Source organism: Battus philenor, unplaced genomic scaffold (assembly GCF_028537555.1).
Source record: "Battus philenor isolate CCGP_79_NKW_IND1 unplaced genomic scaffold, ilBatPhil1.0.hap1 SCAF_6, whole genome shotgun sequence".
Classification (NCBI taxonomy): Eukaryota; Metazoa; Arthropoda; class Insecta; order Lepidoptera; family Papilionidae; genus Battus; species Battus philenor.
Window position 1 is genome coordinate 16,106,927 of NW_027181726.1, and position 109,913 is coordinate 16,216,839.

The window sequence follows — 109,913 nt, forward strand, 5'->3', positions numbered from 1 at the left end:
TGCCAAGAATTTTTAAAATAAATTATAGATAACGATACTTAAACTTTCTATTGCAATAGATAATTCATTTAATATCTGGGCAAATGTTCAAAAGGCTACACCGCGATCTAAGCGTCTATTATTGAGAACTTAACCTGTTGTAGAATGAAAGTAACTGACAGAAGTAAGAAAAGGACCAATATTTAGCCACCTCCGCACATGCAGTGAGACATAGTTTACCGCACGGTCATTCCTATGACGTGCTGCATACCAAATGATTGCGGATGGACGTGTTGGAACGGTTAGAAATAATAAGACACGCGTTGTATTGGAACTAAATATGTTATATTCAACGAGCAAGTCAATGTTTCCTCCTCTCCATTATTGCAAGTTTACCGGGGGACTCGGACGGGGTACTCGTCTGTTACGTGAAATCACAAAAATAACTCATGCGTAATAGAGGGCATTATAAAAATAGCCCACGTGTTCGGTCACGTGACTTTGAGTAGTAGTGGGGGAGGAGGTGACGTATAAATAACAAGCGGCGACGGACTGAGCTCACTCTGTGTTTGGCACTAATCGGTGTAACATAACTCCTGAAGATGCCCCGTGGAGGGGTGAAACACGTGTTTTGAGTGATTTGGCGGTGGCGGTTGTGTGATTCGCATTGTTTGCCGCATACGCATTTGTCAGCGGGCTAGCGGGCGGTGCATTTTATTGCACGACTACCACTGCATGTGCGGAGGTGGCTAAATACTGGTCCTTTTCTTACTTAGGATGGACTTCCGCGAGGTAACGCCTGCTTCCATTAAATAACTGACGAACCTGGCGGATTGGCAAGTTAAAGAGGCAGTGGGCAGATCGCAGCGCGCAGAGCTGATGGTCACTGGTGCTTTATGGTTCTGGAATTGAGACAGCAACGAATATCGTGTAAAAGACGTCGAAAGACACCGGATGCCGCTTCCAACAGATCTTACTGGAAATCTACGTAAGCCTATGTCCAGCTGTGGGCATGATAAGAACTTATTTTCTTTATATTGTTTAAATTTATGTTCGTAAGTTTGTTCGTTTCTCTTCCTACGAGACAGCTTGTGTAAACTGTAGCTACATTATTTTACCAATGATTCGTCTTCAGACACCAATACGGTATTTCTATATAATTTTATATATATCTAAATGCCATATTTTTTTTATTTCGTTCATTTTATTTTGAATTTGAAACTTCAGTCATATTGATTATTAATTCTAATAGTAATACTTACAATTTAATTTAAAAGTGAATTTAACAACAAATTGGTGAGGAGGATGGTCGACGTTACAATATTTTATAAGACAAAGGTGTAGTTCGAAAGAAGAACATCGACTAGCTGCTGCCAGCTACTCTGGTACCTTATGGCATCAAGATTGTTGAAATCTGCTATTTACTTTTCGGAATTTAGTCTTTGTTTTTGAAAATGGAATGTTAGTCATATTGATTATTCATTCTAAAGTAAACTGACATTTGCTCTCAATTTATACACGGTACACTTTTTCCGATAAAGTGTTTAGTATTACTAAATAACATAATGATAATATAGTAACGAATAGCGGTTTCAAAATTCGTGTTACTGTCTATTAAAATTAATAAATATTTATTATCTGTGCCTGCCAGACTTTGTACAGCCAGAAGTAATTGAAGTTATAGATTAAAAATAGCAGATTATTACGATATATATATAATAAAAAAATGTCGATATTTCACAAAATATGGGTAGAAAGCTCGAGCTATAAGCCGGAGATAATGGTTAAGAGTACACTCGGCGACAGACAAATAATAATTTCATGCGGCGGCGCTGAATGTACCGCGCTAACTAATGCACACACAGGCATTGAGCCACGTCTGCACTTTTACGCAGTGTTAGCTCTTTGTTAATTAATGTTAGCTTCATGCGAGTATATGCTTTTTCCGCAGTGCGCTACGAAGGCTCGCCCGTTGCTGGCTGCGGTCACTGCTACGTATTCACAGCTTCCGCTTTACAATCTTTATAACGTATAGGAGCTTTTACAGATTACAAATGAATTCCACATTTATTATTGCATATTTCTTGTTAGTTTTTTTTTATTTGGTTCTGCGGACTTATTACGCAAGTCATTATTAATATTCCTTCAACTAAACGTCCATTGAATTGTAACTTAATTTTTAAACTTAACTTTCACAGTTGGAAGTAAATACAATAAAACTGTGAATTTTATTCTGTATTATAGTACGAAAAATATAAAATTTCCATGTATTTTAGCATTTTTGTAAAACTTTCATACAATTTTTAATTAAGAAATTATTAATTTGGTAATATCGTACAATATTATAAAACGTTTTGAAAACTTAATAGCATAAGTAGGCGTTCAGAAATCTAATATGGTATAAAAATGGTAACAAATAAAATAGCGATGTGGTATTATCTTAATAACCTATGTTTCATATTTCTATGTTAAATTCATTTAAAATAATTAACATTTATTAATAAATGATATATTTCGTATATCCAGTATCAATAATTACTAATAATGTAACCAGGATTCGTGCGTCTTAATGTAATTGTCCCTCATCTCCGCTTCTGTAATTTCACTCCCTTAATTGGACATTAATGTATTAGCATCGCTTTATAACAGGTAAGTGAGTGTTCTGTTTCAGCTTTAAATGTCCTACAGCCTAGCCTTAAATAATTCTGAAACGAAGATAACTAATTTGCATATTTTTTTACGCATTAAAATGTTATGATAAAAGTTTTACGTTATTTATAAATTACTAAATATTACAATAAATGTTAATCATTGCAAACAGACATGTACTTCTTATATTAAAATGTCGAAATAATAGACCCATTTCTGTTTATAAGATAAGTTAATCACTTTTATCTCTTCAGCAATATATTAATATAGTAAAATATATTTAACATAGTAAGATTGAAGTTCTTTTTATTATCGAGTAAATAATTTTTCTTTTTGTTATATTTAATTTATAATGAAGTTACATATTTTTAGAACTGGTAACACTATACGTCGCTCATTTATGACAACTGTCATAAAGAATATTTAGGTTATATTCTAACAAGTAAATAGAATGGAAATGTTTTAAATTACAACCGTAATATAATTAATAATTATAAATACGTATAATTAAAAATGTCATTAATCAGAGCAGGATTGCAGAAGCTTGCTAATGTATTTAACAGTGGTCATGGTATGAATATTATCTAATTTTAAATCTATTTTAGTAGACTTAAAAAATAACTTCACTTTGTATATTTCAGGTGGTATACTGTCTAGGTTTATAACAAATGCTGCAACAACTCAAAAGAACATAGCAGATACGCAAAAGGACGTTATCGCAACATGTAATAAGTTAATAGAAGAAAAACCATCGCGAAATTTCGCTATAATACACCTCCTGGGTAAACAGTGGAGAGTTAGCGATGGTGACCTGCTTGTAGTCGAAGGTTATTGGCCGCCTAACATCGGTGATAAAATTAAATTAGAAAAAGTGCTTCTTGCTGCGACAAAGGACTTCTCACTCATCGGACGACCACTCGTCCAACCTGGTCTGGTTAATGTGACTGCGACCATAATATCTAAGGGGCTGTCTCACACGCGAACTCACTTCAAGAAGAAGAGGAGGAAGCAGTTCATGAGGATCAACTTCCAAAGAGCCCAGCAGACTATGTTGAGAATAAACAGTGTTGATATTTGTAACAAAATAAATGAGGCCCCCAATAATGTGCATTAGATAACTATATGATTTTTAATTAGATTGTAAAAATATATTATGTTGTTTTATTTTGATCACAGCCTAATTATTGCTGCAAATAATCATTTCCCATATATTTTTCCCTACTTAATATTTCCTTACAGGTCTCATTAAATGCCTGTTATTATGCATTTACATTTCCTTTCTTTAGTTTTGTCTATTAATACTGGGAGATGTTTAAAAAAATCTTCATTAACCAATAACACCGAGCTGTTATTAAAATATAGATAAAATATAATAATTATTAAATCAATATTGGAACTTTTCAGGAGAACCCTTATTGATCATAACTTTTTAACTAATTTATTTTTGACTAATCAGCTTTAATGTTATAGTTGTGAAGAAGTAATAAGAAATTCCACAAAATATCTTTTAAAAAAATGTTTGAGGAACTTGATTTTTTATCCGAGTGGCTTCAATCATCTTATAGATAAAAATTACTAGGTAATTTTGATTTAAAATTTTAGACTAATATTTAATAAAAAGCACATTATGCTATGTATATATTTATTTATTTACTTTATATTTTACACCATAGATAACAAATAAAAGAAACAATTTGTATAAAGGTATAAGAGGTGGTCTTATTGCATGTGATAGTCTACCTGATAACCTTAGGATAGAGTTGAGAGACATAAAGGAGAGTACAGTATAGGGTGCACATACATTACACGCAAATATGTAAAAAATATATATTTATATAGAACAGATATATAAATATGAATAAATAACTTCTTCTACACAATATCATACGGCCAACATAATGCTATTTTACCATCTTTTTAAATGTTGATAGCAAATATATTTAATTACCATATTTAGAAATATACCATAAATAAACATTGCATTAGTTCAAAAAGTAATATAGTAATACCCTTGTAACACTAAAGATTAGTATGGTACCATCTTTAGGTTTTAATTGAACATATTTCATTTTTTAAGAACATGATTTAAAATTTATTATGAACTGTGCAGTACATAGATATAAAGAGGGAAATCCCCGCATTTTTGGAAGTGGAAAAACATGTTATTAAAGTCACATGTAGTGTAAATCACTAAATTTGTCCTAAAATTAATTTATTGATTAAATATTGTAATAAATTATCAATTTTCCTAATTCATATAATTTACTTTATATTCATACTTTAAATCTTAAATTTAACATTATCACAGTATTCCTGAAATTCATTCTTATGTTCCTCCTTAAGAAACCTTTTCATGCCTTTAAATAAGTAAAATAAACGGTTGTTTTCGAATAGAGATGATAACGTTTTCAACAATGTACTGTATTCTCCATCTTTTTTGTATGCAGATATGGATAATTGAAATCTTTTGTATTGTTCAACATCCAAAAGCACTTTTATTTCTTTGACAAAATCAATTAATGATACTGGTGCAACTCTTTCAGCACTACCATTATTGGAACTATTACTCGCTGCAAGATTCTCTTCAAAACCAAATGATTTAATTTTCAACTTCTTTCTCTTAACTGTACTTATATTAACTTCTTCATTGTTTCTTTTATGTATAGTCACTAGAGATTGACTAGTTGTTGGCATAGATTCATTGCTAGAATCTAATGCACTGAATAGATCTTTAGTTGCTTTTGGTTGAAATTCATTTAAGTATGCAGATTTCTGAGCATTTTTGTAGAAGTCCATTGAAAAATCAGCATACACTTCATTAGAGTTTGGATATTGGCTTACTGATTTTCTTTGTGGATCTTTAGAAACAATTCTAGTATTAGCAGAAGGGAAGGAAGCGCCTTTAGATACTGTTGTACCATTTTCCTTGTAATTAACATTTGCTTCATATGGTAGTAGAGGTTTTAATCTAGGCGCTGGTAAAGATGTTTCGGCATTCTTAAAAAACCTACAAATTTCACTCACTGTTTCTCCAAACTTATTTGATAAGTTTATATAGTCTCTAAGCCAGGCAGACAACTGGTTTTTCAATCTTGGACTATTAAACCTAGTATCGCAAAGTAAAATTGCTCCATAGTCATTTTTATGTCTTATCACTCTACCAATCGCTTGGTTTACTGCTCTTGTAGCTTCTAAAGCATACCATTCATCTCCTGATAAATATTCTTTGTCTTTAACTCTGAGTTCTTCCAAATATTTCTTCTTTAATATAATTCTTGGATCCTTTAAAGGTGGGAACGGAAGGCCAGTTATAATAACAGCTCTTCCATTCATATCTGCAAAATCTAAACCTTCAGACACTTTACCTCTGCAGACAGCCATGAAGCAAGCTCCTCTTGTACTTGGGTCACTGATTTTGCTGTAATATTCATTAATGATAGCATTGAATGTATCCTTACGTTGTGGTTCTACGAAAATAGGTTTAATATTATTGATACTTGACCAGATGCCTTCATTTTGCCACATTTCTTGACACTTGGACATGATGGGATAAGATGGAAAGAAAACCAGCAAACCATCTGGTACCACTCGACAGAAACTCAAAATTGTTCTGCCTAAGGATGATATATACTTAGGATTGTCCCTATTTTGGTAACTTGAGTTCAATGGTGTTGAATCAGGGCCTTGTCCGATTATTTTCACACATATTTGATTTGATTTGACTATATGAGGATTTTCTAACTGAACACCAATAGGTATACCTAGTTCAGAAATTAGAGGTTTTAGAGGAGCCAAGGTTCCACTGGTTAGTATAATGCTTCTAACATTTTGCTCCAGCAGTTGTTTCATACCGAATCCAGGACTGAAACACCAATAACTGAGTACCCTTTCACTGGATTTAGCATTAGACGCTTTTAAGGATCCCCAACTATCGGACTTCTTATTTCTTTTATCTTCAATATTAATGTGTACCTTATAACATAGTTTCACACGCTCTTTATACGAATGTGTGGTGCCACTAAACACAACATTAAGTAGGTCAACAATTTTCTGTAGACCTACTCCTTTACGTTGAAACGGTGATGCACTGGCTGTGGAGAGGTATTGGATCAGATTCTCTATTAAAGTTATCACAGTCATTTGATTATGGTCTTTTATTTCAGCCTTTGCTAGAAGTTCAAATATAAAACTACCAGGGTATGTAATGCCATCACTGCCTACACTAATTTCATCAATGGCCTTCTCTAATGCCAGCATCATTTCCTTTAAAATACATAAATCGTCACATGTGAAGTCTTTTGGCTGATTACTGTCAATTGTTGCATCAACTTCCTCGGAGCTTTCACTGAAAGTTTTCATCACATGTGTTACTTCATCAATACATAACGCTACATCAGTTGTACGTATCTGCAGTGAAGCTGATTCCTCGCACATTTTCTCTACATTATGAGCTTCATCCAAAATAACAATATTGTTCATCAGTTCAACTCCATTTGCTTTTCTTGATTTTGGATCTAATATGTAATTGTATGGCATAAAAATAATATCAGCATCCTGTTTGAGTTCCTTAGACAAATAATATGGACAACATTTAAGCTTCTTACCAACACCAACCAAATCTTCTATATCTAATATTTCATCACCTTTCACAGATCTATCCTCTTTCTTTGATTCTACATTGTTATAAAAGAAACATGTTCTAGCTTTAACTCTTAATTGACACATATGTACTTTATTCATGTTGTTTGTTTCTTTGGAAACTTCTGGATGGATACACATCTGATCTCTAGAACCTAAAACTGCTGCCTTAACGTGGCGGTAGCTCGATCTTTTTAACTCTTGCATAGCTTGTGTAAGTTGCGAATGCGTTCGTGATGAGTAAATGATTTTCGGCATACCCCAAGATGTGTTATCCTTCGATTTGCCAGAACCAGCTTTTAAGTTCTCTCTCAAATTATTACTGAAGCCACCACTGCCATGCTCCGTAAAATTACCAACCTGTGCATTCATTTGTAACTGAGCTTTCTTCACTAACAGCCATGCTAATGATGAACATAATAAGCACAGGGTTTTACCGGTTCCAGTGGGCGATTCCAACAAGGCATTGGTGTTGTTTTGTAATGATTCGATGACTCTCTCCATATACGATCTTTGCACATCGTAAGGTTCAAATGGGAAACTAACTGGTATCCCAGATATCATTATTTCGGGCATTTTTATTGTTATACACTAATTTAGCAAATATAATTTTAACTATGCTTTATATTATAATATATTTTATATTAGTTCTCTTGTCTTATATTTACAATAATAATTTACTATTTGACATATGTTAATGTTGACAAATAATTCCCGCCTTTTTTGCGGTAAACAGTTTATGTAGTTAATAAAATTTTCACAGATAATTTATTAAATATTAAAATATAAGATTGTTAAAAAGTGCCTTCGATAGCTAAAAGAAACCATTGTGTGGTTACCAGGACATTAATTTAGTGAATTTTAGTTTAGCCTTATAGGTCTAGTTGTCCCATTTGTATTAAGAATTTAATACAAAAATTAATATTTCAGAGCTAATCGTTATATAACTCCTAAATAGTTCATAGAAGAAAATTATGTTATTAATTATTTGAAACTTAGCTTCGTAGATTAACTTTCAATGTTTTCCTATACTAAAAATTTTAGATCTTTCATAAATTTCCAGTTTATGCTATTTTAAATTATTTAATTACATATAGATTAACGTTTTTATTCGCGACACATTGTAATCCTCGTATATCACATTGTTTAAAAAAGTTTCATCACCTTTTTCTAGCTTTCTCCATCCTGTCATCATATTACAAGGTTCAATTCTACATTCGTTTGTTTATTCAGATACACCATAGAAATTCTATAGTTACAAAAAATGTGTGAGGAAATTATTATTACATATTTTTTTATTTATCTGCATCTATTATACTGTACACAGCACAAATCTAAAATTCAAAAGAGAAACAGGAAATAAAAAGGAGCAATATTAAAAAACGGTTATAGTAATAATATATTTATTGCTATATAAGCACAGTGATATTGTGTATCCGCACTAAGTGGTCACTACCACAGCTTGCCAGCAACGCCCTCTTGTTGGGCCCGTTGTCCGTGAAGGTTGGATTAAAAGTCAACCTTTTTACAGTCAAATGATGCGCCGCACTGAAATAAACGACGGTACATGTATTAAAAAATTGAGCTCCACGAATAAATCAGCTTTTTAATAGATCGTATTATTATTTTATTTCACTTAGGCGAATAGTAAGGTAATTTATCATTGTTGATTTTCCGAAGCTACATTCAATGTATCCAAATAATTCAAACATGACGAGGACAGATATATTTTACATGGTTCATTCAAATTCTAGTTAATTCTTCATCGTTTTAAGGATACTTTGCAGTTTAAAAGATTGATTAATTGATACCATTTATCTGTGGCATCCACAAAAACCCACGGTAATAATACATGAGTACAGTTTAGTGTGCGAGCGGGCGCGCTTTAGGAGCGAGGGAGATAGACTTCTGCCCCGCGCTCTTGCATGACTTGTAATCAAGCAATTCAAATAAATATAGCCCAGTTTTCTAATAAACAATGAGCAGCCACCTATATCCGTGCACCATTTATTTCTACCCTTGTTGAGCCTCAATAAATCTAAAGTTAACAATAAAAAAGTGTAATATTAATATATATATTCACCGATTTATAACTTGTAGTGGCGTAAGTAATGTCTTATAGGCATTCTATACCATTCAACCAAAGGTGATTCTGAGATAATTAGTAGGCAGGAAATGAAGAAGCAAACTCATTCTCACCTATTATCCAGCTCCTGTAACACAGTCCAACCGTCGACCTTGAAGCTATATACCCTGATGATGCCGCTTTCAAACCCTGTGGCCAGGATCCGTGTGTTACCAACTAGGAATGGAGCAAAAGCCAGTGCCGTCACTGAAGTGTTAGCCAGCTCTAAAGCCTGTCCTAGGAGACCGTAATTCTGGAGAGACGTGGCATTCGACTTCTCTGTTTTGGACCATACACACACCTGCAAATGGTTTGATGGTTACTTTAAGCAAGTATATGTATTATATAAAATTATCATTGCTCACAAACGTGATTCTCTTAAGCTGACTCCCTATCCCTCACTCTATCTCCCCATCTCTTTCACTCCCTCTATCCATCTCTTCTACTCCCACTTCCCATATCTCTCTTTCTCTTTCTGTCTCACTCTAGGATACGTCTCTGAGAGGATTTTTGCGCGTCGACATAGTTAAATTAAGTACATAACATAGAAAACTATCACATGATGATCATCTATGCTTAGAAAGTAGTATCTCAATCTTTATAAGAGGAGTCATGTGTACCAACAGTGGGCAAATAACTGTAACACATTACACCAATTTAATAGTAAAAATGAATTTAATTATGCCAATTATACAAAAAAATAGTATGAAGTAGATGTTTAACTATGCTTAGAAGTACAGATATCTTCTTCTCTATCTAGAAGCCTTGAGTACCAATAGTGGGAAAATAATGGCAATATAATGCTACCGAAACCGCTGTACCGCACCTTAGGAAAGTGCGGGGAGGTGGGGGCGCCCTTCAGTCTCGCCGCACATATACCTAAACGCACCCCGCCTTCGAAGCTGCTAATGACACATTACACTTACACGTACATTTACTATAATTAATTTGCTTCGACACTTAAAATCAAACACACTCTAACCTTCCCATCTCTTGATCCTGTAGCAAACACCTCGCCATCAGCTGCCCAAGCGCAGCACCATATGATCCTTGAATGTACGCCATTGGTCTTGTCTGTACATGCGGCGACAGCAAAGGAATTAGAACCTTGTTCTCTATGGAACAGGGTCCACCTTCGGTCTCGTGATACCGCTAGCAGGTGATGGCTGTCGGGCGAGAAGGCGAGTTGGGTCACCGTCAGTTGGTGTGACACGAGCTTTTGTATCTGTTGCCAGTTGGTAGTTTCCCTGGAACGAATGATTCCTTTAATACCCGTAATGGTCTGGAAGATATCTAGGCTATTTTATCCGTGTAGTCGAATTGGAAACCGTTTGCGACCATTACTATACAGAATATAAACAGACTAGCGTTCGAAGTGTTCTCATACTCAGCTTTGCATCCTAACAAGCATGCTCACTTAACTCAAAGTGTCAACCTAGTTATATATTAGCCGAAAACATACAGAAGCAACCACTCCTAAAAATATAGCAGGGTTGCCAGGTAATTAAAATTAGGAGCATTCGTATTTATATATATATATACCTTTCTCTGTCACACACATCTTTCGACTCTCTCTCACACAGACACGATTGGTTGTAAAAATAAATTAGTTCTAAGGTTCGTTAACGTAATTTTAAGTTTTTTGCTAGCTTGTTACCATGCTTTTCCAATTTCGGAAGTAAATCGAAGGATGTGAAAAAGCAAACAAATTATTTGTACCTAAGATTCTGACTTCATGTAATTAGCAAACCGATTTATAGGGCAATATATACACTATTACCATAGGATCCTTTGAAATATTCAGAAAGCTTACATTGGTAGATTTAAAAAAAATATCAAACATTTTTTTTGCTTAATGTTCCTACATTGTAAAATGCTTTATAAAAGATAGAACAGGTCCATCCGAACAGGTGCTAGAATCAACTTGAGGTCAACAATTTGAAAAGAATGAAAGAAATGTAAGTCTTGCTTACCATATGAGAACGGCAGCGTGTTCCGCGTTGGTAGCGCGGCAAGCGGACGCTACCAAAGCCCCGTCCCCGCTGGCGTCCAGGGCATATACCTCATATCCGTGACCATACAGCTTGTGCAACTCTGGCCACAGCGTGTTCTGCACCAATGTCTCCTCGGTTGGAGGTTCTGGTGGAAGAACTTTGTTGTTTACACAAGTAAAGAAACTTTAGTTTAGTGTTGCAAGGTATAGAGCTCCCCCAACGATCGCACGATGACCAGTCCTGGGCTGCCCCTTTCGACTTCCAGCGAACTTAATTATGTCGTAAGTCCACCTTGTAATGCGGCTCGTGGTCGCTACCCGAGAAACTCCACTCTGACAGTCATTGGTTGCACTAGCGATAAGCCCCGCCCACTGTCACTTTCACAGAAACGCCCACTGTCACACAAACGAGCAATTATTATAGCTACGTCGTTTGAGACAAAAAAAATCCATTTGTTTTGGGCAGAACCAAATGATATTTCAACTTTTGACAAACAGACGCTTGGCAAATGTCACAGACAGTACTACCAACCTAAGAAAAATTCACCTGCCTTCCTAATGCCTGGGAATTTTAAATGACAATTTCACCCTACTCTTTGAAGACAGTAATAACTTACCATGTAATTGTATCGACACGAAGTATCCATCATTGTCATCTGTTTTCCCAAGGTTTCCTTGTTCACCGTTGAACACTGCCTTATTAGATAGACCCAGTGATGGGACAGATGCTCCTTCAGGTCCTGTGAATATATCGGGTACCATTTAGAAAAATTGTACTGTGTTACGAAAGAAAATCTACTGTGACACTTCAAGTGTTTTTCACGAGTTCACTTCTAATGAGGTCCATCGTAAGTAACCACGCCTGGGATCCGTAAATCATCAAGCAACACACATTGGTCAGAGACCTTCATCTTCGGTATTTTGGAAGAGAAAAGCTTTCAGAACTTTCCAAATAGTTTCGGATGTTGCCAATAGATGGCGCTGGCAGGCGCTTGCCTTGCATTTTAGTTTAGTAAAGGCGGTTGCACAAAGCACGCTGTTCTGTAGATTAGTCTATACAAGTATAAACAAAAAAATCATAATTAATATCCAGACTCACCGCCTATTTCTTCTGATACTAACTGTTCTCCAACGATATTCTTAAAATTCTGGAGAAAATTATGAGGAGCCTGGAACACCCTGATGACCTTCTCCTCCGCAGCAGACGCGAAGGTTGTAGAGGAAACGGGAGCAAGTGACGCCATATCGTACCCGTGGACCTGGGGCCGAGCGATTTCATGCCACTCTTCAGATCCTAAGAAAAGAACGGTTCTGGTGAAAATAGTTATTAAATAGTTCCACTGCTCATATATTGCGAAGAACATCGTAAGGAACTATATCCCAGGACGTACAAGTCGAAAATGTGAATATGAGACATCAACTAATATAAACCTAGTATCAGATCTAAGTATCGACTTTCCAAAAAGTAACATTGGCTCCAAATATGTGAACCAACGTCCCTTTTATGCCTATATTTTAATAACAGTTCATGAAGTTGCTAAAACTTGATAAGAGATGGCGTTTGAAACGCTTTAACTTCGGGCATCGCCGATAGATGTCACTTTCGTTGATTGCTTCATGCTATTGCCAGTTAAAATGCTATATATTGGCAATTTTGACACACCATCCCTACTTTCAGAGCAATAATATAAAAACACATGAAGATTTTAGTCTGCAATGACTCACCATCAGATCTTTTCCAGGGTGCATGAAGCCTGGTGGTCTGATCCAAGCTAACACTGAGCAAGTATCGGCCTTGCTTCGGCTCCCAGCGAGCATCTTCCACGCTGCCAAAGTGCCCACCGCAAACAACCCTCGGCTGCCACTGTTTACTTTCCTTCAAACATATAAATCATATATATATATATAAATAGATGCCATCTACTGCAGTCTCCTTTAAACATATAAAATTGGTCAATTCATATATAGAAATGAATTTAAAAAAATATTGTGGGAAATAACTTTTAGAATAAAACTGTTTGAACTACAGTCTTCAACGACAGATGGCGCTAGCCATCGATACCCGCGCAACAAGGGTAGTCATATAACAGTACAAGTATAAATCAGACGAACAACAATAATTAACAAACAAATATTGAAGTTCTTCTCGGTTCATGATAATTGCTGCGATAACCATTTAAATTTAAAATAGTTTTTCTTACCTCATTCAAGGTCCAAATATGAAAAGACCCATTGTATCCATGACCGAGGAAAGATTTGCCACCTGGACCAAACCGGCTGCCGTAAAAACCTAAGCCGTTACCCCCCACTTCTCCTACCCGAACTTTTTCAACCCATGCGCCTTGACCGAGCTCCGACGACTCTGGTTCCCAGATGATGAGGGTCTTATCAAGGGATGATGAGAGAAGTCTATACACCGGGATGTATTTATTAGAAGCTGAAATTCAAATAAAAAAATTATATGAATTAAATTGTTGATAATAATTCTTCTTTATCTTTCCTATTGCCTAGCACACAAGCGCTATCTATTGATGACTTGATTTATTATATTTGAGTTGCTACTTTAAAAATATTGGCTTGAAAAAAGTTTAGGTTATTTATTTCAAGTGGCAACATGAAATTTGAATCCAAAAAAACACCAAAATAAACACACATCTTGTCTATCTCTTGAGTTTCCCTTCAACCTGTACCACATTTAACCAAAATTAAAAAAATATGTCTAAACTTCATTTTAATATCATGAATGCCTAGAAATATTTAAAAATAGAATGTAAAAACGTAGTTTTATCCAAGTAGGTCCCAATGTTCTCTATATACTACTACTGCGAGATTCGGGTCAAACCCTTCCCCATCTAGTCTAGAAATGACCAGCCAGCTGTATTTAAGAACTGGTCTCAAGGAAGGTCAGGGTTTTTCGGCTGACGTCTCGAGGAGTCATGTAAGGCGTTAACAAAGCGATCTTACCAGATAGGGTCAGTGCATTACCAGGTGTCAAAGTGAATTAGAGTTCATAGTGTGAACACATAGCGTGTTTGCGGAGATATAGTTGTGTGATTGCGTAGTTACCAAATTGCGCGCTAATAGTATATATCCATGGCTATGTTACTCCAGTGCCATAAATAAGCACATTTGGAACATAACATAATTAATGTCTATTGGATTTTCTATTTAATATTACAATAGGGTGCCAATAACACCAAAAACGAAACAATATTAGACAAGAATCTTTATTCTTTCATATCAGACCATAGACACTTACTGCAAGGCATATACCTTTCCTAAAGATCACTTAAATAAACGACCTTTCATTGCCCACATTCAGACACTTGCTGCGGTCTTGATTATATCCACCTAGTGGGGCCTACACATACCGTGTGTATCAACTACAATAGCCACTAGCACAAGCAGTGTACCCCACCAACTGCCAATTCAGACAAGAAATTCTTCGAGATATCTTGGTGACTGGTTAATTTGGTGATTTCCTCAGAAACTTACCCTTGTCATATTTTTTTGGATGCCACTGAACTCCATAAACCCAGCCTTCGTGGCCAGCGAGCACTGCATCCAGCTTCACCGACCAATCTTTCTCATAGGCTTGGAATAATTTCTGCTCTACCCGAATCTCTAGAGTTGGTTCAGCATCTACATGTAAATGGATCCTCCATAGACGGATGTATGTGTCCTGTGAGGCGGAAGCTAGCAACACTGAGTTGTCATCTGTAATGGAAAGGTTAACATGCATTTTAAAATTTATCTTTTATCTCATTCATTGTTTATAAAAAATATATAAGTCAATGTATGTTTGGAAATGCCAACTGTGTATGAACTGATTGAAAAGTCCTTTTAGGCCTTTAAAAAAAGACTAGAGTGCCATAGAAACTTAGTAAAGATATCACATCATAAGAAGCGGTTAATCTCCAAAAACAAACAATTTAATCATCAAATTTATTTGAAACTTTCTGGCTGATTGCAAATAAAAAAGGTGGATCTGTGACATGGTCATGGTCTACCAACAGCATACTTTGTAATTTCTATGAGAAGTTTACATTTTTATGGGCTTGGTATATCATTTAAACGTAATCCTGTCAAAATGAAGATTAAAAAAATACATGACTCTTTTCTGCAGTAGAAAAATGATTTTGTACATTGTAAAACATGATACAGTTAAAGTAACTTTATTTATGAACAAATAGACTCACCTACTTCCAAAACGTCTAGACCTCGTACCCAATCTTCATGGCCCACCAGCATATGGACTTTAAGATAGTCTTGTCCGGCAAACAAATGTATTTTATGATCATCTAGAGCACAGAATAGAATTGGTTGGCCCACTATTGGGAGCATGCAGGCGTGTAAAGTCAAACAAAGTCCAGAATTAAGATTTATTGTATGCTTTAACAATGTCTTTCCTGTAATAAATATTTCCATATAAATATAGCACTTAAAAAAAATTTAATCACTTTTAAATAAAATGATTTTTACCATTGATTCTTTCCCATACTTTAACAGTGGAATCTATAGAGCCGGTATATACAATTAAGTCATCCCCTTCTGTATAAATACCATATATACAAGTGACACCATTAGTGTGATCAACCAAAGTACTTGTAACCTTCCATACATTATTTTCCAAGGTCCAAATGGCAGCTGTTTTATCTGCTGAGGATGAAATAAATTCTGTACAACTGCCATTAGGTTTGCGGAGCCATTTGACAGAATTTACTTTAGATTTGTGATGGCTGAGTACTGTAAGAGGGTCATTGCCTTTTTGTAACTGAAAAAAAAAACATAGTTATGTGTTTTTTTTTAAATTTCAGAATAATGTTTAAGCTGCAATTTATAATGAGTAAATAATAACTTTAAGGATTTTGTAAATATTTTACATTAATGCCACTAAAACCTTCATAGGAAGGAACGTCTGTATGTTTTTATAAGATCTGATAAAGGACTTAAACAATTCGTAAACATTATCTGCCTGAGTTAGACGGGCTTTAATAACATATAGTATTATTGCATTAATGAATGTTCGAATAAGAGCATACCGTATTGTAAACAATAACAGCATTGGAGGCTCCGAAACATACAAGTCCTTCGTTATTCCAATCCGCGATCTCCGGAATGCGATTGCACGCGACCGATGTATAAACCTGTTCAACAGTAACTTTCATAATGAACAAAAGTTAATAATTTCGTTGTTACAACTTAAGAAATCATGTAAATATAACAGTTTGAGGTTAGTATGACATTTTATCATTATGACATTGACAACTTATTTGACAAGATGTGATATTAAAAAAAGCACTATAGTAATGACGAAACAATTTCAACTTTTTAATTTTGACTCTAAATGTGGGTCTACGTACAATAACGTTCCACAACAGATATTAGGTTTTCTTTTACCTTGTAACAATTGTCTTATAAATTTATAAATAAAGGATTAATAAATGATTGGCTGTACAATAACCCAAATTAAATGCTTTAATTATTTATGTGATTTTTTTTCTTTCAATTTTTTAATTCATGTATTATATTGCTTTGGTTTATTGTGGTTACCTATCATAGAAGTTGCAATTGTGCTGTATTTTTTGTGATTAGTATTAACTAACAATATAAATTTTCTTGACGTCCCCACATAAATTAAAATTCACAGTGTATTATCTAATAAATCTTTTATAAATAGACTTTACTCTCCATCTCAGAGTTTTTTGTTTTATATATACTGCCTCGCGACCGTTCTGACAGCTACCCTAAACGATTATCTCCTAACTCTCATCAATATCTGGTTCGAGGGTAAACATCCTCTAATTATTCGTCAAGTATTAAACATAAAAAACAACTTTTATACTATAACGTAAGCAGTTAAAATTATATAAACATTGAAGGTGTTCGGAAAGGTTGCTACGATGTTAAGAGTCAAGCAACGAATGACGTGATTTTAACTAATATCTGAAGATAATACAAATAAATCACACAATATTATTTGATGAATTTAAATGGGTATTTTACACACCTTTTGTACCCTATAAATGCTAAAGCCATAGTTACCAATATTTAATAATGGTTCATCTTTCTTATAAAACTTTAAAATTTTATTAAATAAAGAAGGTCTAGGGTTCACAAGTCTACATTAAACATTGTTAAATATATATATATATATATATATATATTATTTCTGGCTAGCACTATTCGAACATTCCAGGCCGGTGGTAACTTACAGACAATTTTTTATTATATTAAGATTAATTGACTGTTGGAAAGTGCATATCAATGCCTACTTGAATAAAGATCAAAATATCTTTGAACTTGAATAAAGATATTTCGAATTAGAATTTGTACCTCTATATACGGACAACAAGCGCAGCATAGGTCATCCATCTAAAGATGAGCAGACGACCTTGTTAAGATGGTCAAAAAACCCTGGACACAGGTCCTATTTTAAATTTATGGACAAGGCCGTAAACATAGGCCTAATGGACGTGATACAGCTGAAATAATACCTGTATATATAAGACAATATCAAAGCTAATTTAAAGAAAAAATATTGAAGCCCAAAAAATAAACAACTAATAAACGACGTAATTTCTTACCATTAGTTTTTTATGTAAATCAGTAAAATGGAATTTAGAAATAAAACAAAATTCGTATATTTCCATAATATATATATTTAAAGTAATCAATAGTAAACTGGATCAATATAAAATCTCCTTAGAACTAATTAGTGGAAGCACCTAATTAATTTGGTAACATGGCTGCCAATTTTTGGCACAAAAACGAGCACAAATTGAACGTGAATCCTGAATGGAAAAAATCAACGACCTAGATTATTTTCATATATTTTTTTTATTTTATATGTAAAATATATATAAAAATATAACATCAAAACGTTAATATTTTACAAGGCACTGTTGTAAAAAGAATGACAAATAAAAACTCCTTGGTAGTTTCACCCTGTTTATCGGTATTATTTTGTTCTAATTTTATTACATCTATATTTATTCATTAATGTATATGTCACTTGTATCTTAACTAAAAACATTAAAAGATAAACATTTAAAAATATCTTCTAAGCTAACATATTTATTTTATTCATATAGTCATGTATGAGCGAAGATAATTTTATCTGTCTAAAAATAACTAAGTTGTGTTCCATTTCTATTTTCAAAGTTTTTAATACATAGGTATTTATATTTATTATTATATAAAATAAACATTTGTCTTTCCTTCAAAGAATAACCAGACATGTAGATTTTATGGAAAGCATTTATGATTCTTAATTCAATATATAATTAATTTTTTTTCTTATCTATACACAATGATATATACACATTTTTTTACAAATTAATAATTACATAATACAAATGATTGGAATGGGTGAAGCGTGTTTTGGTGCTTGCCCTTTAAAGCCATAATAAATAAGTATATCACACCTTTTTTATTCTATTATTTATGAGAATAATTTTTATGAAAATAATTTATTCATAAAAATACATAAACTGGAAACTAAAAAAGTCGTATTTTATTTAGTTTTAAATGTACCTGACCAAAAAGAAAAAAAATACTTTAGTAATCTATATAATTATATAAAGATTTAAATTAAGAATCTTTATAGTGGATTGTTCACACTAATTTTCAAGGCAATCAAAGTCATACCTGTAATATTAACAACTACAGGTTTCCAGTATTCTGTTTTTAAATAATAATAAAAAATTTTGAAACTTTAAAATAATAAATTTTGGAATCCTTGAGGCAATGAAACATAAAAAGTTGATACAATTTTCTGTAAACAAAACACCACCTAATCTGTTCACTGCTCTTAGCTTTTATAATTTATGAGTAATTTCTTACTGTGGCAAAAGTTTAAAAATGAGCAGTGTTATGTATATGTTTATTTACAGGTATTTCTTCAGACTTTTTATGAAATACATAAAATATTTCTGTATTATATATGTAACATTTAAGACACTGCATTAATATATAATATAGGTAATTTTAAAGGCAAAGATATCTTAAAAATCCTATTTTTTTTCTTAGAAAATAGTTTATTATTTAACGATATTTAATAGCCATAAAACATTTCTCCAGTGTCACATACATAAATAAATGTATATAAAAATATTATTAGCACATCTGATTTTTTTTCTATTTATAATTAATAATGATCACATAATATCTATAGTTATTGTCTTTTTAACAAAAAATCCATTCCAATTACAATTGTAAAAAAAAATCACATGTCTGAACATACAAATGTTGTTTTTAATCTCAAGATTTTTTTTATTCTCTAACACATGGACGCATCTGCTAATTGACTTTAGCTGGTGTTGCCAGCTTTAAGCTTTAGTTGGTGTTGATGTTGTAAGCTTATAGTGCTTTTTGTTAAATTATTTTATCTAGCTGTCTACAATATAAAGTAAGTCATCTTAATAAAACATTTCTCATACTGATGACTGATACATAACAAACAACAGTTTAATAGTATAAATGTTCTATATATAAAAAAGATATAGTAATATATATATAGTAATATAGTAAAATGTGAAATGGTATATACTTGTGTTTTATTCTTTTTATTCTAAAATTGAAATGTTTGTCACACGCTCCAAATGTACACGCGTTTTTATTTTGAGTGAATCACATAACAAAATGGCGATGAGGATGCCGGATTTTAAGTAATTACAACAAGTGTGATCACATCTGCGGGGCACACAATGAAAATTGAAGCAATCGACATTAGAATACATGCTTTACAACACATTACAAGTATTTCAAGAAATAAAAACAAATGTAGAAATAGGAAATGAAGATGAGAAGTTGTAAGCGGAGGCGGACTACAGATATGACTTTAAAGAGTTTTGGTACAACCAAAAAAAACGATCTTCAAGTCTAGGTACAATAATCTATTATGAAAGTTGTATTGCCATGGTTACACGGGGACAAATGGTATTAAACACATTTATAAAGTATATACCAGGGGTGGCCAAATTGCAGCTCTCAAGTCACATGCGGCTCTTTAAAAATTTATTTTTGGCTCCAATTGATTGTCAAATTATTTCAATATTTAAATTTATATAACCTATGTCAGCTCCTGGAAGATCGAAACAAATTACTGGTGTGAATAATAATTATTATTATTCCTTCATAAAATTAGCGAAATCCAAACACCGATTATAATTAACTAACCAGCGTCTTAAATATTATTAGGAGTGCTGTCATATACATATGCATTATATCTCACTTCATTACACATATTTTGTACTTTTGTCTTATAATTTTAAAAAATATGATTTTTGTAAAAAAATCTTTTTTTGCGTGTTTCATTTGTGGATCGCAAAAAATTTAAAATTTTGAAAAATGGGTCGTGCTTTTAAAGTTTGGCCAACCCTGTATTATAAGAATATTGACAAAAAGAAACCTTTAACTAACTACATGTCACAGCGTAACACTCATATAGGATCTAGTTGTATCCACCATTTCCAATTTCTTATTTCTATTAATCAAGAAAATCCTAAGTGTTTCAAAAACTTCCCATTGTCTTGTCTCGTAAAAAATTTCAAATTTCGAACAATGGCACGAACAATCAAGTAGCTTGGCCATCCTTGGTATATATTTAAGATTTTATTATTATACCTATTTTGATTTTTTTCATGCAATATATATTATTTTTATAAATTTTATCAATGCTGAAACAAGTAACATTTCAAAGAAATACCTTTTTATCAATAAAATTTTTTCTTTCACGGTTTATTGGTACTGGAATATATTTGAAAAGCGAGGGCTTCACATTAGTCTACAAAGTTCACTCTGGTATATATCATAGTTTACCCATCAACAACCACAATAGCCTTCTTCGTCAACTTCTTCTTACAGGTTTTTATGAAGGTCCTTATTTTGTTCTGTTTCTTCTGTTTACCATCGCTTAAATGACTTAGTTCACTCAGGGACTTGCTGTCATCGATGAGGATTTTCTCACAGGTATTCAAACCGGTCATAGAGATGCTCTTCAGCGATGGAACACTTGGTAATTGAAGATATAGAGGTTTATTATCTGAACAGCAGTTGGAGTCTTTCGTTTCAAATGTTCGGTTTACTTCATTTATGTTGATGGATGAGTGGTCAGAGCTTGTGCTGCTTAAGCTGAAAATAATTTATTCTGTGATCTTGTGACATTTTAAAAGTTTAATATAACACTTATCATCATAATTTTAACATTAGGACGCCCACTGCTGGGCATAGGCCTCCTCTATTGATTTCCAACCAGAACGTATGAAAGTGGCTTTCATCCAGCAACACCTTAACATGGTTCTGCCCACTTCCTGCTCATCATCATCATCATCACTTGTCTGTGGTCTTCACTCCAGAACCTCAAGCATTAGCGGCAATCAGTTCTGTGCACTATGTGACCCGGTCACTTCAACTTGTTAACTGCTGGCAGTTAATTTCATTTAAAAAAAAAAAACATTAAACAAATCCAAATTTGTACACCTATTATAGGCATAGAAAGCCCTGACCATAAATATTATACACTCTTAATTTAAAAATATAATGCAATAGTCCACACTAATTTTATTAGTAATGATAAATTTTAATGTTTAATCAAACAAATTAACATCACAAAATCAAAATTGCCTCTATATATGAAGCCAGTGTTGCCTGGACTAAAAATAAAGTTTTTAATAGTACCATTAATGTAGATAGTAGTATAGACAATAATGTTGTTTATTATCAAAGTTAACTAAAGAGAGATGCTCAGTAGAGAATTTAAAGAGACCTGTTAAATCCATATTATTAAAATCTACTGTTCATTAGTAAAAAGAGGAGTTGTTAGGAAAAGGATGACATTGTGACGACCACTCAGAACAAATGACAAATTGTACGAACGAGTCAATCAGGACTGACGGTGCGACGTCAAAATAAGGCATATTGTGTAATTAAGACAATAAAGTTACATACTATTGAAGCCTATACCTTGCAGTGGGTGTCAATGTAACATGAATGAATGAACGAATGAATGAAGTTCACAAGACCGGCGACATAGTTGAGTTTGCACCAAGTCAATGGATGTGTGCAGTGCAGTACTGGTCATCATGGAGATCTTTGGAGGATGTCTATGCCTTGCAGTGGGCGTCAATCGGCTGTCATGAATGAATGTATGAATGAAAGTTGACTGGATCAGCGATATAAATGAGATCACAGTCACTGCAAGATCAATCATCTCCAAGATCCTTGGAGGATGTCTTTGCATTGCAGTCGACATATATCTGCCGATATGATGATGATATTAACTGTCCTGTAGTGAATGATAATACCAACTGCAGCCAGGGATAGTTTAGACTAATTGCTGTGATGGGAATCGGGAAGCGAGTGTTCCAACAACTCAGGCACCATATCCGGATAGCACGGGTGCCAGCTTACTTGGCATCCCGAGCTAGAATTGAATTGTTAGCGGGTCTATGCACAGGGTACTCATCTTTAGTACTGCTGTCAGAGACGGTGAAGGAAAGTTCCAGCATAAATAGGCCTCTGCCCTTGAGCAGGTGTACTGTAACCATTACTATAACCTAACGCTTGGGAACTTTGGGAACAGTATGATCAACAAATTAGGAATAGGTTAGAGAGGGTACAATGCGATTAAAATAAGAATAGGACGGGCTCTCGGCTAACTTCACTCATATAAGTACGGTCAGCATTAAATATATAAAATAAAAAAAAAATAATAATTGTTTTTGTTTATTGTTTAATTTGTTCTACAATGAGCAAAAGAGGTAGTGTTTTACATCGGCGAGCTCGAGAGATTATCAGCAATGTTGATAAGTACTTCGTGGAAGAGAAAAAACGTGCCATTATGTTGTTGGACCAGTTAAAACAAGCAAGAATTGTACCAGGGCCAGATGGCAATATTCATATATCGCGTGATGTATTTGGAAGTTTCATTAAGCATTAGGAAACTGCTTCGAAGTTAACCGAGCGAGTGACTAGCCACTGGTATTATTTTTTAACATTGCTTTTTTTGCACACTATACCAAGTTCCCATTGTGACGTCACAACATGCCGCTAGGCCGGTCTTATTCTTATTTTAATCGCATTGTATAGCCTGTAGCGAAATATATGAATTAATAATAACAAAATATATATATATACCTGGGTATTCGAGCTTTTGGAGTTTCAAGTGTATTGCTAAGCTTCTGCCAGAAGTCGTAAGGTGCTTTCTGTCCAGGCGGAGTGTAGAACAGCGTGTGGTAGTAACACATTGGTACTGGCAACTGACAGTGGCGGTACATCAGAGGCAATAACTTCAACTGCTTCCTTTCTGCAACAGTAACAATAGCAATAAATATATATTTTTTCTCTACACTAATCCACAATCAATCTGGTGAGTTTAAGCAGTTTTATGTGAAGTAAGTCAGAATATGGGTAGCTTCCAGTGATGCCGCTCTCTATTCACACAGAGCTACATTCATTCAAACATCAAAACTGATATATTTGATAGAATTCCAGTATTACAGGAAAGAGATAGATGTATAAACAAGTAAAATTTTTTTCACACCCCAATAACAGACACAGAGGTTTTCAGACTGGACTAGACTGAAAGGTGTAACCTTCGGGAGGTCGTCACTTGAGTGACATAATTTTTTTCAAACATTCAAATAAAGTTATAACAACAAATCAATTTATGACATTACTTTTGCACCACCTGATATAATAAATTTACTTTTGTAATAATATTGCTACATAAAAAGCCGCCATATGTGAAAGTGACGTCGTCACAACGCTCAACCGTTTGCTCGTCTCGCCCACTCGTCTCGCTCACTCGCACGGCGTGCACTATACGCGCTCACGTGCGCCTGCGGCCGTTGGAATTCTCGGGGAGTCGAATCTGAACTAGGGAACGATGCGCAACCTCTCGTAGGCGCATTATTCATTTTCCGCGCACAAATTATGTTAATTATTCAATAAACGTTTTTCCACATCACACATTTACTTTACACTTACCAATAGAAACTGCTTGTGCATAGTTTGTGTAATAACTGTTTGCAGGACATTTGAGAAAATCCGGGGAATAAACAAGGATTATTCGGTGACATCGCTCCGATATCAACCGGGATATTGGCTCGTACTGCGTAGCATGTCCTGGTAATAGATCATCCTCTGTGCATAGCTGAAAGGATGAAAATAAAAAAATTAAATAATAATATCTTCTGCATTCTTTTTCAAACTAGCGTTAAAATATATTTATATATGACTACAGGCAAAGAATTTGACCTCTCTCTCATTATATTGAGTACAGTCTGCATCAGTAGTCTATGATTCTATATGCTTGCTTCGAAGAAACCCTTTCACTCTTGTTTTTAAGACTCCCAAGTTAAAGTTAGTTGGAAACAACAATGCTAGTAGGTTGATCCATATCTTGGGTGATCAGATATAAAAGGGGTATTATTTAGCTTAGTGCGAATTGATTTCAACCTTATTATTATGTATAAGTAAGTAAGTATTGAGGTTGTGAACCTGCGCGTGTTGTTGTCCAATGGAAGAAAGGAAATAGGGGAACTAGTTGATCGAACTCTGCAACACAGCCTTAGAAATAGATATAAACAGTAGAACAGTTCTATCTATTTATGAATGTTACATATCCAAGAGTTTGACAGCTTTTGACAACCAATAAAAATATTTTTTTTTTTTAACTTTGGTTCCCATATTAGCACAGTCTATTTAACATTCTGCCAGTGATTATGACGTTCCACTACTGGACAAAAAGTTCCGATATGTGTCTTTCAACCACCATACGCATTTCTGTCGACCTTGTGGATGGATACCTAGTTTGGCGGTCTATATTCTTTACTTCAGGACCTTTAAGCCCTATACTCAATCAATGCAATGAGTACTTTTGTTGCAAGCTTGTATCAACCATAGGTGTGAACAAGGAAGCATGGGAAACATTACTACAGCTACATATATAACTATCAGTATATTTACCCGAAATCCAGCTGCTCTCATTTTAGTTAACAGATAATCTACAAAATCCTTATCCTCTTGTGCATACACTACATACGCATGGTAGAATTGTGGTTCACCAGTTCTTCTGTCTTCATATGTGATGAGTCTATCATCCTCTGGGATATCTAAACAGACCCTGGCATTCTTTTCACTTGGCTTTACTGTAAATGTACACAAATATCTATTAATAATTTAATTACATAATTAATGGATATTATCACATATCTATATAAGGTTGTTATGGTTTTATGAATTACAAGATTTTTAAATCATCTTCATTATTCCAGCCATAGAATGCCCACTACTGGACTGGTCTGCTCCTAGATTTCCAATAATATTGCTTAGAAATAGCATCCAGCCTATGATCTTTACAGTCACTTGTCTATCATGCTGCACTGCGATAGCAGGTACATAACCAAATTATAAATGATCATTGTTAAGATGCTTTTACATAAATGATCCATTCCATCATAATGTTTGGTCTTGACAGGCCCAAATCCCTCAACAGATACTAAAAAGATTTGACTGGTAGATCTCCTGTTCCTAGGGCTGACAATACTGGGATTTCGGACGATTTTTGTTCTTTAATAAAAACTGGTATTTAAGTAAAAATACCTGTATTTTGGTATTACATTATACATATGAAATGTTAGTTATTAATATTATTTCTTTTTTCAATTTAAACCTATTTTTTGCTTCTTTATTTATTTAATGCCATAAAAGCCTACTATACGTAAAATGTGACTCAGAATTTATTATGTACTTTTTTTCTTGCACAGTTTTTTTGTATCTATCTACTCCTACTCTCTATTTAATAAAGTATATAATATCTACTCATTTCAGAACAATATTTATTGGATTTCATATTATATTATTTGTAAACAAGTCAATATAACAACAGTAAAAATATAACTAGTAATTTTTTTGTTTATAACCGGTATCACGGTATTTTAAATAATAAATACCAGTTCAGATTTTAGTTCGGTATTGTAAGCCCTACCTGTTCCTACCTCCACCTTATATAAATTTTTTCTCTTTCTTTTCAGCCGATGGACACCCACTACAAGGCATAGGCCTCTCCCAAAAATACCATAATGACTAGTCTTACGCAACCCGCATCCAGTGACTTCCTCCGAACTTAACTATATTGTCGTCCCACCTAGTGGGAAGCCTACCCACGCCAGGTCCACCGGCTCAAGGTAGCCAGCCACTCGAGAAACTTTCGGCTCAAACGGCCATCATCGCACAAGTAATTTGCCCCACCCCAAAGCCACTTCAGATGAGCAATTCTCCGAGATATGTCAGTGCTCTTAGTTCTTTTATGGATCTCCTCATATCTGATTCGATTTTACAGCGAAAATGCGATAATAGCCCTCTCCATTTCTCTCTCTTCTTAAGTCATTAGAAAAATTAAATATAAATTTACTAAGAATTTATTTCCAGTTATTTTATTTATTAACGGACTTACCAAAAAATTTTCCTTGTTTGTGCAATTCAATACAGTCATCATACACGTCAAACCTGTCCATCCGTTGAAGGTACTGCAGGAGGCAGCCAACATTGGCAGTGGTCGGATTACAACTCTCCCATATCTCCAGAACGTTAGCCGTTTTATTTGGATGCATGTTTATGGTGACAGCAATCTCTGCTGATATACCAGCTAAAGACGCAAGCCCTAACCAATACCTAAGAATTTATAAAGGTGTTTTTAAATTCAAATTATATTTATTACCTTACAACTATCTTGAAATTTTATCTGCTAAAAGTCGGGTCTAAAACTCAACAGTTACTCTTATAAAATTATATTAAAAAAATTTTATGTGTACATTATAATAACAACTACATGAGTCCACCACCGAGTAGTCTTTGCTTTGCAAAACTTACATTTCACCTCATTCACTACACTTTACACCTACATGGGTATAGAACCTCTTTATGTGTATGTCTTTGATTTAATGAAATTTACAGTCTGTGGATGTCTTGTTACCGTGTACTCAATTTTGATGAAGCTGCACAAAGCCTATACCGACTAGCAGCATAACTTCAAATACATTAAATGCAATACAAAAATACATGAGTCAACAAACCACACATTACTATTAACTGAAACCTCTTCAAGGTTATAATAAAATTTATTTAATAAAAAACTTTTAATTATAGATTTAAAGTTAAAAATGAAGATTTTCAGTTTGTCATAGAACTCTATTATATACTCGGACATATGAAGGAATTGTTAGCTTAGATATAAAGTAAATCAAACTGCTAATATTAGCATACTGCAAGATAAATAATCTTAGCAAGGGTCCACATTAAAACTCAATTATAATATTCATTATTTCAGTCATAGAATGTCCACTGCTAAGCATCACATTCAATAAATTCTGTAGTAAGGAGTAGTCTGCTTTCAGCAGTTTCAATCAATCTTATCTAGGTCTAACACCACTTCAGAACCTTAAGGCCCTAGCAGCTGTGCTGCATGCTTCTTTTTTGGACTCAACTATCACTGCGGCTAAACAATGTTTCAAACCTCAAAGAACTCAACATAACAGAGAGGTTATCGTTAAATCTTCAAGGTCTTTGGACATATTACCCGATATCATTGGAATGTTTGGTGTTTAGAAGACAAGGGACCTTGTAGATAACAAGATGGAGAGACATCTTCAAAACTGTCACTAATAAGTCAATAAATGCCCCACTCTGCCAAACTTAGAGAGTGCAATAGAGTACCAGAATCTACCCAGACCACAACCACAAGTACTTAGATAAGGGTACATGAATTAGAGGAAGAATCACTGTTGCCCAAATGGCATTTGTAGAATCTGCGAGTTTCAGGTGATGGCATAGAAGGCTCTTAGTCTAAGACCTCTTTTAAAGTAATGAAGCTTGAGGGCATGTACTCCTACATTCTATTTGACCTGATTGAAATATTAACTAAGATAAATGGTCAATATGCAAAGCTTTTCCTTTATGTTCACCAGTGTATATTTTGTTTGTATGTGACAATATTGATAATTAAACTCAAAGAAAACTCAGATATTATTGTGCCTTGTAATTTAGCCACAACACTTTTATACTAAATGCTATACATAACCGCGATAAATTCAGTTCTTCATAATAGTAGTCTTTTATGAAATAATGTGTATTTTACGTAAAAATTAACTTAAAGATACGCATTTTCCGTAATAGTTCATATGATAAAATATGATTTATAAATAAATGTTCACGCACTTAAATAAATAAACACATTGGAACAATGAATTTCGGCTCAGTGATAACAATGTGTGAAAGATGAATAAATTATTGCAATTTGCAATCATAAGAGGAAATCGATTGCAATATTGACTAATACGAAATATTTTAATGTATTTAGGTAGTGTACCATTTGGATTTGTATAAAATAGGAAGAAAAACATCGCCGAGACTGTAAATTTAGGATAACATAATCAAAATACCTTGGCAACTTCTCAGGTCCTTCGCTTGTAAATATTTTAGTTCCATTCAACAAATTTGATAACAACGTTCGAGATTCATTTGTAAGCCACGATAAAGGGATACTATGCAGGTTTATATTATAATCCATTGTGGATACGTATTGTGGTTACGGAGGATACAATTTTTTGTTATTCCAGTTTTGTCATTTCTGAAACTATTCTCAGAACTCCAACAGATGAAACAAATACACCTAATTTGTCATTTATAACTTTGTCTATGGTTTTGCAAACTGACAAATACATTACCACTAAAAATGTTTAACACAGATCACATGAAACATTTTGTTTATTTAAATATTAGTTGCATTTTTTTTCCGTAATACAAACCTAAAATATTTAAGAATTACGTTAAGCGTTAGGCGTTACTTTTTTTGATTGATAATTACTTACATTATGACTTACACACGTAAAGTTAAATCAATTCAAAGACCGTCAGGATCATACAGAAACCGTTGATAAGTATTTCAAGTTCTTGCATATAAAAATACTGATTTATAATTAAAAATGTTATTTGTATGTACAAAAACGTTAGGTATTTTAAATACTTTGAATCAAAAGCTTTTAAAAACTTTAATAGTAATATGAAAATGAAATTGAGCGTACAAACTTCGGCAGACAATCTAAAACTTCTTATAGTGTAGGGAAAAATAGAGTGAAACTACAAGACTCCCTAGGGTAGTCTTGGCTTGGACTCTCCATGGAGTTAGTAAACTTATAGGGCTTCTAGGGGATCTTGGTTTGGGGTGTCAGTCGTTTAGCATTTGGACTCAAAAGCGCACGATAGGCTGCATCTCGCCATGGTCAGTTATTACCTGGCAATATTACTCGATGTCAAAGCGTTAGCGATGGAAGAGCAATTTATATTGGAGGTTAGCAACCCCGGTTAACAAACTTTTTATATTTCGACTGCAGTTAACATTAATTTGGATAATAACATTAGATAAGTTATTCTCAAAATTTTCCTTAGTGAATCTTTTTCAATCTAATATGAAAATATTTTGCCAAATATTTATTATTTACCTTCACGGTTGTAGAACTCTGTAGGAATGAATGATACGAAAATAAATATCCAACAATAAGCTAACGTGTATTACAAACAAATCTTAATTCACGCGTTTACACCTCACAATAGTATGTACCAAAATTTAACAAATTACTACACAAAGACTACACTATCATTTTTGTTCGGAAAAGATTGGTCGGTATCTCCATTGGTTTATCTTTGCCCAATAAAGTCTGTAAAAGCGGATTTTGAGCGGAAAACGGATTGCGTTTATGGAAAAATCTTTTCATAAGTGTATTCCTAATGGTCATATCAGCTTCAGTAAACTGGTTTTGTGTGTAATTGAGGGAAAGTCCCAAGTTTGTGGGATTTGTTTGCATGGCTTTTTCTTGCAAGTTTTTCCAATTAAAAACACCATGTCTTCTAGTCATTTGTGCTACGTTACGATGGGCGTCTTCTATTGGATCTATTTGTATCTGTGGTTTGGGTACAGCCATCTTACTTCTTATTATTTCTAAAAATGATTTTTTCCTTTCGCTTTGAGTTCCTATGCTTTTCACTTCGATTTCTTTAAGACACAATGGCACTTGCGGAGGGATTTGGTTATAGCGATTGTCAAAGGAATTCGAATAAGAAGGGGAAGTGCCTGGATATGAAGGGTGATTCTCATGGATTGTCGGTGCGTACGGTGACTGCGGATACCCGTGTCTAGAATCAGAAGGACGGTAAGACCATTCGGGAGATCTAGGTGGATGCGGGAGTCGTGCCGGCAATGGTGGGGGATGATAATATTCTTCTCCGTGCATCATATAATTGGCAACGTGTTGTCTGTAAGGCGACAACGGTTTCACGTCCATCTCTACGGCACTTTCGCTCTCGCTCAGTTCTTCTATCACATCCTTTTTTCTTTTTTTAAGTAGATTACCAAACGATTGTAAAACTTTCGCAAACTTTTTCTTTTTTCTGGGCTAAAAGATAAATTTAATTACATGGTTAATATAAATGATAAGTAATTTTTATAAATAACGATTTCGATAAATATTTGGTTATTTCTTAAATATTTTAATTTACAAAAGTTCTTACGCCTAAAATATATACTTTTTTTCTGATACAAATGATAGAATAAATTAAAACACCTTTACCTAGCTGTCAAACTTTTAACGTCTTTGAAAACAAAATGACGTGATAAAATTGTCTTTGGTGTCGCATCAAGTCGATTGACATTTTGAAATGTCAAATTAAAAAAAAACTAAGTTGAACTTTTGACAGTACGAATTCTCAAGGAGGCGCCCTATGTCACCTCGAACCCGCGGAATTGGTAATGCCACTTGTGTATTGTGTGTATTATATAAACATTATAATAAAATGTTACCTTAACTTTCATGTTTAAAATGCTGGTAAAGTCGAAGTCTGATGGTTGTGTGGCGGCTGCTTCTAAGCTGAGTTTCTCCAACACGGTGTCTGAATAACTGCTATTACTGTGAACGATATCAGTGTTCTTCTTCGAGCCGAAAGCCTCACAGCTCTTGGAGTGGCATTTCATTTGTGATGTACCAACTTTAATGTCGTGAACGGATGGGTTGGAACCAGCGCCTACACTCCTCGATGTCAAAGCTTTATTAGATACAAATTTACCGTCCACAGCTTCGGTGTTATCAACGCTAACGTCTCGATACTCTGTATTCTTTACTTTAGGACTCTGTTTTACAAAATTATATATTTCTTTTATCAATTGTTGAGTATCATCTGTTTTATTTGAGGCATTATCAGCGCCTGAAGCTTCTTCTTTACTTTGTGCAGGTTCTTTGGGATGATTTGTACAAGCGGTACACGTGTGGCTTTGGGTAGGTATGACAAAACCGTTTTGAACGCAGTTTATGGGACATACCGGCAGTATTGGATAACAGCAAGGGTTGGGAAACGCTTGTACGTAGGGAGTTTTCGACAAAAATTGGTTATTGGTATCATTAAAACTGTGTGAACTGTTTGGGAACATCTGAACATTAGTTTTCTCATCTTCTTGCTTGCGTTTAACTAATGATTTATCAGACGTGTCCGATTTATCGCTCTGCAATGTCTCTCTCTTCATTTCCTCTAAGAAAGTCTGAAGGATATCCTTAATTTCATAAAGAGCTTTATCAGTTTTATCGACGGTTGCGTCGGTTTCCTGTGTTTTGTCCTGAGATAGATCATTAAGCGTCAAATTAGTTTGGTTATGATCGGGATACGGCAAGGAATTTTCATATTCGCCAATTGGAAAATTTTGTGACGTCACTTTTGCCGATGGCAATACTTGCTCGTCATTCGAGATACAAGAAAAGTCATCATTTTGAAGGTTTTTATCGACTACATGCGGTTTTAGTTTAGGTACGGCATATTTCTGGCGTGGACGGGAAACATATAGACTGACATCTTCAAAATCATTATGGCGTTGCGCAGTTAGATTGAATCTTGGACGAAGCGACCGTGGAGATGGTGGTACTTCTTTATAATGGTCATACGGGATCACATAGTCGGCAAATTTTCTTCTAGATTTTGGGCTAGATTTTTCCTTAACTGGAACTAAATCGTAAAGCGTATCGTTGTAATACTCCTGATTTCTCCTGCTTTGTCTGTATCGAGGGTAACGTTTCGAACTATACAACCTTGTGTCACAAATACTTCTCACATCACTGTAACTGGGCGTGTATCTAATTTTGTCACGGACTGTGGGCTTATCGTAACAGCATGAACATAATTCACTGCCCTCTTGTATGTTTTCGTGGACAGAGAAGTCCTGATCACGGCATAGTGGCGCTGACAGTTGGCTAAATCCAGAATCGATTCTGTTGAATAATTTCGTAGGTTTGTATTGCCGCTTAATGATGTCATCTATGAAGTCTTTATCAATTTCTTTTTTGTCCTGTCTATACTTCTTCCTTTTCATTCGTTCTTCGTACTTTCTAACTAGATATTCAACATTGTTCCTATGCTCATCTTCTTTGGCCTTTTGCGATTCTTTCGTAAGAGGTTTTACATAATTTACTTTAGGTCTTCTTTCGTGGCGTTTCATGGAATTGCCTCTGACCAAGTCCACAGATGAGTAATAACTGACGGTTGAATAATTCAAAGGTTTCTTTCTACTGTTTAAATTTGTATCAATCTCATTCGCAACAATTGAGTCGTTTTCGTGTTTTTTGATCTTATGTTTGTTTTTAGCTTCGGTTACATTTATTCTAGTCGTTGTTTTACTCGTCTTTTGCGACGCAATTTTCGCGTTAGATGCTTTACTAGTGACATCACTCTCTATAAAATTTTTGTATTGATTTTCCGACGTTTTATACAGTACCCTTGTTTCGACGGGTTTGATTTTGATATTTTCTAAGCTTGTTTTATCATTTTTTAGATTTATTTGATGATTTTCACGTGTCGATCCATCGTCTGCGGTTATCAAGTTCTGACATTGCTGACTGACTTGATCCAGTTGCTTTTCGACACCGACGATTTTGTGTTTCAGTTCGGAAACATTTACAGAGATATTTGAATTTGTTTTCGTGTCTGCTTGCGACGCATTACCTGTTAACGTAAAATTCTAATTAACATCAAGCGCCACAGTATCGCAATTATCAAATCGCTTAGATACGAGGTCTGATTAAAAAGTCTTTTTTTGAGATGATGAAGGTTGTTCCTGTGCTGCTCATCTGCATCCAGCGACTTCCAGCGACCTTTACTATGTCATCGGTCTACCTAGTGGAAAGCCTATTCGCGCCCCATCCACCAGCTCGTGACTGCCCTGCTACTTCAGATGAGCAATTCTTCGAGCTTCATCTTTATTCTTCTACGTATCTCCTCATTTCTGATTGGATTTCGCAGCGAAACTATATATATAAACTATATTTATTTACTCTTTTCTCTACATCAACAAACCACCACGAGAAATCACACAGATTAAACAAAACAAATTAAATACTAAAGGCGGTTTAACTGTAGAACGCGATTTTACAGCACTTCGAAGTGCCAATGGCTTTGGCCCTTCCGACAGTGGTAGCTGTATTGAAGACCGTCGCAAGGTCGACAGGACCTAGTGAAATGTTTGATGGGCAACGAGAAGCGCTAAATTTTAATATATAGTTGAACAAACCCAAAGCCCGCCGCAGGAAGTCCCTGATGGCTCGGTAACGGCGTCTGGTGCGAGGAGATATTCTACGACGTGGTGTTCGAAGTGTCATCACAATGCAACCTTCGTCTCCACTGGAACGAACAATAATTTCATCATCATAATTTCATGCGTAGTAAATCCACTGCCCTAAATAGGCCTTCAAATTCAATAATCTTTATGAAGCGTCGACTATTTTAACATTATAAGTAGTAAGCTACCATCGGCACTGAACGCTGATCTGTTGAGGAGAGCCGGCCAGAAACAACAAGGTTGCTCTCTTAAATATTTTTTTATTTTTATATTATAAATAATATCAACCATGTAAATTAGTCAACATGTTTAATGTTTCAATAAGATTCATCTAGTATTATATTTTTAATGTTATATTTAAAATTAAGAACATCCACAGCTGGACATAGCCTTCCAGAGATTTCAATAGCGCATCCTTGTGGGTGGACCTTCTATGCTACGCATCATGACAGAAGGTTCTTCCCGCCAGAAATGTATCGAGTTACAAGTTAGTCTATATTTAGTTCACACGTATTACATATTTCTACATAACTCGGATTATGGACACTTCATTCGATGGAATGAATTTAAATATACGATGATTAGTTTAATACAGATTATATATTCTATAAAAGTTGCCAATCAACTTCGACAGATGTCTATAGTTTCTCAGTCTATATTCAAAATTAATAAAAGTAAAATAAAACTCCAAAAACACTACTCCGAGTTTTTGTTATGTTCAACCCTATGGAAGTTTCATCTTATGATATTATGTATTTATTATGCATGTATGTTTGTATATATGTATGTTTTGTACATATTAACTACCCACTATTTATACTTCTATTGTTTCCACTACTATCGTCGTCTGTGAGAAATTGCCTCGTGTGATAAAACCGCCCATTGTACTTTTTTCTTTTCTATTATGAAACTATGTATATATTTTCTAGCGTGTACAATAAAGAATATTAACTAATTATGTTAAGTGTCCACCAAAAATCACCAAGAATCGTGTTGATTCTATTTTTTGTGTTACAGTATGAAGTTCTTTGTAAATATAATACCTATTTCCTTCTTGCTCAACGTTTGGTCAGGCTTGGTTATTTCAAATGTTACCAAAAGGTGAGCAGTTGCTATATAAGATGTATAAGAGAAGCCCTTTTCTATATTGAAGATATCGTAAATATTTATGAATTAATTACCTTATTTAAACGTACATGCACAATTGAATTTAGACTGCATCTATAGATAATTTCCACATTTTTTTTGTTAAAATTATTATTCTTGACCCTTCGACCAAATTCTTTCGCTTAAAATTACTTTATTAAAAAAAATGTTTGAATTTAAATTGACGTAATTTTCATCGGTTACGTTGACGTTTAGTTTTATTTTTAATCTGTGATTATGATTTTATGTCGTACCAGTGTTCGCAAATATTTATGCAGTTTTTTAAGAATTCTTTTTCACGATAATTTTAAAAAAATCTGTAATATTTATCCATTACATTTATTGTATAAATTCTACAGGACGCGCTCAGATCATTTCTTAAAATTCAACATTCCATATGACGTATGATTTTAGTTCTTCCCTCATTTTTAAGGAGGTTTTATATCTTCGTAAAGGGTAGATGTAGTGTTCATGTAACAACGCTTTGTATAGCTGGCCACTACGACCACAATAATTTGTTTTACATCGATGTTGCGCCTTCGAGTTAAAATTTGAACAAGGATTTGTATTCGGACCAGATGAGGAGCGAATCGAATCTCGGACTGACTTTGGGAGCACGTACATATAATAAAGTTCCAAAATATACCTCAAAACATCCGATTCTTAGTTTAAACATATAGAATATAGAATTTAAGATTATTATTATAGCATTCAAGAGTTTTTAATTGATCGAATCGCGTGGAACTAGGTTTGTTGACTCATTTAAGTTATTGATATTATAATGTATTCATAAAATATTGTTAAATTTCATTTAAAATATCAATTGTTAAGTTTCTGGCCGGTTCTTCTCAACAGATCATTCTGAGCCGGTGGTAACTTACCGCCTATTATGTTAAAATAATTGACGATTCAAAAGCGCATGTAAATGTCTACTTAAATAAAGATATATGGATTAACATGTCAGTATTTATCGATTACAAATTTATTTATTCCATTCATTAATTTAATAAATAAATAAAGTGATCATGAAATAAGTGATAGCTTCTGGCAGTTTAAAATCAGACAGGCCGGCGAGTTTTTAATAATAAAAAAAGTTTAACTTTTTAAATTTGGATTGTCATTGACATGTTTAAATTTCATTCGATTTCATATTTTACTAAATATAAGTGTATATTAATTTTTTTATAAAATGTTTTCGAAATTACTGAAGCCAGGCCTTCACATCAGCTCATGTCTTCTGCGAAAAAAGGTTTCTCCACAGGTTACATTTGTGAGACGAGCTGGGGAAATTCTGCCGCCATCGCAATATGATATTCCAATACCGCGGAAGCTACATTTAACGTACGCCTTGAAGGAATACTGGGAGATCATCCCATTATTTGTGGTCACCATGACATCAGTCACACTGATGTTCTTGTCTATTGCATGGACATGTAAAAACAAGGTAAGTTAGCTTAAATACGAAAGTTACAACCATTTAGAACTTCACTAGAGTAGGTCTAAGGCATGGTTGCACAGACTTATTAAGACTAGTGGCCACTCGGGAAAATCATGAACTGATGGCGAGCCGGCCGCCAGAAGTATAGGTAATTTTTTTTTTGGTTTTATTCTGGAATAGAATTTTAATATTTTTCGAATGTACGAGAGTATTATTTTTGCTATCGGCGGGCCACCAGTGTTCGACCGGCGAGCCGCGGTCTGTGCATCCATGGTCCAAGGTGTCCCGTGCCTGTCTTAAGAGGCGACTAAAAGGCCATCGGGTTTGAGGCCGTTGAGGGTTGAGGTCTTCAATCTCTTAGACGCCCTCTGCAAGACATTGGTTTCCCACCAAAGGGGATATACCATATCGCTTGGCAGTAGGGTGTGCGATCGCAGTGTGTTGGTACGCAGAGGGCGCTGCTGTCTTTTCTCTAGAAACTTGTTTATGATCAGTGGTAATCTTAAATAATTAATGCGCAAAGTGTGAATTATATATAATTGTATCTCTGGAATTGAACCCTCGACATATGACCGCAAGTCTCAGTGCTTTACCACTGGACTACCATTATTTTTTTTTTACCGAAAATTGTAGTAATTTTATGATACTTAAAGAAACGCATAGGTAATATATATATATATATATATATATATATATATATATATGCATATATATATATATATATATATATATATATATTATTATGACTCGCTACCAACGAACGCAAGTCTGTCATATACTGCCAGGCTACCTTTGCTCAAATTGACATGTTGCAGTCCATAGTATTTTGTTTTTCGTCAATTACAATTTCATTTATTCTATTGTCTACCTGTTAATTTATTTTTACATAGATTACTCCACCACCTTACGCTGATGAGTTTCAGGCTAATGTGCAAAAGATTTCCAATCAGTTTCAAAAAAAAATATGAAGTTTCCTTCTTATTTTTAGCCGATGGACGCCCACTGCAAGGCATAGGTCACCCCCAAATATCAGCGACTTCCCATGATCATAACTATCTGGTCGGTCTACCTAGTGGAGAAACCATCTAGAAAGTTTCATTAGTAAATCTAAATTCACTTAGTATTCTCTTTCGCTCCTTATTTAACCTATCATAGATTGACAGCACATTTGCACTGCAAGGCTTTTATATCCATAACCAATAGTTTGAATATTTAAGAAAATGACCAATATTTAGCCACTTCCGCACATGCAGTGGTAGTCGTGCAACAAAGTGCACCGCCTTCATTAATAAATCTAAATTCACTTAGTATTCTCTTTCGCTCCTTATTTAACCTATCATAGATTGACAGCACATTCACTGCTTTAAGGCTTTTATATCCATAACCAATAGTTTGAATATTTAAGAAAATGACCAATATTTAGCCACTTCCGCACATGAAGTGGTAGTCGTGCAACAAAGTGCACCGCCCGCCAGCCCGCTGATAAATGCGTATGCGGCAAACAATGCGAATTACACAACTGCCACCGTTACATCACTCAATACGTGTTTCACCCTTCCACGGGGCATCTTCGGAAGTTACGTTACACCGATGCCAAACACAGAGTGAGTTCATTCCGTCGCCGCTTTATTTATATTTGATATTTGTTTCAAAGGTTGATGTTGTGTTCTCAAGCCGTAGTCGTGGGAATATATCGCGGACTATGGACCTGAGGTACCCGTCCATCCACAAGCTGTTCGTCATCAATCAACGATATGAGCCGTGGCCGGAGATGCAAGCTGTTATAGACAAGATGGTGGTTGCAGAGAGGCGCGCTTTGTCCCGTCTTGAGTCTTGCAAACATGCGTAAATTGTACGCGAAGCTTTTTAACACGTTCACTGCGGCTTAAGGTCGATTCAGCCTCATGGTAAACTTTGCACTGGTGCGGCGCGTAAAACTCGTGTTTTCTCTCTAGTGCGGCGGCTGTTTACACTCAACCGTATGAGGTATGACAAAGACAAATATAGCTTTCTTTATGTCGGCGAAGCATTGACTCAATATTGTAAAAAAATATTGATGAACATGAGGCAGAAAAGGCCTCAACCGCACTACTAGGAAGTTCAGCTTGAAGCTGATTCGACCTCAGCCGCACCAGCTGAAAGTTCTTCAAAATTGGGCCCGCAGTGAACGTGTTAAAATATACTGTCAATCTCAGTTCAAACTAAAATTCACGCTTTTGTCTTTGAAATGTCTAAACTTTTGTAGTCGAATCTTTGGTACAGCTAGTTTTCACACTGCCTTGTAAATATACTATGGACGGCACCTATGTTTTTGAATTGTAATTATTATACAATACCCGGCGATAAATATAGCAAATTGGCGTTTGTAGAGCACTATCTCTGTCCCACACTGTCTATGTGACGTTTTGTCGGTCGTTGTATTTCGTGAGACAGAGATAACGAAGCCGAAATAAGCCGATTGTCTCTTTCGAAAGGTCGATGTGCAATATCTATCGCCGGGTACTGTAAACGTAAAATATTATCATATTATATTATGAGACCACTGTAATATTGACCTCTTTAAACAGCTTCCCCAAGGAGATTAGCGGCCGTAAATAGCATATAATAATGAATTGTAGAACCTGTTTAATTACATGAGATAAAAGAGATTTAGGTTAAAGGAAAATTCCCTTTGGCGAAGAAAATAGCATTTGAGTGACGTGTTAATAAAATTTTGGGTGAAATCTGTATTTATTTACCTACCGTATTGTTACGTACTGTGGGTTCTGACATGAAATGAAACACCACTGGTTTACAAGGAGTCCTTTATTAACAAATCAGATGGTCACCCTACTTTAACACAAAGTATACTTTCGCTTAGTCTAAACTACGCTCTCAAATCGCTCGAGAAATCGCTATCCAAATAACTTGCCAAATAGTCACTATCACTGATCGTAGATATTAATCTTATAACTCGAAAAACGAAACTGAACTGCCGACATGGGGAGTACACCTATTTAAACTACGGATAAGATTCTAGTAAGTTCGAGATAGTACTCGGTTTGAATTTCCGAGAGCCGTACCCAAAAATTTATAATAGCTTCAAGGTCACGCGTGTTCTCGGCACTTCTTGATACTAGAGTTCCGTGTTTCTTCAGGGTTCTGTAACAGTGTTCACATTTAAATTTTTGGTGGTGGCTTTTTTAAAATAGGCAATAAAGACTACTGCATATTTGTGCCGTTAAATGGCAGTTCTCCTTTAACGGGCGCGGTATAACACCCTCCGACGTCCAGGTTAGCTTGCGGGCCCAGCTCAATGTCTATGATCACAAAGATATGATGAATTCTGAATTAGGAGTTTATTATTTCTTGTATTTATCGTTCGAAATTAAAACTAAGTTGAAGCATATACATCTACGAAGGTTGAGTTGAGGCCATCATTAGTACACTGCAATATCGACGGTGGACCGGAAACACCCCCCAGAAGGGAGGGGTACTGTATATTCACCCCCTTGCACCGTGAGACCAATCGCCCGCTGTGATTGCACCCTGCGCTCCTTAATGGATTTTCGCCTAAAAGATTTCCCCTTTGTGTCCGTTTTTGTCGTAAGCGCCGGCGGATCTAGGAGATACGGTATTCGGTGCGGGATTTTTTTGTTGAAACTTTGCAGTCCGTGCCGTAGAATTTATGCGATGTAATTGGTTCTATATTGACCCAGTGAATACACTGATGGGACGCAGTTGTAAGTTTTTAGTTCAATATTTACACAGACAATTATTTGGTAGGTTTATACAGAATGATTGGTTATATGTATAAAATGTTTAAAAGTACAAATATATAGCATATTTTTCAGCAAATGTAACACCATCGATGTAAATTTTGAATTAGATACAATAAAGTAGAAAACTGTGTTCACATTGACCATCAAAGTAAGTTCTATCAGAAGTTATTGGCCGATCGCACTGTTTTAAAAAAAAAATTATTGTCACATATTTCAGACATCATTTTATACATGGTGATTGAAAATGACAATAATAGTAATAATGACTCTTAAGGTTGAATAGTTCTCGAGTGATGACCACATCTGTAGTCGCGGCGTGGATAGTCCTCCCCTAGGTAGACCGACATAGTTAAAGGCGTTGGAGGCTGGCAACGCGAGACCGGTTATCGATCTTTGGTCGAGACCTATGCCTTGCAGTGGGCGTACGTCGGCTAAAAAGAAGAATGGAAATAAATGTAATAACTTCAAAGCTTTTTGAAAATAAAATTTTGAGAAAGATTGCAGGCGTGGGCGGTTTAGCCTATAGTGCAGGATGTGCAATGCGCACTAACAGCATCGTCTTGGAATGTATCGCGGTTCGCCGCTTAGTTTCGCAACAGAGGTCAATAATTTTAAAATCAGTAGAAATAAATCGAAGTAGAAGGTGCGTTATTTGCAGTGCAAATGGCAAAAGACGGGAATCTAAATATGAACGTAAAAATTGTAATATAAACTTATGTGTAGATCCCTGTTTTAAGATTTATCACAGCCAAATAAATTACAAAGAATTATCCTAAATTCCATTTTTAATTAATACACCAGTAAGGTTTTTAAATATGTAACACAAATGAGAAAATTCGGACATCAGCTTACCGCCATGCAATGTGCACACTTCGCGGCGCGCTGCCCGGTTCAGTGGCATCACTTTGGCGGAACATACTGCGGTAACGAAAGGGTTAACTAAGGAAACATCTTGTATTGTACTGATTAACAAATGCATTGCATGGTCGCTAATAGACATAACAACAGTGATGCAATAAAATCCATCACGAGTTTACTCGTGTTCGGTCAACAATGTGTTAATTAAAGATAATTTAAACTATTTCCAAAAAACATCATTCCATCTTCCATAGTCGTATAGATCTGAACACTCTGAAATCTCATATCCTACAAGGTTATTGTGGATAAGAAAACAGTAAGAAAAATACCAATATTTAGCCACTACAGCACATGTAGTCGTAGTCTTGCAACAAAGTGCACCGACCGCTAGCCCGCTGATAAATGCGCATGCGGCAAACAATGCGAATTACACAACTACCACCGTTAAATCACGTATTTCACCCCTCCTCGGGGCATCTTCAGGAGCTATGTTTCACCGATCAGTGGGTGAAGCACTTATTGAGTGATTTGACGGTGGCAGTTGTGTAATTCGCATTGTTTGCCGTGTGCGCATTTATCAGCGGGCTGGCGGGCGGTGCACTTTGTGACACGACTACCACTGCATGTGCGGAAGTGGCTAATATTGGTCTTTTTCTTACTTAGTATGAACTTCCGCAAAGTAACGCCTGATTCTATTAAATATTTAAGAAAATAGTGTTTACATTGACCATTTGAAGTTAGCTCTTCAGATATTATAGTGAAATATCGATGGATTTAAAAAAAAATTACTGCATCTAAATTGGAGTGGAAATGATTTCTGAGTATTGAAGTGGGGGCACTGGAGCACCGCGCCGGTCGTTAGCGAAGTTCCCGGACGTGTCATTTCAGAGCGTTAGAAAACTATTTGAATGTACATTCACATACATAACCTATAAAACTACGTGAATATACATTCATACTTTAACTGAATATTAGTGTCAGAGCTTAAAAGGGGTGAATGTACAGATTATTTATTGTCAATTAATATATGTGACTTTCTATCCGAAAAATAATAACGTAATGTCAATTTAGAAAAAAAAAACCGCGTTCGATATTCAAATTACTACATTTCAAATTTAATTATTGTATATTATCTGTCCTTGCAGACATTACTGCCAGATGTCATTGTTCTGTTGCATTCCATTAGAAAATAAATTCATTTGATTTATATTAGAGTGATCACGTTATACGGGTGTTTGATATTAGTAGATTTTAAGCTTTTCATTGACAAATGAGCTATACATTCTTCTTTTTTAAAACTACGCCTATTTCCAATTATCCTGTAGAATTGTAAGCGCTTCAGCTTGTTTCTCTTAAAGTGTTTTTAATACATATTTCATACTGATTAGTTTGACTAAATCTTGTTACATTCATGTTTATATTAATCTATCTAAAGGTAAAAAATGATGGAGGTGTAATCTATGCAAATAAATAAAATTGGTGTGTCTGTTCAATTTTCCAATTACCTACTTTGTATTATTTTATCACTTAACCCTTAAATGCATGACTTTTAATTTTTTTAATTTTAATGCAGGGAGAAATAGAATATATACATAATGTTTTTATACTTATTTATTAAAAAAAAACTTGCAGATATACAACACTATGCATTTACTTTTATGCGAAGTACTCATTTAACGTTTAAGTGGTATGTTGCAGTTTTTCATCATCAAAGAACATTGTAAAGGTAATAAAAAAATCGACTAATTGGTTTTATGGCCTCAGTTGGGGTCTCTCGTTCCCACTATCTTACAGCTATAAAGAAGACTGTAATCATTTTTCTATTTTATTTTTATTAGCGTTCTCCTCTCACTTCACACCATCTTTTTGCAGCTTTCTCTTCGTATCTCTATTTTAGCTTTACTTTTTGTCTTTACATTTACATTACCTTTATATTTCCGAACTTTTTAAGTTTTTCTTTCTGATTGCTTTTATTATTTTGAGACAATATTTTATAAATATGCCGGGGCGTATTTTTTCTTCTATTAGGGAGGTGATTCAACTGCGTTGTGGGTTCTTCTCGAATGTCATTATTTAGAACTCCAGTTTGATTTAGTTTTGTTCATATTGAACTCTCACGGTATATTTCTCTTGACGTACAAATGATTATAAACACATATCAAGATCATATTATCTAATTTTGTTTCATGATTTATCATAAAAGGAATTGGACTGCTTCTATCCTTTTATAGTAACCTAATAAAATCTTAAATTTTGGGGACTGTATAATCAACAAATTAGGAATAGGTTAAAGAAGATATACTGGACATGGTTCTTCTCCATAGATTTACAATAGAACTTAAGGGTCTCCTACAATCTTAAGTTCCCAGCAGCCCTCTCCACGCTATGGGCTGCCCACTGCCACTCCGCATATCCAATCACAATAATGTCGATCCTAAATTATTTCTAAGTAAGAAAAGGACCAATATTTAGCCACTTCCGCACATGCACATGGTAGTCGTGCAACAAAGTGCACCGTCCGCCAGCCCGCTGACAAATGCGGCAAACAATGCGAACTACACAACTGCCACCGTCAAATCACGCAACACGTGTTTCATCCCTCCACGGGGCATCTTCAGGAGTTATGTTACAGCGAATAGTGCCAAACACAGAGTCAAATTCATTCAAATTAATTCTGATGCAGTTTATGTTACATTACAGAGTCCAAATGAGGGTAGTTGTAGTTTCTTCATTGGTTCCTACAAAAATATTTATGGGAGTATATACCATAGTCATAACGCATGGTAGACGGGTTGAAGATTGCAGTGTGGTATTATGGTACGCAAAGGATGCTGCTGCCCATCATCTGGAAACTTGTTTGTAAGCACTGACAATTCTATATAATTAATGCACAAAGTGTGAATTGTTTAAAATTGCATGCAGGTTATCGAACTCGATAATGGAAGGTTTTGCTCGGAGTTTCGCTGAGAGAAGAAATAGGAAGAAGCAAGAGAATCAAGACCACCGACGAAGCTTTAAGAATAGCTCGTCTGAAATGGCAGACGACAGGACAGATTGCTCGTGCAGTCGATGACCGTTGGGGCTGAAAGGTTTTCGAGTGGTGACCACGAAACGGTAGAGGCCACTAGGTAGACTCGCAGGAAGTTGTTGGATGCAAGCAGCGCAGGAATAGTCCTTCAATCACAAGTCTCACTCCACCGCTGGGCTACCTGTTCATAACAAATGAGGGTAGTACAAACTTTTTAACCTTTAACTATGGACGTCATTTTTTTGTCACACTACCATGGACGCGCGGTCTCTCGGACCGCTATGTTCTGAAGTCCAAATATTACGTAAATTTTAATTTTATTTGTACAGTTTTGTATTTACTTTAGATATATTGAAATTAAATAATTTCGACTCCTTTAAACAATCTTTCTTTATTTGTAAATAAAATAAAGCATACTAACAATTAAAGGTACTTTTTGGCATACATTTACTAGAGATCAATTTTAGGACGAAAAACTTGAATGATTTAAACTTTTTAGAAAAAATAACAATCAAAGCTATAAATCTAGGGTATAATCTAATATAAAAAGGAATAAAAGTCTTCTCAAATTAAAATACAAAAATTTTGACATTGGTCCAATTTGTATAAAATTATTAGCAGTCCTTGCACAAGGGTTTGGAACACTGTAAACATATGACTTGTATACAACTTATACAAATGTAATTGGACTTTCTCTTTAGTTTTGTTGGACATAGACGACATGTTTTTCGTTTTAATGAATCACTCTCCTGGCTAGGGGGTTCATCTAGGAGCATATCTGCCCCTAAAACTCGCTTCATTGTCATTTTCAATTCGTTTGGTATATTTGGTTTTATTGCTCGTCTTTGCATATGCGGAAGATCATCACTAAAGATTGGGCTATTTTTTTAAGGAATACTCCTCTTTTTATTTTATTGCTCTGATGCTCATTGTGTAGTATATAAGCATTTATACCGCACAAGTCAAGAATGCGATATAAAATGAGCATAGGCTATCTTCTCGTTCAATATTCATTGTCATTTTGAATGAAAATAACATAAAACAATCAAATTAAACGAAATCACAGTTTATGTTATTTACGCAGGAAACGTGGACGTGCGGTCCGACAGACCGCGGTTAAAGTATAAAGTTAAATAACTCGGCTAATTTGTGTCCGCCGACACAACCTATCATCTCAATATACGTTTCGGCGCCAAAACTAAAGCTACTGAGAGTATTAAACGCGAGGAGCAAGGGGAAAGGGGTAAACACAAAAATTACAAACTGCAAGCGGTCTGTGAGACCGCGCGTCCACAGTTAAAGGTTAAATGTAGGGTAGTAAAACAAAATTTCATCAGAGACATTTTATTGTCATTCACAGGTGCTTTGTCTATCTACAACTACATACAGATGGAGAATTCATACTATATTTGTTGCAACGCGTTCAACTTACCATACATTTTTATAAGAAATTTAAATCAAATTATTAAAACTAAAGGTATATATATACCATTACAATACATATAACAAATGATATAATGGAACAGTTCGTTTAGGTTTATTTTTAAGGATGTTATTACAACAATTCAATTTGCAATATACATCTAGTTCAAAATATTGGCGTAAAAAGGTTATCGCTTGTGCTAACACGTTGATCGCTGCGTCTTATTTGTACGTTTCCGGTTCAAGCTACAGTTAACTTAAAACAGTTAACTTAAGAAAGTCATTCTAATATTTTGTATTACATTTTATAATCGTCAGTCACCGATCAACGCGTCTTGAACGGAAAATTGACTGTCAGTCACCGATGACTGACGTGATCAATGTGTTAACATTCATCGAAACATTTGAAACCCTCGGAAAATCATCACATGTTTATGTTAATATGGACATGCCATCCGGATTTTAAATTTGAAAAACAAAATTTTATCGTTATTTTTATTTATTAAAGTAATAGGTGACAGCTGCGTTTATTTTTTTAACAACCTTTATTAGATTCTAAGATAAATATCAATACTTAACAACGGAATATCCATGTTGTACCTTACGTATGAACCAAATAGCTCCACCTATTCTTAAACTGATTATATTTATTGATAAAAGAAATTAAAAAAATTGTATATATTTGCGTTAAAATACAGACATAAAAAGGTACATAAAAACATTTTTAAATATATTCTTTCTCCAATCCAGTGTATATGTACCTTTACAAAAATTATACATAGCTGACGGTACGATCGTGAGCGTTTAGTGAATTCAAGATGGAAGACTTGAATCCTGTGTTATTCGGACTTACATACAGGGTGGACCAAAATAAATATTACTTCTGCTTCTCCTTGCAAAGCCTTAAGAACTCAAATTTAAAATATCTTTAATCAAGTAGGCATTTACAAGCGATCTGTTGAGAACCGGAAACTAAACAGTTACTTTTTAAATTCAAACTTAACAATTATACTGAATTATAATATTTAAAAAAAATGAGTCAACAAACCAGATTTCACACATTTCGATAAACTAAAAACACTTGAATGCTATAATAAGATTTATTTAATAATATACATTTCATTTTATATATTTAAAATTAATATTATATAATAAATAATTTATTTAACACAAAGAAACATCTAGGAGCAAATAGATTTCCTATTTCGAAGTACGATTATTTTTCAAAGGATTGGGAGAAGTTTAAACATTAATAGCCTGATTTACGAAAGTGATTTTTTTTACTATTACTGTGTTTGCTTAAGGGTCTAGATGAAGGGAAAAATAGATTTTTTTTTTTAATTTCGTTGGAAAGAATATTATACAAAAGTAAAATTCGTACAGCCAACCTATAAAAAACTAATAGTAATGTGAACATTCGGTTTAAATGATTGGTATCAAAATTGAAACTCTAGGCTATTAAGGGTTAAAGTCAGCTAATATAATATTGGACTACATATATGTGTAAAAAAGATAGAACTAAAAACCAGTCGGTATTTCGTGACACCTGCAAGGTGTAAAGACTTTGTGAAGGTCACCGGAAGACGCTGCAGGTCAACTCTGGCGGAGGCCTGTGTCCCAGAAGTGGACATCTTACAGTGAAAAAAATGATGACTAACATTTCCCAATGAATAATTTTGGGCTATCGTTGTGGCCACAGTTGAATGCCCACGCTCTAGATCAATACCGTTGTACGTGTAAAATTGACAGTAAATTACAATCAGTAACATAAAATCAATTTCTAAATCAAATGGAAGTTTATTTTCTATTGAGGGTAGAATGAAATTTATTTTTTTGTTTACAAAGGAGGTAGTTACATGTCTTTCTTATATTGCGTCCATTTAAATACTGCTGGCAAGTAATTAAAAATGTATATTAACACATTGTATGCGGATACCGCCAACCATTGCGACAAGAATAGGTGAGGGTAGGTTTATATTTCATTTTATCACATTAGCATATATTTAAAATTATCAATGTACCTATACCGTTGACAATAATGTGAGAATCTAATCATAAGTTACATACTCAAAAAACATCATTGCTTTAAGTTGAATATGGTTTTTAAACACCGAAAGACAAGCCTGATTTTCTAGTACCCACTATTCCTGGGACAAACCTAAAAATATTTCAAAGCCAATGTATATAATTCGAAAGTGTATTCATCACAATTTCTTTAAGTTTCTTGGTAAAGGCTTTAGTTTCAAACCAGACTATCTCGGACATTTTCTAAACTGAATTCTGAACTTAAGTGACAACCCAGTGCTTGCATAAACCTGTGAAGTAACCAATATGACAATTCGACAGAAGACTTACGAGAGAGAGCTGAGTAAGTGACATCCATGATAGGTAGATAAGATCAGGCGGGTTGTACGCATATATGGAAATTTAAAAATGGAATAAGTTTTCCGTTTTCAAACTACCCTCACTATCAAATATATAACACCCGCAATGCATTAAAACCATATCGATTACATATTTAATATAAATTCACTAAAATCGATTAAGTCTTTGTTATTCGTTACCAACGATACAATGCATATAAAGAACGAGATAAATAAATTAATAATAAATAACACTTAATTAAAAACAGGTACAAATCATACGCGGTCGATAACGTGGTTGATTAAAAACAATTGTATCTCTACATTTATACAAATTCCGTTGCCGATTTCGATTACGAATAATCGATATCTATAAAAATAAAATCGATACTCGATTTAGTGCTACGTTTTTTTTATTCAACATATAATACAGGTTAGTTATAGGAAGAACTAATTAACCAAATAAACAAGACTGTACAGTTAGATCTACTAATAAGCTCATTTTTATGGAATGTTCTACGAATTGGTCACCATCGAACCATCTAACATTGCGTCGCAATTAACGAACGCATACTGTCCAAAAAAAAAGGATATTCGAAAAAACTGCCCATAAACACAACCTTAAAATAACCCACATGTGTAGAGCTATTGGCACTATATACTGCCGGCATTCGTCTTTTATTTAAAAAAAAAAGGGATCAAAATGTTTTCGAAATAAATGTGAAGTGCAATGTGAACATAGCCTTACAATAATTCACATGTATTACAACTAAGAAATACAATACCCGGCGATAAATATTAGACATCGACCTTTGGAAAGAGACAATCGGCTAATTTCGGCTTCGTAGAGCGTTATCTCTGTCGCACGACTGACAAAACGTCACATAGGTTGTGTGAGACAGAGATAATGCTCTACAAAGCAGAAATTAGCCGATTGTGTCTTTCCAAAGGTCAATGTGCAATATTTATCGCCGAGTACAGTAATTCGATTGCATATATAAACGTCACAACATTTTTCCCGCCAATTTACCTGTCAAGTAATGTCACATGGTTGACACATTATTTGGCGGGTAAATTTGACATTTAAAAGCATGTCTTCTCTTTTTAAAATATTATTGTTTTGCGATGTTTCGAATTCGTTCTTTCGATATGTTGATAAGAATGCACACATTTAGGTGCATTTAAAGCTGTTGACACACTTTCAAGTATAATAGAAAAAGGCGGGGGAAAAAAACATACATTCTTTAAGAAAAACAGTACAGGGCAACAAGTTATATATTTATAACGAGTTAAAATCGTATTTCTAAATAAAAAAATGTAAGTGCTGTGTTCATATCATTAAAATTATCTTAGAACTAAAAACAAATTCTTAATTAAATAACTTATTTGAAAAGATTTATCTGAAACGTCTTTATTATAAAACAATTAAAAAATTCATAAATCATTGTTGTTGTTTTTTGGTTACCAACTGCTCGGAAGAAAAATAATAGTAATTATTTACTACAAATTCGCGCCATTCGGCCATTTTTTTCGCTTTGTACATCATTGCTTTCCCTTAAGATTAATATTTACATATTTCACAGATTATAAATAATCGTTTTGTAACGTCAATTGACTTTAAAATCGATTTTACCTACATTCACCACATCGATTCATTTTCTTCTATAGAATAATTGTGTTCTAAGTACAAATACTTTGCTTTTATAGTGCAGTGTATTATTCGATATAAAAATGTGTAGTTCCTCTGACGTCATAGAAATGTTGTAGCATAATAAATCTTTGTTTTTATTTAACTGGGAATAGAGTTTCATGTCTAGAAACATAACTACATATCCTGGAGTACTTCATAGTATAAAAGATGACCATCACGGATATCTTTGTAAGAATAATCCTAATCGTTTTTCTTTTGATTTGGAGGGAGAAGGTTGTATGGTGTCTCTAATTTAAAGATCACACTCTAGTGGTACTCTCACAATGGTTCGAGACCACGTCAGTCCATCGTCAGCCCTAGTCTTTGAAGCTGGTGGGATTTTAGGGCCCCCACCCTAATAACAGTGACTTCAAAGGCCTCGTTTATGGTAGAGGAACACCATTATCTGGAAGACCGTCACTAGCGGTGCATTATCGCTGATGTCGTCCTCTCCGAACGGCATCTGCTCTTTGCCTGACCTTTTTCAACCATCTCTTCTCAAAGACAACCAAATATCCCCCTTCAAGACCAGAACAGACAAGACCGTAGATACCATGGTTAAAGATCAAGACTATAGTGTATGTAGACTATATAAAAACTTTGTGCTTCTAAGATTTTCAGTTTTCATTTTAATTTTATCGATAGAGTCGATACATAAATATCGTATTTTATACACAATATATACATATGATAGTAATTTATACAATCTCTCACAAGTAAATAAGGCAAGATACTTAAAAAAAAATTAAAATACCGTATCCAATTATATTCTACTTCGCGTGTTAAAAAAAAATAACTTATTTCATACGTATAGTGATATAATAACGCAATTTACATTATAATTTATATTTAACTTACATCAGGCTTTATTAAGTACATAAATGTAAAATAAAGATAAAAATTCGAGAAAAAAATTTACAAGTCACTTTGACGACAAAACTGTGAACAATTATTTTTTTTATCTGTCAACATTATTTTTTAAGTCATTCGAAGTTAAAATAATTAGTGGCTGAAAAGACTCGTCTACTAACAGATTGCGCAAAACGAGCAGAAGTATATAGGTACAGAGTATACAGTCTATTTGTTATCTGTGTCTCGTATGTAAATAAGTCGACCAAACGCTTCATTTTTCGAACACTTGGAACATGACAAAATTCACGCTGCATTAAAACAACAGACTGAAAATTTGTTAAATGCGCAACGACAATAATTCCACATTCTTGAAGCGTGTATCGCTCTATCGCTTATTGACAACTAATTCTCTATATATCTACATCATAAATGTCAAAGCGTAGTGACATTTGGCGCCATTTGTAAAAATTAAGGCGCGTTCACATTATGACATTACTTTTGCGCCACAACTTTTATTTGGTACGCGGGATTTTAAGAAACAATATAGCGCGGTATTTTCGCTCTACCAGTTATTATAATTAAAAACCTTGGTATCGTTTTTGATGCTAGACACATCTCTTGCTAATAATTAAAATAAATGGTCACTGTTTTATCTACAGTAACTCCCATAACATACTAGATAAACAACTGGATTATTCGTATAACGCGCACAAATGACCCCATATAACGCGTTAAGTACAATTAATTCACGTTTATTTTTTTCTTTAAAGGGGTTTTAAATCGAATATTAAGATTATGAACGTATTACGTGCATTTTATAAAAATTACCGTCATTTCAGCACATAAATACAAACACACTAAATCCTGCGTTATACGGGGTAAAAAATGGAGTAATATAAAACGCTTATAAAGCTGCCTGTATGATGTTATAGGAGGATTAATTGTATATTTTAATATGTGACCATATAAGTCGATATATATTTTCCTACCAAAACGGTAATTTTTTTTCTACCGGAAAACGCAAAAAGAAACGCAAATATAGATCATAGATATCTGCTATAGATCATCTAGATAGATATTAGTGACATAGTGATATAATTAGAAATACAATGAATATGTATTTTTATTCACTATTTATCAACAAAGTTATTACTTTCAGACATGGCGTCCATGTGACTACAGATAAAAAATTACAGTCAAATAGATAGTCTATTAATAGAATATAAATATAATTAATAATGTACTTGTTTAGTGCAAATTCTGCTAACCCGTCAGTCTTAAGTGATTAATTTTATTCGACTAATAACGCCATTTTTAATATCGATTATTCCTTAATCGATATAATTCATAAGCGGCTCTACATTTATTTTATTATCTGTGCCCCGTATTACAATATTAAATTATAAGTGTTAATAAAATTAATTACTGGTCAGTATGAAAAAAATATATACTTTTAAATCTAACTTGTGATGATACATATAATAGACGTGAGAGTGTTGGCAACATTCATATTTTTAATCTGTGATACTTCCTCAAATGTCATTTTAATTCTGTGATATATAAAAAAAAATTGACATCTAAATAAAGTTGCCATAATTTGGATTTTTAATTAAATATCCAGGCAACATCACCAAAGCTTAAATTAATACATATAATCGATGTTCCATATTTAAAATATTTACAGATCATAGTATAAATGTCCATCCATTTAAATTTGCGCATGTCGCTCGATCTTTGATTTTCTATATTAAACGTGCTTATACAACTATTATTGAATTCATAAGACTATATTTCATAAATAATGTATCTTTTTTTTTTTAAATAAACACTCACCACACTACTTAAGCTCAAATCTACAACGTAACTTTAAAAAAAAATTACGACATCCATTTAAAATCGATATCGGATGTGTAATCATACTAAAAATCGATTATTTTTTTAATAAATAAAATTAAAACATAAGAAAATGTCTCGTGCTAATATTCTAAAAAAATTAAATCAGTTTTAAAATCAAATTAGCAAGATGAACATTAATTTAAAATATTTTTTTTGCGTAGAAACTTATACTTTACAATAGGCAACATCAAGAAAAAGGTTGCCATAATTAAAAAGATTGTTATCAATATTGATATTTCTATTATCAAGGCAAGATTTTGAAATTTGAATATTCTTACAAAGGAATGCAATGTCTAGACTAAATTATATAACATTTAACATACATTAAATATATTCGAGCTCACTTGAGTGATATTTTCAAGACACACAGTGCCAGTGTTGCTATAACAATAAAAAAATTACCACTTGGTAATAAAGGCAAGTTGATAAACTTCCGTCAATCAGATCACAATGCTCTGTTTGACTATTGGCAAGTTTTAGGATCTACTTGATCGATGTTTTTCCAATCCCAGTTGTGGGATAATTTCATTGACTCTTTATACATTGTTTCGCTCAATTATGTGCTGCCCTTTTACCTTGCATGTACCCTTCCCATCGTTTAGCGGTGTCAATTAGTATTGGATCTGGATCCAAACCAGCAAGCAGGTAGAGTTGGTTAACATGGGTAGCGTGGTAATCCCATCTGGCTAGATTTGGGCTGGCGCCGAGAGTGAAGTGACGGAGGTCGTAGAAGCTGCCGCTACCCGTATCGAAAAGGGGTAGGAGTGTCTTCAGAGACGTCATTCCATCGTCGAACAACTTCTTAGCTAGAGATATGGAGTTCTCACCCTCTATTATGTGAAGGTCGTAGAGTCCCAGCAATGTGTAGATGAAGCCGTTGAGGACGAACAGCGGTGGGGTGGTGGGATACTCCTCGTACCTGTATTAAATGACCATGAATTCTTAAATTACCTTCTTTCCATTCTAGTGGGACGATGGCTGTCAAACTCTTATCCCGGTGAAGACGCTTCAAAAATAACCAGTCTTCCCAAAGGCATCATAGATTAGCGCTGTCACTCGACACTCATCGATATAATCTCTATCCATCGCATTCAGGGGACCAAGTTCGACTTCGAGTGCCGGTCTGGTGTAAAAATCAGGGAGGAATCAATAGCCTCCCTGATTAGAGAAGAAAAAACCAAAGAAGAGTTCCTCCTACTCTGTAGAAAATAATAAGCAAAGTAATAGATAAAAATAAAAGCTCATAAAAATGTAAATATCTAAAACCAATAAAAACGATATAAAACAAAGTGATAATGTAATAATTCTATATAATAATATAAATACAGAAAATGTAAAAGAGTAATGAGGGATGAATGAAAGGCGTTACAGAACGAAACGGAAAGACAGAAGAATTGTGGCAAGAATGAAAAGAACGAAAGATCATATGATGTATGAAAGAAGATAATGAAAATAAAAAAGTAAGTAAAAAATTAAATATATATGTAAACTAGTCCCTGTCCCACACTAGATACGAGAAAAAAAAATCTCTCATCATAGTGATAGTGTAACGAAGGTTCCAGGAGTAGCATAAATAACGCAAACTTTGCGACAGGCTATTCAAGATGGCAGAGCATGAGAGAATGGGGAACAAATTACCGTTGCAGTTACCAAGGTGCTACAAACCAATCGAAAGATTTAGTGGGTAGGGGGTTGAGTAGGATTTAACCTTCTAACTGCCAAGCTGGCAATGACTTCCCCAGGTGCCAAATGGAAATATCAAGTGTAGGCTTTCCATATGTGAAAATTTGGGATCTTTACATTCTATCAATGAATATAACACATTACGTATATCATTATGTACTGAGACCGCCGGCGACCTTCATAGCATTTAAAGGCAACAGAGTACTCGGTGTGCCATGAGGTCGCCGGCGGGTCACGTTTTTGTAACACAGAAAACACGATAGGTTTTCAAAGCCAGCTTTGAAATATGTATAAATTGTGAATTCAATACAAAGAAAGGTTTCTATATACATATTCTAATGTAAATTTTATATAAAAAGTGTGGCCGCCCGCGCTCTCATTGGCACCCATGGTGACCGCTTCTAAAACATGCTGCAAATCGTATACCATCCCGTGATCCAGTTGCTAGATGCCTAATGAAGCTAATAATTACCGGAGGGTCGGAAAAAAATAATATTCCTTAGATGTACAGTTGAAAAATTGTGAGGTAGCCGGCGGCCCTCGCGGCACCTATTGTTGGGTATCGTGAGGTAGCCGGCGGTCCTCATGGCACTTAAAAGGTTAAGAGTGCTCGAACTGGACCAGCTAGATTCGCTTGCTCATCATCAGGAACTCCACAGCTGGACATATGCTTGGCCCATAGATTACCACTAAGACCAGTTATAAAATATGACCTTACAGTTACATGATCTAACAACTTAGTTGCCGGTCTCGTGGCGACATGAGACGCTTAACGACCAGCTTTTAGGAGCCAGTAGCTTGAACACTTGAACTTTCTTACTGGCGAACTAATGGTTTTAAGTAATCTTTTATTAATTTTTTTCATTGCGCCTACAATATGAGTACGAGATAGGTTACCCCAAGTGCCAAAAAACGCAAGACCTGGCACACCGAAAAAAAATTCTTTCGCAGTGCCGGTCTCGCGCCGGTGCGTGATATTTTTGAATTATTTTTTTTTTAATTACCTTATATATGCAAATTGTACCCAATTTGAATTCCTTTTAAATAAATAAATGACAAAGAAGAAAGCTGGCTTCTGATTGATCCTCATGTTCAAGATACTTGTCCAACGTGATCCTGATGGAAGGACGTTTTACCCTGAGCTTTCTCTGATCTGCAGATAACACAAAGCCACACTAAAGACCAGTATAGATGGCGTGATGTTGTGAATAAAATTTTACGAATATGGTCGCAGTTTATTATGAGGGAAGTAAGAATTGCACTCACCACACGTATTTGTTCATCCAGAGCGCCTTGACACCTCCATCGTGGCTTGGCACGTCGAGGAGTAGGAGAGCTCGCTGAGCTGCTTTCAGGTACTTCGTCTGCCCGCTGCGGTGGTACGCGCGCGACAGCACCGATATCCCATGACCCTGGCTCATCGCCGAGTGCCTGGTGATGAATTATCTTTATTCTCATCACCACGATCAACCGTCAAGTTAAAGCCATGACGAGCCTCACCAGATTAGACTTGATCTAAGTAAGAAAAGGACCAATATTTAGCCACTTCCGCACATGCAGTGGTATTAGCATAACTCCTGAAGATGCCCCGTGGAGAGGTGAAACACGTGTTGTGTGATTTGTTGGTGGCGGTTGTGTGATTCGCATTGTTTGCCGCATACGCATTTATCAGCGGGCTGGCGGGCGGTGCACTTTGTTGCACGACTACCACTGCATGTGCGGAAGTGGCTAAATATTGGTCCTTTTCTTACTTAGGATGGACTTCCGCATGGTAACGCCTGATTCCATTAAATAGACTTGATCTTATAGACCTTTTTTATTTGTTACAACTGGGGGTAGTTTTAGAAAAAGTAGCACTGGTTTTTACTCATATTTTGCATTTGCATTTGCGAGAAAAAGGTTTTTATTTGTCATTGAATTGCACAGCTATAGACGATGTGAAAAGATTGATCTATACAGGGTGATTTTTTTATGGCCCCCGCTATTGGGATCCTCTCGTACCCCCTATCTTGTGTGGGACAGGGACTATTCAACATTATTTAATTTCTTTACATATTTTTTTTATTTTCATTATCGTCTTTCGTACATCGTACGATCTTTCGTTCTTTTCATTCTTGCCACAATTCTTCTGTCTTTCCCTTTCGCTCTGTAACACCATACAGGGTGTTTTTAAATGGGTGAGCTCTTGCACCTATTTCCAATCACCTTCTATGAAGTCATCACTCTAAAGCTCTATTAGAATACGACAGGCCAGTACCTTCTGGCAGTGCACTCTGCATAAACAGATGGTACCGAATTTTGACAACGTTTTTTCTTAAAAGCAATCATCCTATATAAAGTGATCGCTCTGAACTTTTATAGATGGTAAACGATAATCAATTTTAATATTTAATTTATCTTATACCTTGATATATATCTTGATATTACTATGTTATATATTATTTCTGAAACCATTAATTTTTACACAGGATGTACCATAATACGAATAATGGACTGTAAATGAGCTATAATTTTACACCTTAAAAGCTTTTACATGTATAACAAATCATCCTGTATATTTTTTGTTTATATCAGACGTTTTTATCATTTACTTTCTAGTATTAAAGAAGCAAGGTCCTGGTGCTCACCATCCAGGGCGAAGGTCCGAGGCTCGTGGGGCGACGTGCCGGCGCGCCGCCACGGGCCAGCCGCCGCGCGCGCGCTGCCGCCCCACCAGCCAGTCAGCTGCGGCGAAGAAGTGCGCCATATGCTCGCTGCTGGACACCCTCACGCCTCCCACTGCTCCAGAACCGCTCAGGATCAGGCTCGAGATCTGTGATGAAAATTATCAAATATATCACCTGTGATGTGGAAAAACGTTTATTTAATTATTAAAACAATTTGTGCGCGGAAAATGAATAATTCGCCTACGCGCGGCTGCGCATCGCACCATGGCTCAATTCCGACTCTCTGAGAACTCCAACGGCCGCGGGCGCACGTGCTGCGTCTTGGCTACCTGCCAAGACGCAAGCAAGAGCGCGTATAGAGCACGCCGTGCGAGTGAGCGAGACGAGTGGGCGAGACGAACAAAAGGTTAAGCGTTGTGACGACGTCCGCGGGAACTTTCACATCTGGCGGCTTTTTATATAGCAATATTATTACACACCCTATTTATTAACTGTACACGCGTGACTTCATTCGTGTGGAATGTATAATTTTTTTTTTATTCAAGATATTTTTTTAAATAAAAGCCTAAATTACTCCTTATTACATTACCTACCTGCCAGTATAAGTCTTGACAAAATCGGTCCAGACATTTCAGAGATTAGATGGAATAAAGAGACGGACAAAAATTTTTTAAAAAGTGTAATTTCTTTATAATTATTATATAATTATTTACAAACACGTTAAAAACTGCAACATAACAATTAAACTTAAAAAGAGCACTACACTTAATGTAAATGTGAAGTATTGTATATGTGCAACATGTGTTTTTTTTAATAAATAAGTTTTAAAAATAATCTAATATATAAAATTTCCATGTCACAATGTTAGTTACCGTACTCCTCCAAAACGACTCGACCTATTTTTACCAAAATTTTATATGCGTATTCAGTAGGTCTGAGAATCGGCTACTATCTATTTTCCATACCCCTAAGTGATAAGGGTGGTCCACCCCTAATTTTTTTTTAATTTTTTGACAATTTTTTTGGTTTTTATTAAATTATGATACAGCATACAAAAATACATATAACCCTAAATTTTCACTCCTCTACGATCAACCCTTTTTATTTGTAAATTAAAAACATTATTGTTTTTTGCAAAACAACGTTTGCGGGATCAGCTAGTATATATATATATATATATATACTAGCTAGTATATATATATATATATATAAATATATATATGTATATATATATATATATATATATATATATAAACAACAGTGGTTTAATGTTCAAAAAGGGGTAATAATTTTAACATTGTCAAGTTGTCCAAAAAAAAAGTCAATAAAAAGTTTTGAAACAAAAAAGTTTTACTTTTAAATGAATACAACGCACCTTGAACTTGTTCCTTGGCGACTTTCGCTTCGGTCGATCCTGGAACGCCCATCCCTTCTGCATGTCGATGATCAGATCCCTTGTTATTCGACGCCATTTTATTTCTGTACCGATACCGTGATAAATGTGGTCGTCCTGAGCGATTTAAAAATTCCAATATGAGCAATCAGGAATGAAAAGATCTGTAGAAAAGTCACAAACGTGGCTATTATGGTACATAATAGATATCTTCAGGAGAGGCCTATACCTTGCAGATGGCGTCTATGGGGTGTAACAATGACAATGATAAATTAATGTCTGATATTGACATCTTCTATTTCTATTTAATGGAATCAGGCGTTACCTCGCGGAAGTAAGAAAAGGACCAATATTTACACAGAGTATTACACAGAGTCAATCTCTCTCAAGTCTGTGTTTGGCACTAATCGGTGTAACATAACTCCTGAAGATGCCCCGCGAAGAGGTGAAACAAGTGTTGAGTGGTTTGGCGGTGGCGATTGTGTGATTCGCATTGTTTGCTGCATGCGCATTTATCAGCGGGCTGGCGGGCGGCGCATTTTACTGCACGACTACCACTGCATGTGCGGAAGTGGCTAAATATTAGTCCTTTTCTTATCTTCTATTTCATTAGAAAATATAAATTAATGTGACATATTTCAGAGTGATTACTTTATTCAGTGTGATACAGACAAACGACACGGGTAGCTGGATCCAGGTCGCTTTTTACCTCTCCTTGTTGGAAATCTCTGGGAGAGACCCATGCCCAACAGTGGGTGTCTTACGTCTGAAATAATGATGTAATTTGACAAACCTATTTTCAATTGGCTTTGACTCTACAACTTTTATATATATATAGGCGCTGGTACACATCGGGAAACCAGTCCAGTGGAAGCCGGCTAACTCCGGCGCTGGTAACGGAAGGGTTATCAAAGGTATTATTGACCCAAAATTTGTTGTTTTTTCAATTAAATAACCAATAACATTTTTCGAATATTATCAATAAACTGTGTTTGAAAGCTAGTAACCTGTTTTACAAATAAAACCACTTACCTGAGCGTAAATCAGCTGATTTGTCGTTACATAATGTAGATAAACTGTATCCTTCTTATCCTTGTTCTGCAGCACCACGGTCATCGAGGAGTTCGGCTTAAACTTCACGTCCAAGCTCAGAACGAAGTCTTGACTTATGTTCACTTTTAACCACACCTGACTTGATGCATGCTCGGACGTGGAAAACCTAAGCACCTTCGACTTCAACTCCTGGTCGTACTCTCTCGAGATTGACGCGTCTTTGCTAACAATCCAGTTTTCTAGAACCTTCTCGCCGTCGTCTAAAACCCTTACCCTTGGTTCTGGTTCTGTGATATTCTTGCTGTAGTGCGCCAGACCGAACTGGGCTATCTGGGTTGGGTAGAAGAACCCACGAGGTTCCCATTGAGTTGACACTGGAACTCCTTCTATTCCGCTGATGCATTTGACGCGTTCCCGGACCTCCACGTTGTAGTTCTCAAAAGTCGTGAATGTTCCTCTCGGGTCGTACTTCTTCTTTGGATGGTAGATCTTGCTGTAACTGTGAGACCATTCGAACTTTTCTACTCCTTCCGTGGTCGTTATCTTGCCATAGACCTGATATGGTGATATACAGGATGATTGATTATTGCTTTAAACATGTAATCATACAACTTATACACACTGCCGTCCAAAAATTTGAAAGCACATCTGTTATTGGCCAAAACGAAACAACACCTGCTATGGGCGGTAAAAATTGTAATGAATGTTATCTTTGCAGATTTTTACTATTGTGTACATATTCATAAAGGGATCGTCGGCTCTCATTAGACATGTTTTACCAATTTTATAGATTTTGACGAAACACTTGTTTTATGACTTATGACTACGGTTGCATTCTTTTGTGGTTCGAAGTGTTCCTGTCGGTGTTATTTTTTTATTTAACTTTTTTGGGTCCTGTTTAGTCGCATTTGACTATTGTTACGCGCAAGTTGTGACATTAACATTATCTGTGTTCGGAAATTATTGAATACAGCTTATCCCGCATTTTTTCTTTTGAAAATGGCAAAACGCAAGCAAATCACGCTTGAACAGAAAAATACTATTTGTATGCTTCGAGAGAAAGGATACAGTGAACGTCAAATTGCAGCATGGCTTAGAATTTCCTGCAAAGGTGTTCACTACAATCTTGCAAGAAAAAAAGAAACTGAAACAAACGCTGACAGAAAAAGGACAGGCAGGCCTAAGACAACTACTCAAGAGGATAACTTCATCATGGTTCTGTCACACAGAGACACAAGTTACTGCAACAGCGAGAAACGCCCGTCTCAGTTCCTTCTGTTAAACAACGACTTCTGGCTGTGGATCTGTGAGGATCTGTTGCTTCTAAAAAGCCCAAATTAACATTTCGACACAAGAAAAATAGACCAGAATGGGCAGACACATGGAACAGACACATAGACAAACTGGAATACATATCAATGGGAAAATGTTCTATGGAATGATCGAAATTTCAGATTTTTCGATCCAATAGACGTGTGTTTGTACGCCTATCAAAAGAAGAAAAAGCTTCCTAACCGTGTACAGTGCCAACAGTGAAACATGGTGGGGGTAGTATGTTGGTCTGGAAATACCTTGGAATTTTATATCAGTACAAGTAATTGAAGATAGCTAAATTTCATTTTATTTTGTTTTATCTTGCTGCTTTAAAACTTTTGGACGGTAGCGTATATATATTTCAGCCTGTACAATAAATAATATTATATTAAATACCTCGAAGTACTTATGTATGAAGGAGAAGGGCAGATATATCTGGTCGTTTTCGCGGCGGCAGGCGACTGAATACTCTCCATTGATAACGCACTCTATCTCCCCCGATACTCTCTCTGACAGCGCGTTAGACAGCACCGAGCCAACTGAAATCATATCTAGATTACTTATATAAATAATACATTGTGTGCTATGGCAGAATTCGAATTTCAAATTAAAATTATTCCTGTTTATTCATATGCCCAACCTTATTTTTTTATTTTATTACATCCTTTATTATACTTGCATATTGCAAGAAAGTGTGATTTATTAAACAATTACAATATTCAAAGCACATACAGTAATACCCCGCTTTACGCGAGGGATACGTTCCAAAAAAAATCGCGTTAACTGTAATTCGCGTATAACGAGGTTTATGATTAAACATAGTCAAAAAGTATTACAAAAAAATACAAATCATTTTAATCAATCACTTTAATTCTAGGAACACTTTATGCAACACATACTCTTATTTTTTACGGAAAAATACATCTATTGTCTTTTGGGTAACGTTTTGTTTACGTTCTTGTAAAATATGTTCATAACACCCAACACTGTTTTTAATTGTTTGACAGATGGTAAAGACACCATAGAGAAGTTGATGACTACATTATATTTATACGCACTCTTTCGCGTAATTCGAGGCATTTGAGCGCGAAATTTGCAATTCGCGTTTTAGTGAAACCGCGTATAACGAGGTCGCGTAAAGCGGGGTATACTACTACTGTATTAAAAGTAGATTGTCGCCTGATTGTTTTGATATCATTTAGGCTATATCTGACAAAGTGTACATGTAAAAATCTACATTGTTAAACTTTATTAAGACGTGTTTTTGTGGAGTTTTTTCCTGCTTCTTATACACAGCTATAACACATTGCGAAGCACAGTAGAGTTAAAAATAAAATAGATAAAAAAGTTGTTTATCAATAAGAGTTGTATAAAAGATCTAACGTTGAATAAACGAGTTCTTCATCAGGGACTGTATGAATACATACTTGGTCTACGTGAGAGCTCCCCGCAGCGACTCCAGAAGAGAGTGAGAATGAGAACTCCAAGGCACAGCGTCGCCAGCGCCGTGCGCATGTTCACTCGCACCAGCATCATTGTGCTGTCCTTAATAAAAAAAAATACATATGAATAAACTCTTGTAATAGACCTGGAAACTAAATAGAGGATAAAAGACAACATTTTTTAAAAATAAGGTTAAAAAAAGAGAATTTTTTTATTAAATAAGTGCCACTATAAACCACAGACTAAAAAATACTTCGGCCATAAGTTCTCCTTTATAAACAGATTTATATTTAATAATTTATTCATACCCAACAATATTAATTCCATATTTATTTTACAGAAAACATCTGGACAAGCTATTTATAAATTAAAATCTAGATTCCTCAGGAGATGTATTTAAAAAAAAACTGGTATTCAATTGCTTCGCAATACACAATTAATAACATATTAATGAACCTCCGTAATTTGCAATCTTATATGACAAATAATGACACTGCATAAATATAAGAAATAAAAATAAACTTATAACACCCGAATTTTGTCCTTTAAAAGATAATAAATCATTCATGGGTATGGTTGTACATATATATAAGAAAGTTATGCAAGATGTCATATACATAAGATTATATTGTTAAATAAATCTTATTTAAAATTGATCTAAATGTGTAGAACTTGATTTGTTGACTCATTTTCATGGTTGATATTAAAATATACACATGAAAAATTTGTTAAATTTAATTTTAAAAAGCAACTGTTGAGCTTCTTGCTGGCTCTTTTTAACACATCAGCGTTTAAACTGGTGTTGGCTTAGGTTATAATGTTAAAATAATCGTTTCAAAACACATATTAATGCCTATTTGAATAATTATATAATACCCGGCGATAAATATTGCACATCGACCTTTGAAAAGAAACAATTGGCTAATTTCGACTACGTAGATCACTATCTCTGTCCCACACTACCTATGTGACGTTATGTCAGTCGTTGTATTTCGTACGACAGAGGTAACGCTCTACGGAGCCGAAATTAACCGATTATCTCTTTCCAAAGGTCAATGTGCAATATTTATTGCCAAGTACTGTATTTTGAATTTTATTTCACAAAAAATACAGATTTAGAAGTAAGGATAGATCAGGAGTTCTCAAACGACGAGTCATCCACAAATCTATCGTTTAGGGCATATTATGTTATTCAATGCATGAACAAAAAATCAAAGCACACAAAACATATAAATCTTTTTTTGTACTGTGATATCATAGAATGTATTTGACATTAACTTGATAAGTGTCTCCGATAATAAAAGTCACATCCAAAATTTAAAACCTCCCATTTACACATCACCTTAATACGATAAATTTAATTAGTAATTTCACTAAAGAATCTTGCCAATATAACAATTGCATACATATATATGGAGTATCAATTAGGTCAAGCTTAATTAATGGAAAGAGACCTAAGTTAAGCACCTTTCTTTGAAGGCTTTTGGATATCTATGCTTAATATTTGTTTGTACCTCAACATTTATAATTAAAACCCAATGCTAAGATCGTTAGAATAATCTATAACATGGACATAGTCTCGCAGCAGCGTAATTTATCATATATCTTATAAAGTTTTTGTCTTTAAAAGATATATGATAAGTTACCCTGTCAAAATTAAGACAAAAAGCAGTACATAAATACCAAACATAGTGAAGCTGTACATGCCAATTATCATCACCATCATTTTATTACATAGATTTCCAAAAATACCGGTTGGAAGTGACTTGCCTCCACTCTCTCTTGGTGACTTTAACAACTTCCCATCCCTGGTCTTCATTCTAGAAACTTAAGGTCCTAGAGCAGTGTTTCCTAACATAGGGCGACACAACATGGAAGCAATTTGAAAGTAGACACGACAAAATTTAACCTACTCGCTTAGTTAAAAATTATATGTAAGAAAAGGATCAATATTTAGCCACTTCCGCACAAGTCGTCGTACAACAAAGTGCAAGGCCGCCAACCCGCTGATAAATGCGTATGCGGCAAACAATGCGAATCACACAACTGCCACCGTCAAATCACTCAACGCGTGTTTCACCCCTCCACGAGGCATCTTCAGGAGTTATGTTACACTGATTAGTGCCAAACACAGAGTCTGACTCTAAGTTGGGGAAGTGGCTAAATATTGGTCCTTTTCTTACTTAGGATGGACTTCCGCAAGGTAACGCATCAGGCGTTCCATTAAATATTTAAAAACTATATGTTACATAGGGGGGTGCAAGAATTTTAAAAATTCTCAGGTAGGGCATCTCCAACTTACCAATAGATATATATTCATAAAAAATTGATATTATGGTTATACTCACCAAGACCACGAAAATCCACAAACAAACAATAACACACACCAAACTATGTTAAAATTATATTCAGCACAACCCAATCAATTCATAAGTAATATGTTCTATATATCTTCTTTTATAAATAAAAGCAATTAATATTTAAGATATCTTATTGCTTGTACTATATCAAAGAACATCACATAACCAACTGATGATTTTATTCAGTTGATGTGACCTCAACAAGCGTGACATAATGACTTACTAAATATAACACCAAACAGGATGTTGTGGAAGCAATTTGTAGAAGGAAACAACAAATTTACATACTTATAAACATTAATGAACTTCTCATGCAATATTTAGAGTTTGCATTGCAATTTATGTATACACTGTTCAACATAATCATAAATCTGTTCTTTTCACTTTTAATTATACCTTCCTAAGCCTAATTCTACCCTGAAAGCAGATCCTAGTGGACCTCTTTTGATACATTTATATAAAAAACCATAAAGGATCCCTAAAAATATGATGATGACATTGAAAGGTATAATTCACAGAACTAACCATTCTCTAGGAAACAAATATACCCAAAGGCCGAACAACTATGGTGTTTGTAGTTCAGAGGTCAGACATGACCCTATGGCAAGTAAACTAAGTAAAGAAGTGGATATTGAAAGAAAGAAAAATAAATGTGGAGGGAGCCAAAAATTTAAAAAAATAGAACTAAAAATAAATGTAAATAAAAATTAGTCAATACTGCGATACCATAAGAGGAAAGATAGGAAGGAATGCAATGAAAGACGGATGATGTATAAGTGATGGAAAGATAGATATTGTAAAGGACCAAAAAAAAGTACGAAAGAAGTTTATGGACAATAGAAGGATAATGAGAACAAAAAAATTTTAACTGAAAAAATTAGTTACTCAAATATGAAATGTAGTGTGCCTACCCATCACTTTGTAAGGGAGACGAGAGATCCCAAAAACGGGAACTGCAACCTGGTCAATCAAATAATTAGGAATATTCATAGTAAATTTGTAATCAGCGAAAGTAGAAGCGAGGGGTATAACAGTGAAATTTCTCTATAACCTGATAAAGAATTTGGACATGTCAGAACCAAACATCAGCTCATTTCTAATACAGGCTTCAAAAGCAGCATCACCAACTAAATATTCAATGATCCTACATTAAAAATTGGTTAGATGGATAAAGCAGTCTGATTGGTGCAGGTGAACATATATGCAGTTCAATAAGGTCTCTTTAACCTGGTATAGGGGTTGCCAGCCTCAAGGACCCAATCCCTCTTCCTACCACTCTTTGAACCCAATATCCATACAACATAACCAAATGCTAAGAAGTAACATCTTGTCACTTTTGGCATGTTTAGTGACACACCGAAGCATACTAGGATGGTTCAGCATTGAGGGTGCTTATTGTAATTAAATTTAGGTGAGCTCAACGGTTCCTTGGAAACCTTAGCATTGATGATATTGCACTCCATCTAAAAGGACCAAGACTAGATTTAATTTGAATTGGATCTACATAGTTGAATGAGATGTCTCATCACGGAAAGTGATTTAAACCAATATAAATTAAACCTTTTGAGGTTAAATTTATATTCTTTTAGAAATGAACTGCTAAACAATTCTTGCATGAAAACTGTTGACACTGACATGATATTGTCAAATAAAACACACCCATTTAAACAAATATAATTCATTTCGCATTATAAAGAAACAATGAACATAAATAGTTTTTTTTTTTTTTTTTAATTAAAATCATCTTTCCCTTTGATGAGTTAGATTAATACTTTCATCACTAATTGTGTCTGTTCTTTTACTTGAAACTCGCAGTCCAAATGCATAACAGGTATCAAGACAAAATGATTGAGCGCTTTGCACCATGTAGCAGTCAAATGGTAAAATAAGCCTTCTGGCTAATTGTAAAATAAGAAATAAAAACTCAAAGCAAGATATTAAAAAGTACCAATTTTTGTTTCCATACATTCACCAAATGAAAGCAATTGGGTTGTAGAAAAAACTTCTCCATAAAAGAAATTGTTACTAGAAAACAAACTTCTACTTCATCAAGTCACACTTAACCTAATGTTGGCCTAAAACAACTATTAGTGAGGCTCAAAAAAAACTCAAATATGCGAGTATTTAAATAACCAAAATAAATTGCTGTAAATTAAAAACGCTCTATGGTTTGTGACTAAAGAAAAATTGCAAATGTGTATAGTATGAGAGAAAATAGATGCAAGGATAGAATCCTGGACCACACAACTTACACCTAAACTAATTCAGAAGTATGATGCAAAACTCCACAAGATAAAGGTAATTACAGATGTAAAATTGATTCCAGGCAGGATTTGCTGCATAATCACATACAAGTGTTTTTGTTCTGTGTGTATATACAGATACTTTTAATATAACAGGATAGAAATGCACTGAATTTAATGTTTAAATTATAAATAAATGTTTATCAATAACATATTTGGTTTTTTAAAGATGGCATGAAATATTTCATTTCCTTTATGTTTGTTTACAATGTGTTTACTTTATAAGGTAAACTGTATTCCTGTTCCAACACATTCAATGTCTACATTAAAACAAAACAAATATACACTTTTTTATTATAATAACAGGGGATGGTGATGAATTCCAGACATTACACCGCTTATCGTATACAAAAGAATGATGTGTGGACAATTTGTTATTTTCTTGGTTAGTTATTGTATTATGATCAATTTACGCGGAATTTATTTAAGATCTAAGCAATTAAAGAAATGTATAAATCATAATGTAACCGCTAGTAAATTATTTATATATCTTAAATGTTATTTTAAATATGGAAGTTTTGAACAGACGTTGTTTTGGCAGTGAAATCTTTACAGTAATGTTTGTGTGGGTGTCATCATTATATTTAGATAGATTTAATTTATAATTTATATAAAGATGTGCAACGTGTATGTGTTCAGAGTTGATAGGTTAAAATAACATTTGTTTGAACAGTTGGAATAAATGTATACGTACTTTTAACTAAGTAACAGTTGTCCATTCGTCTCGCTGTTTTTAATAATTCAACCCATGGTTTCACTTAAAATGTCAAGCGTGTGCACCGTGAGAGTATTCATAATGTAAAAATGACTAAAAGTTTGTTTTTATGTAAAGAAAAACTAACTTTCACAAATATTTTCTCGCAGTAACTAATTCATGAAGCTAGCAATCGGTCAGCAAACCGAAATGCAGTATTTTTGATGTTGATTGACATTGACGTAGTAATCTTTTGAGGTTGCCATTTAAAAAGTTAGAATATGTTTTACTTGCTGAATAACAATCTGGTTTGACTTGTTTGATATTGTCATAAATAAATTAAATTTAACACCATATTACGCTCAGGATAACCATAAAATGTAATGATACCAATTTTTATTGCTGAATTGATTTACCTTGTATATATTATAAAGTAAATAATATTGCATTATTTTCTTAAATTAAACAATTATGAGATGCATAATAACATTACTTCATATATTTCAATAGTAAGCAATATTAGTAATTGCTGTTGTATATAACATTACAGGGAATTTCGGAGTAATTTTTATTTTGCATCTATATGCTCAAATATTTACATTCTACGTGACACTACACATCTAACTTATAAAATGCGAATTCCGTACCGCTCTTTGATCTAATATTCTGTAAGTGATTGCAATCGCTCATCGAATCCAATGGAAACCTTTTAACCCACTTCAAATGGTCGATGACTTGTTAACTCTAGTAGAGTCGTTATTGCAACTATGCAATACACAAATGAACTTGTTTTATTTGAAAAGGTGGCGTTTTTATAAAACATCACGATACATTTGAGTGCTTAAAAAGAATTCTGTTTTGAATGGTGTATAGACTTAAATATATTTTTATCGAGCATTCAGTAGTTTTTAGATATATTCCATCAACATTATAAATATATTAGCATTTAACACATTTATATTAGGGTAATAATTAAATAATGGCAAAAGTGATATTTCAAGATTAGTAGTTCTATACCTATAACTAATTTACATTAAAGCAAAAATTTTGTTTTATTTTGAACATTTCTACAGATTGTAAAGAGAAATGTTCTACGCTTACAGTGTTCTGAATTACACTATTCGATTTAACGTAGGAAATTTTTTTTAGTATTAATATTTTGAAGTCAAACATATTTGAATATAGATAAAATATTTTTTTTTTATTTTTTTAAAGATATTTGAAAATTAAAATAGAAATAAAACGCTTACTTCCCATTATATTTCTGAATGGTCTAAAATATTTTTATGACAATATAAAGTGTACTGTTGATTGATTCTATCCCTCTTACAATCTATATAAAACGAAAAAAACTAATACTAGAGAGGCTGACAGCTTCCCTATGTCCTGGACACGAAAAACAATGTCAATAAGCTAAAAAAAATTTATTAGGCCTAAAGATCACCGAAGTTACCGACACAATTTATAGACTAAAAAATCTTAATTCAATAATGATGAACGAATGTGAAAAAGACTGCAGTAATAGATAGCTAAAGAGAAAACTTTGCTCTCATCTACCCAAGAAAAGTCATTCATTATAATTTCAGATGTAAGTTGTCGTCCACAACTGGATATAAGCCTTTCCCATTGAACCGGGTGGAAACGGCCTGTCATCATCTGACCTATTTATGGGTGAACGTTCTATACTGTGCTTTCCCGTTCGTGGTTTCCACCCCTAAACCTTAACTCCTCAGTGGTGATCAGTTCTACACTGTATTTCGCCTACCCACTGTATAACCACTAGGCTATATTGGTTATTTTCTTTCGTCTAAGTATCTCATTATTCTTGACTTGATCTTGGCTCATTAAACAACTGTGACTTGCTTGCCATGACGCCATTACTGCGAAATCATGTTTCTATCCTTTTTAAAATACGAATATTTGCTACGTGGAAAAAATATACCGAATTAAATAATTTCACTTAAAAATGTCTGAATACAGTTAGTGGTATAAAGTTAAAAGTAATACAAAGCAGCCTTTAGAAAATTTGGGGTAATTAAATAAAGAACAACATTCAAAATATTGAATTATTATAGAATTGCACAGAGCAATTATTAGTTTGACAAGGACGATGTGGGGGAACACCCGCGAGCGGTGTTTCTATTAAAGAAACGTAATTAACATAAACGAATCAGCGGAGATAAGATGTAAGCCGAACTGCTAACTGGGTTTGATTCAATTTTCCAGTTCGTTATACGTTGTTTGCCTCGGCATACGTAAATACGGCCGCTGCCATCCCAAATGCAATCGCAGACGCTTGTTATATTATTAAATAAGCAAACTATTGAACCAATTTCGCCTCTAAGCGAATGCGATTTAGTCGATATTAGTGCGAATAATGGGGTATTGTGAGGGTGCCGGAGGAGGGAAGGAGGTCACCGCGCGGAAAGTGGGTCAGGGCGGATGCACCGGAGCTCGGGAGCGTTCGGGCAGCTTCGGAACGCTTCGGGGTTGGTCGGCGGCGCATGCGTGCGGAGGGCATCGATCGCCGCCCACGCGGTGTCCTCTCGAGTGGTCCGCGAGTCGCGACGCGAGCCCCGGGCTGTGCCCCACGACGATGGCGGCGTGAGCGCGCGCCCGCGGCCTCCGGCGGTCATGCCGCGATGGCCAGAGAGGTAACCGTGACGCGTTCGACCCAACACTCCCTCATCAATGGTTATTATCCTGCGCCCTCCCGGCTTGGAGGACCAGCCCAACCCATCACCGGTCTTTCAGTGCAACCCAGAGTGATCGCCGGTGCTAGGACCTGCCCTGGCTTTGCCGCAGCCAGCGTCCCGCTCTCGCGCAATGCTTGTCGTATAGCGGCGTCTCGTTCTGCCGTAGCCAGTTGCACATGCAACGTGCATTATTCAAAATCCGTGCCAGATTAACCGGCGAGCTCGTGTGCGGATCCTTTCGGTCGCCATCGATTTTGTAGCAACGCGAAAAAAATTAGGTCATGTTTACACGTTAACTTTGGGGGCCATAAAATAAACACTCTTTTTATTTTTTGGTATTTTTTAAATAAAAAATAATATTTGTGGTAATACTTTATTTTCAATTAAAAAAAATACGAATTTATCATTAAAATTTTGGATCTATACTTCTGTACAAAGCACAAAATAATAATACTAATTATTTTACTAAAACTTTATTAATAACTAAAAATATTTGCGTGTGTTCTATGGTACCGAATATAGTTGGTTTGCGGCATTTTGCGGCTCTAAAAGCCGTTCATAGAATCTTATCACTTAGTAGTTATTTTTAATGTCCATACCAGAAAATGGTTTTACCGCGTAAAACATTCTATTATTATTGAAAGAATATTTATTACTAAATGTGTCGATTTTTAAAAATAAATAAAAATGAAATATAAATAACAAAAGCAATTAGCTCTCTCTAAAATAAGTATACAGTGTTTTTTTTAATTTTTTATCGAAGATAAAATTTGCATTATGCGTCATTTGCCATTCTGCCAAATTATTTAAAAAAAATATTTAAAAAAAATTGGATACGGTAATCACTCTCTTATTGATTAGTGTTCAATGTATTATAGTATTTTTATTTAAATACCATAATCTAAGATCTTTATAACACAGTCATCATCATATTTTCAAACAAAAAAAAATTAAATCTCATTTAGATTGTTAACTAATCAATTAACAGCAGTAAATTAAAAAAAATAAGGTAATAGAATAATTGACTTTGTGTACATTATTTATTCAAATATATTATTATATAAATAGTTTTTTTAATTGTAAATAAAAAATATTTTCTCTTTTGATTAGGTTATGTTTTATTGTCATAGATATAATAAAGCGAAACGAAGAGACTCTCCGTCTCTGTCTTTCTCTATTGGATAGTCGCGTGAACTGAGCTTCGACCGGGGCAGAAAAATTTCTTCACAGATAACATAAAATTACAGGTTAAAAATTCGTATTAATTCAATGTGATGTTGCGGTTTTCGCCATATAGGTTCCTCATCGGCCATGAATGTAAGTTTTTATATTCTTATTTTAATAGGAGATTAAAATAATAAATGAATAAATCAAAAATAATATTTTACTCTTAAAATATGAAAATCATCAGTAATTTTAACTTTTTGTTCTCTATTGCTATTATTTGCTACATCAACGTAAGGTTATCTTTTTTTGATCGAAATAGATTTGGTAAACTGCAACCTTATATTAAGCGCTGAAACATCAGCGAACTTCTTTTTTAAATGCCTTTGTGGAATAGATAATTGTTTATTTATTAAATTTTACTCTGACATTAGTGACGTGAAAGATATAGTCTTCCTTTGACTTTGACTTTGAACCACTTTTACGCTATTATTATATCTAATATTATGTATTATTATATATATCTATTTCTTCAGCATAGACACACTATTCCGTCTACTTATGTAGTGTATATATATAGGGGGTGATAAATAATAGATATAAAAGTTTTAAAGTTAATAATGCATTGCCCATTTGCTGTCACTTAATATATTTACATACTTAATAGAATTACAACCTATATATAAAAGTTTTGATAATTTTGATTATTATGTATAATAATTAATATTGTTTACTATCCTGTCACTGCAGACTTTGTATTGCTATAAATTATTTGCCTGTCGAATTACAATAGAAAAAATAAATTGATGTAATATATTCCAGGGTTATCACTTAAAAGCTATTTATAATAAATGCTGACAAATACATGAACCCATTTTAAGTTTTTACATCTATTTTCACTCGCGACGGTAATTTTGTCGCAGTCAAACTCTTCTCGTTCCAATCCGTGTTTAAAACAACTAAGCGGTATACTTGTTAGTTCTGTTCTATTTACAGTCTAAATCAATTTAACTCGAAAATAACTGGTAGAGAAGTATATTAACCTTTTTATTTAAGTTAATGTACAAACTTAACCAAAAAATCAAGAACTTAGACCTAAGAGTCACACTATAACTTTAGATTCTCTAAAATAATCATAAATCTTCGAATATCTGCTCAACCATTGAAAATTTCTGATTAATATGAAGTTGAAATATTATAGAGGTCCCAACTGTCGTGTTACACCATGAATACTTATTTATGGTATATCTCTTCAAGAAACAGTCTATATTTGAAACGTTGCTATATATACTATATGCTATGCTATATATATTGTCGACCGGTTCAAACGGAACTTTTACTTCTGGGAGAGTCTTCTAAGCAGACTATTCTAACAGTCGCTCATGATTTTTTTTCACGGCCCTCAACTCGCTACGCTTTCCATAGGCGGTACAGATATTTCAATAGAATAACATATCCAGTGAAACCTTCATCGATCTTTCAGGCCATTAACGCCCACTGCAAGGCATAGGCCTGAAAATAAAAGAAAATGTGATGAATGAAAGGGATAATAATAGAACTTGTTAACCCTTAACTAGGCAGATTTTTTTTAATATTACATTAATAATCATACCACTTGACTTTTAAGACCCAAGGATGACAACAGAATAAACTGAACAAGCGTTCGAAAATTAAGAAATTACCTAAACATTCACATACAAATGATTACTTTGCGTTCAAAATTGATGCCACGATTTTTTTTAATTCTTATGTTTCTTAATAATGTATTCTACAGATACATTATTAAGAAAAGGGTTAAGAATGTAAGAGGAGAACTAAAATAAAATAGTAACTATTTAAAAATTATTGCTAAATATAGTCCTTGTTCCAAATACGAGGGGGAACGAAAGGCTCACAACATCGGAGCCTTTAAAAAATACATAGGCATAGGACGCCCCCAAAAATATTTATGGAGGAATGTACCATAATAACTAAGCCTGGCAGGCTGGTTGGCGATCGCAGTGTGGTATTATGGTACCCTGAGGGCGCTACTGTCAATCCTCAGAAACCTTATTTGTGAGCAGTGGCAATTCGATTTAATTAATGCATAAAAATCCTATCAATTGTGTAATTTTTTTTAAGCGAGTATATATCTATATATTTTTATATGTTTATTATTTAAATGAAATGTATTTATCATTTACTAGTTACTTATGTGTTATAAACCTTCCCAATGGATCTCTATTCGCGTGTTAATGCAATTCACCATTATGTAAATGGGAAGTAATGTATAAATAACATAAACCTTGGGGTTCACTTACATATCAACTTGTCTCCACTTCTATTAAGCGAGTACATAAAATATTCCACGGCAATGTACTCAAGCGATTTCAGTGACAATTTCGCAACCAGACTTGTCAAAACAAAGACATATAATATGTAAATTTTTCAAGCGTTATTCGAAATCATATGCATTGTATTTCTTATCATTCTTACACTATTACCAATGACATAGTAAGTAAGCATAAAAATATACATATTTATTAAAGTTCTCGATATTAAAAAACTTTAGGAGCGAAACTTGAATCTATAAATAGCTGCTTTTTTAAAAAAAAAAGCCTACAGACTGTTGTAATTACTATTACAGTTACATATTGCTATTATATGTTACGATTGATCCACCAATAGATAACTTTTTGATATATATGTAGATATATGTAATTTAATAATATGTATATACATCAAGTAATAATTTTATTCACTGAGACTTGCTATCGTACGACGCGAGTTCGATTCCCAGGATACAATCTAATATAAATCTAACTTATATTAATTATAAAGGAATGCTACTCACTAACAAGAGGATGTGCAGCAGCGACATCTACGTACAATAATACACTGAGATCGCCTTCCTGCATACTAATCGTTGCGAATATAGTATTTCCCCCATAGATATCTTTTGAGGAGTCTATACCTGAAATGACCCCGATATCAAGTATATAACATATACCATATTATAATTATATATTTCTTTTTATTATTTCAATATTTGCCTACTTGTGATCCTTGCACCACATTACATTGACAGATTTAGAATACATATTAACGAAAAGAGTAAATGAATATATAAAACCTACATGATAATCCTTCCGCTGTATATGCAACGAATAAATTATGCCGGAATTAAATAGGCTTGAATTTCATGTTTTTTTTACCTCTGTTGTCAATACTTTGGGAATGCTTTCGAACATTACCTTAGTTTTGTGTAAACATAATAAGGTATATATAATAAGGTAAACTAAAAGCTAAGGTAAAGGAAACTACTAGCGCCCTCTAGTATTATTTGTAACTACTAGCGCCATCTAGTGTCTGTAATGTGCGTTAAATTTTGTAAAAGAGAAATTCCCTAATTAAATCCAACTTAGGGCTTAAACTCAATGCGTACCTAGTGCTTATAAGTCGAAAGATCTATACAGTGTTTGTGACACGGCAGGTAATATTCCATAATCAATCAGGCTTCGTTCAATCAATCTGTGACACGTATTAAAAAGGTTTTAAGTATCACTTCGTCAACTTGATGGCGTGTGTAAGCTCTCGCCACGGTAATTTAGCAGCGTGTTACCAAATTCGTGCATATATCAAATTGAAAAGTGCCTACGATTTTTTTTTAATCGACATCAATGTATATATTGGTGATATAGCCTTCGTAAAGTTTTTCAAAGAGCCTTTATATAATCGTTTAACAACGTTTTCAGTTGTGTTTACCATTATACGTCATTATTTATACAGTACCCGGCTAAAAATATTGCACATCGACTTTTGGAAAGAGACAATCGGCTAATTTGAGCATTATCTCTGTCACACAAAATGCAACGACTGATAAAACGTCACATAAGTAGTTTGGGATAGAGACAGTGAGACAATTCGTAGAGACGAAGCCGAAATTAGTCGATTGTCTGTTTCCGAAGGACGATGTGCAATATTTATCGCCAGCTAATGTACCTTCAATACGATTTACAAATTACTTACTGTGCGCTACAAAACTAGGAGCTTTCGTATTTATATTCACCTTCCTCTGTCGCACACATCTTTCGTCGCTCTTACACAAACGACACGTGTGATTGGTTGTAAAGTAGAGATTGTGATTGGTTGTTTAAATAAAGTTAGTTCTGGGATTCGTAAACGTAGTTTAAAGGTTTAGTGTTAATATAGGGTTTCGGCAAATAAAATTCAATTAAATAAGCTAAAGAATAGAACAGATATAAAAAACAAAACAAATGTTAGGAAAGTATAAAAGAGGATAAAATACGAAAAGAATTAAAAAAAATTGATAAAAGAAGAAAAAATGTGTGACATTGAGACGGAGTAAAGATTTTGTATAAATTAGTTTTGTCAAGGAAGTTCCAGTGAACCATGACAGGGGGCTAATGTGAGGTCCTCAAAAATGGGCACCAAAAAAATAATATCTTTAAATTATATAGCCATAAAAGCCTCCTGTTCTAATAGCCCACGGCAAAGGTATTAGAAATTTTACCCTTTATAATATGTTTATTATTTACCTTGTATTATAATTTAGAAAAAAATATATATTTACAATATGAGCTCGCAAGAAATTGAGTAAAATTTTTTTTAAAAAATAATTTTCTAATACGTCATAATTAGATATTTTACAGTAGTAAAATTTCGGAAAGTATATATTAGGGGAATCTGAAAGTAATGTCGTTACTGTCGACATATTTTACAGAAAAACTGATTGATTTGTATACTATTGGCAAAAGATAGTCGATAAAGAAGATGAATATGTTATTGATTAGAAATAATAACTTGCTAAAAATGTAGTCCTAATATAATACAGATTATTTATAGTATGTTAAAACCGACCTCCATGCTCGACCTATCGGCGGCGCAACGCCCTCACCGCAAATGCTCTGTCGTGTCCCGATCGGCAAACGAACTCGGTGTAAATACACTCTACAACTTTAGAACGCCCTTGAAGGACGTGCGAACGAATTTTTAATGCGATTTTAACTGAAACGCGATTTATTTTTGAAACTGTTTACATAAACGTCTCTACATGTAAATGTATGTACAGCTTTCGTCATAGTACTGGTAAAATAATGAATACAAATTCAAAATATCTTTATTCGATTAGACATTTACAAGCAATTTTAAATTGACAATTATTCTAATGTCATAACTAGTAACTTACCAGTTACTTACTTACTTCAAATCCTACGAGGAATTCAACAGTCACCCTTTTTATAATATATATATTAAAATATATATTAAAATTTAACAATAATTTATATATACATCATAATATAAACTCAGTAAATAAGTCAGCTAATAAAGTTCCACATATTACCGTCAAATAAAAACTCTTAAATGCGTTAATAACATTTGTTTGATAATTAACGTTTAATCTGTTGCTTTTAATCGCCTAATGTGTTGCTATTTCGACAAATATTAGACTAAATAGGCTACTTGTTTTCTTAACTTTATTAAGGCACGATAAAGATTCTTAAGGATGGAACAAAAAAAAATTTTGAAGGTAACATAAACATCAATTTTAGCTTCTGCAGATGATAAAAGTCTGTTCTTCAAGGTCCAGAAAGACAGAAACACAATTTTTGTGATCTATAATTATTTATTTCATGGAGCACATATTACACGCATACAAAGCGGTTTTTTAAGAAAGCACGTCGGTAAATCAGTACCATGGCTTATTGATTAGCGCCATCTAGTAGGTTATTAGAGAAATATAATAAAACAGTTCTACATATTTACCAGTTTCCCTTATAAATCATAGAAGAGTCATCAAACATTTGACGGTAACCAAAACAAAAGAAATGTGTGTTAGTATGTTATCCAATAAAGTAAGAGTGAAAAACATCGAAGAGAGAAATGTGATGTCTCAATTTAGGCAAGCTTAGAGTCATTCAACGAGCTATAGAGATCGCTATGCCCGGAATCACTCGTAATGTATAGAGAGATCCGTAGACGAATGAAAACAACGTGACGGAGCAGTGAGTAGGCTATATAACACGTAGAAAAGATGGCCGCTAGAGCCTTAAGGTTCTGGAGTGAAAGACACAAACCGGCGAGCGCAATATCAAAAATCAAATCAAAATCATAATATTGTTTCTTCGAATATGCTATTATAAGTACTTTAAAATCGTCAATCAATATAAAATGTAGGTATTATTGTCCCTATACGAAACTACCACCGGCCTGGAAGGTAGTTCTACCCCCGAGTACTAAACATATCTCCAGCTGTGGACGTCTTAGGGCTGAAATGGTAATGATAATGACTTAAATTTTAACTTTTAGTGTTCAAAATACAAAACATGTTTTTTTTAACTAACCGTCTTTTATTATTCATTTTTTATTTTTATCATTAGGCAAATCAATAAATAATGTGTATTATAACTCTTAAATATATTTTATTAATTTGATCTGAGATAAGCATAAAAATATTTAAATAAATACCTAGATGTCTGTCTACTGGCTGGTGAGATTCTAGCCAATGTCCGTTTTATATTAATTAAAAAAGGCTGATCTGTGAACTCGAAATCACTAAACGTGTAGGCGGGCTTTGTAAACAATTTAATCTTTAATAAAAAAATTAATTGAGGTTTATCAAATTAGGTATAGTTTGATTTTATTACAACGGATTTATTGTGCAAAGTTATTTATTTATTTATAATCTGTTTATTTATAGCGATAATATCGTATTAATGTAATTGACAACATTGATATTTGTATAATTATATAGGAGCTGAAAGGCCTTTAAATTGTATATTTATAACACATAACTACTTAGATTAGACTTAGACTATATCTATGTCTAGAGTCGTTGTCGAGGCTTCTTTATTAATGTCGATTCTATTGCGCGGTGCCCATTTTACACGTTTACGGCTAAGAGCTAGCTAAAAGCTAGCGCTAACGGCGCTAACGCCAGCCGAAACTACACAGTTCCGTGAATAATATATAAATATATACACATATACATACATATTTATAATATATATATATATACATATATAAATATATATATATTTACATTAACGTAGTAAATACAAAATGATTTTTTTTTTTTCGGAAATATTAAATATAAATTAAAAAAACAAAGGCACGGGCGCTAATGTCTGTAGAATATAGGTATATAGATCTTAATAAGAAGCACTTCTTTTTTACAAATTACCTGCTTACAACGTAATACTTATTTACTTAATGAAGCTATCTTAAATGGTTTTAGTATAGCCAACTTAAAGTAGTTATGACGTAGGCAGTGCTGCCTATCCGTTCTGTCGGCTAAAGGATGTGTCAATTTAATACCATTTACTAACGCAAGAGATATCCTCCCGTGTATCGATTCCCGCGAAGCTGTAGTACTCGCAAGCGGAGGCCCCGCATTAATCCCTTCGTTTAAGCATTAATCCGATCATAAAGATCCTCATAAGCCTCCGCCCCCGAAGGATTTTTGCCAGGATCACGTTAGCGGATTGACCGACTCCTATCTCGGTTCTAAATTTGTTAAATCGATCAATTCATAATGAACTTCATTTTTGATTCATTAGAGTTCAACGCGTTTTTGGTGACTTTTATTAATCTTTTAATATAGTTATTATTTTAATTATTTTTTTGTTAGCTGCAACTGTTTATTTTTTCCATCTTTGCTTATTGTTCGCTTATTGATAAAAATTATTTCATCATCATCATCATCGTCACCATCTTGTCAGCCGATAGACATCTACTGCAAAGCATGGGCCTTCTTGAAAGATCGTCACTATGACCAGTACGTGGTCGCCCCCCGAGAACCTTGCGGCCCCAACGGCTATTTGTTGCATGATCGATGTACCCCACCTACTGCCACTTTAGACGAATAACTCTTCGAGCTACATCTTTGATCTTGATTCTTCTGCGAATCTATTTATTTCATGAGCAAAGCTCTTTCCATTACTTTCTAGCTGACCTTAAGCCGTAAGTGCCTGCGTTTCTAATCCGTAGTTTATCACCTGCAATAGGCACTCGTTATTTTATATTACACCCTTCCTAATGTCTACTATTCGTTCTCCGATATTTACTTCACATTATCTTTCGCTCCTTCTCGATCATTTCCTTACATACATCGCCTCACTTTCATCGCCTTGTCTCCTGGATTCTACACTTACATTTATTCAGTTTAACTTTATTTATTTTGATTTCACATTGATCTTTTTTTTTTGTTAAATCTTATTTCTTATTCTATTCCTTTTTATTATATCACAGATTAAGTATATCACGGTTACAAAATTTAACCACAGATTATAAAATGATGTAACATTGGATAGTTATTGTAATAAACAAAACAATGTTAGCGATATCAGAGTTGAAGGCATTTTCGTCTTTTTAAAAACATGACAGGAACCATTTCTAAATTGTATTAACAAACGTCAGTTTTTGTCTCAGAGCTAGACTCCGTAGGCTTTGCCTCATCTATATCTAGATCTTAAACCCGGCTCGAGCGAATCACATCGCGATTGGTTTGGCACACGCCCTCTCTGGCAAGTGGCAGGTGCTGGGTAGAAGCAGGTTGATTTATTCAAAGATCAATATGATAATGTTTCAACTTTGATCGTAAATATATATAGTTTTTAATTTACTTTGCGTAATTGATAGTAAAGTGTCAGTATCATCAATATTTCATAAAATTATTACAATGATAAATAAATAATATCATTGTAGTCTAGTAGTAGAGTAATGAGATTAAATTGTAGGTTGCGGATTAGATTTCAGCGATAGAACCTTATAGAAATTACAATTTCTACAAATTTTTTTTTGGATTGCTACTCTTCACAAACAAGCTTATAGAGTATGGGTAGCAGTGTCATCTGCTGGGATTCGGTCCTCGTGTTTATGTAGTAGAAACATAATTAAAAAGCATGCTTCCTTATCCATCACATTTTCAGTACTGGTTTAAAATTCTGCTGTTTTTATCAATGACATAATAAACCCCTTAGCATCATTAGATAACTTTGTAACAACCTATGCTTAACATTGTTCTTTTGTTTAGATCCCTTGTGGAATTTTATTTTAAAACCGTGTTTATTTCACTACGAAAAAGTTTCTAATTTTATTTTATTCCGTACGATATCTAGTCTTCTCACTTTCTGTATAATTTGGATGTGAAGGTAGTATTTATAGTAATTTTAGGGAATAAAATAGATTTTTTCGAAACGTCTGTTAATAAGACTGTCTAATACTTAAAGTACTTCTTATTTTCAGCCAATTGACGTCCACACAAAGCCTTAGGCCTCGCCCAAAGGTCGCCACTTTGACCGGTTCTACGCTGCTTATCGCAACTTTAACTTAATCGTCGGTCCACTTAGTTTATTATTAAGCACACAAGATGATTGATGCTTCGATAGACTAAACGATTTCAGAGATGCGCACTCATTCGTAGAGTAGAGCAAACATTGCTGATTCGAAACAATTTAGTCGAGAAATATTTCTCACGTCTCACTATTTACACAGTCGAATGGGTCGCAGTAGAGGCATGAAAAATACATACATATATAAAACTAAAACGTAATCAATTCCGCGGCAAAGTTCCAAACGAACATCTGGACGGACGTAAGTCCAACGTGAATGCAATTATTTGGAAGGTAAAATAGAACCGTTTTCCGGGCTAATTTGAAAGCTCCGCCGGAATTCAATTACAGCCGCGAATCTGACGTTTGTACAAAAGCTCCTTTGCAGTTTTAACGATAACCGCTGTAACGGGAATAAAGTTCGTGCTTTTACAATTCGATTTTCAAATATTTATAATAGTAGTCGTAATTATTTACTGTCATTACAAAATTGTCGACTGCTGTCATTATTTTATGATGCATTTATTAATGTAGATATAAATGTTGTCATTATATTATGATACGTATATATATATATATATATATATATATATATATATATATATATATATATATATATATATATATATATACTTTATTTTTAGGAAAACACAAATTATCATAAAACATAAATTAGCTTTGATAAGTAAAACGAACTGAGTTAATACACGTCATATCAAAAACCAAAGAGGCCAGGCACCCACATATTTATATATACACATATTTCTGTTTTAAAAATTAATAAATTAAATAATTACGTTTAAAATTTTAATAGTAAATGGATATTACAGTCAACAAGACGTGGGAAGAAGTTATGAAAGTTAATACGAGTTCATAATTAGTGTTTATCTAACTCGAGTAACACCAACGCGTGTTTTGCGCGTTAATATCGACTTCAACTATGCGAAGGCTGGTGCTCGCCAATAATTATACAACACCCACAGATTAAATCATCTCAAGTTAACACAGTTTAATATTAATACTGTATTAATATTTGTTCTTACCACAACGATTTATCATATTTGACGGACGTGAGACGTTAAAACGGCAATACAGCCTACACATTCGCATTAAAATCTATCTAATCATACGTTGTATTACATTTGCGCCTATTTACGTAAATTGATATAACACTATTTTAAGTTATAACAATGTGAAATGTTTATAAGCGACATTAAAGCTAATGAATGGTATTCTTCGTATTAAGAATATATGAACAAGTGATCATAAAAAATATTATGGTCTAGCCCAGCGGTGGACTGAGACTTCCTTTATGGTGTTTTATTCCCAGGATGCAATCTCGTATAATTCACACTTGGTGCATTAATTATATAGGATTGCTAATGCTGAAAAACTAAGTTTCCACAAGACGGATAGTGATGTCTGCGTAACATAATACCACACTGCCATCGTTAGTACGCCTGCTAAGTGTGGCGATTACGGTATATCCCTTCACAGACAATTTTAGCGGAGGCCTATGCTTTTTTAATCGCCCTGTTATTTGGGATATCTCGTTATATTTGTGACAAGGGACTTTATTTAGCAATAATTTTTTCATTGTTACTACTTTGTTTTACTATCCTACTTTGTTAAGAATAAGTTAGAAGTAGTATTAGACCAGCGGTAAAGGCCTGGAACTTGAGATCGTAGGTCGTAGATTCTATTCTCGGAATATAATTTTATATTATTCACACTGTGCATAAATTATATAGGATTGCCACTGCTCACAAACAAGCCACCAGAGAATGAGTTTCAGCATCCTTTGCGTACCATAATACCACACCGAGATCTCCAACCCGTCTGCCTAGCGTAGCAATTATGGTAGATCCTAGCTACTCTCTCTAAGTTTCTATCTATGGCTACCAACGCTCATGGTAGTGACCTTTTACCATGTGCTGTTGTTATATATATATATATATATATATATAAAGTATGTATTTATATAATATAGTGTATATATATATAATACAGAGTTCAAAAAATTTTGAGCTCTGCTGACTCTGACTAATGCTGCATGGTGGAAGTAGCTATATATTAGTCCTTTTCTTACTTAGGATGGACTTCCGCAAAATGACGCCTGAATCCACTATATACTTAAGATCAGCATGCGTAGCTGAACAGGCGCGTTTGTACATCAAATCAACCAAATTACATCGGTTGGCAGCTCAAAACGTTTAGTTTATCCAACAGCGACTCTGTGTTTGGCACTAATCGGTGTAACATTACTTCTGAGGATGCCCCGTAGAAGGGTGAAACACGTGTTGAATGATTTAACGGTGGTAGTTGTGTTTCGCATTATTTGTCACATGCGCATTTATCAGCGGGCCGGCGGGCGGTGCACTTTATTGCACGACTACTGCTACATAGCGGAAGTAGCTATATATTGGTCCTTTTCTTACTTAGGATGGACTTCCTCAAAACAACGCCTGAATCCATTAGATAACACTCAAGAACCTTATCAATTAAATACTTGTTGCTTGTGTTGTACTTGTTGTTTTGGAGAGAAGTCACTCAAAGCTACATTGATTCATTTATATATGTCCGATAGGCGGCCATTGCAAGGTATAGCCCTTCCTCCAATGGCTGTCACAATGACAAGTTTTTCGCTGCGTGCATCCAGCAACATCCCGTTACCGGTCTTCCTATAAGGTTACATTTACAAACCCATCGGTTGCAACCTACCGATCAATGAACTGCTACAATATTACAAATCGAAATTATTATTACTCCTAAATAATGTAAAGAGACATTACAATCTCCTAAAGGCGAGTTGAATGTCTGTAATTCCAACTAGATCGTTGCGAAAGCGGATTCTGATGAATACCAGCTGTAAATCCTCAAGAAGGTATGGTGCTATATCAAGATAATGGGATGTGGAACTGACCTAGTGATGCGCAGCTGGTTTTAAAGATTTGACCCTCGCTTGACGTCGGTCTAATGGGAGGCTTCCTCACGACGTGTTCAGCGACTCGTGTTCATCAATGATAGATGTACCCCGCCCTATGTCACTTTAGACAAGCAATCCTTCGAGCTACGTCAATGATCTAGCTTCTTCTCGATCTCTCAATTAACACGTTCACTGCGGGCCCAATTTTGAAGAACTTTCGGCTGGTGCGGCTGAGGTCGAATCAGCCTCAAGCTGAATTTCCTAGTAGTGCGGTTGAGGCCTTTTCTGCCTCATGTTCATCAATATTTTTTTACAATATTGAGTCAATGCTTCGCAGACATAAAGAAAGCTATATTTGTCTTTGTCATACCTCATACGGTTGAGTGTAAACAGCCGCCGCACTAGAGAGAAAACACGAGTTTTACGCGCCGCACCAGTGCAAAGTTTACCATGAGGCTGAATCGACCTCAAGCCGCAGTGAACGTGTTAAACTCCAAGTATAGCCCTCTCCATTGTTCTCTGGATTACATTATGTTTAACATAGATCCTATTTGATGTACATGAGAAAAATAAATAAACTAAATAAAGCTGAGATACTGCAATAGAAAATACAACTGAAGTGTTTGAGGGTGGATGAAATGAATGGAATGATTGAGAAAGGAAGATGGAATTATGGAATGATACGATATAAGAGATAAGAAGAGGACGAAAATAAAAAAATCATGTGAAAAAATTTAAAAAAAAATAAAAAAAGCCTGTTCCCAACAAAATAGGGGTGGAAGGAGAGGTCCCAATAGCGGAGGTCTCATTAAAAAACATAGATCCTAAAACTAGATATAAAAACTTAATAATTTGAAATATATATAATAATTTGACATTAATTCTAATACAGAGAAAATTCAAAATCGCTTGTAGACATTCTTATGTTTTTACAATATACTATCCCGATGAGAAAACAACACACTTTCAAGGTAAAAGAAAGTAAACAGAAAGGTATTAAAAATAATGTTCTATACAAAATAAATGTATTTGTTATTACTATGGTACAACTAGGAATTTTTAGTTGTGTAATTCGCATTGTTTGCCGCACGCGCATTTGTCAGCGGGCTGACGGACGGTGCATTTTGTTGCACGACTACCTAAGTAGCCTAAGTGGTAAATATTGGTCCTTTACTTACTTAGGATTGACTTCCACAAGGTAACGCCTGATTCCATTAAATTTTATTTTTATCTTAGGGCCAACAGATTTAATAAGTAATAACAACATCAAGTCTAAAGTAGAAGTGTGTATATTCTTTAAGTGTAACCCATATTTACACCGATTGTAAAAACTTTGAAAATAATTTCAGTGTTCAGTTCTAGTCGCCTCTTACGTCTGTCAGAGAATACCTTGATCTAGAGAACCTGGACTGAAAGGTTGACCTAGTAGAATCTATCTATCTCTGGCTATCCACCAGAGAAAGTATATCACTATATTAAATAAATAATATACTACCGTTTAATCAAGGTAACGTCAGATGCAGAACATAATGGTTGTACAGTCAACCGCAAAATATGGTTGTCATGCGGGCGAAGGAAGACTTACATTGACCTTATTAGATGTCGGCCAATAACGACATATTTAACGGACTTTAGTAAAGCGAACCTGAAGCTATAATACTATATGGGATCGTACGACTGAACTGCAAATAAAACCTTCGATATTGCGTATCAAGTAAAATAAATATTGTCAATAATATAATATACTAGCTGTACCCCATTAACGCGTTGCTATGCTATGCAAATAAACAGAATGGCAGTTTTTATACCGTAAACTCACGTCACATATATGTGTGTGTGTGTGTACATATATATATACATAGTTAGATAGGGTTGTCTCTATACTGTTCTGGACTGCACAATAGAGAAGTTTCTGTCTCTGTGTACACAGAGACTATTTTTACAAATTATATTTATTTTTAACCAAATCATTTGCATTCTCATTTTTTATTCTTTACAAATTCTTTCGATCATTTTTTCATCACTCCACTATCATCGCCTTTCCATCAGAATACTACAGGTTTACAATTGGTTTATGTTTTACTCTATTTTTATTTCTTTGTTTGCTTTTTTATTATATTTTCATTCCTCTACAGTTTGATATTTACTTTTCCTATTTTAACACTACATTAATCAAAGTTAATTATTTACTTTGACTAGTCTAATACAATAATGTTTTTTATTTGCTTACATCTTTCTCTTTATTATCTCTCCTGTGACTGTGCATTACTATATAAAAGTCCTGCGACTCTCCTTGTTGTCCATAAGTGATGCGATGTTCCTTTCTTCAACACATAGTAGATATAAGGTATATTTATATACTCTCATTTTATTTACAGTTTTAATACACATTGTGCAATGGTGGACTTTTGGTTGACCTTATATACACCTTATATAGTAAATACTATATAAGGTGTTTAATTATAGATATATAAAGCTTTAAAATAGTAAATATATGGACAGCAAAAAAAATTAATATTTTTACACTAATTTTCAAGCACACTGTATAAAGAGATCAATATAAAATATTTATTTTTTCTTTCGAAATGAAGAAACATATATTAGGGCAGTAAATTGTAATTAATTTTTATATGTAGTAACTCGTATTTAGAAAAAGTTTTTTCTTACTGTATTATCACTAAGTTATATTTTTCTGAACCATTGATTTTTGACAAAGGATATCACATATTAATTTTACCTTAAATGGGTTATAGAAACCTTATACATCAATAAACAATCACCCTGTGTAGATAGCTATCTCTGCACCGCTTTGGGTTAACGGGTAGAAAGAGTGCCTATATAAATGTATAAATAAATTATTTAAATATACTTTTTGCTGTAGTTGAAGCAATTTATTCTCAAGCTGTATTAACATTTTAAATGAATTCTTTTACACAGCCTTTGGGTTTTTTTACTAGTTTTCGTTCGGTAAACTTTTTTAGACAACTACATGATAATGTGAGGACTTATTTTTTATTTATTGTATTAAATATAAATTAGTTGACTAATAGCCAATTACGATTCAATTTCCTCTTATAATACTCATGTACTTGTTGTAAATTTGAAACAAATACTAAAGCGATAATGAATTTATTTACAATTTATTGTATTTTATGAGTAGTAACAATGTAAAAACATACTACAGTATGTTACTAATATTGTAATGTTATGTAGTATCAGGGGTCCAAGGCACTTTGAGTAAGTGAAGTCCGGTCCGGTTGATTTGAATTAGTATTTATAAATATACTCAAGAGAAACAGAATTGATATTCTAACTTAATCTATAAAGTTAACTTTATAGATTAAGTGTAACTAACCATCGTCAAGAACTAGTGTAATAGAGAATACAAGATTGAATAAAGCCGATGTACGGAGTGTATGTGGAGATGTTTAGTTGTGTCCGAAGCTAGTCGTTCGTAGAGTGCATCATCGGTGTTGGTTATTCCGAAGATGTTACGGCATCGGGGAGCGCGGCGGGGGAGCTGCAGTGCGGGCTTGGGGCCGCCCGGGCCGCGGGGCGAGGGCGGGCGGGGGCGTGCGGGGTAGGGCGGGAGCGGGCGGCGCGGGGCGGTGGAAGCCGCGACCCGGTCACGAGTCGCGAGTCATGAGTCGACAGAGCGGCCGCGGCGCCAGCCCGCGCGCACCGCGCCGCCCGCCCTATAACCTCTAAACACGACTAATTCAATTAAAACCCCCCCTTTTATACCATAATATTCAAAATTAACGGTCTCACCGCCCTTATATCGCGTCCGCCTGGTGTTGTGCACAGGTTTCGCTTAGCTACCGTTACGTAAAGATCGACACTGTGTGTGGCTGCCGTGCCTACCTCCACATCCGATAGTGTGGGACGTAAAATTGTTTATTCCGTTACAACTCGTGATGTTCACGTGAAAGGGTGTGTTTTATAATTGCATATATATTTTTTTACGGATTACTCACTCCTTTTTTCTCGTATCACGTATTAAATCGAGATTTTATTTATTTTTTGATTAATAAATCATTACTGTATTTATATTTTTAATAGGAAATCAATCGATTTATATATTAGTTGAAGTGTATACTTTGATTGTACGTAACTTAGAGATTTTATTCGGGTGCACTCGAAATTCATCCTAAACGCTCAGTATTACAGACTATAATGAAGTATTACACTGATAGATATTTATTAAGACTGCAGTGCTGTGGTGAAAGTGGGTCCTTAACGAATTTAGTGAAGTGATTTTTTTTTAATTAAACCGGTGAAAATGATTGTTGAAATACAGGAGGTAACTTTTCAAAGAGTCTTAGAAGCAAATATTAGTCATAAATTAGTGGACATCTCGCATAAATGGACCGCATTCGCATTGAGAAAGCGCAAAATCAAATTATATTAATATAATTCGACTCCACTGCTTTTAAGCCGCATTTATCACGCCAAACCTGTGTATAGAACATTCCCCAGTCATCAATTGACATCAGCTGTATCACTAGAGCATGATATATTACTTTAAACATAATAGACAATATCAAACCCTGATATTAGCACCACACTAGATGTTAAAATATAATAAATAAATATAAAAAAACTTTCTCATTATTTTCCGTATTTTTATTATTTACTTAATAAAGATATTAAATTATTTTTATAATTTAAATTACAACAGTAAAATATTTATAGACTTTTATAATGCAACATGCACATTTATTATCAAAACATGCAAATTAAATTTCAACATTAGTCAACGAGAATAGATACGTCTCGGATTAAACTTTGCCCAGTGCTGGGCCGACTTATAGATTAAAGATCGTGCAGGGTAGCGATGTCAGTAGGTCAACGCACAGTGCGTGGCGCGGGGCGTGTCATTGGGCGGGCGAGGGCGCAGGTCGCACGGGCGTTGCACCGCTGCACCAGTGCAGGCGCTACGATCGGCTACGCGCTACGGAACCGTAGCGTTGCTACGAACGTAGCAGGGGTTACGCCGTAGCGATCGTAGCACCAAATTTATGTACATTTATGCATGACCCTTTACGCTTTGTCATATTAGTTTCATTAGTATATCGGTGATCATGAAATCATATATACATACGTATGTTCATTAATTCTTAGTATTAACTAGATAAATATTCGAAATATGAAATGAATGTCATATTAATAATAAAGACAAAATAAAATAAAAACTGTATTATAAGATATGTAGATCAGTCATTTCATTAATGATATTATAATAAGTGCTATTTAATAAAAAGATAAAGCAATTTTAGAATTCGTGCATGGCAACACATAAAAGCAAAATCAAGAACAGATGCTTTAAAAAATTAAATAATGTTCGACTATTTAAAATTTTATTTTAGCGTTAAATAATATGTATATTTCAAATATTCCGCAGGAGGTTAGAGGGAAGAGGCCTTTCAAGATATGGGACAGTTCTAGGAACGTGAGGAAGGGGCTAGTTGTTACTAGCTTTGAGGAGCTAATACACAGAGGTCAGTAAACAATATATTTCTATACCTCCATTTATTTTATTTATAATATATTTCAGGTATGACAAAAATGTAAATATAAATATTTGCGAATAACATTAACAAGTGTTAATCGCTCAAAAAGTCTTTGTTCGATAAACTTTTTTAACTGTTACGTGGTTTTAACGATAACATAAGATAAATATACATATATATGCGGTGATATACCGTAATCGTCGTGCTTAACAGGCAAATTGATCGCAAATGATCGCAGAGATCGCAGTGTGGTATAATAGTATGGAGGACGCTGTTGCCCATCCTCTGAAAACTTGTCTGTGAGCAATGGCAATCCTATATAATTAACACAGCCTGCGTCCTACGATCGCAGGTTTCAATCCTCTACAGCTAAGCTACCACTGCTCAATGTGAGGAGTGTACAACCTATATCAAATATTATAATTTATAGAAAACAACTAAAAATAAGACATGTATCATAAGATGAAATAAATAAACAAAAGGTACATTATACAGCTTCTATTATTAGTACACCTTATTCAAAAATAAATGACTGACAATGCATTTTGAAATTGGAATTACTACGTATTAAAATTAATTATTGTTACTATCTTTCCCTGCAAACTTTTTACTACCAGAATTCAGCCTGTCATATTTCAATAGATAAAATAAATGTGATGTAACATATTTCACAGGTATTGCTTTATATAGGTGATGGGAATAAGTGTAAAAGCTATTTGTAAGATTTTCTTATATTTTCTTTTATTTAAACATATTTAACCCTTAAATACATACGTTTTATTTATATTTTAAATATACATATATGGTATAATGATAAGTGCACTACAATGCAGGGAAAGATAGAAAAAATACATATATATAATATTTTTTTATACTTATTAAAATAAAAAAACCATATGTTGCAGATATACAACACTATTCATTTACTGTTACTTATGGCGTTTAGGTAGTATGTTGAAGTTTTTTATCATTATGCATTTAAGGCTTTACACCTATTTTAATTCAAACGGTAATTTTGTCGCAGTCAAACTCTTCTATCACCTTCCATGTTTAAAGTTCCTTCCGTGTTAGTTGCTTCGCCGGTCCGCCCTACATTTTCTTGGGTGTAATTTCACAAAAACCATTCTTGATAGTTTTTGACTAAAAGGATTCTCAAATTTATCTATAAGAAATATGGTTTTTGTATTTACCCCTAATTTGTTGGGATCAGGGACTTTATTTACAAAATGAGTTTTTCAATTATTTTATCTTTATTCTTAACTCACTTTCATACATCTCAATTTCTTTTTTTCTTACCTTTTATCCTTCACATTCCTTCTTGCATTTTTTTTTGTTCTTTCATCGCCTTCCTTCCATCATCTTATTACTCTTAGGTGGCTAGGTACATTTCTTTTATTCTTTATTTTATTACTTATCCTATTTTTTAAATCACAGTTTTCTTTTTTCTAAGAATTATGGTTGGAAAAATGTATTTTGTTAATGACCATCCTCTCAACCTCCCTTGTGTGTGGAATTTTGTATAATGTTACCTACCATCTAATCGGAAAAATAATTATTCCTACCAAATTTCATATCTCATAGCCTTAGAAGAGCGTGCTCGAAGTTTCACTGCCAGATACAATTAGAAATGGGTAGATCCGCGGAAGAAATAGGAACACCGACATACATCGAAGAACTGCTCGTGTAAAGTGATAGTGGGCGGGATACATAGTTCGTGCATGGCTGTTCTTGAGTGACGACCACAAGATGGTAGACGTGGTTAGCCCCCCTCCCCCCACAAGGTGGAACGATGACATAGTTATGGTCAGGGGAAGTCACTAGATAAGGACTGCGTAGGACTAATCATCCTAGCGTATCAGGTTAAAAGAGGAGAATCCAATTCCAGAGTGATCATAAATGTTCTAGCACAGAACTAACTGAACTTAAACCTCCCACTGGGAGTCAATAGCCCCCTGATAAGCGGATTAGATAAAAACTCATTCGTAACCCTCTGCAAAACAATAGCAAAATGTGCCATTGAAAGGAACAAAACGCAAACACAATAAATAAATAGAAAATAGATAAAAAAAAGGATAAAATAGAACCAAAGTGATACATAAGACTGTGATAGAGAATAATTATAGGATAAGTAATAATAATGTAAAATAAACAAATATAAAATGAAAAATGTAATAACAAAAGAGGAAAGAATGAAAGATTGAACAGAGCAAAAGAGAAAGTTCCATCTTTCTCTTTTGCTCTGTTCAATCTGAACTGTAGCATGAAAGATAGATAATAGACCGAAAGAGACATTAAAGTACGAAAGAAGAGAAAGAAAATAAAAAACTATATGAAAAAATAAATTGCAAATAAAGTCCCTGTCCCACCATAAATAGGGGTACGAGAGGCCCCCAATAGGTGTCATAAAAAAACCTCAAACTGATACATTAAACAAACAAATTTTTCTTCGAATTTTCTTCCCTGCCGCCGTGCAGTCGCGTGAGGCTTTTGAAAAAGCGCTCCTGCGACTCATGACCGACTTCCGCACACTCCACTTGAAAGCTCGTATATCTTTCTCCGTCTGCAAAAAGATTTTTGTTTTTAATTAAAGCCTTTTAGCAAAAGTATTCGCTCGAGAAGTCGCCATCAGGAAACTGGGTTATAAGTTAATTTTTGGGATTTTTTTTTCTGCTCCAGTGAAATTATTTTTCACTATTAAATGAAAGACTATAGAAATAGTGGAATAAGTTCAAATCTAAACTTTCTACATCATCTGAGAGTAATGTAACGTGAATATTAAACTATAAAACAATTCTAGCATTTATTTTAAAAAAATTAAGTAAAGAACGGAAATTTGATAATCAGTTATTAATATCGTTAATAATTTGTACACAACCAACTCAATCGAGGACCTTCGTTTCGCCTAACAATCAATAATTGAACGGTTTTTCGATTTCTAAAATTAAACAAAATTATCAATAAAAATAAAAATATTAAGTATTATCAAATTTTTATTTAAATGTAAATATTTTTATTTTTTATAGGTAAATGTCATATTTTATTATTTATCATCCTATTCCGCACGAAGACAAATCTAAAAACAAAAAGAAATCATAAAATTTGTTGATCCGATATTTTTGATATACATGTATACACACACACATATATATATACGAGTATATATATACACACATATATATATATACAATACAAAAATTAGTCCGGATTTTTTATAGTTATAAATGTTTTTATATATGCTTGTAGTGTTTGTTTGTATATATATAAATAAATATATATATGTATATATGTGTGTGTGTGCTTTCCATCCCCTGGAAACTTCTTTGTGAGCGGTAGCAATTAATGCACAGTTTGAATTATATACAATTGCATCTTCGTAATCGAACCCGCGACCTACAATTGAAAGTTTCAGTCCTGAACATTGCTACCATTGCTCATTTTTTGCATTGATTTTCGTTAAATGTACTTGTAAATATTTCTTGTAAAAATCTTCCTAATATGAGATTTAAAATTATTCTAAGTAATATTTAGGTTTACTAACATTTCCGATTACTTAAATACACAGTACGAATTGACAGTACAATAGTACTGTAGTATTCCTTTGTTATATATCCAATATTTAACATGGAGAGTGTATATTACTAAAAAAAGCATATTAATTAGTTCAATACATTTAACACTTCATCTTTAGATATAAAGCTCTCAATGTTCTATCTAACACGTTTATTTTTACCTCACATACTCCCTCTCTCACACCCTTCACAAAACCGGATAGCGGAGACTTTATGTCTCGTCGAATGCGGACAACGAGCAACACGAGTGCTGACTATTTTCAGCTCACACCGAAGCTCATCTCCCCAACCTTGAACTTTGAAGAAAAGCCTTTTGTCTCGACATTTTCTGACATCCGACCTTACAACACAACACTAGTGTTTACTTTATGCATTATTATACTCGACTTCCGTCACGACACATCGAGCATCCAACTGAAGTGCATTTTAATTATAATATCTATTTTTGAAATTTATTAATAACTTTGTAGCCGGTTTCTTTATTTAAAACCTACCCTAAGGTGTTGAAGGTAATAAGAAACAGCGAACTCAGTAACAGAACAAAAATATATTTCAATTAAAAAAGTAGTGGACAGAAGGCCTGATCTGATTTAAAACTGCAGGTCGATATGATCTCCCAGGAATGGATTCGTATTGATGCGAGATGCAAATAGATTCAATCTCAATGACCGAAGGTTATTTTAATTATAAAACTCGCACCTGTGAATATATGTCACTGTTATAATATACATATATAAGCATATCTACAATCTGCTACGCTGACAGTAAACACCAAGATGGCTTACGAAGAAGATGGCTAAGGAAGAAGTCGAAAGTAATTGATGAAAGTAGTTGATGTGGTCAATGTTTACTGTCAGAACGAAGTTACAAAATTTAAAACATTGTAAAACGAAAAGAGAATATTATAGAATACATAATGATGGAACTACGAACACAGAAAAAATGTTGAACTCTAACTTATAGATAAACACTACTTAATATTAATGTTTATATAATATTTGGACAACACGTACCCCGTTTGTGTGCGAGGCGATATAAAGAATGTGACAGAAACATATATCTAATAGTATGTCATAGTATGCCAATTACTCTGTATATAATATCAAAGTATATTTATTTTAAGCAGTGGTAAACTAGCGGTCAGGACTTTGACTTGCGATTGTAAGGTCGTGGGTTCAATTCCCAAGATACAATATTATATAGGAGCGTCTTCCACTTTGACCCCACCACCAAACGTTGCATTGAGTCCTCATTAAAGGTGATATGTGCGAACAAGTTGAGGATTCGTATTCGCACAGTCGATGATTACATCTCTTTTATGTTGAGATCTTTAATGATCGAAAATTTGGTTTAATGTCTTCCACGGGATTCTGAGCTTCCATCACCAGCACATCTCCAGTGCTTAAATTTTACGACGCTCCGGCATCATATTAAGTTGTTCTTTAATTTTACAAAGTTATAGACAGAAAAGGTTTATATAGGCTTAATGAGGTAGGGCTTAGAGGAGTTGAGGTAGTAGTCCAGTGGTTGAGGACTGAGACATGCGATCGTAGGTCGCGAGTTCAGTTCCCGGTATACAATCATATATAATTTACACTTTATACGTAAGAAAAGGACCAATATTTAGCCACTTTCGCACATGCAATGGTAGTTGTGCAATAAAGTGCACCGCCCGCCAGCCCGCTGATAAATGCGTATGCGACAAACAGTGCGAATCACACAACCGCCATCGCCAAATTACTCAACACGTTTTTCACCCCTCCACGGGGCATCCTAAGGAGTTATGTTACACCGATTAGTGCCAAACACAAAGTGAGTGGTCCTTTTCTTACTTAGGATGGACATCCGCAAAGTAACGCCTGATTCCATTAAATATACACTTTATACATTTATTACACAGGGAATCTTTCGGCCCCAGATTGCCATTGCTCACAATTAAAAACAAGTTTCTAGAAGATTAATATCAGCATCCTCTGTGTATCATATTATCTAACTATAATCGCCAACCCGCCTACCAAGCATGGTAGTTATGGCATTTTCCCCCATAGATTTATTTGGAGAAAGCATGTGCAGGGGGTATCTATAGTTCCTTGGTAAATAAGTACTTCATGGATTTTTAAATTTACGAATCCACGATATCAAAAATATCATGATATATAAAACATAGGTGTGAAATATCTTATACTTATATAAGTGGTTCATCTGTTAAACCTTTTATCTCCAATTAAACGCACCGGATTGAAGTAAGCAGTTTAGACGCAGGTCAGCGATGTTCGCGCCTAGATGCACCCCTGACCCCTGACCCGTGACCCGTGACTTGTGACCCCATTCCCAGGCTTACGAACTGACCAGTATGTGTCATATAGGCTTTAGTTAAATGCTATTACGAAGCCAAGGTGGTAAACGTTTGGCTTATGTACAATGTTGCCAGACGGTAATATAATTATTTAATATATATTATTCATGGCATTATACACTTATGATCACTTGTGCCAGATGATGCCAGAAGTGATATGTTTGATATAAGTTAGAATCAAATCAAGCTTCCTATATTGGCATCCTTAAAACAAAATAAATAGGTTCCGAAAGCGCCTTTATATATGAAAACCTCACGATAAAGACAGACTAGTATTTTTTTGTGATCATGTTTACAATTATCTATCAGATAAGGTTAGTCTAGATACATGCACCAAATATATAATGGGATCAAGCGTTACCTTGCGGAAGTCCATCAGAGTCTGAGTTGACTCTGTGTTTGGCACTAATCGGTGTAACATAACTCCTGAAGATGCCCCGTGGAGGGGTGAAACACGTGTTGAGTGGTTTGACAGTGGCAGTTGTGTAATTAGCATTGGTTTGCCGCATACATTACATATTTTCCCAGATTCGTCAGAGACTGTCATTCGATTCGAAGTATTAAATGTGTGAAAACAAAGTGTTTATATTATAGTTTAAATCACGAATTATTTATTTAAATAGGTAAAGAGAAGTTGTCAGTAGCGGCCAGCGAGCCGGTGCGGCTGGTGTTGGAAAGTGACGGCACCCAGGTGGAAGACGGCGAGTACTGGCGTACACTACCACCAAACACAGTCTTGCTGCTGCTGCGGCCTGGCGAACGATGGTACCCTACGGGAGTGGACGTCATCAAGGCTGGTGAGTTGATAGCTAGGACAATAAATATCATCATCACCATATTTCCAAAGGCACCGATTGGAAACCATCTGCATCTAGCGTTTGATTCATCCGACGGCCTTTACTATTTTTTTAGGGGTCCTGTAATTACCCTCTGTCACGTGTGGGTTCATCTCATCCTTCACGATTTCTTATATTACAGTTTCCTTCTTCACAATCTTCTATCTTTCTTCATAAGCAAATTGTCAACTGTGCATCACCTTCTTTTCTAGACCACAGTTTGCTACTTTATCACAGTTTTTAATTTACTAAACCTGATTTTGAGTCTTCCAAACATAGGACAGCCAGCAATTACGTGCATCACGGTTTGGTCCATCTTTAGGTCACAAATGCATGAGGATCTCTCTTTGAACTTGAACCTATACAGATACTAAGAGAGGATTCTCTTCCTGAGAGTTCCACACCCGTTTGGTAGATACCAGACGGGTGTGGAAGTCTCAGGAAGCTAACTGGTTCCTCAAGTTTCAGTCTCCTTTCGCTTTCCGACTATGCTTTTCCTCAAATTAAGTAGCTGTTTCCCAAGCCCGGTGGTCCTTGACTGTCTACCTAATTGCCTTATTAGTGGAATTCCTACGTCGTGTTGGCTGATTCGTGTTTTCCACTCCAGAATCGTAAGGCTTCAGCGGCCATCTGTTAGCATATCACCTCAACTTGCCAATCCATTTAATATTTTTTGTGGTTTTGAGAGAACAGTTTTAATCATAGCGGTCGTTGAAGGATCTTTTTTACAGTTCTTCACTCTCTTAGTCTCTTCACATCATCTCAGGTAGACATTCAGTTGCAATTCCAAGAAAACCTTAATTTATTCCATCTATAGAGTAACTGCTCAGTCTCTTCCTCCTCTAGCCTCCCCCAAGGTCTTCCTATGATCTCTCATCTATCTACTTCCTGCTGCTGTTCTAAGGTTTTCATTCGGTAGGAAGGAAGGCCGCCACTTTATGGCTTTCCTCCCTCATAAAACCTAACCGTCTAATATGTCCGGCATATCTAAATTTAATTATTAGCTAATTAAGCTCTTCGTCTCGTTTCTATATTACTGATTTAACATTTTTAAGAAATGCCAGCCTGAAGCTTGGCCATGCCTCTCTTGCATCTAAAACTTTCTATTAAATAGCTTGTGTCCATTAAAAAAACAATTAAGTCAATACGAGAAAGAAATCTTAGGATTAAAATTATTTATGCCTTGTTTCTTCTAATTTATTGTTTATGTCATTAAAAGTGCACATATTTTGGTTAACTAACTTTTAACTTAATAAGAAAATATGTAGAGATAGAGTAATAAGGCTTCGGAAATTTGGAGATATACTTGAAGATTAGTGTCTTATTACCCGTGATCGTTTCCAGCGATCTCGGCGATTCCGAAGATAGTGTGCGAGACGATACACGCGCTCGAGCTGCACGATGAGACGCCTTCATGGAAGATCATGGACAACAAAGGGCGCGTCACGGTCGTGCTGCACTGGGACCAGCGGCCGCAGGCGTCGCCGGCCGCGCGCTCGCCGTCGCGCCAGCCGAAACCCGACCGCAGGCCCTCGCTCGTGATCCAGACCTCGCTGGACCGGCCGCCGCCGCCGCCTCCCCACATCACCGTCGTCAACCACGACGAGCCCGCGCCGCGCGCCCGCCTCGCACGCTCCACCGGCTCGCTCGACCGCCACGTGCACACGACCGACTGCCGCGCGCACGCCCCGCACGCGCCGCACGCCCCCCACGCCCCCCACGCCGCGCACTCATCCGCGCATGCACCCGCGCGCGCACCACCCGACGAGTGCGACTTCCACTGCTGTGCGCTGCACGAGGAGGGCCGTCGCATCGCTGTGCACAAGAGCGTCGCCACTTCGCCCATACAAGACTCGCAGCCGCGCGCCTCGCCGCAGGGCCGCCCCAAGGGACACGTGCGCTTCCTCGACGCCGAGTCCGCGCGCCGCGGCGACCGCGACTCCTCCGAAAGCGAGACGGAGAACACGCTCGTAGAGGACGAGGCGGTGACCTCCGAGAAGTTCCTACTCCTGATCGACCAGCTCAGCGTCGACCAGAAGCGCCACCTCACGATAAAAGACATCGGCATCATCCTCGAGAGGCTGAGCTCGAAGATCCTCGACGTGGAGCGGTTGGACCGCGAGTCGGAGTCGGACGACTGCTACAACTGGACGATAAAGGCGACGATCCGGGGCGACGCGCTGCGCGAGCTCGGCGTCATCTACAACGGCAATTACTATGCGATCAGCGAGCACCCGGGCTACCGGGAGGAGAACGAGGAGGCCGGCGACGAGGGCGAGGAGGAGGAGGAGGAGGACCGGCTCTGATCGGCCCTGTGCGGCGCCGCCGCGCCCGCCGCCGCCGCGCTGCGCCTCGCGCTCTGCCGCGCCGCCCGCGTCGCCGCGCGCTGACCGCCGCACCCCGCGCCCCGCGACCCCCGCCACGTAGCGACACGCGATACTGTTCGACGACATCGAGACGGTCGTCAATGTTCTTAGATAAATAAATAAATTATACAAGTGTTAGCGACGAATTACGAAATATACAAATCATTAATATTCGATAATAATCGGTTACCGCTGGGGATTCCCCGGACGTGCGTTATCATATTTTGTTTTCGGACATGAATTGTACTCATCACCTTTGGCCTAATCGTTAAGATGTTAGTCACGGGAGGTGCCCGACAGTTGGAGCGCGAGTCGACGTAGCTCAAGTCTAACGATCGAAACGACGGACTGTGAAATACTCCAACAATAATACACAATAATATAAACGAATATTTAGACCGACGTAAGCGGTATTAGGGATAGAGACCAAGCGGTAACTGGCCGAGGCAATGTTTGCTCATTTATTCAGTTACACGAACGTACTTGATGGATGCGGCTAGGATTTAGTAGCCGCTAGAGAATGACATACACGCGGATAATCGTCTGATCATAGACAAGTTTTTCAGCTAAGAATGGAGAGTTTTTCGCCAGCGGCGTGTCGAGGGTAGATATGAAATTTCATAATAATGGTAACGCCAAAAAAAAAATAACATTTATAAAATAGATATAATGAATTGTACTAAGTATTTGAAGAATAAAAAGAGGTTGTAATTACAATATACCGTCACCGCATTGCGTCTCCGCGGCGAATGTGCATTGGTAGTTGTAAGTCGGTTCTTTCTATATATATTAGATCTATGGTATCGTAGAAATTATTGTACAATGTTTTTAATTTTTGTATAGTAACAATACGTGAAGGTTTCACGCACTAATGTATGATATAATGATGTCGAATGTTACGGCCCGCGGGCGTCATATTGTAAAGTTACCTTAAGGTGTATCGATAATCGTGGTTAAAATTTTTATTATTGTCTTACGGGAATTCCCCCGCGCTGCGACGACACGGAACGCTGTGTCGCGTTCATTAGTGTTTTTATGTGTGTGGAATTTTTTTAAAACCGCTGGTGTGTTTCGACCTGTCCATATTGTATTTAAGTGGATCATGAAATATATTCCATTTTTTTTTCTCAACATTATTTTCGCGCCAAATGAACGGAGCATAGATTAAAAAAGTTATTGAAATTGTATTAACGTCATTTAATTTTTACTTTCATTTTAAATAACTCTAATATATTAAAATCATGATCATTTTAGTATGTGTAATGGTAAAATATTTCATGGTCAGCTTTCACGCAATATATTATATATAGTTAATAATTCGTACGATGGAATTCTCTAGAATGGAACACGTCTCAACTACAATAGCTGTTTTTTTTTAATAACTTCTTTTCTATACGAATCCACTAAAATAATATTCTTCAAATAAATATGTAATGAAATAATATTGTCTGAAATCGGTCGAATAAAACGTGCGTGTTCTTATTTTGAAATTGAATTTTTTAAACGGTCTCGTGGTTAGGCAAAGGTTATCTTTGGTCACGGCCTTTCAATAATAAACTTTCTAATGATAATTTCTCAAATAAATTTGTAATCTATCATAAATGTTTATTTTTTAAATAATTAATTACGATTTTTGTGTTTCTATGTATGTAAAAATATTAATTCGCTTTTTTAATATTAATGTATGTCCTTTTAGACATTTTGCCCGTTCGTGTCAAGTGCAATGGGATTTCGGAGCGTGTAAGTTTGTTGTATGTTCTTTGAATTTGTACGTTTATTAAAGATTCATTTGTACAGATAACGGATGAGTCGAATGGTGTCACAGGCCGTTATAAAATGTTCAAATGATTTGTGCGCGGAGCGTTGAATAAATGATCAAGATTCACGTGATCGCCGCGCTCACAAATCAATTGAATTGTCTATACGCACACATTAAATTATATCTAGTTATTAAAATCGTTTTGTTTTAAATATTTTTATGTGTATAGAATTAAAGTTTAAATGGATGAAACGATTCCATTAGTGGATCCGCGATGCGACTTAAAAATAAATTGTGTTGACAAAAAAAATTTGGAGTATGGAACGTATGAGTATTAATTTTCATTTGATTTAAAAATCTGAAGAAATTTTTAATTTAGAAAACAAAATTAAAACCTAAACAAGGCCCTTCATGAATCGCTAAATGGCATGAATTTAAACATTCATTCGTAGCAGTGTTCATGTATTACCCGAAAAATATCGGAATCCATGTATCGATTATATATATTCATTAGCAAGGTAAACACTACGGAATTAAAATGAAATAATTATTGTATGGCAACACTATTGTCGCCGAATTTCGAATGTTCATTTGACGTTATATAAACGTCACACGGAATGCAGATTAAATATGTTTTCTTTTGCGTTGCAAATGGCAACATTTGTGTCGTGTATGCCTTTGTGTTCCGAGACTGAGGTTTTTGTAGCCAGCACCTAATACCTCCCGGTGCTTCGGGTTTAAAGTTCACTTTATAAATGTCGTGCCAGAGCCAAGGCCAGTGCCAATTTAGTCGGTTGCCAAAAAAAAATGGCGACCGATAAGTAAAATATACATAAAATTTAAGTATCTACGTTGTAAGCTAAATTTCCGAACGATACATTCGTTTGGGATTCTCGATTTTTTATAGACGAATCCTTCGTAATAGTGAAGTCACCTTTTCCTTTTTTGTTCTTCCGACATATGTGTTAATCAGTAAATTCAAATACGTAAAAATGTTATATTAGTGATGTGCCGTTTAAAAAGAGTCGGAATGCTCAATGATTGTTTATTAAATGCTAAATCGTTTGCTATATATTATTATGTTATTGTTACAGCTATGATTTATACAAGCGTTTTAAAAATATGTTTCATTGTGTATCTGCACTTGCTTTTTAAAAGATTTAAAAAATATCAGAAAATTATAAATTTTAAAAAGCGCCATCTACCACTACTTAAGAGAAACACATAACCTATACTGATTTTCCTTATTATTATAAAATTATATTTCCCCCTCCAATAAAAACAAAAATAAATTTACATGACTTTTATGAAACATTTTTTTAATTATCATTTTCCATTGTAATAAATTTGATTTTCCTATTACATATCGGATTCAGTACATTACGAAAGCAATTTCAATTAACACAGTGCGTTTATTTTTAAGACGTTTGTTAATTAATATCAAACTCATGTGCCAAAGTATAGTAATGTTATTTTTGTGGCTTCATTAAGTTTGTATGTGGATGTATGGCTTTTGGAAATCTCTGTTCATTAATATTTTACATCATTATTTTCTAAGCATCATATTCTTTTTATATTGTCAAAAACTTATCAAATAATACTTACCATGAAATAATAAATAATAATATATTTAACGAATCGATATTGATCGATTTTCTGACAGTTCAAAGATAAATCGATATTTAAATTTGAGCATTTATTATCTGTGTTGCCATGTGACAGAGATTTTCAAAGCGCCAAGGAGCCTTGCCAGCTAGTTTCGGGGCGTGCACGTGCGAGGCAGTACATGTTTATGTTTGGCACGTCCCAACACCAACCCAATAAACTTCACTGCCACTAAATTAAAAATAAAAATATTGGAAATGATCAGTTGTTTTATTTTTTTAATACAACATATCGAAATTAAAAAACTTTAAGGCTGTTGAAAGACGCTGGATGCAAGCTGTATCCAGCTGATCATATTGGTAATATTGATCTAAAGCCACGATCAAAAAGTAAGGTGATTTTTATTACAAAATAATATAAATACTTTATTTATTCTTCCAAACTTCTCTCTTCGATAAATCGCGCTTTTGCCAACGCTTTTTCCAATCCTGCAAACAGTCATAATAGTCTTTTCCGGGTTATCCTTCAAGACCTTGAATTCGATTTATTTTATCATCAATCGTGTGAAAACGTCCCCGCATTATTATTATCGATTAGTGCCAAACACAGAGTCAACTCTGTGTTTGGCACTAATAGGTGTAACATAACTCCTGAAGATGCCCCGTGGAGGAGTGAAACAGGTGTTGAGTGATTTGACGGTGGCAGTTGTGTAATTCGCATTGTTTGCCGCATACGCATTTATCAGCGGGCTGGCGGGCGGTGCACTTTGTTGCACGACTACCACTGCTTGTGCGGAAGTGGCTAAATATTAGTCCTTTTCTTACTTAGAATGGACTTCCGCAAGGTATCGCCTGATTCCATTTAATACTCCTTCAAAATGGTTTGGGCTAACCCAAATGGTACTTTTGACAAACAGACCTTTGGAAAATGTTATAGACAGTCATAGAGTCAGACAGTTATAGAGATTGGTAGCAACCTAAGAAAAACCTGTCTTTCTAATGCCCGGGAGGTTTAAATTACAATTTGACCTTACTTTTTTATCACAGTAGTATGCCCAGCAGTGGACGTTCAGTGGCTGAAATGACACTGAAGAAATCAAATTTAAAAATAGATAGGTTTTTCTATCCTAATTGAAGAAGAGAGAAGAGAAATCCGCTACGTTAGAAGAGTTCCGATTGGCTTATCCCAAGCGCATGATTTTATTTGTTTAAGGTTGCAAAGAAGCATTGATAGGATCATTTAATAGCGAAGAGATCATTGTAAAAATGTCTTCTTAAATTTGATACACGGGTCGTCAGCCCTGAGCACCGCGATCGTTCTCTCTCCTTATGTATGTAAATCCATAGAACGCGAATAAGTTACGTCTATTTGTAAAGACATAAATTTAACTATGGAATATGAATATTTATATAATGTGAAAAGTCTATTTGTATATACTTTATGATATTCTCGACGCCTTCCCTTCGACGCGATAGCATCGGCTATTAAATACATTGAATTCTAAGAAGTTTCATGTCTTCTGTTTATCAATTTGGTTTTAAAACTGGCTAACATTTTAATTTAAAAAAAAACTTTCACATGACGTGACCGAATGTCATCGACGCCTTTGACGTTTTTGATATGTGTTAAGTTATTTCGATTATTAAATATGAAATTGATAGTTTCAGCGATTACTGAACGCATTGCTAATATATTAAATAGAAAATAAATTTTCACAACAAAATCTGCTTAAAGGTAATTAAAATATACGTAATGACGTATAGTTTTTTTTTATATTAGTAAATAATGTGATGTTTGCCAGTGTATGAACTTCACATAGTTTCAATTATAAATGATCACATGTTAACGTGATGAAGGGCTGTCAAAAGAATTCAAAACGAGAAACCGTTTGAGCTTTACAGACTTCCTAGAACCTAAAACTGCTAGGATTCCAAACGGTCTCAGATCAGAATTACTTTAAATGTCCTAGCTCTTCACCCAAATATCGTCTTAAATTATTTTTCAGTGTCAAGAATGAGCCACCGTGGAAATCCATATAAACAAAAGTTTAAAGGCATCGAAAACTTTCTGCGTCGTGTTGCGTTCAACTTAGGTGAGATTAGCGAATTTAAAATTTTTTATATATTTATTAATTCCACAAAATTTATTAAGGATTGAACCAAATGTGTTATGGAAACCTTTGATTGTTTTTTTAGAAGGTTCCGTGCCATTTACCTTGTCGCCTCATCCTGAGTTGCCTCCATAATTATTCAGTATTTGTTTGACGTAAAAATATACTTTATTGACATTTAAACATTCAATGTCCAAAATAACTCTTGTTATGATTACCCGTCGTTTTATTTCTATATAATACATAAATATACTAAAAATAAACTAATAAACTAATAAACTACTACTATAACTAATAAACTAGTCAGGAGTGGCTTAACCTACAGTTCATTATGTGCAATGCACATGGAAGCCGCCGTCTCAAGGGGCGTCGCGGCGCTCTCTGAAACAGTTAAAAGCATCGTCTTGGACCATCATGATACAACAATGATATGACATAAGCGACCAGCCAGCGCGGTGGCGGCAGTTATCAAACGCGAACGCCTTATGGGCGGCTTCTTTTTCGACCATGGGTGTGTTTCAACTCGAAATAAACCTTATTACACATGTTTAACTTACGACGGCAAAGTTAATAGTTATACCCGGGACGAGGGGGTCAGGCCTAGGGGGCGCCAGGGTTTCATTGTACACGGGCGCTATACGAGCTAGTCGCCCCTGACACTCGTTGTCAATTCAATAATGCTTTGTTATATTATAAAGTATAATTTTACAGGTAACACTCCATCACAAACTGAAGTAAAGATAATTTCATGCATTCCAATCGACGTGACGGATCTACAGCAGAAGATCAATACGCTCGAGAAAGAGTTGCGTGAGGTGAAATGCACTCCCACGTACAAGGCGAGCGTCAGCAAACACGCGCCCACTCGACCCACCACACCTGTCATACAAACTGTCCTCGGCAGACCCAATCCAATATTCTCGAAATCCAAAAACAAAGTCACCTGCAAATGCAGCCAAGCGAAAGTAGCAGTAGCAAATCAAGCGTGCAACACTAAATCTGTCACCAACAAACGTGGGTTTAGACGAAAGAAATCAAGCGTTTGCATCGTTTCCTCCTTCACTTCCAGTGGCAACAAGGAGCTGTATAGATTCAAGTATTCCGACACAAATGTCGCGGAAGTACTGCCTCCGCCGCTTCCCGAAAGGATTTCTAAGATGAGCAGCAAGATCGTACCGAAAAGACTTCAAAAAGTACTGAAGAAGAAACCGCGAAGAAAGACACATTTAGTCTACTTCGCACAAACATTAAACACGCCTTTTAACAGTCATGCAAAATCATCAGACTCATTAAATGTTAAAGGTGAAAAGAAAAGTTTAATCACTCGTTCATATATTAACGACATAATACGTAAACAGTATGATCATGAACTGATTGTAGACAAACTAACCGACATCAGTCAGTTTTCTTCTCCCGTCTGCAGAGATTACAACTGTAGGGATTACGAATCGGACGTTTCCTGGTCCTATGACAAATATGAGGATCTTGATAAATGTTTAAATAAAAGAAATAATTTTAATGTTGCCACAAAAAATAATTTACCCATCGACCCCGGACCGTTATATCATAGACAACGCAACTGTTACGATCATTATTACAACTCCGATGACTACGACTTATATCCAGTTAAAGAAAAACCAATTAGACAAAAGAACGAAGAGGTTTCAATCAAACAATTTAAAAAGTTCAACATCGAATGCTGGCCAGAAAGCATTCGTACAAAGCACAATGATCTATCGAACGTAAACTACATTGAAAACACAATACCGGTTTATAATACCAGATATCAGCCGCGTAGAATTTATTACAGACATGCCGATGAGTGTACAGCATCAAATATTAGAAGAAAAAGAAATAGAATCATTGAAAACGAAACACCAGATGCCAGTGAACCTAAAATTTTTTCCGTAGATTACGGAAACGTATATGCCAAACGAAATCTTATTCCAAACGAGAAACAAAAATCTAAAAAGATATCACCTACTTTTAAAAATGCAGAATGTGTCACTGTTAACACCAACAACACAGAATGTCAAACAGTAGAATCAAAAGCCGTTCAACTTGATGTAGCAGAAGACAATAAAGCTCAATGTGCACTTAATCAAATTAAAACAATACTACAAACTGTTTTAACTGAAGTTAAAACAAATATAAAATCTAACAATGCAGTTACAAAACCAAAAAGAGACGTTGTAATACAGAAAGATATATCACATAATAACATAACCTATGGATCAACACTTCTTAATAGTTTCACTTACAACCCTTCGTATAACATCAACCCTTGCGTAGCATCTTACCCACGACAAATTCCTAACTACTGCTACGCTAATATACCGTCTGTTCCCATGAAATATTTGCAGAACTACCCTTTGGTTCTTCCAACAATAAAACATCAAGATTGTCAATGCCAGTACAACATCCAGAAGGAAAAACCAAAGACAGAGACTAAGGCAGCGGCAACAGAACCCACGGAAATCCCATATATGGATGACGACACTAAAACATCTCAGAAAAACGAAACAGTAAACTTGATTAACGAAATATACAAGTCGATAGCTCTAAATGTGAACTACTCGAAGAAAACTGTTTCACGCATTTCGATCGGATGTCAAAAGAAGACGAAACAAGCGGAGACGAATAAAAAGAAACAGGAAATTATTCTAGAACAAAATACGGAAGAGAAGGAGACTCAATTCGAAACTCCCGCTCTTGTATTAACGTGTAACACGGAAAACGATAACACCTACACAACAATGGGGAACGGTAGCACTAAATCAGAAGCTAGTAGCGAATCAACAAAATCCATACCTAGCGAGACCGCAGAAGAAGATAAGGATACATCTGAACAAGTCGAAAATGAGACCACAGATCTAAACGAGTCCAAAGACGAAGAGTACAAGACCGGCGGAGACAGCAGTATTTCCGAAGACACACTCGTAGCAGATGATGCGTCACAAGTATATAACTTTATTTTTTTTATTTTTATTTTTTTATTTCATTAAAACCAATGACATAACATATATTCATAACACTTATGTAAGTCAGGCGTCTATCCACTATGACGTGTTCCACTATGACGTAAACCAACAAGAAATAAAATTAAGGGACCCTAACTCTTTCTGATCTTAGTAGAGCCCGCAGAAAACTTAGTCAGGTTTTTTAGGATCATTTTAGTTTATTTTTTAGTCTTCTTATCAGTTCCATTATTTTCTTATCAGTTCCTAAATAAGTCTGAAAAGAAACGGGTTTAATAGACTGCCTTTAGTTAGTAAAACAGAGATCCTATATATATTTCAAACCTTAAAAATAGGTTGACGAATCCTAGAACTATCTTTATTTTCACAACCAATCACAATCTATACTTTACAACCAATCACACGTGTCGTCTGTGTGAGGCGACGGAAGATGTGTGCGACAGAGAAAGGTGTATATATATACGTACACATCTAGTTTTTTAGCGTGCAGTAATATATATCAGAACGTTTTAATCTTTTTATGTTACTTATGGAAATGTAAAATATTCGTTTTATCGTTTGCACTTATATTACCCTTAATTTTGTATTTCAACACCTTTAATATTTATTTATGTAAATTTAATTGGTCTCTGTTATTAAAGATATATATGTATATAAGAGTAACAACTTGTACGGACAGTCAAATGACTATCGGCGCATCGAAGCGTACGGATAGTCGATTGACTTTCTTTGGCGTCAAGCTTTAAAAAAAAACATTTCTGTATATACAACTCCTACATATATTATAAAACATTTCGCAGAAAAAAGAGAAATCCGGTCTGCTACAAAAAGTGTTGAAAACCGTCAAAATATTCAAGAGAAGGAATCATAGAATGCAGAATATAAACATGAAAGAGGTTTCAAAGTCAGATTCTGAAAGCGCGACGGAATCGAATTCTGTTTATAGCTACAAAACTTACACAGATGTAAAGAAATCAGACACAGAGGACGTCGAAAAGTCCTACACAAAACCGAGCCTTACTGATAGAGATATCACCAAGAACTTTCAAGAAAACTCTAGAAAGCTTTCACCATACATGGAGCAAGAATACAGAAGGTACTGGGACGAAAAACTCATGTTCCACGAAAACGAATCTCCAGTTCATTCGTCGGAGAAATCATTTCCGGGTAGAAACCGAAGTCCAGAGAGCCCGATGTTCTACCGAGGATACGAAGCCAAGAGTGCGATCCTTAGGAAGAAACAGTCTAAAATACCCAGAGATATCCATCGCAGATATGAACCGGTGCAAAGAGAAAGAACTGGTTTGAAGCTGGAGTGGCTAAAGAAGCAGAAATAACGAACACACGTCAACAAAAGTAATGCGGTGTAAACAAAATGTCCTGTTTATTGTAAAATTTGTGTGTATAAAATAAAGTGCTTTTGTGTGTAATATTATATTTATCTCAGTAGATAAAAGTTTAGTTGTTGAGTCGTTTAGTCGTTTTAGTCCATAGACGCCCACTGCAATGCATTGGCCTTCCCCAAAGATATCTATAAGGGGATTTACCATAAATTATGGTACGCAGAGGGCGCTGCTGTTCATCCTGCGGGAACTCGTTAGTAAGCTGTGACAACCCTATATAATTAACACACAAGGTATGAATTACATAAGATTGTCTCCCGGGAATTGAACCTTCGATCTATGACCGCAAGTCTTAGTGTTCTACCGTTGAAGTATATGCTGTATTTAAGAATATCGGCCCCTTGATATAACACCCGTGCATATATGTTCCTTCTTGATGGTGTTGGATAATGGAAACCAGATGTGATAGATGTGGTATATATTATATGTATATCTTTCTTCTTCTTTTTAGCTGATAGACGCCCATTGTATGGCATAGGCTTTACCCAAAGACAGCCACGATGACCGGTCCTGCGCTGTCCGCATCTAGCGACTTTATTAACTATGTCATGCCTACCATTATATATATGTGTATATATATATATATATATTTATATATATATATATATATATATATATATATACTGAGGACTCTTGACTTAAACTTGGACACAGCAATACCGAATGCTAAAAAAACTCTTGAAGTATTTATTGTAGCATTAGTAGCTAGTAATCAGCTCCCGTAATTTTAGCGGATCACACAGGGAGCAGAAATCTCCGAAGCCCCATGCCGGGGCTCCTTCCACCAAAAAACTTAAAGCTCTCGACGCTATAGCTGCCAAACTCCGCAAAGCCTCCGGTCCATTGAGTAGTAAAAGGTAAAGTAGACATAAAAGCCTTAAGGCTTTCCACAATGGTGTGAAAAGCAAAAACAAATATGTAAATATCCAGTTTCACATATAAAGACTAGAATAGACTAAGATAATTATGTAAAGGAATTTATAATAGAGCTAAAAACCGGTCAGGTTAGAAAAAAATAAGGAATAGAAGAAGAAATAATAAGAAAATCAAAGTTAAATTATTAACCCTATATTATAGGTCTGTCACTTAAAGGTAGAGTTGAGAAGGCGTGAGAAAAAAAAAAAAACATTCAATATCATGCGTGCGAGAAATTCGCCACGGATGTCATATGTATTAGGTCTACAATTAAAATTTCGTTTTGCTTTACAGGTAAGTCTACTAGGTTAAAAGTTTCCAGTATTCTTACTAAGTCAATTGAGAAGTAAACCCCCAGTAGGAATACTGGTATGAATATTCAATAAAACTACTGGAAATAAGTCAAAAGTTATGACTGTTGACCGACTTTTGTGGGATAAATTGTTTTACCTATGCATCGCCTTCTTCCTGTGTTTGCCAATTTTTTGTCGAAATTGTAAAAATACTTAGTGAGCTAGAAGTAGCTTTTTAACCGTTTCGTTACTAGCGCCGGAGTTAGACAGCATCCACCTTGTAACCTGGGCTTATGTGTTCCGTGTTTTAAGATTTATCACAGTCAAATAAATTACTAAGAATTATCCTAACTTCTATTTTTAATTAATATACCAGTAAAATGACCTTCATGTTGGAAACGTTTCATATGCGGGAGGGGCGAAGTTCCGGTTTCTAGGCTGCACCATAACGGATGACAACACCAGAGAAGAGGAGATTGATATCCGTATCCAGAACTCGCTGAGATTCAGTGCAGCACTTCACAAGGTTCTAGTGTCTAGGCTCCTAAGCAGAAATACAAAAGTCCGTATCTACAAAACCGTAATACGACCAATATTGATGTATGGCTGTGAAGCTTAGACGCTAACTTTGAAAGAAGAACAAAAACTGCTATTGACGGAACACAAAATCATGCGGAAGATCTTGGCACTA

The 109,913-nt window shown here is 34.9% G+C and overlaps 7 protein-coding genes across 7 annotated transcripts; 2 read left to right on the forward strand and 5 right to left on the reverse strand.

Annotated features, from left to right (window-relative positions):
* Nucleotides 1–3,033: 3,033 nt before the first annotated feature.
* On the forward strand, nucleotides 3,034–3,777 carry mRpL21 (mitochondrial ribosomal protein L21). The gene is made up of 2 exons (XM_068773869.1): nucleotides 3,034–3,199; nucleotides 3,270–3,777. The coding sequence occupies exons 1-2, from the start codon at nucleotides 3,142–3,144 to the stop codon at nucleotides 3,740–3,742; spliced, it is 531 nt and encodes a 176-aa protein (XP_068629970.1). The 5' UTR covers nucleotides 3,034–3,141; the 3' UTR covers nucleotides 3,743–3,777.
* A 1,131-nt stretch (nucleotides 3,778–4,908) lies between these two features.
* Nucleotides 4,909–7,901, reverse strand: Rtel1 (Regulator of telomere elongation helicase 1). Its single transcript, XM_068773638.1, has one exon. The coding sequence runs from the start codon at nucleotides 7,840–7,842 to the stop codon at nucleotides 4,909–4,911; it is 2,934 nt and encodes a 977-aa protein (XP_068629739.1). The 5' UTR covers nucleotides 7,843–7,901.
* Nucleotides 7,902–8,652: 751 nt separating this feature from the next.
* Elp2 (elongator complex protein 2) lies at nucleotides 8,653–16,634 on the reverse strand. The gene is made up of 12 exons (XM_068773484.1): nucleotides 16,427–16,634; nucleotides 15,867–16,158; nucleotides 15,584–15,793; nucleotides 14,880–15,101; nucleotides 13,586–13,821; nucleotides 13,110–13,260; nucleotides 12,484–12,678; nucleotides 12,002–12,124; nucleotides 11,365–11,530; nucleotides 10,374–10,638; nucleotides 9,466–9,692; nucleotides 8,653–8,814 (listed from the first exon to the last, which is right to left on the reverse strand). Exons 1-12 carry the CDS (start codon nucleotides 16,550–16,552, stop codon nucleotides 8,676–8,678), a joined length of 2,352 nt encoding a protein of 783 aa, XP_068629585.1. The 5' UTR covers nucleotides 16,553–16,634; the 3' UTR covers nucleotides 8,653–8,675.
* A 3,997-nt stretch (nucleotides 16,635–20,631) lies between these two features.
* Myd88 (myeloid differentiation primary response protein MyD88) lies at nucleotides 20,632–29,025 on the reverse strand. The gene is made up of 6 exons (XM_068773756.1): nucleotides 28,829–29,025; nucleotides 26,845–27,062; nucleotides 25,356–25,537; nucleotides 24,375–24,540; nucleotides 23,523–23,691; nucleotides 20,632–21,518 (listed from the first exon to the last, which is right to left on the reverse strand). Exons 1-6 carry the CDS (start codon nucleotides 28,954–28,956, stop codon nucleotides 21,203–21,205), a joined length of 1,179 nt encoding a protein of 392 aa, XP_068629857.1. The 5' UTR covers nucleotides 28,957–29,025; the 3' UTR covers nucleotides 20,632–21,202.
* Nucleotides 29,026–30,034: 1,009 nt separating this feature from the next.
* On the reverse strand, nucleotides 30,035–34,078 carry LOC137930398 (uncharacterized). Its single transcript, XM_068773639.1, has 3 exons — nucleotides 33,991–34,078; nucleotides 31,243–33,425; nucleotides 30,035–30,838 (listed from the first exon to the last, which is right to left on the reverse strand). Exons 1-3 carry the CDS (start codon nucleotides 34,076–34,078, stop codon nucleotides 30,035–30,037), a joined length of 3,075 nt encoding a protein of 1,024 aa, XP_068629740.1.
* An 18,656-nt stretch (nucleotides 34,079–52,734) lies between these two features.
* Nucleotides 52,735–67,573, reverse strand: Hsepi (D-glucuronyl C5-epimerase). Its single transcript, XM_068773714.1, has 8 exons — nucleotides 67,402–67,573; nucleotides 62,029–62,146; nucleotides 60,998–61,140; nucleotides 59,267–59,842; nucleotides 58,217–58,351; nucleotides 56,803–56,987; nucleotides 55,442–55,606; nucleotides 52,735–53,411 (listed from the first exon to the last, which is right to left on the reverse strand). Exons 2-8 carry the CDS (start codon nucleotides 62,135–62,137, stop codon nucleotides 53,045–53,047), a joined length of 1,680 nt encoding a protein of 559 aa, XP_068629815.1. The 5' UTR covers nucleotides 62,138–62,146; nucleotides 67,402–67,573; the 3' UTR covers nucleotides 52,735–53,044.
* Nucleotides 67,574–87,801: 20,228 nt separating this feature from the next.
* Nucleotides 87,802–98,099, forward strand: Drep2 (DNA fragmentation factor-related protein 2). Its single transcript, XM_068773686.1, has 4 exons — nucleotides 87,802–87,822; nucleotides 88,924–89,020; nucleotides 95,581–95,754; nucleotides 97,138–98,099. Exons 1-4 carry the CDS (start codon nucleotides 87,802–87,804, stop codon nucleotides 98,097–98,099), a joined length of 1,254 nt encoding a protein of 417 aa, XP_068629787.1.
* Nucleotides 98,100–109,913: the final 11,814 nt, after the last annotated feature.

Bases quoted from the DNA above. Each gene is read 5' to 3' on its own strand.
- mRpL21 (XM_068773869.1), top strand. From the start codon at position 3,142: ATGTCATTAATCAGAGCAGGATTGCAGAAGCTTGCTAATGTATTTAAC. The intron at 3,200-3,269 runs GTATGAATATTA...TGTATATTTCAG, and splicing joins TGTATTTAACAGTGGTCATG to GTGGTATACTGTCTAGGTTT.
- Rtel1 (XM_068773638.1), bottom strand. From the start codon at position 7,842: ATGCCCGAAATAATGATATCTGGGATACCAGTTAGTTTCCCATTTGAA.
- Elp2 (XM_068773484.1), bottom strand. From the start codon at position 16,552: ATGAAAGTTACTGTTGAACAGGTTTATACATCGGTCGCGTGCAATCGC. The intron at 15,102-15,583 runs GTGAGTCTATTT...TTTCCATTACAG, and splicing joins TCTAGACGTTTTGGAAGTAG to ATGACAACTCAGTGTTGCTA. The intron at 13,261-13,585 runs GTAAGAAAAACT...ATATGTTTGAAG, and splicing joins ATATTTGGACCTTGAATGAG to GAAAGTAAACAGTGGCAGCC.
- Myd88 (XM_068773756.1), bottom strand. From the start codon at position 28,956: ATGGATTATAATATAAACCTGCATAGTATCCCTTTATCGTGGCTTACA. The intron at 27,063-28,828 runs GTATTTTGATTA...ATAAATTCTTAG, and splicing joins GGACCTGAGAAGTTGCCAAG to GTATTGGTTAGGGCTTGCGT. The intron at 21,519-23,522 runs GTATATATATAT...AATTATTTTCAG, and splicing joins CCAAAAGCTCGAATACCCAG to CTTAAGCAGCACAAGCTCTG.
- LOC137930398 (XM_068773639.1), bottom strand. From the start codon at position 34,078: ATGACACTTCGAACACCACGTCGTAGAATATCTCCTCGCACCAGACGC. The intron at 33,426-33,990 runs GTTTGTTCAACT...TTACGTTAACAG, and splicing joins CTTCCTGCGGCGGGCTTTGG to GTAATGCGTCGCAAGCAGAC. The intron at 30,839-31,242 runs GTAACATTTTAT...TTTATCTTTTAG, and splicing joins TTTTAAACATGAAAGTTAAG to CCCAGAAAAAAGAAAAAGTT.
- Hsepi (XM_068773714.1), bottom strand. From the start codon at position 62,137: ATGATGCTGGTGCGAGTGAACATGCGCACGGCGCTGGCGACGCTGTGC. The intron at 56,988-58,216 runs GTGCGTTGTATT...TTTTCATCACAG, and splicing joins CGCCAAGGAACAAGTTCAAG to ATCTCGAGCCTGATCCTGAG. The intron at 55,607-56,802 runs GTGAGCACCAGG...ATTCATCACCAG, and splicing joins TCGGACCTTCGCCCTGGATG to GCACTCGGCGATGAGCCAGG.
- Drep2 (XM_068773686.1), top strand. From the start codon at position 87,802: ATGATTGTTGAAATACAGGAG. The intron at 87,823-88,923 runs GTAACTTTTCAA...AATATTCCGCAG, and splicing joins TGATTGTTGAAATACAGGAG to GAGGTTAGAGGGAAGAGGCC. The intron at 89,021-95,580 runs GTCAGTAAACAA...TTATTTAAATAG, and splicing joins TGAGGAGCTAATACACAGAG to GTAAAGAGAAGTTGTCAGTA.